Source organism: Pan paniscus, chromosome 15 (genome assembly GCF_029289425.2).
Source record: "Pan paniscus chromosome 15, NHGRI_mPanPan1-v2.0_pri, whole genome shotgun sequence".
Classification (NCBI taxonomy): domain Eukaryota; kingdom Metazoa; phylum Chordata; class Mammalia; order Primates; family Hominidae; genus Pan; species Pan paniscus.
In genome coordinates, this window is record NC_073264.2 from 77840600 (window position 1) to 77982146 (window position 141547).

The following is a 141547-nucleotide window of genomic DNA, read 5'->3' on the forward strand; positions in this document are numbered from 1 at the left end:
CCCACGTGGACCTGCTGAATGAGACGCAGACAAGCCCTGATCCATTCTAAGACCAGCCCTTGCTGCTTGTCAAGGCCTGGATCTCCTACTACTGTATAAGGTGGCCCCCAGAGAATGGCAGGGGTGAGATCTCTCTGTTAGAGTTCTTTGGAATGGACACAATGAGTCCTGGCCCTTCCGAGCCCCTGGAGGCCACACCAGGCTGCCCGGGAAGTATCAGGCAGAGATCAGATTGCAAAGATACATGGCAACACAGCCACTCTGCCAGCCCACGGGAATCCAGGCCAAGAATAGATAATGCTTATACCAAGCATGCATCATCATTGCTAGGTGTCTTAGAACTAACTGCTTCAGGCGCCACATTGCTCTTAGCTGCTTCTTCCAAATCCCTCAGTAAAAGGAATCCAGGCATAACCATCAACAAAAAGAACTCAACTCCAAATCTGCGCATCTGTCTTATCCCCAAGTCCCCCTTTCCTCCAGGCCCCTAGTACTGTCACTGAGCTCAGGTAACAATTGTCCGGATCATGTCTGGAGCTTCACCAGCACAAAGCTTTCTTTCCTATGTGAAGCCAGAGTAGAATGCTGCCATCTGCCAGCTGCCCCACGCTCTCGGCTGTGGGGTAGCCGCAGAGCGGTGTAGGGGAAAGAACATGAACTCTGAAGTTATCATTTCAGCTGTGCCACCTTGAACAAATTACAATCCTCGATGGCTCTGAATCTCAGTTTGCCCACTTGTAAACTGATGTCAGCAATACCTACCCTGTGAGATTGACCTGGGAATTAACTGAAACTCTGCAGGTAAAGCACCTGACCTACACTCGGGGCTCAGTGAAGAGGAGCTATTTTTATAGACTTTCACTCACTTGGCTGAGTAATTCAGTTCCAGAAACAAAACGGACAGTTTGAGAAAGCAGTGATTTAAAATGAATCCCAAGCCAGAGGTCCTTTTGGCACTTTACCTGAAGTGAATTGGATTCTGTTTGGATTAAGGAAAAACAGACTTGTTCTCTAAGAATTTAGCAGTCAATTCAGACAGATGCCAAATCCATGAAAAACTCTCTGATTTTGTCACGCGAACCCCAGAGCGGAAGTCAGACCCATGCAGATTCAGGTTTTCCGGTGACCTGAAGCAAATCGTTTCACTGGCCAGTCTAGATTTCAGTGGTTCCAAGCCCAGCTACCATTCGCATTACCTGGAGAGCTTTTCTAGACTATGGGTACCAAGCCCCACTCCAAACCAGTTTCATCAGGATTTCTGCAGGGTGCAGACTTAGGATCAAGAATTTTAAGAGCCGCTGGGGTGATCCTAATGTAAGCTCCACTGGACCAGAAGTGCTCCAAGATCCCCGCCAGGTATCCCTGGTGCCTACAACCATGTACGATTCAGAGTAGATATTTAGTGTATGTTTATTGAGTAAATGAATGAAGATTCTGACTCAACTTTTTGCTGTTTTCATGTTCATAATTTATGAGGTAAAAGAAGAAAAGAAAAGGAGTTTAATCCCAAGAAAGAATCACAGAGCAGAACTGTCCAATAGAAATTTCTGCAATGGGCCAGGCGCAGTGGCTCACGCCTGTAATCCCAGCACTTTGGGAGGTTGAGGCGGGTGAATCACGAGGTCAGGAGTTCAAGACCAGCCTGGCCAATATGGTAAAATCCCGTCTGTACTAAAAATTACAAAAAATTAGCTGGGCACAGTGGCAAGTGCCTGTAATCCCAGCTACTGGGGAGGCTGAGGCAGGAGAATTGCTAGAACTTAAGCGGCAGGGGTTGCAGTGAGCCGAGATTGCATCACTGCACTACAGCCTAGGTGATAGGGTGAGACTCCATCTCAAAAAAAAAAAAAAAGAAAAGAAAAGAAATTTCTGCAGTGAGGGACATGTTCTATAATCTGTACTATTCATTACAGTATCTATGAGCCAAAATGGCTACTGAGTACTTGAAATATAGCTAGCGTGATTGGAGTAACTGAACTTTTAATTCTATTTAATGTTAATTAAATTCCAATTTAAATAGACACATATGACTTCTGGCTACCATACTGAACTTCTGGCTACCATTGCAGAAATTTCTTTTCTTTTTTTTTTTTTTTTTTTTTTTGAGATGGAGTCTCACCCTATCACCTAGGCTGTGGTGCAGTGATGCAATCTCGGCTCACTGCAACCCCTGCCGCTTGAGTTCAAGCAATTCTCCTGCCTCAGCCTCCCCAGTAGCTGGGATTACAGGCGCTTGCCACTGCGCCCAGCTATTTTTTTGTAGTTTTTAGTACAGACGGGATTTTGCCATATTGGCCAGGCTGGTCTTGAACTCCTGACCTCGTGATTCACCCGCCTCAGCCTCCCAAAGTGCTGGGATTACAGGCGTGAGCCACTGCGCCTGGCCCATTGCAGAAATTTCTATTGGACAGTTCTGCTCTGTGATTCTTTCTTGGGATTAAACTCCTTTTCTTTTCTTCTTTTACCTCATAAATTATGAACATGAAAACAGCAAAAAGTTGAGTCAGAACATCTACCTTTTATAAACACATCTATACCTGTGTGCCTCCATGCCCCTCTTTTACTAACAGCACCCCATTTACCTTTAGGGCAGTCCTTCTCCCCCAACCACCTGTAGTCTTGGCTAATGAAATTGCCCCATCCTCCTCTAGCCAAGGATCCAAGCTAAGTCAACAGACTCTTCTCTCTGGAAATTTCACTCTAGCTTCTGTGTCACAAGAATAGAAAATGTGTCAGAGCAGATTAATATGAGTGTTGATGCCCTAAGACAACATGCGTTCGTTTGCAGACCATTAGTCCAGAGTGTGACGATAACAAATGTGGCACATGATATGAGTTAGGCGTCATTATCATCATCCTTGTCATCATGAAAGTGACTTGTACCCAGCAGCTCGGATGTGCCTGCTCCTGTACTAGGTATGTAATTTGCCTAGCTTCTCTTATGCATCCTTTCTTCATCTGTAAAATGGAAATCATACTCATCCTAACTCTTCCACGGTTTTTGTGAAGACAGCAAAAGGAATAATTGTCATGAGGGCCGGGTGCAGTGGCTCACGCCTGTAAGCCCAGCAATTTGGGAGGCCGAAGCAGGCGGATCACTTGAGGTCAGGAGTTGGAGACCAGCCTGGCCAACATGGTGAAACCCCATCTCTACTAAAAATACAAAAATTAGACAGACATGGTGGCAGGCACCTATAATTCCAGCTACTCAGGAGACTGAGGCAGAGAATCACTTGAACCTGGGAGGCAGAGGCTGCAGTGAGCAGAGATCGAGCCACTGCACTCCAGCCTGGGTGACAGAGCGAGACTCTGTCTCGGGGAAAAAAAAAAAAAAGAAAGAAAAGAAAGAAAAATAACGGTCACGAAAGCTTTGAGCCAAATAAGGAGTTACCCAAGTGTCTGTTGGAGGAGTTGTTCCCAAGGCATAGGTGTGGGGAGTCATGGGAGGGCTTGATGAAGGACCCAGGATCTGAGACCAATTCACAAGTTGTGCCATACCAGGTTAAGTCACTTGTTCTCTCTGGGCTTTTGGCTTAGATAAGACTGGGTTATACACATCTCTTTCCAGTTTCACCATTTTCTAATCTATTTGCAAGCCCCCTTGCCTGACGCATACCCTCTTCCACTTCTATGCACACATGCCAGAAAATTCTCTAGCCTAGTCCATGCTGACCTTGTACCCAACTCATTTCTTCTTTTCCCAGCTCCTCACCTGACTGGGAAGTTGCTCTGGGTATGCACTCCCACAGCTTCCTGAATAACCCTCTGGCAGAGCACCTTATGGAAATCATGCTTAACTATCTCCTCCACTAGTAGGCCATAAGTCCAACTAGAGCAAAGGCCATGTCCCTCTTGTTCACTACTGCTTCTCCAGTGCCCAGTACAGAGTCAAACACATAGAAGATGTTCTGTGAGTACTTACTCTTTGAATGAATACCCAACATCTATTTTATTTGTTATTTCAGAAAACACATGGTATTATCTCATGCTGTGTAACAAGTTAGTCCAAAACTTAGCAGCTTAAAACGAGAATAGTCACTTATCCTCTCTCAATTTCTGTGGGACAGAAAGTCAGACAGGGCACAGCAGGGCTGGTTGTTCTCTGCTCCATGTCTGGGACCTCAACTCTAAGACTTAAAGGCCGAGGGCTAGCAAGATCTGAAGTCTCCGTTTGCCATGATCTGGTGATTGACTCTGGCTGTTGGCTGAGAGCCCAGCAGCAGCTGTCAGCGAGAACACCCTCATGTGGCCTCACCATGTGGCTTGGGCTTCTTCACAACATGGTAGCTGGTTTCTTCTGAGGAACCAAGAAGAAGCTGTCTCCTTTTTATGACCTGGTCTTAAGAGTCATACAGCTTCACTTTCATCACATTTTATTCATTAGACACCAGTCACCAAGTACATCCCACATTCAGGGGGAAAGGAATTAGATCCCATCTTTTGAAAAGAATGGTCAAGAGCTTGCAAGCCAGTTTTAAAACCAGCACCACTTGGCTAACACAAGAAGCAATGTATAGAGTGAAAAACAAGTGTCTGAAGAAGTAAGACTTCTGTTCACATTCTAGCTCTGCCACTTACTAGCTGTGTGAGTTTGGGGAAATTACCCTCTGAGACTTGGTTTATACAATACAGGGTGATAGTTGTTGATCCCTAGTGACTTTTCTATGCTTGGAGTCTTCTTGCCTTAGTGAGTTTAAGAAGATCCAGGCTGAACTAACTTTCTTGGAGTCTTGCAATCCTTCCCATCACTGATAACCCTTGGTTTCTGACCCCGGAGGTAGTAAGAGGTTGCTATGGGAGCACAGGGTACCCAGAAAGTTCAGATACTAGGGACAGCTTTAGGGAACAGATGTGAAACCACTGAGGCCCTGGGGTCTCTCTAAGGCCTTTAACCCAGCCCTTGTGTAGTAACCTCAGCTTGTCAAGAAATGCAACGACCCCACAACTAAGGAATCTGAATCTGCCGGCTAAGGCCAAGGAATCTGCATTCTCCCACAAGACTGTGATTCGTGCCAACTACAGGCAGGGGAGAGGGGGAGCGTCTTAAAGCACACACTCGGCCGTCTCTTCCTAAAGTTCTTGGCTTCAGCCTAGAGATAGTGCCTTTCTCACCATTTACAACTCTACGGCATGAGGGAGGCGGAGGGTGCGTCCAGTGCCCAACCACGCACCACAGCTGCTTGTACTTTCACCTTCCTCTAGGCCAGCCGACCCTCCCCAAGCATTGCCTCCCACGCCCACGTCGCGGTCCCACCCTGGTCCGCGGGGTCCGGAGCGTCCAAAGCCCGGTCTAGGCAGATGGTCTAGGGGTGAGCTCTGCGCACCCCATTCCCACCAGTGCAGGCAATCGAATAAAACAGGGTGACTTTTAACCCTTTTCGTTTCCAGAGATAGTGACCCCCCGTCTCAATCCCTAGATGTCCTCCTGTAAGAACTGTGCGCGCTGGGAGGGACTCTCTGCGCTCACTCACTGTGACCACCTCGGCTGAGATATGGGGAAACTGAGGCCTACAGAGGGAAGGGAACTGCTGAACGTCCCAAAGCAACACAGGCACTGAATCCGGTCTAGAATCCCAGTCTTCCAGGCCAGTGCTCTCGGTCCTACCAGCTCAGGGCCCCTGCGAAGAATCTTTTTCAAGAAATTCCCGACCGCAGGAATTCCTTCTGCGCTAGGAATCTCCATGGAGTTTGCGCTCCCTCTGGCACGTTGAAAACGTCCTCCGCAGCTTCGCACCGGCTTCGCGGCGCCCTGACAGCTGGGTGAGGAGGGAGCGAATGCCCACCGGCGTCCTTGGGGTAACTTGGGACAGAGGCACCGCCGCGGGGGGCGGAGGACTGGGCGCGAAGGCGCTGGCCCTTTAAGGGGGGGACGGAGCGCATGCGCGGCGCGGGCCGGAGTCGAGCCCGGTGGGCGGCTGGCGGGCAGGGGACGCGGTCGGCGGCAGCGGGGCCCAGGGGCGGCGGGGCTGCAGCAGCGGCGGCCCCAGCTTCGCCGAGCAGCGATCGGCTGGTGGGCTCCTCGTTGGCGGGCTCCGCGTTGGCGGGCTGCTCCCCAGGCACCAGCGCAGCGCGCGCTCGCCCGGCTTCGTCACTCGCCTCCAGCTACATCCGCCGGCCGAGGCTGCGCGAGCCTCCGGGCTTGCGGTCCCCGCCCCGCGGTCCTTCCTCCACCCTCAGCCAGGGCAGCTGCAGCCCAAGCGAACAGCCACGGAGCATCCTCCGCCCGCCCGGGCCGCGCCACCGCCCATGCTGCAGCCAGTCCCAGGCAGCGACCCCGCGGCCGCAGCCCGCCGCTCAGTGACCTCAGCCTGGCCCCTGCGCGCCGCCCGAGCCGGTCCCGCTGAGCCGCGGGCCCCGTGCCCTGCGATGGCTCGGCTGGTGCAGCGCGGCGCCAGGTGCCAGCCGTCCTCCCGCTGAGACGCGCCCGAGTGGGGACCCGCTGGGCCTCGGGGCTCGCAGCCTTCGCCTCCCCGCCGCGCCCGCTCCCTTTCTGGGGACTCCGCCGCTGTTTCTGGGGACGAGGGGACAGGGGACCCAGACAAAGCCCACTTTGTGCGGGGAGTTGGCCGCAGGCGTGGAATGTGCGCGTCGGCGCGCGCCCCCTCCCCGCTCCCCGCCAGCTGCGAGTCTTGGCTCCCGGACTTGTCTCGTCGCGTCGGAGAAATCGCCCCCCAGCGCCGCTCTCCCGCCCGGGGGTCTTGGTTCGGAGCTCGCGCGGCCGGGAGTCGCCTCGGTCTTCCTTGGGGCGCGCGCAGATGTGAGCGTGCGAGAGTTGTGTAGGGGATTTTGTTCCCTCCGAAACTGAGACCCAGGGCGCCCAGTGGGCACCCGTGCCTTGACTCTGTCCTTTCTGCAGCCGCTGGTCCGAGCTGTCTGGCCTCAGTTTCCCTCCGACTTTTCTCCGCGCTGCCAGCCCTCACTGCTGCCCGTCATTGTTCTCGCAGTTAGATGGGGGTGCTTTGTGACGGCTGCCAAGTTGGGGTGTGTTCTCTTTATTCCGTTTTTCAAACAGAACAAGGCCTCCAAGGCTGACCCCAGACAACCCACCCCCTCGGACCCTAATTCACCTTATTGCACTGATTTTTTTTATCAAGTCGTATTTTATTGTACAGGAGCCACGCCCTGATTTCTTAAAGGCGCCTTGCACTCTGGCCATGTGTTATCTCTGCAGCTGGTGTGTGGGAGGCCTCTTGTGAGCCACTTGTTTTCCCGCCTCCACCACCCCCCTCGAAGATTTAGGGATGCCAGGGGGGAAGAAGGTGGTTGGGGGTGGCAGCAGCGGTGCCACTCCAACGTCCGCTGCGGCCACCGCCCCCTCTGGGGTCAGGCGTTTGGAGACCAGCGAAGGAACCTCAGCCCAGAGAGATGAGGAGCCAGAAGAGGAAGGGGAAGAGGACCTGCGAGACGGAGGCGTCCCCTTCTTTGTCAACCGGGGTGGGCTACCTGTGGATGAGGCCACCTGGGAAAGGATGTGGAAACACGTGGCCAAGATCCACCCCGATGGAGAGAAGGTGGCGCAACGGATCCGTGGGGCCACAGACCTGCCCAAGGTGAGACACACGGGTCGGGGGGGTGACAGCACAGTCTAGGTTTTAGTGACTTTGGGGCTAAGAGTAAAGCCACACTCTCCTCCCACGGCGCAGGGGACCACTGGCTCGGTAAGATCTTTAAAATGCAGAGATATCATACCTGTCTAGGAGAACTTTCTCTCACTGCCATTCTAGGAGGGAGGTTCACATACATTGTCTCCAGGAGGCCCTCCCCGCTGTCTTTTAAAATGCCCACGTTTTACAGGAGGGGACAGCAGCAGATGGAACTAACAAACACAGTAGGATGGCTTGACGTCTCATTTGCTTGATGACACTTGCCAAGCCAGAGAACTGTGAGCAGACAAATGTAATGAATGACTAAGGAGATGCAGGGCTTCATATGTTGAGAAAATATTTTCGTGCATTATGTCATTGAATTCTCCCAACAGCCTTGTGACGTAAGTACAGTTTGGATTCCCATTTTACAGATGAGAAAGCTGAAAACTCAAGTAGGAACTCGAGATCCCACAGCCAGTAAGTGGCAGAACTGAGATTCAATTTCAGGTCTTCAGGAGAAGGGCGGGGGGTGGTGGTGGAGGGAAGTGTCCAGGTCCTCTTCTCTGTTGGACACTAGATTCAAGCACATTAGAAGAGGTCTCATGGAGAAGCATAAAATGAAGTAATTTTTCTGTGTTGGCTGTAACTCCTCCTCCATGACAGCTATGCTTCAGTTGTGTCACCAACGAAAACAGAGGCTGTATCTCATTCATCTTTGTCTTCCCAAGGCCTCCTGTGTGCCTGGCACAGAACAGGCACTAGTGTGTGTGTTTGCTGAATGAAAGGGTATTTGAAAGTTTCTGTGCTGTACGCTGCTATATGGAAATACATGCCAGATATTTTAAAAAAAAAAAAACATGATCAAGACTAGGAGGCACTTTGCCAAATGCGGATGCCTGAAATCTCCAAAAAAGAGCCCTTTGGACTGAGTTCAGAGCCCAGTGCTTAGCCCTGCCTGCCCAGGTTGGAAGGAAGGGGGCTAGGAAGAATGGAAGTTAGTGTGAATTAGACATGAGGACAAGTGGCCCGTTTTGTTTTTACCAAGTTATTGGTACAGCCATCAGAAAGTGTCTTCTGGGAAAAAGAGAATCAAAGGTTGAAGGTTAAAATACTGCCTAATGTTTCCAGGGGAAACAAAATGTAGATTGATTTGGAATGGCCGCATAAATGTGCTCTGCACTGACTTAGTATTTATTTAGCTAATCCCCTAGAGTTGGATGTTGTTTCCAGTTTTATTCCTAAAATGAATACTACGGTGAACATTCTAAAATATAAATTTTGGGGTTCATCTCTGATTATTTCCTTGGGAAAAATTCTGAAAGCGAAAGTATTGCGTCAAAGGATATTGACATTGGTAGGGGTCACCTGCTTATCTATATGGCCCCTTCCACCTATTTGAGATGCAGTTTTCTTATCAATAAGATGAGGTTGATTGTGGGGAAGAAATGAGAGACTGTGTGTTAAAGTATTTGACAAACTGTAAAGCCCCAAACCAGTACCTGGTTATTGGATATCAGTTACCTTTTTTTTTTTTTTTTTTGAGATGGAGTCTCACTCTTTCCACCAGGCTGGAGTGCAGTGGCACGATCTTGGCTCACTGCAGCCTCCACCTCCCTGGTTCCAGTGATTCTCCTGCCTCAGCCTCCTGAGTATCTGGGATTATAGGCACCTACCACCACACCTGGCTAATTTTTGTATTTTTGGTAGAGATGGGGTTTCATTTTCAACATTTTGGCCAGGCTGGTCTCAAACTCCAGACCTCAGGTAATCCACCCACCTCAGCCTCCCAAAGTGCTGGGATTACAGGCGTGAACCACTATGCCCGGCCAGACATCCATCACCTTTACTTATGTGCTTTATCAAGCGGCAAGACTAGGTTTTGCTCAGATCATTTGTCCCGATGAGGCCAGAGTCACACCCTGCTCCCACATGAACAAGTTGGGCAGCTCTCCAGCCATCTTGCTTATGTCTAAATCAGGCCATAAAAGAGTGTGAATGGTTCCCTGCAGAACTGCCACCACTCCTGGGAACTAAAAAAAAAATAGTGAGCTCACTAGTAACTGGTCTGTAATGTCATTTTGTCATCTTCAGTCCTCATGTGCAGGAAAGACACGGATGAAGGAAGTCTAGGGGTGGGGGCTGTGTTGTGACGGACCCCTAGACTTCCATCGCTAGGGTAGAAGGAATTTTGTGAGAGGTTTGGAAAAATTTGAACTTCCCCCTCTTCAAACCACAGATCTCAGATAAATCGCGTGAGTCTGCATGAGGTCCCTCCTCTACCTGGGCTCTGAGTAGAAAGGTACCCTTAGAGTCTGGGAGTGCAGTGGAGTCCAGGAGGCCTTGGAGAGAAGCAGCGTGGGTTGGGTGCCTGGGTGCCAGGGTGCCAGTGGCAGGGTGGGCTGACCCCGCCCTTACCATCCCTAGGGGCCATGCCACTGGAGCTGGCACAGGGTCATTCCCTACAGCGGCCACACAGTGTGGGGCTCAAGAAGTGTTTTGTTGGGACTGTACAATGCTTTAAAAGGCCACTTGAGCCAAAATTTAAAATTGGGAGATTTCTCACATAAAGATCCAGATTTTTGGCATCTTTTCAGAAAATAAGAAGACTTGGGAACACATGGGAATCTGCAGTCCCACGTGGCAGCTGTCAGCTGGGGCTGGGGAGTGAGTCCTACTCCCCCATCTTGCCACTGTCTCCACCACTCACCTACCAGGCCTGCCTGCCCCGTGTATGTTACTTGCCCGGCCCCTGCATGTGGTTGAGTCTGGGACCCCTGTAGGCTGGTGTCATAAAAGGAGAGCACTCTGGAGTCAAAGCTACCATGTTCAAATCCTTGATCTCCCATAACTACTTATATGAGGAAGACAGGCAACTTTCTTGTGCCTCAGTTTTCCGCAGCTGTGAAATGGAGCTAATAGCAATGCCCATCAAGAGGATGTTAGAGGAATTAATGATGCAAAGCATGTGATGCTTCATTAAGTGCCTCTAATAGATACCCAGTAATGGAGCAGGGAGTGAGTGTTCATCGACACCCCACTAGCGCTTTGGAGAAGCAGCCTTTACAGGGATGATGCCAGTATGTTATAGGGCAACAATTTCTAGAAAGATCCCAAATCCAGCAACAGCTTAGGCTCCTTGATAAGAGTCTGTCCTTGATGTTTCAGGCTTCCACCCCCTTTAAAAGCTTAGTGGCCACTGACCCCAGACCCAGCTGCTGAAGGTCTTTTATGGTCTCTTATGGCTCAGGCCACAGAGCTCCTGCAGAATGGGAATTTGGACATCTCCTCTAGCTACTTATTATGACTCCAGAGTGCTTTCCTTTGATTTATTTATGAGACAGAGTCTCGCTTGGTCACCTAAGATGGAATGCAGTGGCACAGTCATGGCTCACAGCAGCCTCTACCTTCTGGGCTCAAGTGATCCTCCCACCTCAGCCTCCAGAGTAGCTGGGGCTACCGGTGTGCCCTACCATGCCTGGCTAATTTTTTTATTTTTTGGTTGAGATGGGGTCTCTCTATATTGCCCAGGCTGGTCTCAAACTCCTGGGCTCAAGCCATCCTCCCGCCTCAGCCTCCCAAAGTGCTGGGATTACAGGCAGGAGCTACTACACCCAGCCTGGACATCTCCTCTAAAAGGGTAACGTTGCTGGGATTAGCATGTGCGAGGCACACTGATAATGATGACAGTGAACACAAATTAAGTCTGTGCTGTGTGCCTGACCCTGCTCTAAGGCCTCGACCTGCAGCATCTCATTCGCACTATAAGGCTGATTTTGTGTTGGTGCCCACTTTATAAATGAAGTGTCTGAGGCACAGGGGAGGTCAGGAGCTTCATTAAAGTCACGACTAGGCCGGGTGCGGTGTAATCCCAGCACTTTGGGAGGTCGAGGCAGGTGGATCACTTGAGGTCAGGAGTTCGAGACGAGTCTGGCCAGTGTGGTGAAACCCCATCTCTACTAAAAATACAAAAATTAGCTGGATGTGGTGGTGCATGCCTGTGATCCTAGCTACTCTGGAGGCTGAGGCAGGAGATCACTTGAACCCGGGAGATGAGGGTTTCAGTGAGCCGAAGTTGAGCCACTGCACTCCAGCCTGGGCGACAGGGTGAAACTCTGTCTCAATAAATAAATAAATAAATAAATAAATAAATAAATAAATAAATAAATAAAAAGTCACGACTGTAAATGGCAGAGCTGAATATCCATAGTGATGATCTAGTTGGAGACTCCGCCCTATTGCCCTCTAGGCCACACTTTTTGGGCACACACATCCAGCCGCAAGCTCTCCCCACCTCCCCCAGGCCTCATTGTGTTAGATTGAAATAGACCCCTCCAGTGAGAATGTCTCTGTAGAACTCAGGACTAGGGGTTCCTGGAGCCGGGGGAATCCTTGGCCTTGGCTGTGGAGGAGGAGTGCTCCCTGGGGAGATCTGGTGGCTATACCACTCCCCCTTACCGTGCCCCACTTAAACCCACCACTCAACAGTGAGGAAATATTTCCCGACTCCTGTTTCGGAGGTGGGGGTGAGGGGCAAGACCTAAAATGGGCCTGGTCATTTGCATACATAGAATCTTTCCTATTTGTGTTTGAGTGAACGAGTCTATGTGGGTAATGAACATTCAGACAAAAAGGTGCAGGTGCTGTCTGCAGTGGGGTGACATGAGTCAAGGAGCTAGCCTCGGTGATGGTGGCCTTAAGGTCTTGCCTCTGAATCCCCAGGTATTTTCTTGACCTTCCTTCTCCCAGAGCAGCCAGCTCCTGGGTCCTTTGTCTGCACAGCAGGTGCTAGTGCTTTCGTGGGTACTGCCTGGTCCCGGCCCAGGCCTGGCTCTGGGTGAATGATCCAGTCCTGGGACTGCAGCTCCCTTTTTGCAGCTTCTTGTGGGAGGGTGTACTACAATCTTTATCCCAAGCTCCTCAAGGTCACTGGATCCCCACTTGTGCATGGGGATGATCTGCCTGCTTCCCTGCCTGGCAGGGGCTGCCACCTGCAGAGATCAGGTGACTGGGTGGATGTGCCATGCTATTTAAATTGCTAAGTAATTCCTCTAATTCCCCTTCCACCTCCCCACCCCTGTATCCTTGACATGGGGAGGCCAGGCCAGGCCCTGGGGCCCATTTGGTACAGAGTGGCCAGACAGGAAGAAGGGGGAGCCCCCCACCCCGGGTTTTATCTTGCTGGTGACTGTAAGTGGTGGTGCCAGTTTGGGGAGGGGGAGCAATGTGAAAGGGAAATGGATCCCTCCAGACAGAGACGTCAGCGGCTCAGGAGTCAGGGCAGCCAGTGCGGTTGCTAGGGACTCCCCAGACAGGAAGGAGAAGACCGACGGGAGGGAGGGCGAGGAAGTGCAGGCGACGCTGTGGCCCTGGACCAGGGCCCCTTCCCTCCTGCGTCTCCACCCCTTAGAGGAGGTGTCTTTCAGACACTGTCCCGTGTGCCTGTGCCATCAGCAACACCCCAGACATGAGTGTGCAGTGATAACTGGAGTGTCACTTCCCTCCTTGTCAGAGCCCCAGCCACTGCGGTCACATTATTTAAAAAGCTGGGCTGGCATCTCCACCACTCGAGAGCCTCCCAAGGAAAGGAGGAAAAGAGCTTCATCCTTCCCTCCTTACCCAGCCCTACCCCCTTCCCTTCACACGTGCCCCTGAGCACAGACTGTGACTCTCAGCAGTCCCGTCGGGTGGGTGGGCTCAGTGTGGCCTTGGAGGGCCACGTGGAGGCTTGGGGGCAGGGGGTGGGACCTCTCTATGTGGGGAGCCTTACAGCTACTGTGCTGGTGGCCAAGGGGGAGCCCTGAGGGGTGGGCCTTGTCCCTGGAAGTCTGGTTCTTCTACCCAAGGAAGTCTGTTCTGAAACCTCGGAGGACCCTAGCTGATGTATCTCTTGGCCTCCTTGGCCTCACTGACTTGTTGGCAGCCAAACTGCCAGATCCGGGCTCCCCTGGCTGGAGAGGGGCCCATACTGGCATAATGGTCTCTTTTCTGGAGACTGGAGGCTGAGGGAAGCCTGGGGGTCAGCTGTTCTTGACCTTACCCCCAGCAGCCTCCAGGCTCCCAGGCATCGGGAAACACTGCCTGTTCTCTCCTCCGCCATTTCTGGGCTGGGTGCTGGAAAGTGCGTTCTGGGGAGGAAGACTGTCTGGGTACCTGGAAACCTGTACTGATTAGGTGTGGAGCTGGCAGGAAAGAGAAGACTTGGAGGAGGACCCGGGCCCTCTGTGCATGCCCCAGCCACAGAGCTACAGCAAGACCTGTTCCAAAATATGTCCTTCTGGCCTGCTACCGCTGACTGACTCCTTGACAGTTCAAGTTGGTGCTCTGGAAGGCATGGCGAATATGCCCATGATACTGGGTGGGTCCCCTACCAAGGATGCTCACCCCCCTCAGGACCACTCCCAAAGCCTAGGGCACCACCTGAGAAGATGGGACCCCGGATATACCAGCTTTGATCCGGCACTTGAACCAGAGCAAACTTCAAACCTAAAATAACCCCAATATTATATTCTTAAGTCTTAAAACTAATGAATATTTAAAATTTAAAATAGTCAGTGAATTAACCTGTGTTTTTCTGAAGTTATTAAAGAAGCATAAAATTGGAACATCAGCATACACTCTGAATGAGGAATGCTGTTAAGTCCCAGGAGGGAAGGAATGGCTGGGCTGGGGCCCTGGCAAGAGTCTTCGAATGAGTGGGGTGCCAAGAAAGGAAGCTCAAGTGGGAGGGAGGGGAGGCTGTGCCTCCCCGGGGTGGGGCGCCTCTGGGGCCAGTCCTAGGTGTTTGGTGGACTGGAAGCTCCAAGGTGAGCCTCTTCTTGTGACCGGAGCTCTTTCTCTGTCCCCAGATCCCCATACCGAGTGTGCCTACGTTCCAGCCGTCTACACCTGTCCCTGAGCGCCTGGAAGCTGTGCAGCGCTACATCAGAGAGCTGCAGTATCCTCTCTGGTCAAGGGTCATGGCCACCTTCTGGCCGGTGTGGTGGGCCTTGTTTCCGGGCAGAGCTGGAGAGGTATCAGCAGAGCCGCCTCATTCCACAACGCCAGGGCCGCCATTCACGTGACATCTCTGTGCTCCCTGGTGCTGTGGGACGCGGCGCGTGTGCCTCCTGGGTGTCGGAGGAATTTTGTCTGATGAGTGCAGGGCCCACTCTGCACTCTCTGCCACCCCCTTCCCGCTCCTGCCGTGTGATGGGGTAAAGAGAGGAAAATGGGTCCTGAGTGACTTGCTGGTGGGGTGGCCAAGTCTAGATAGATCTCCTGCTCTGTTGTCCACCCAGCCCTAGCAGAGGGGGAGAGAGGGAGCTGCCTTGGGGCTTTTAAAAGTCTGATTTTGAATAAAGGGAAAAATGGCAGAGAAAAAGGATTTTCTGCTCCAGGAGGTAACTTCAGGATCCTAGAATTTTCTCCAGTTCTTCTCCTTTTTTTCCCTGGCAGTAGGATGGTTGGCCAGCAGGGGAAGAGCTGGGCTCCCCTGGGTCCAGATTCCTCTGTGTCCCTGCTCTGGGCCCTCTAGCCCCTGCACCCTGCCCCTGCACCCTGCCCCAGAGCTGTGTGTCCTGGGTCCTCTCTCCCAGGCTTCTGGCTGCAGAGGTCAGAGATGGGAGAGCTAGGCATGGGTCCTGGGTCGGGAGAAGCCAGGCTGATGACTGCAAATCGGGTCCAGCTCCTCCTTCTGCCAGTGGGGAAACCGGTCCAGTGAGGCAGGTGGCTGGCTCAGGAGCAATTAAAGGCTGAGTTGGACCCCCTACCCTAGCCTCCTCTCAGTTCCTGTGGCTTCTCAGCTGGTTGGAAGATGAAGTGCTATAGGGCGCTGTTCCCAGCCACAGCCTCTTTCTGGCCCTCGCCGAACTGGTCGCCTGCTCCATGTCTCTTGTCCTAAGAAGAGAAGCCAGGGGAGAACAAGGGAGAAAGCCAAGGAGGGTGAGGGAGAGGGAAAGAGAAGGAGGCGTGAGGCGGGGAGAAGAATTCATGCTGTGCCCCCATCACCCCTCCAGGAGACTTGGCTCTTGAGCTTCAGGATAGGCAGGAAGAGAGGGTCAACCTCCTTCAGGCCAAGCTAGGAAGCCCTTAACCCGTGCGCACAGGTACAATCACACAGGGACACAGTTCTTTGAAATTAAGAAGAGCAGACCTCTGACAGGGTAAGTATGGGGAGGCCAGTCCTCTGCCCCAAGACTGGCTTGGAGCTTCTTGAAAGCCCTATAGTGCACCTTGGAGAGGAAGTTTATGGGGCAGTCAGGGAGTCTTCTGAAGGAAGCCAGCCTTTGGGGGCAGGTGCCACCCTGGGGCCTTATGGATGTCATAAAGAGAAAAATCCGGCTGAGATGAACAGCCAGGGCTGCCTTGATGAAAAGGAAATCCCGGGTCCATGCTGAGCTAGAGGGTGGGAGAGCCGCCCCCAGCTCTTGCCTTGGCCAGGAGAGAGGGTGGTCCTAGGTGGATTGTAGGTGAGCCTCAGATCTTTTGTTTTTTAGTGAGAGGTGGACCTTGCAGGAGAGAGCCCTCCCCCTTCTCTGTTCTGCGGCTGCCGCACTCCCCATTGCTGGTTCCCATTGCAGGGTACTTGCATGGTCACCCCATTTGCCTTACTCCGTGGACTCTTTTCTGGGCATTGAGTAGCAGGCTCAAGGTCTGAGAACAGGGAGCTCCCTGGAGAGAATGTTGCATCTCTCACTTCCCATCCCGCCACCCCATGTGTAGCCCCCTGCCTGGATTCACTTCCCCTGGAAAGTTTCTGCCCATGAAGCCCTGAGGGCAGAGGAGAGTGAAGAGTGAATGCCACAGCTGGGTCTAGGGGCTCTGCCCCAAAGATGCCCACAGACTTAAGACCCCTGGGCTTTAAAAATTCATGTGAATTGGCCAGGCACGGTGGCTCACACCTGTAATCCCAGCACTTTGGGAGGCCGAGGTGGGCGGATCATGAGGTCAGGAGTTTGAGACCAGCCTGGCCAACATGGTGAAACCCCATCTCTACTAAAAATACAAAAATTAGCTGGGCGTGGTGGTGGGCGCCTGTAATCCCAGCTACTTGGGAGGCTGAGGCAGGAGAATCGTTTGAACCTGAGAGGCGGTGGTTACAGTGAGCCGAGATCACGCCACCGCACTCCAGCCTGGGTGACAGGGCGAGACTCTGTCTCAAAAGAAAAGAAAAAGAAAAAGAAAAAAAATTTAATATGAATTTTACATCTTGCCCCACACATAATCTATGTTTGCTTCTTTGTGAAAATGCATTTAAATGGCTTATTAGCAAAATTACTTAATTACACCCTCTCCAAGGCCCTGGATGGAGTCCACCCTCCCTATCCCCAAAGCTTTGCTTTTGTTGGCCTGTGGCTGCTGTGTGCTGGGGAACCACTCCAGCCTTACTTGGCATGGAGGAGTCTGGGTGCCCTCCTGGGCAAAGCCAGTGACCAGGCTGAATTCCCAGGCTGGGGACAGAGGGAGGAACCACGCCTCAGGGAAAGGCTGTCTTAAAATGGCCTGAATTCCAAGTTCAGGAGCAGATCTGTAGTCAGCAGGTAACTATCTGCCTAAGATCCCACATCCAGGCTCAGGCAGCTGCAGGGAGGCAGTTGCAGTCAATTAACAAGCTCCTGGGAGAAGCCATGGTTGGGTCAGTGGTGTCTACTGTGCTTCAGAAGGGAAGAGATCGATGCTGACGTCCCTCCTCCCCCGACTGCCTCGCAGAAGGCCCCAGCCTGGTGGCTGGAGAGAAGTTGCCCCCAGCTTCTGCTGCCCTCCCCCAGAGCTCTTTGGAGCAAGAGCCAGGCGTGGGAGGTGGAAGTGAAAGAAGGGAAGAGCAGGGAGAGTGGGCCTCCTTCCTATCAGCAGTGGCCGCCTCTTTCCTACCCCCTCAGGCTCCAGACTTCCGTCCGTCGGGAGTGTGGAGGGAGGTGCTGGGCCTGAGCTGAGAGCAGCTTAGGGGGCAGCCTCTGTCCTTCTAGCATTTCTAGTCCACCCTGCCCCCTCCTTCTCACATTCCCCTGGAGGGGCTGGAGGCGCTGTCCTTACTGACCTGCCTCCCTTTCCCACAGGCTGATGGACCTGGCCAAGGAAATGACCAAAGAGGCCCTGCCAATCAAATGCCTGGAAGCCGTGATCCTGGGAATGTATCCTTCCTCGCCTGAAGGGGAGGGGTCCGGGCTTCTCCGGGCCTCAGCTTCCTGCTCTGAAAGTGAGGGTGGGGTAGGTTGAATGGGTTCCAGGGCTCTCCCATATGCAGTCATCTGCTTGGCCCCAAGATGGAGAAGCACCCCACTAAAGTGGAAGAACCCCCCAAAATGGAGGAGCCCCGAGGTCCCAGTACCCCACATCTCAGTTGCTACCTTCCCAGGCTTACCGGGCAGCTCTTTTTTGAGTCACGTGGATACAGGGACCCTGTTTTCTGAACCCCAAATCAGGGCACAGTGTCTCACAAAGACAGTTGTACCATTTCCAAGAACTAGAAAGTCTGGGAGGCACAGTTGGAATGCCCAGATGTTGGCATTTCCAGAACATGTTGATTTCTGGACGAGATATTAAAGCAAAACTGCCTTAAAAAAAAAAACAAAACCACAAACAAGGTTTTCCAGTCACACCCCCGCCTCCAACCCAAAGGGCAGAAGTGGGGCCTGTAGCTGAGTCACCAGGGTAGCCCTGGAGACAGACCAGCCACCAGGAGAGGCTGTCCTCCCCAGCCCCACAGTCAACAGCGGGAGAGGAGGAAGTGTTTATGGCTGGTTCTCCATCCTAACTGGTCAATGCCTGAGCCCTACCTTTTCTTCTCAGTCATTTTATTATTAAAAATTCATAAATACACGTGAAACCTAGAACAACATCATGAACTCCTGTGCACCCATTACTCAGCTTCACCAACTCAAAGCCAATTCTGTTTCATCTCTTCCACCCTGCCCGTATTCTTTACCAGCTTTTAAACATTTTGCCTGTGCCCCTGGGGTAGGCAGCCCACTGGGCTCAGTGCTGCAGAGGAGCACAGATTAGGTGGGAGCCAAGAGGGTGACGGGGAGGGGGTCTGATGGAACAGGAGTCCCATCTGAGGGCAGGTCCTGGGAGGACTGTGATCCAGGGGTCCATCCCCACCCCCCACACAGACATGCCTGCCTAAAGTTCACACAAAGAGGCTGCGGGTGCCCTTCTCTTCCCGCAGAGGTCTAGGAGGGAACGCCACTATGGCAGGCATTTGCTAACAGGGCAGGCCCATTTCTGGAGCCCGACATCCCTGCCCTGTTTATGGGGTTCTTTGCTGGGATAAGCCTGAGGCCACCCGAGAAATTCAGGCTGCAGGCAGTGCCTCCTTCATGTCTTCACGTTCACTTCTCCCTCAGGGGTCACACACCAAAGTGGAGGCTCCCACCCTCATAGGAGAGAGACTGGTCCTTTTCCCCAGGAGGACACACAGAAGTCACTCCAGGCAGGGTCCTATGGTCTCAAAGCTTTTCAGGGGTCACCTGGTGGCTTGTGGGCAGGAATAAAATAGGAACAGCCCCCATCTGGGTGAGGGGCTCCTTCTCAGTGTCCCCACAGCTCCCTCAGGCACAGCGCACGCCGTGGTTCTCACGTCTTGTCCTCGCCGCACTCTGAGCCTCTGCAGGGCCGGGCTGTGCATTTCTCATCGCTGTATCCTTGGTCATTTACAAGGAGTCAGGCTCAGTAAGCATTGGTGGAATGAGAGTAGCGCTGGAGGGACCGTGGCATAATGTCTCAACACAGACTTTAGGGTCAGGTTGACCTGGACTTGAATCATGGCTGGGCTGCTGACTCACTGTGTGACCCCCCAAGGAAGTTCCTTAACATCTCTGAGCCTGCGAGTCCTCCTCTGCAAAGGGGGATAGTGGCAGTGTGTAGAGTTGTTAGGACAATGGGCCGAGCCGGTGCCGTGAGACGCAGCACAGTGCTGGACATGGTGTCTGCTGCACGCTTCTATCCATTCATCTCCTTCTACCCATTTGTTCGAGAACTTTCACTAAGTAACTGTTGTGTGCCCGGCTTGATGCTGGGCCCTGAAGAACATGACAGACAAGGGCCCTGTGCTTGGGAGGTTTGCATTCTAGTGGAGGAGACAAAATAAGCAAGTAAGGAAAAAGAAGCAGTAAACACTGGTCATGGTGAGAGTGCCGTGGAGGAGGTGGACGGTGGCGCAGGCTCAGCTTCAGTCCTGAGCAGCAGCCAACTTTGGCAGGCAGGGGAAAAGGCCAGTGTGAGAAACTCAGGTGGGAGGCCCCGGGGGCTGGAGAGGTGAGCAGGTGGGGCAGAGGTGTAGGAAGTGGGAGTGGGCCTGGGGCTGGCTGGGGGCACCTCCCAGGCCTCAGTAGTACACGTGATTGTATTTGAAGGGCCACAGGCAGGGATGCATGTGGATATGGGGAGAGGACAGGGTGAGGGTAAGAGAAGAGTGAAGCCGTGTCTGTGGCCTGTGTGTGTGCCAAGGTGCGGGATGGAGGACAAGGGAGTGAGGCAGGGGAGGGAAGGCTTCTCTTCCGTCCTTGGGCCACTGGGCTCTGGAAAGCCCTGCAGTGTGGCACCAGCCCTGCTGGACTTCAGAGCGGTGGCCACAAATCCCTGGAAGCCCCGTGCCTATTCGAGGTTCCCTTTATTGAGCTCCAGCTGGATACCAGGCTCAATGCTAGATGGCAGGAATACCAGGAGGAGAGGCCAGGCGTATGGAGATGAGCAGGACTGGTGTCTGCACCCCAAGGCTGGTGGTGCGTGGACCCCGTGGCTCCCGGTCCCAGTCCCTCCCGGTGTGCTGGCCCCGTGCTTCTCTTTCCTTAGCGGGGCACTGGCCAGTTACCTCACCAACAGCATGCCCACCCTGGAGCGCTTCCCCATCAGCTTCAAGACCTACTTCTCAGGGAACTACTTCCGCCACATCGTGCTGGGGGTGAACTTCGCGGGCCGCTACGGTGCGCTGGGCATGAGCCGGCGCGAGGACCTGATGTACAAGCCGCCCGCCTTCCGCACGCTCAGCGAGCTCGTGCTGGACTTCGAGGCCGCCTACGGCCGCTGCTGGCACGTGCTCAAGAAGGTGAAGCTGGGCCAGAGCGTGTCACACGACCCACACAGCGTGGAGCAGATCGAGTGGAAGCACTCGGTGCTGGACGTGGAGCGCCTGGGCCGCGATGACTTCCGCAAGGAGCTGGAGCGCCACGCCCGCGACATGCGGCTCAAGGTCTGCCCGCCTTCCACACCCTCGCCCCCTCCCCCGCCCCAGCAGAGGCGATGTGAGGATTGAGAGGACTGGGGAGCTTCTCAGGGGACTGGGGTGCTGGGACCTTGCTTAGTGGTCGATATTGTTCAGGTGGTCCCCTGGGGTGGGCAGACCAGGACGGCTGCGGAGGGAGGAGGTGGGTGGGCTGGGTTTGGATGGTGGTAGGTGTTGGGCACATGGCAAGGTCACTGGTGGAGAATCACGGCCTGTCTGGAGGGTGTGATCAGGTGCTGTGATGGGCAGCCTCCCCACTCCTCCTGTAACACATCCTGACTCTGCCCCCCAACCCTAGCAACCATTAAAGGACTAGGAGGTGGTCAGAAGAAAGGGAAGTCAGACCATGTGGAAGACAATGAGGGCAGTGTTCCTTCTTCCTCTTCCCACCCACACTTGAGCAGGAGGTGATAGGGAGTTGGGCTGGGGACTGTTGTACCAAAAACAGCTGGGCTGAGCTGTTGAGCCCTAGAGCCTTTCAGCAGGCAGAATTCTGACATCTGCCTGGGTTCTCCTGGGGCTGCCAGGGCCCCCTGCTGGGTATCTCCATAGCTCAGTCACTGCTGCACTGTGACTGCCCCTCCAGGCAGCCTGGAGCCTCCGCCTCAACCACCGACCTCTGCACTCCCAAGTGCACTGCTTCTCTTGACAGCCCTGGGAGGCCAGCGGGCGGTAGGTGGTAGCTCCATTTTCAGGGTTGGAAGCCCAGAGTCTTGCTCACAGGCAGTGAGAGGCAGATCAGACTGGAGCTCAGCCTCCTGATGGGGTGATGGGGAACCCAGGTGTGTTGCAGGTGCCTGCAGGTGTCCTGGCAGGGGTTTGTAAGAGCTACGGCTGCCCTAGCCATTGCCAGCCCTAGGCCAAGATCTCCTGGGGTGACAGTGCCTTCCCCTAGGGCAGAGGCAGGCTGCAGCCAACCCTGCGTTAGAGAGGGGCTGCTCTCTTCTGCCCCTGAGCTGCCGCTCCCCACCTAGCTCTGGGTCCCCCAGCACCCTGGCTCTTGCTGCTCAGTTTGCTATCGTGTCTTTAAGGCATCAGATTGGATCTAGGGTGAGAGCCAACAGTTCCCTAGTGTTTAGAGCTGTGATAGATTCCCAGCCTATTCAGTGCTAAACACTCACCTGTGTTACTTGCCCCTCTCCAGCGCTCCTGCGTTTTGAAAACTCAAGTCAAGCTGACGGTGTGCCATATAAAGGATGACTCTTTTGTTTTTCTCATTTTTTTCTTAAGCAGAGCTAAAGCTACCAGTCTGACTTCTCAATGGCTGGAGATAACCAGCATCACCCTTGGGGTGAGTGGGATCTCAGCCCCAAGTTCAGTGTGGGCTGCTCCCACAACTGGCACGTTTACCTGGCCTTTGTTGGGGACTTTTTGCAATATTATGGTATCTCAGTGACTTCCCCCACTTCCACTCTGCCTTCAAGAGCCCACAGGGATTGGACAGCCCCATGGAGGAACTCCTGCTCTGGCAGCTTTAGTGCCTGGGAAATAGGTTGGGAAAGATCCAGACAGGGAAGAGCCATGCTTGAGGTTCCCCGGGCCTTCCCCAGGGCAGCCTCCAGGGACCTGTGGCTCCTGGAAGGAGAGGTTGGGCTCCAGGGCAGTCCTGGAGTGATGCTGTTGCTTCCTCCTCTGCACCTAGATTGGCAAAGGGACGGGCCCTCCCTCTCCCACCAAGGACCGGAAGAAGGATGTTTCTTCCCCGCAGCGGGCCCAGTCCAGCCCCCACCGCAGGAACAGCCGCAGTGAAAGACGGTGAGAGAGGGACCACGCCTGGGTGGGTCCAAAGAGGGTTTTTTTCCTTTCCTCTCATCGTGTGGGTCCCTCTTTTTTTTTTGTATCTCTCTCCCACCCTTCTCTCTTTTTCGCTCCCACCCAAGGGAGGTGACTTGGGATGGTGGGTTTAGAGGTTTGTGTATTGACATTTCCCACAGCAAGGCAGTTCTACTTCCCCAGAGAAACCAAACTCTGCTAGCCCACTAGTCTGAGCATGGGTTATGTGAGAGAAAAGGTGGAAAGGATGGGGCCCCTGCAAGGCAGTGAGCCACCCAGGAATGTCATGGGGGAGGGCGTGAATATTAGATGGCTTTGAACATAACTTTGCCCCCCACCCAAGAGTCTGGTTTTTGTCTGTATCCAGGTAGCAAGAACAAGCCATTGAAATACCAGCTCTCCTCCTCTGATTTCAGCTCCTACACATCACTCTGACTCTTGCTTTAAATATAATTGTCATTCAGGAGCCACCTCTCTGGTATGAATTCAGGGGTGGGGTACTAAGCAGGCCTCTGGCACCAAAATATCCATCATCTGTGACTTTTATCTAAGAGGCTTTTGTAGACGACAGATTCCCCTCAGACAGATTTATACTTTAAGCTGTTACCTACCAACTGCAGCCAGATTAGCCAGCCTCCAGCAGCGAGAAAGCCTGTGAGAGCGAGCCGGGGCCACATTCAGACAGCACAGGCGGGCCAGGGTGTCCAAAAACACACTTCCATACGCACTGTGCTGTGCGTTGGAGGGCCACTTGGAGAATGTGGCCGGGAAGCCACCAGGCAGCTGCTGCTGGCTCCCCAACTCCATCTCCCTAACAGACCACTCACTGTCCTCCCGCTCTGCTCTCTTCCTCCCACAGGCCCTCGGGTGACAAGAAGCCTTCCGAGCCCAAAGCCATGCCAGACCTCAATGGGTACCAGATCCGGGTCTGAGGCGGATGCCAGCACCCCAGGCCCCACCCACTCCTGGGGGCCAGGATCCACCTGCTGGAACCAGCCTCATGCATGGGGAAGGCGGGGCTGGTGACAAGGCAGGGCAAGAGGCTGCAGGAAGAGTGTGTTCCAGCTCAGCCCCGCAAGCTGCTCTCGCTCCCACTGAGCCAAGCCCCCTAACTTTGGGCCTAGAGGCCGTTAGTATTTTATTTGGAGTTTTTAACTCTACAACTGAAGTTTAAGGTATTTGGGGAAAACTTAGTCCAAATGGATCTGCTGATGGTGGGAAGGCCAGTGCTTAACAGATCCATGTGTCATGGGGCCAGGTGAGGGAAACTGCTGGTTCTGCTGGTGCCTCTGCCCCTGGCTTCTCTCTGGGAGTTGGGTGCATCTTATCAGTGGGAAATCTCCCAGCCTTACCAGGCCTGTGATGGGGGGTGGGGGTGGGGTGGAGATGTTTCTCCAGTTCTGCCTGCCCTGGCAGAATCTTGACCCAGGGAAAGGGAAGCAGGGTAGGAGGAGTCCTTCTGAGAAAGGTCTGTGTAGCCCATTAACCAGGAGCTTGGCACAGGCCACATCTGCCCCAAGAGCATGAGCTCGTGGCTCAGGAGAGCCTTCAGGCCCTTGAGGCCCCCATGGGCAGTGCTGTGTGGGCAGAGGAGGGGTGATAGGAGAGCAAGCCCAGGGAAGGACCTCTGGGCAAAAAGTTCCCAGGCCCTAACCGCGTCTACTTGCTTAGTCCCAGCTCTGCCTGTTGCTCTAGCCCACAGGCTCCCTGCGGAGGGTCTGGGCTTGGCGGAGGACCCAGAATGGCACTGAGGCCAGCATGGCTGTGGGAGTTGAGCAAACCCTGGGTGCCAGTCCAGGAGCTGTGGCTGGACATGGGGTGATGGGGCGGGATGCTTGGGCCTGGGTCTCTCCGCCAGCAGTGCCAGGAGCCCTTGCTGGGGAAATCAAGACCAGACTAGGATGCTTCTGCCCCAGGCCTGCCTTCCATTCTTTAACAGCCCATCTTGGCTTGGGGTTGCAATGATGGCTGGGCCAGTCACTTGTGGCAGGGCATCAGGGCCCTGGCAGGGAAGAACCTAGGCACCTGGGGTTGTCCCCAGCCTGCCCGTCAGCATGAGATACCCAGTGGGAAAGTGAGAGGATGCGGAGAGGTTGGCAGAGCCAAGGGTAGGTTCTGGAGGCTCAAGCAACAAGGAGGTGCAGGGAAAGGGTGCAGTGCAGCCACTGAGGGACAGCTGGGAACTGGGGGATGCAAGTGAGAAAGGGATGTGGGGGAGAGTTCAGGATCAGGCTGCTTGAGGAGTAATGGGTTACCTACAGCAGAGACGAGATGGCTGTTTGTCAGGAGGCGGTAGAAAGGATTCAGATTATGGAAGGGTAAATGGATGAGATGACCATTAAGGTTTTGTTTTACTGAGAGGCTGTAAGTCTGCCAGGGACAGCTGTCAGTAAGGCTGCAGAAGGGCTGGGGGGCTACACAAGGAAGAGCAGAACTAGGGTTGTAAGCTCAAATGACGAGCAAACGGTGAGAAGGAGGCCTGAAGGGCTGTGTGGGGACTGTGGCTACCTGAAGAGGGCACACCCTGTTAAAGGGGCCACAGCTGCTCAGCTGTTCTTACAGTGCCGGCCTTGTGTTGCCAGATTGTCTGCTTTGTCAGAGGCCAGAATTCTGACTTTTTATGTGAAATAGGATTTTTAAATGCTGGTGATCACTTAAAAAAAACTTAAAAACCCAATACTGGCAAAAGAGGATGCCAGTTTGCAATCCCTGAAGTAGAGAGAGCTCGTGCTGGGGAGAAGTCCACCAAGATGCTTTGAGGTGGGCTGTAGCAAAGTCCTGTTTCTCAGAGCTGGGCTGGGCTGGGGTAGGATCCTTGCAGCTGAGGAGGAGGAAAAGCCACTGAGACCCCTCCCAGAGCGGGACAAACCAGAGGCCCTTTGCAGTTGCTGGGTCACCAGCGGGGGTGGCTCATGGAGTATAGACAGTGTAGCTCTTGGCCTGCCAGGGAGACGGATGGTGCCTTCGAAGCAAAGAGGAAGGGAAGGCAGAACCAGGGATGCCTTTGCTGATGAGAGTGCCTGTCAGGGAAGGCGCCACAGGCTGGCAGCTCTTCAAACCAGCAGCGCTTGACCCAGAGCCAGATCCAGCATGACCTGGCCAGAGGCACCCTGGGAGGCCAGCTGGTCAGCCCCTTGCCTCCCCAAGTTCCCCCTGGGGTCAATGAGCCCTGGGAGGATGCCTAACCTAACTCCAGCCAGACTAATAGGGGCATGGTGACCCCTGACTCACCATCCCATCCCAGCTTTCAGGGAGTGGGGGTAGTGTGGTCTCCATGTTCCTACTATGCCTAAGAAGAGATGGCTCACCTTGGGAGGTGCCAGGCTGAAACTAGGTCCTTTCCGGGTCTGGATGCTGCCACTCAGGAGCAGGGGCGTGGCCTCAGCTGCCTCTGGGAGCTTCCCGGGAATGACAGGGTTTGAGAGGAGTAGATATGAGAGGGAGCCGCTCCTGGTTCTGGAGTCTTAGGAGGTTCCAACTTGCAGGATCCTTTCCCAGAGCCCTCCATGGAGAAAACAGCAAAATGAAGCCCTTACCTGCTTGCTGTCTGCAAGGGAGGGAGCCGAGCCCCAGCTGATAATCCCCCAGCACTCACCCTTCCTGAGCTGAGACTTCAGGGCTGTGGAGACCAGCACAGGACATAGTGGTGCTTTTTAAATTTATTTTTAACTGTTTCTCATATGTAGCAACCCCTCCTCCCCTCCTGGGCGTGTTTACACAGGCTCTGCTCTGGGGGCTGGCCTGGCTGTGAGGTTTCTGGGGAGGCAGAGAGGCAGGGACTTTGGGGCCTTAGTCACCATCCATGGTATCACCTCATCTCACTTCCTGTGAGGGAAGGGCCTGGCTGATGTGATCCCAGCTCCCCCCCAGTTCAGGACTGTCTTCCAGCTCCTTTGCCCCTGGAGGTGGGGGCTGCTGGCTGAGGAGGGGTCAAGGTGAGTTCAAGAAAGCTACCTGTGGAAAATGGACCAGGTTGGGGGGGTGATTGCAAAGTCTCCCCAAAGCCTGGCTCCTCATGCTCAGTGCCAGGGGCAGAACACTGGGGAGCCAGGTATAGAGAGCCTTCCTGTCATAACTGCCAGTCCTCTTCCTCCAAGGCCTCTGCATATTCTCATGTTCCCCTCACCCATCATGCCAGCCACCCCATCCCTCTTCTAGCAGGGCCAAGATGGGGACAGCAGCAGCCCTCTGGCCTTGGGATGCGATGATAAAGCAAGCCTAGGGCCAGGGTTTGGGGAGCAGAGAGAGCCAAGAAGTTGACCACGTGTGATTTCCAGCCCTTCCCGCTGGGACTTGACTTCCCGGGTCAAGGAGTCCGTCTCATTCTGGCTGGTCGAGTGACCAGAGGCCTGTGTGAATGTGTGCACCTGCTTTTCCTGCCTGGAATGTTTTCTGGCTCAGCTGCAGCAACATCTGTGAGCCCAGTGTCTGCCCTGTGTCCCTGGGCTCGCTCCAAGTGCAGGAACATACATGCAGGGCCCAACATGATGATGGTGTGAAGGGCAGGAAACAGTCCTCTGAAGGAGTGGGGAGGTGGGCAGTCTGCCCCCGCCAGGTACCATCGCCTCCTGCCAGCTTCCTTAGACCAGGCAGGGCTGCCATGGTGCTAGCTGCAAGTCCATCAGTATTGACCGTCTCGCTCCATCTTGGTCCTCCGGAGTCCCAAGTTTCCCTTTTTCATCAAATCTGACAAGAGAGAAGAAACATGGGTGTGCTTGGCCCACAGGGCCTGGTGGTGATGGACCTCCCCGCTCCCTCAAGCTCTGGATGGCTGCAGTGTTGTACTAGACTTTGTTCAGGCTGTTCTCATCTCAGTATTGCCCCTTCCTTTCACTTTCACACTTCATCTCATTCCTGTTGTCACTTTCCCCGAAACGAATAAAGTCTCCCCAGCTCCTGCTGTGTGGGCTGGGCAGAAACCACAACAGGTAAGCCTTGTCTCCTTTCCTTTGGAGCTGGGGCCCGAGCCCTCCCCCAGCCCAGCGGCATTAGCCCCATTGGCTCTGGGAAGAGCCTGACCTGAGGTGAGCCTGAAGCCAGGGAACAGGAAACCTCCCAGCCCCTGCAGTCATGATGAAACTTCTGGGGTTCCAGACTTTCTCAGCCTGCTGAAGCCCCTCAGGCCTTGTTAACCCTGATCTGTGAGCAGTGCTTTCCCCCTCTCTTCACACAGTGGGCCTGGCCTCCAGAGGCTCAAGTTAGCGCCCAGGATGTATTCCAGGACCCTGCTCTTCCGGTCTCAGTCCACAGCAGTCCATCAGGAGCAAAGGAGAAATGGGGCATGTTCTCCTGGGAGATGAGTGTAGCTCAGGAAACCATAGCAACCTTCTCATCACTTGACATCCAGAACCCATGGTGTGGAAAACACTTCGGGTCCCATCCATCACCCCCCATTCTTCCTCTCTGTTGTCCCTCCAGCTCTGGACCTCTTCCCACACTTTCAGACAACCCCAAACAGTTGAAACCAGACTTGCACAGAAAATATCTTTTGGATTTCACAGCATATTTCACCCATAACCCTTCCTGCCCTTGTCTCAGCTCTCCTTTCATTCAGCTTAAGGGTAAAACCCAGACCTGTGAGAGAGGAAACAGTGTATTTCTTTCTTTTCATCCCAGCCAGTCCCCACAAGATCGTGGCTAGAAGTGTAGCTTCGCACCGCCAAGACCCCCTCATTTTCAGTGGTGTGGTAGTGACCGGGGGAGGAGGAGGCATGGCAGCGGGAAAAGGAGAGGTGACTTGCAGGAATCCATAGACATCTGGGACTGTACACCAGTAAATGGAGGCAGTTTTGTTACAGGCTCCTTTAAATCCAGCTAAAGCATTACCCAAAAAAAGCACTTCAAAGTAACCAGAATTTATGAATACCTTGCATTGCACACCCTTTCATAGATGCAGTGTTGTAATTTTCATATTTAAGTCCAGCTAATATGATACCAAGTAAAGGGCCTCAGGCTTCAACAAGACAGGTTCATACACAGTGGGGCCCCTGGCCTGCTCTTGTACAAATGAGGGGCTGGGTAAGTAAGTGCTGGGGTGAGAATCTCTACGTAATGAGTCAGGTAGGCTCTTTGTGGACACTGGCCATTTTCTTAGAAAGCAGAAGGAAATGTCATTGCAGACTCCTGGAGGATCAGAACCCAACCTGCTTGGGGGTGGAAGGGGTTACCTCATTTCCTGCTGTCCCATTCCTCAGGCTCACAGCACGCACCTGCCTAATTTAGGCACGTGACTAACTGGGTTAGACCTTTGGGTGCAGGTGGCCCTTCTCAGAGGCCTGACGATGAAGGGGTTGAAGCTCTGCTGCCCCATTTACCAGGAGCTGGCATTTGGACCACTACCGTGGAGGTAGTGACAGGAAGCAGTCATACCAAGAACCAAGCAGAATGGCCCAGAAGCAGGCTGCCTGTAACCCTTAGTGTCTGCCAGCAAGGTGAGGGGACCAGCTGTTGAGGCCTGGCAGAAGATGAGGAGAGGCCACGTCAGGTCAGCTGGCAGGTCACCTCTCTGAGCCCCGTCCAAATGACAATGTGCACACAGATATACAAACTTTTTCCAACCCTGAGCCTGAAAGGACTTGGTTGTTGGAAGCACAAAACCTCCAAGAATTTTAAGTGTAGGCTCTGTTCTTCTCTCCACAGCGAGCTGAGGCTTCAGGCCTTAGGGTCATAGGAGCTGACTGGGGATGGGACAGAAGTGCAGAGTTCCCTCCACAACCCATGAAGTCCACATTCTCTTGCTTCCAGCAGATCTGCACCCTCACCACCATGCTGCCATCTGGCTGGCCCATACCTGGAACAGTCTTGTCTAGCACATTTGCTCAGGAGGGAGAGGAGAGGGGATGGACCAGAGTGATGGGAGCCCAGGGCTGCAGGGCAGCTCCCCCTGGTGGACCCTAGAGGTGGCCCCTCCCACTCCTGGGAGAAGAGAAGCCACACTGTGCATTTCGCAGCCAATCAAAACACAACCCTCCAATAGAGGGTGGAATGGGGTTACCAGAAGCTGGGAAAAGCAGGGGAGGAGAATGAAGAGCAGGTGGATGGTACAAAAATACGGTGAGGACTAAGTTCTAGTATTTGATAGTACAGTAGGGAGACTATAGTTAACAATTTATTGTATATTTCAAAATAGCTAGAAGAATTGGAATGTTCCCAGCACAAGGAAAAGATAAATGCTTGAGGTGATAACTGTCCTTAAATATCCTGACTGGTCATTACACTTTGTACGCATGTATCAAAATACCATATGCAGCCCCAAAATATGTACAACTATCACATGTCAATTTTAAAAAGGAAAAACAAAACAACCAGAACATTCCTCTAGTTAGTAGCTACAACAGGGCAGGAACTGGAGAGAAAAACAAAACAAAAAAAGCAGCAGCCTCCTGACTGGCCATTTCCCTTCTTGGTCTCCAGTTAAAAGCTGCCTCTGAGCTCCCCCAGCCCCAGGCCCCCACCACCAGCCTCTGCCTTCCAAGATAACCTGTCTTGCCTGATCCTGGAAAGGCTTGTGAGAAACTTGGGGTGGTAAGAAATAAACCAAAGGAGATTCTCAAATTCTATCTCTGGGATTTCTGTTTCCTCAGGTGTAAAGGTAGAATCTGAACACCACCTAAACTGCCACCACACAGTGCCACTGTCTTTGCTAGCTGACGTGGAAGTACTGTGTAAACTTAACAGAAGTGCTGTGGAGATGCTAACTGACTGAGGCAACTAGGAGGAACCCTCCCTGCCAGGAAGAGGTTCTTGGGGATATACCTCAAAGCTTAGGGCTTTCAAATACTTCCCAGCCAATGGGCCCAACTGTCCAGCCTGGCTGGGGTAACGATCTACTCCCAACTCCTACCAATAATTCTCTGGAATTCTTAGCACCCTTTTCTTGCCAAAGCCCAAACAAAGCAATTTCAGATCTGAAAATTCTTCACAAGTAGAAGTGATTATTAACTTTAATTTCTATTTCACCAAGGAATGTGAACTGAAATACAGAGAGGTTAAGTAACTTACCTACAGTCACCAGCTGAACAGGCCAAGAGGACAAATGATGTTTCTAATTCCTAGCTGAGTTTTCTTTCTTTTCTTTTCTTTTCTTTTCTTTTTTTTGAGATGGAGTTTCACTCTTGTTGTCCAGGCTGGAGTGCAATGGCATGATCTCGGCTCACCACAACCTCCGCTTCCCAGGTTCAAGCGATTCTCCTGCCTCAGCCTCCAAGTAGCTGGGATTACAGGCATGCACCATCACGCCCGGCTAATTTTGTATTTTTAGTAGAGACGGGATTTCTTCATGTTGGTGAGGCTGGTCTGGAACTCCCGACCTCAGGTGATCCACCCGCCTCAGCCTCCCAAAGTGCTGGGATTACAGGCGTGAGCCACCGCACCCGGCCGCTAAGTTTTCTTTTTACTAAATCAAGTGAGGGGATCGCAACCCAGGTAGTGCAATGGAAGCAACCAAGTGGCTTTAAATCAATCAGATTCTCAGAGACTGATTCAGAGGCTTGGTGTGGGTTCTGGGAACCTGTTCAGGTAAGACAGAAAACCAGATCTGGTTTCAGGGCTCCCAGTGGGCATGTGGGCTTGGCTGGTTTTACTGCATAGGGAGGTTGGAAGAAAAAAGCGCCAGCAGAGGTAGGCCTAGGAAGGAAGAGACATTTTTCCAGCGACAGATGGCCCACTGCTCAGCCCTGGCTCCAGAATGCAAAAGAGATCAGAAATAGATGCTCAGCAAGAGGCATGTGCCACCTGCATCATGTCTCATGCAGCTGCCATAGCTTTAACCAGGAAAACACACATCTTATCCCACTTTGCACAGACCCTCCTGAAGTGCAGAAGATACTAGGAGGAGGCATGGGGGGAGCAGATGGAAGAAGAATGAAAAGCAGTCCAAAGAATCATTCTCTCACTTGGGAAGGACAGAAGAAAGCTGTACCCCAACAGTGTCAAGGCAGGAGGCTTCACTCAAGCTCTGTTCCTCCCAGGCCTCACAGCAGTGGGAATTTACCTCAGCTAATAGAGGGAGATCTTACAACACATTTCTCAATCTAGATTCATGTCTTGAGACCCCACCCCAAGATCAAAAGCGCCTTAGTCTCTTCCTCTGCCCACCTCATTCTTCAGGCCCTCTCTCAAGGACCTAATCCCTTCAGGATCCTAATAAAATGACCAACATTGGGGGGAAAAAAGGTAAACCTTTATTTGGAAAAAGAGTTTAAATAACAATTTAAAACCCCATTTCATTTTCAAAACAGAAACAAGAAAGCAAGGAAAAGATAATCTATTGAGCACCTGCCCTCTGCTGTGGTTAGCCATTTTAAAGCTGCATTTCCCAGCAGAAGAGAACAGTGATGGGCCCTAGTCCTAGGAACCCACAGGGCACTGTCTTGAGACCCTTTTAGGCAGTGTCCAGGGGACGGACAGACAGAATGAATGGTGGGGTGTAGACAGACCTGGGGCTCAGACAGGCACATGCCCAGTACCCAGGAAACAAAGTTTGAAAATATATACACACAGAAAAATAAATTCCCTAGAACCTAGGCATGGAAAGCTTCTAACCATGAATGCAGCAGCACAATGCAAACTGGGTCTTTGGCTTTCAAAAAAAGGAAAGAACCTTAACCCCTGGCTCACTGTCCCGAACTCAAGTCTCTTGACCACTGTCTTCAGTCCCACTTTGGAGGTCGAGTGAGGCAAGAGCAAGTCAAATCTACCAGGGCCAGCAGCCACTCTGACTTAGGGAGATGTGTGGAGGGGCTGGCCCAGGATCTCCCAAGGCCACACCCCAGCAATGAAAGATTAAGGCATGCAGGTGACACAGTGTGGACTAAGGAGTCCCCTGAATAAGCCAGGGTACCCTTCTGTTAGAGGAGGGAAAGCAGACGCAACAAGCAGCTGAGGCCTTGCTGGACAGAGCCAATCCGCAAGTACTGCCACTTCAAATTCTTGGACCAGTTTTGTCCAAGGCCACCTTTCTGCTGAGGCAGTTTGGCCTGAGCTAAATACCAGGGTTTTCTAGAAAGGAAATGGAAGGGAAGCGGGAGATGGGAGATAGCAGAAAGTAAAAAGTGGTGGAATGAGAGGAACAGAAAATTGCTTCTTAGGAGTGGAGAGGAAAGAGAATCAGCTTAGGTCTTCAGTCCCAGCTGAGGCAGCTGAAGAGTCTACCTGCTCCTTCCCCTACTGGAACTCCTACCCTTGCCCCAGTTCTGCAGGCTGCAGAGTCCAGTGAAACAAGAGTTTCCTGAAGACTCTTTCTCCTCCTAATCCTTAAATAGTTTTAAACCTCATACCACTACCCTAGCCCAATGAACCCCACATAAGGGTTCAAACTTCGCCTCCCTCAGGGAAGCCTGGGGAAAGGGATGGCCCTTGAGAAATTACACCAGGTCTGTGGGGAGCTCTGGGTTGGAGGCACAGGGCCCGCTGGGACAGGTAGCGCATCCCCCAAAATTTGCCACTCCAGGATGTGGGCCCCATTTGTTCCCAGAGCCCAGATGCCGGGCCTGCCCTGGTTGGCAGGATGAATGTCTAATGAAACACAGAGGCTAAAAGGAGAGATGGGGCCATGCCCTGCTGCTGCCTGCTCATACATAGGTACTTGGGTAGACTCTGAACCTGCCCCAGGCCTACAGCCCCAACATGAAAAGTGGACTGGTCAGAGGCAGGCATGGCTGTGCCGAAGTCTCACCCCAAGAGGACACATACATGATATGCATATCTCACATGTGCATGCCTGGCAAGAGGGCTGGGCCCAGAAGTCCTGAAGGGAGGGAAAAGGTCAGGTCAGAAGGTACACCAAGAAACGGCCTGAAAGCAAATAACCAATGAAATCAAGAACTCCCATAACCCTGGTAATTAAAAATCAAGGGGGAGCGCTGGATACACGGAAGGAAGGGGGAGCCCCCCTTCTGCCTCTCCCAGGGCCACTGAGTGTGTGGCACAGGATTAGGAAGAGGCTGGGGTGGGGCAAGGACCACAGGCAGAGAACGCAGCCAGGCCTGGAGAAAGTCTAACCATGGGAAAAAGGGAACAAGGAGGGGGAAGGGAGGGGATGTAAGTTTCTTGGATCTAAGTTTCTAGATGCATGGATTTTTCCACAGTCTCTGATCCAGTGAGCTCTTCCGGAAGAGAAGCTCTCTTCCCCTGGGAGCCCTGTCATGGGGCGGTGACTTCCATCCCGAAGCTGGCTAGCAGGCAGAGGTGGTCTGAAGAGCAGAAGGGGTTGGGTAAGCCATTGGCAGCCCAGAGAATCTCTTCAGAGAGAAGGGAGAGACGACCCAGGAGCTTGAGAGTTCCATCTCGATACAGCCTGTGATCTGGGGCACAAAGCAGAAGCCAATGGGTAAAAGCAGCCGCAGCCACACTGCATGGGCAGGCAGTGGCAGAGTCCTTTGGGAACGCCTTCTGCAGGCTGCATCCCCTTGGCTGCCCACTGCCCCTCACCTCCTCTTGCAGCATCTGGCTGAGGAGGCCCCATTTTCTCAGAGATACTCCATAATATCATCAACGAATGAAGACAGGTGAGTTCCGGGGAACTGGGGCAAGCTGGAGAGCCCACCATTATAAGATCTTTTGATTTTCCAAGAGAAGCTAGAGATCCAGCTTTTCTATATAAAATCTGATTTTTTTTTTCTTTTTTTTAGATGGAGTCTTACTTTGTTGCCCAGGCTGGAGTGCAGTGGCGCAATCTCAGCTCACTGCAACCTCTGACCCCCGGGTTCAAGCGATTCTCCTGCCTCAGCCTCCTGAGTAGCTGGGATTATAGGTACCCGCCACCATGCCTGGCTAATTTTTTTTTTTTTTTAAGACGGAGTTTTACGCTTGTTGCCCAGGCTAGAGTGCAGTGGCACGATCTCGGCTCACTGTAACCTCTGCCTCCCGAGTTCAAGCGATTCTCCTGCCTCAGCCTCCCAAGTAGCTGGGATTACAGGCACCGTCACCACACCCGGCTAATTTTTTGAATTTTTAGTAGAGACGGGGTTTCATCATGTGGCCAGGCTGGTCTCACTCCTAACCTCAAGTGATCTACCCACCTCGGCCTCCCAGAGTGCTGGGATTACCAGTGTGAACCAGTAATACACGTGCCTGGCCATAACAGTAATACACATGCCTGGCCAAAAAGAAACATTCTTTACACAATACAGGCATGGGGCTGGGAGACTGCTATACTGTGCCCACTGGTATGGGGAGAGGAGACAGAAAATAAGGTCTCTTACCTAACCAAGTCCCCCATTCAGTGGCTGTCATTAAACAAACTCAACCAATTCCTAGATCTCTATTTTTACCTCTAAAATGGGGATTGGGAGTGACTGTCCTACCCTCCTCTCTTTAATGCTGCAAGGGTAAAAAGAGACAAGGCAGGCAAGTGGCCTATGGGGAGAATGATAAGGATGACCAGTGCAAGGGAGGTATGAAATCTGCTCCTTTGCTGGTTAAATCCCAGCAGCTGAAGACATGCTACCAAATGCCTGACCTACCATTAGCTGTTCCCAGGGACCTGGGGGTGGAGGAACCCAGGATCCATCAGGCTTACCAGTTCTGTTCCCATTCTCACAGGACTCAGCTGAGAAGAAGATGTAATCTACTGTCATTCCAAGACCCAATGGCATTGTAGTGACCTCTGGGCGGCCACGCTGGGGCAGGAAGTGGGTATATACTGACGTCAGGTGGAGACAGTGCTGGATGGTACCTACAGTCCTACAGGGATGAAGGGGGAAACATTAGTTAACAAAAATTACTAAATTTTCCCTAGATCACTTTTTCTATGGGTTTTATGAAGATTTTTTAAAAGGATGATCTCAGATGACTCAATCTCAGCCAATTCCTCCCCATGCTAAGAAGGGGCTGGCAGTCTTAGCTAAAATTAGCCTAGAAACACACATTTGTACTGAGACTCCCTAACACTCCTAATCCCCCACTATCTGCTTGTTACCTGGTAAAGTATCCCCAATGTACCCCTGTCTGGGGCCCAGGCCTCTTCTGTGAGGCTTTACCCTCTGAGGAAAGAGTACATAGCCTTTTCACCTGCAGGAACATGGGTGGGTCACCTCTGGCTTCTGCATACCTACATAACCCTCTATAAGTTTAGCAGATATTAGGGGAAAAAGAGCTTATCAAAAAGTGCTCCCCCAAGTCAACCTCAGGACAACCAATGGGAATCTCTCTCTTACACCTAGGCAAGGGCTGGATTGAAAACAGAAGAGAACTGGAGAAGGTTACCTGGAGAAGGCAGGCTCAAGCTCCGATGCATCTTCCTCAAGGACAGACTCAGCCCAACCCGCAGGTCGCTCTGCAGAGGACCAGAGAGAAAAACATTTTCTCATCCACAGACAGTGAAGCAGGATCAGAACCTTTCACCCTAAAATCCCTCTCAGATCCTTGACTGGATTGCTTCAGAAGGATCCAGAAGGAGAAAGGGAGAGAGAAACAGTGAGGAGGAGAAGATGACCATAAACCAAAGTCAAGAACCTCAGAAAGCAGATGTAGGGCATCTAACACAGACATTGTCTTCTGTGGCTCCTCACCTTTGTTTTTCTTTAATTTGATTAAAAAAAAATAAGTCATATAGTCACATGGTACAAAATCAAAATGTAGCAAAAAGTATCATTGAAGTTTCCCTCTCACTTGTCCTCCTCTGCCACTCAATTCCCCTCTCCAGAAGCCACCAATGTTACCAAATTCCTGGTATATTCCTTCAAAGACTTTCTATTACATACCATCCATTGTGTGTGTCTATGTATGTATGCATACATGTATATATACGTACATATTACATATATGTATACATCTATAAGCACACACACACATACATATCATACACACGAATGTTAAAAAAGGAAGATACAAATTACCAATATCAGGAAAGAAAGAAGGGACATTAGTACAGATCCTACCAACATTAACAGGATAATAAGGATCAGCAACAGTGACAAGCCCTTAGCTAGACCAAGAAAACAGAATACTCAAATTACTAAAATCAGAAATGAAAGAGGGGCCATCACCACCAACCATTTAGAAATAAAAAATAACTGTAAGTGAATGCTATAAATAACTGGATACCAACAAATTGGATAACTTATATAAAATTGAAAAATTCCTAGAAAGACACAAACTATGCAAAATAACTCAAGAAAAAACTGAAAATCTGAATAGGCCTATAATAAATAAAGAGATTGAATCTGTAATTTTAAAACATCCCACAAAGAAAACACCAGGCTCAATGGCTTCACTGGTGAATTCCAGCAAACATTTCAAGAGGAATTCATACAAATCCTTCACAAACACTTCCAAGAAAAAGAGGAGACACTTCTCAACTCATTCTATGAGGCACTACTCTGACATCAAAACTAGATAAAATGTCACAACAAAAACTATAGACCAATATCCCTTATGAATACAGATGCAAAATTCCTCAATAAAATATCAGCAAACCAAATCCAGCAAAATATAAAATTATATACTATGACCAAATAAGATTTATCCTAGGAATGTAAGCATGGTTTAACATCTGAAAAATCATATAATGTGATATGTCGCAATAGAATACTTAAGTTTAAAAAAAAGCCACATGATTATCTAAACAGACAGAAGAAAAACATTTGACACACTCCAACACCCATTCATGAGTTAAAAACACTCAAAAAACTAGGAATAGAAGAAAACTTTCTCAATCTGATAAAGAGAATCTATGAAAAACTCACAGCTAATATCATACTTAATGGTGAAAGACTGAACGCTTTACCCCTAAGATCAGGAACGAGGAAAGGGTGTCTGTTCTCACTACTTCTATTTGACATTGTACCAAAAGTTTTAGTCAGAGTAATTATGAAAGAAAAAGAAATAAAAGGTATCCAGATTGGAGTAGAAGGAATACTATTTCTATTTGCAAGATAACATGATCTTATATAGAGAAAATCCTAAGAAATCCACTAAGAAACTATTAGAACTAATAAATGAATTCAGCAAGATTGCAGGTACACGATCAATACACAAAAATACTTCTATACACTAGCAATGAACAATCCAAATATGAAATAAAGAAAATTCCATCTACAATAGCATCAAAAATGAAATAATTAGGAAAAATTTAATAAAAATAGTGTAGGCACACTAAAAATTACAAAACTTGGAAAGAAACTAAAGATCTAAATAAGGAAAACCAGCCCATGTTCATTGGCCATAAGACAATATTGTTAAAATGGCAATACTTCCCTAGGCAACAGACTGAGTCCCTGTCACACAAAGGAAAGAAGGAAAGGAAAGGGGAGATGGGAAAGAGGAGAGGAGAAAGAGGAGAGGGGAAAGAGGAGAGGGGAGAGGAGGGGAGAGGGGAGAGGAGGGGAGGGTAGGGGAGAGGAGGGGAGGGGAGGGGAGGGGAGAGGAGGGGAGGGGAGAGGGGATAAAAGGAAAGAGGAGAGGGGAGGAGGAGGAGGAGGGGAGGAGAAGGAAGAAGAGGGAGGAAAGGGGAGAGGAGGAGAAAAAGGAGGAGGAAAAAAGGAAAGGAAAGATTTGTAGATGCCTATCAAAATCCCAACTGGTTGGTTTTTTGGTTTTGTTTTTTTTTTTTGTCTTTTTTTGCAGACATGGATATGATGATCCTAAATTTCATACGGGAATGCAAGAGACCCAGAAGAGACAAAAATCATCTTAAAAACAACAAAGTCAGAGGACTTACTCGTCCTTATTTCAAAAGTACAGTAATCTATCTTATCCATGGGGGATACATACCGAGTCCCCCAGTGGATGCCTGAAACAATGGATACTACCAAATCCTAAATATACTGTTTTTTTCCTAAACATACCTATGATAAAGCTGACTTTATAAATTATGTACAGTAAAAGATTAACAATAATAAAATAGAAAAATTATAACAATATATTGTAATAAGGTATGTGAATGTGGTCTCTCTCTCCCTCAAAGTATCTTAATGTTTTTGAATCTCAGTTGACCAGGGGTAACTGAAACCAAAGAAGGCAAAATCACTGAGAAGGCGGACTACTATATACAAAACTATAGTAACCAAGACAGTGTGGTTCTGGCATAAGGACAGATACAGACAGGAAGGGAACAGAACTGAGAGTCCAGAAATCCATACATCTATGGTCAATTGATTTTTGACAAGGGGAGAAGTAAATGGAAAGTGACTCATGGGTGTAAGGTTTCTTTTGTGGGTGATGAAAATGTTCTAAAATTACATCATGGTGATGGTCACACAACCCAGAATATACTAAAAGCCAATTAATTATACACTTAAAATGGGTGGATTTTATGACATGTGAATTTCATCTCAATAAAGCTGTTCAAAAAAAAGGATATGGGAATGTTACGAACAACTTCACGCCAATATATCTGATAATTTAGATGAAATGAAATACCCCTTTAAGCCAGGCGCAGTGGCTCACGCCTGTAATCCCAGCACTTTGGGAGGCTGGGGCGGACGCATCATGAGGTCAGGAGATCGAGACCATCCTGGCTAATACGGTGAAACCCCGTCTCTACTAAAAATACAAAAAATCAGCCAGGCGTGGTGGTGGGTGCCTGTAATCCCAGCTACTCGGGAGGCTGAGGCAGAAGAATCGCTTGAACATGGGAGGCAGAGGTTGCAGTGAGCCGAGATCATGCCACTGCACTCCAGCGTGGGCAACGGAGCGAGACTCCGTCTCAAAAAAAAAAAAAAAGAAAGGAATGCCCTTTTATATGCCTTATATTCTTCCTGTTAGATTTATTTCTATATTTTTTCTTTTTGTTGCTCTTACACAGTGTATTTTTTTCATTATATCTTTTAATAAACATGTATTTCTATATAGGAACACTACTAAGTTCTGCACATTAATTTTGTACCTATCTACCTTCCAGAATTATCTTAATGCTTAATGCTGCTTAGTTTATTCTCTTGGATTACCAGTTATAAAATAATATCATCAGCAAGTAATAATTTACCCCCTCCTTTCCATTTTTATACTTCTATTTTGCTATATTTCTATTTTCTACTTCTAATTCTGTTGGCTGGTATCTCCAAACACAGTTAAATTATGATAGTCTTGTCCTTGTCTTGTTCCTAACTTTAACAGGAACGCCATTAGAGTTTTTTTCTTTAATCAAGATGCTGTTTGGAGTTGAAATAAATACATTTCAATGGTGTAGGAAATTATCCATTGTTTTCTTAAGAGGGTTCATTTTAAAAGAATCTAGAATAGATGTTGAATGTTAACAGATGTCTCTTCAACATCTATACAGAGGATGGCACAGGTTTCATGTATTTTAGATTTCACATATATAAAATTATATTAATAGATATCTCAATATTGAACTATCCCTATACTTCTAATAAACTTTAGTTGGTCTGTGGTATATTAGTCTTTCAATATGCTGCTAGATTTTGTTTCCTGATCTTCTATTTAAAATTTTTTGCATCAATATTCATAGGTGGAGAACATTAGAGTCTGTAGTTTTCTCTTTCTGTGTGTTTACTGTCAGGTGTCAGTGTCAATATTATACTTGTTTCATAAAAATAACCTGGCCCCTTTCTCTCTCTGTGCTTTGTAACAATTTAAACAATAATGGAAATATATGTTTTTTAAAGGTTTGAGGACATTCCCTATCAATCTGAGCCTGGTGTTTCTGAGGGACTGTATCTCTGAGAACTTTTCCTATTATTTTTCACTCCATGGTCATTAGTCTATTTAGACAATCTCCATGGGAATCAGTTTTAGTAAATTACATTTATATGCCATCCAAATTTTCCATTTCTTTTGCACTTAGTTGAGCAAAAACAACAACAAAAAACCCTTGTGATTCTTGATTCCGCTGCATCTGGATGCTTGTTCCTGCTCTTTTCCCACTTACATAGGTTAGCTAATGAGCTTCTTTAATCGACAGCTATTTTTCATCCAAGCAACCAACTCTTAAGAATTTATGAGTTCTTCCATTTTTCTGTTTTTAAAATTATTTCCATTTGAATCTTCTTTCCTTTTGCTTTCTTTCAGTTTCTTTCTTTTTTCTAATTTCTTGAATTGGGTGCTTAACTCACTTTCATCCCTTCATATCTATTAATATAATTCTATGATTCTAAATATTTTATGTAAGTCTATGAATTTTTTCTTGAACACCATTTTAGCTATAACCAACAAATATAATGGTATTTTCATTATTGTTATTTTCTAGATATTCCGCAATTTCCGTTTAAATTTTCCTCTTTGATCAAAAAGTTTTTTAAATGTCCAGTTCATAGTATTTTTTTTTCTTTTTCTTTTTTTTTTTTTTTTTTGAGATAGGGTCTCACTCTGTCACTCAGGCAGGGGTGTGATCACAGCTCACTGCAGCCTTGACCTTCTGGGCTCAAGTTATCCTTTTACCTTAGCCTCTCGGTAGCTGGGAGTATAGGCACATGCCACTGCGCCAGGCTAATTTTTCTATTTTTCCATTTTGTGTAGAGACAGGGTTTTGCCACATTGCACAGGCTTATTTCGAACTCCAGGACTCAAGGGAATCACTTGCCTCAGTCTCCCAAAGTTCTGGATTACAGGCATGAGCCACTGTGCCCAGCTTTTCACTTTTAACTTATATGTTTATTGCATGTGCTTTATGATCTAACATATGATCAATTCCTAAGAATTTCCTATGAATACTTAAAAAGAAAATGTCCTCTCTGCTGTCAATGTTCGGTGTTTGATATATATGAATCAGATTTATCATCCGACATGTTACTTAGTTATTCTATATTCTTAGTCATCTTTTATCTACTTGATCTGTTGCAGACTCAGAAAGATCAATTAAAGCCTTCTACCTTTAGTTATTGTCTATTACTCCATGTTACAGCCTATGGTTTCACTTTGTGATTGTTGATGCAATGTTATTTGGAGCATAAACATTTTTAACACTAGTATCTTTAAGTTACATCCTTTGTCATTACAATATGCCACACACACACACACACACACAAAATCACAGTGACCTGCAGGATCTTAAACATGATTTCCCTAGACACCATTCTTACCATGCAGCACTGTGAACAATCAGCACTGCTCTGGCAGTTATACAGGACTCAAGGCTTCCACCTACTCTGCTCCAGGTCACATAAGCTGCTACCTCTACATGAGCTACAGCCTCTTCCTGGGCCCATTCAGCAATAGTAGCAGCCACGCATGCAAGTTCCTCTGCAAGAACTTGGGAAGAGGATCCTCAGTTGTATCACACAACAGCCAGTAAAGAAGCTGGATTTAGGACTTTCCTGCTCTTTATGATGTTAGCTGTAGGCTTGTTAAAAAACAAACAAGCTAAAAAGAACTTTTCTGCTTAGAAAACTGACTAGATAGGCCAGACACAGTGGCTCACACCTGTAATCCTAGCACTTTGGGAGGCCGAAGCCGGGGGATCACTTGAGGCCAGGATTCAAGACCAGCCTGGCCAACATGGTGAACCCCTATCTCTACTAAGACTACAAAAAATTAGCTGGGTGTGGTGGCACGCACCTGTAATCCCAGCTACTCAGGAGGCTGAGGCAGGAGAATCACTTGAACCCAGGAGACAGAGATTGCAGTGAGCTGAGATCGCGCCAATGCACTCCAGCCCTGGTGATAGAGTGAGACTCCGTCTCGAAAAAAAAAGAAAACTGACCAGATAGCCTTAGCCTTTGCTGTGTGACTGTGTGACCTTCCAGTCAGTTTGTTAACTAGGAGTTTACAAAAATCGCCCATTAGCAATTGCCTTTTCTGTAATGTGCTAAATTGTGCATAAGGTTTGCTCTTACTTGTTAAAAGACTTAAAGCCCCAAGATTCAGTGTAATGTGCCAGTGTCTATGAGAAAGAAAACACAGTAATTCCTTTTAATGTCTGCTACGGTCTAAATGTTTGTGTCCCCACAACCAAATTCATATGTTGAAATCCTAACCCCCACGGTGATGAAGTGGCACCTTGGGAGGTGATTAGGTCACGAGTGTGGAGTCCTCATGGATAGGATTAGTGCTCTTATAAAAGATGCCCAGAAGAGACCCCTTTCCTCTTCCTCTTCTACCACTGAGAAGATGATGCTCATGAACCAGGAACCAGGCCCTCACCAGACACTAAATTTGCCAGTGCCTTTTTTTGTTTTTTGTTTTTTAAAGACAGGGTCTCTGTTGCCCAGGCGGGAGTGCAGTAGGGCAATCATAACTCACTGTAACTTCAAACTTCTGGGCTCAAGTGATCCTCCCACCTCAGCCTCCTGAGTAGCTAAGGCTACAGTCGCATGCCACCATGCCCAGCTAATCTTTTTGAATTTTCTGTAGAGATGGGGTTTTGCTATGTTGCTCAGGCTGGTCTCAAACTCCTGGCCTCAAGTAATCCTTCCACCTCAGCCTTCCAAAGTGCTGGGATTACAGGTGTGAACCACTGTACCCAGCCTCTGCCAGTGCCTTGATCTTCAACTTCCTGGCCTCCAGAACCATGAGAAATAAATTTCTGTTGTTTAAAAGCTATCCAGTTTATGGTATCTTATTACAGCAGCCCAAATGGACTAAGACAATATCTTTAAGAACCATACTGGAAAAAAGAAATCATTTATAATAGAAATGCTGACAATGAGGGAGACTTAAAACTTAAATACCCTTTTTACAAATTATTCCATTACAAAGGGGGTTGGGAGCTGGGCCTGGTGGTTCACACCTGTAATCCCAGCACTTTGGGAGGCCGAGGTGGGTGGATCATTTGAGGCCAGGAGTTCAAGACCAGCCTGGCCAACGTGGTGAAACCCCGTTTCTACTAAAAATACAAAAACTAGCTGGGCATGGTGTGTCGCATGTCTGTAATCCCAGCTACTGGGGAGGCTGAGGCACGAGAATTGCCTGAACCCGGGGCCAAAGGTTGCAGTAAGCCAAGACTGTGTCACGGCACTCTAGCCTGAGTGATAGAGTGAGACTCCGTCTCAAAAAAAAAAAAAAAAAAAAAAAAAACAAAGGGAGTTGGAAATAGTAAGAATCACAATGTATTTTATTATACACATTGGATGGCACAGAATGCTCCAGTACAATGCAATGTCAGCTTATGGGAAAATCAAACCATCACTACCTAGCACTGAATCTTCCTTTGTACTCAGAGGCTCCCCATTCAAGCTAGTGTCACAGTTAAGTTGTCATGTTTTGAAATGCACAGTTGGGTTGGATGATTCTGGTACTGAACTGGAAATATTGTTAGCATATCTAATCAGAGCCTCTAGAAAAATGAACTCACACACTAAGATCTCGTTGTACTCCATTCATGGCCTCCTTTTTTTTTTTTTTTTGAGACACAGTCTTGCTCTGTCGCCCAGGCTGGAGTACAGCGGTGTAATCTCGGCTCACTGCAAGCTCTGCCTCCCGCGTTCACACCATTCTCCTGCCTCAGCCTCCCGAGTAGCTGGGACTACAGGCGCCCGCCACCACACCTGGCTAATCTTTTGTATTTTTAGTAGAGACAGGGTTTCACCATGTTAGCCAAGATGGTCTCGATCTCCTGACCTCATGATCCGCCCGCCTCAGCCTCCCAAAGTGCTGGGATTACAGGCGTGAGCCACCGCGCCCGGCCCATTCATGGCCCTTTTAAAATAAAGATAGTTGGCTGGGCATGGTGGCTCACTCCTGTAATCCTAGCACTTTGAGAGGTCGAGCCGGGAGGATGGCTTGAGCTCAAGAGTTCAGGACCAGCCTGGGCAAGATGGTGAAACCCAGTCTCTACAAAATACAAAAATTAGCTGGGCATGGTATCATGTGCCTATAGTCCCAGCTACTCGGAAGGTTGAGGTGGGAGGATCACACGAGCCTAGGAGATCAAGGCTACACAGTGAGCCATGACTGTACCACTGCACTCCAGCCTGGGTGAAACAGTGAGACTCTGTCATGAAAAAAAAAAAAAAAAATTTAGATTTGAGATTCATCAAGAGCCTGTTCAGCCCTGGGTAGGAGCATTGAACAAATAGAAGGGTACATTCAAAGTATGTGGAGAATAAGTATGTTTACCCAAATCTAATCTCAATTTTGAAAATACTGTTATTTTGCACCGCTGGTGAACTGGCTATTTTGCCCCTATAGAATGAGTCTTTTCTACCTACAAAGTGATTGTCAGTATATATTTTAAAGGTCTTGGTTTAATTTTGTTACTATTTATTTTATGTTTCATTCAAGTACATCACTGATTTAAATAATCTATTCTTACTATGAAATTATCTAAGTGAGATCCTGTTACTGTTTTTATAATCCTAAATCACTGAGCTACGGCTCCCCTGGCTGAACCTGACTGACACAGAATTTACTTAACCCAGTTCCTGCTACCTGCTGGTTCACTCAATACAGGGTGGCCATCATTGTTATCACTATTGCTATTGCCATAGCTGTAATAATACTTTGACTTTGCAATTAAAATAAACTGGGCCACTGACATATTTGTTGCTCTGTGCAAAATGCCAATTCAAGTTAAATTCTTACAAGAAGAGAATAAATTCAGTGTTCATCAGCAGTCCTTTTACTATAGTTTTCCCAGCCATTGCTTGGTTGCCTTCAGTTACTCCTCTAGCAGTTTCTTGAAGAAATGTTGTTAGTTGAGTATAATATTCTTGAACTATATATCCTTTCCTAGAAACCTTAATCCACTGTCTTCTAGAGTTGGATGTCAATATTAAGAAGTCCGAAGTCTTCCGAGTGCACTGGCTCACACCTGTAATCCCAGCACTTTGGGAGGATGAGGTGGGCAAATCTCCTGAGGTCAGGAGTTTGAGACCAGCCCGGCCAACATGGTGAAACCCCGTCTCTACTAAAAATACAAAAAAATTAGCCGTGCATGCTGGCGCATGCCCAGAGCCCCAGCTACTGGGGAGGCTGAGGCAGGAGAATTACTCGAACCCAGGAGGCAGATGTTGCAGTGAGGCACGATCACACCACTGCACTCCAGTCTGGATGACAAAGCAAGACTTTGTCTCAAAAAAAAAAAAAAGTCTGAGGTCAACCTCATCACCGTTAGGCTTCAAAGTACCTCAATCTTTTAACTGCCCAAAAGATTCTTTCATCTTTGACTTCTAGGAACCTCACTGGAATGTCTTAGTATTAATTCTCCTACATATTTTTTTTTTTTTTTGAGACACAGTCTCACTCTGTCACCCAAGCTGGAGTGCAATGGTACGAACATGGCTCACTGCAGCCTTGACCTTCTGGGCTCAAGCAATCCTCTTGCCTCAGCCTCCTGTGTAGCTAGGACCACAGGCATGCATCACCATGCCTGGCTAATTTTTTGATTTTTTTGTAGAGACGGTGTCTCACTTTGTTGCCCAGGCTGGTCTCAAACTCCTGGGCTCAAGCAATCCTTCTGCCTTGGTCTCCCAAGATGCTGGGACTATAGGTGTGAGCCAGGGTGCCTGGCTCCTGTATCATTTTTTACTGAGACACATGTCTTCTTGATCTGAAAATTCACATCTTTTCATTTTGGGAAAATCTTTCTTGGATAATTATCTTTAGATATTTCTTCTGTGTTATTATATTATAGGCTTTCTTCTTTGGGAACTCCAATTATGTATAAGTTAAATCTCCTTTATCTTTCACTACTGTCATTTTCTCTCTAATCCTTTCTAACCTTTAACTTCTCACTGTTTTTTTTATTTGTTTTGTTTGGATTTCCTTACCTTGTTTTCTACAGTTATCTATTCCTACTTGGGCTGCACACAATTTTGTCTTTATTTTTTGTAATGTTTTTATTTTTTATTCCACTTCTTTTCTGAGCTCTGCAGCTTACATTTCATCTTCTGATGTCTTGCCACATGCCTGAACTTATTTTATAAAGGCAGCTATTTTATTTTTGTGCTCTTTCTTTCATAAAGACAATTTCTTGGCCCAGCGCGGTGGCTCACGCCTGTAATCCTAGCACTTTGGGAGGCCAAGGCAGGCAGACTGCCTGAGGTCAGGAGTTCGAGACCAGCCTGGACAACATAGTGAAACCCCTGTCTCTACTAAAATACAAAAAAAGAAAAAAAAAAATTAGCCAGGCGTGGCAGCATGTGCCTGCAGTCCCAGCTACTCGGGAGGCTGAGGCAAGAGAATTGCTTGAACCCAGGAGGCAGAGGTTGTAGTGAGCCGAGATGGTGCCACTGCACTCCAGCCTGGTGACAGAGTGAGACTCTATCTCAAAAAAAAATAAAATAAAATAAAAAATAAAGACGATTTCTTTATTCATGAGAAAGTAATCGTAATTTCTATGAGCTCCATGGCAATTATTTTTATCTTTGAAGTTAAACATTCTTTATCTGCCTTTTATTTTTCTGTTCCTTTTTTCTTGCAGTATTTTAGCACAGATTCCATGCTTTTCCTTTTTTGACAACCAGCTTTGAATTAGTTGAGGTTTTTCTGCACCAGCTATTTGTACAAAGTTTATATAAGGGAAGGACTGGGTATTTCAAGTAACGGGAATTTTCTTTTTGACACAGGGTTATGTCAGCATCCTTTCAAATCTTTCTCTCTCTCAAGCCAAAAGAGATAGGCAGCTCTACAAATATCTCATCTACCCTCTCTACCACTTGAACAGATTGCTTAATGGAAATATGGCTTGATCCTTGATCAGTCCCTCCTCCACTGCCTCTTAGGATCAAAACGGGTCCAGAGACTCTCCTATCATGACCTGTGCTTTCTACTCTTGTTGAAAAAAAAAAAAAAAAAAAGGGATTTGGGTTTTATGCTCCACGTGGAAAAAAGTACTCAGCTAGTTCTGAGATCCACATATCCCCACAGATAAGTCTCTCTATACTTCCTCTAGCACCCCTGCACGATCTCCAGTGCTTCTTGCAGGCATTCCTTCTGTGTTGTGGTTCTTGGTGTCAGATATCTTCAAATTTCCCAGTTTTGTCTACAATGGAGTTTACATTTCTTTTTTCCATTCTCCTTGTTGCTTTGAAGTGGTTTCAGAGACAAGAAGGGGAGAATGTCAAGTATACTCTCCTATATTCAATCTGAAATTTCTCAGTAGGAACAACTTTTATTAAAACCAGAACCACTGTCACCTTATGATTTTCAAAGCCCCATCATGTGTAACTTCTCCCCTATATATGCTGTACACATGCTACTCATTAGCAACTTAAGCTTTAAAAGGTTAAATGGCTTACCCAAGCTCTCAAAGCTAGTTACAACCCAGGTGTCTTGATTCCTGGTCCGGCGCTCTTATCACACTGCACATCCATGCAACGGCCACTGAACTCAACTGACCTTCCTTCTAAATATACGTATTACCAGAAGCTAATCTCTAAGAATTTTACTTAGAAAAGAGCAGGAAACCACATAACTGACCAATATCAGGAATGAGGAAGAAAGAAGACCAAGAAACTGGGATTAGTTCCCATTACCTGGCTTAGTATCTGTCACTCCTTCCATAAGGACCAGGCCTACTGGTCGCTGACAAGCGATGCTGCAGAAGCGGAAACGTAGCAGGAAGTCTCGGCCATACTTGCGTCTCTCTGTAAACCAGGAAAAGACATATAGTGAAAGAAAGACGATGAAGCCACATGCTGAGACCTCCTTAGTACCAAGCAACTTCCAGCATAGGTACACAGAGGAAGCATTCAGAAGACAAGGAGATTTTCCAAAGGCTATGATTTAAAGTTGTCCATTTCATTGGACAGCCATTGGGAGGATAGTGAGAAAACAGAGGAATCTGCTAAGAGAAATGAGGGATTACACTTTTTCTTGTCGTTGAGACACCAGCTTTCTCCCAAAATGGGCATGAAGACACAGCCAACCAAGAATGTGACATGTGCTCACCTGATCTCTTGGGGTGACAGGAGGTGACATACTGACAGCAATCAGTGATGCCCAGGGAGCTGGGCCACAGTGGGGCCTGCAGCTTCCTCTGGTAAAGCTGATGGGAGAAGTCTTCCTGTCCAGATACCTGGGAGGAAAAAGAAGGGTGGGAATAAGGAAACCAAGATAGAAAAAGGAAGTAACAGCCCATGTTTTGGGACATGTGGACAAATACAAACACATACAATCACACACTACATACATGGTATAAACAAGCATATAAGTCTCAGGGGCAGGTTAAAAATAAGGACCAAATTAAAACCATTACTTTTTCACTGGCAACACTGAAATGTCCATGAAACAGGAGGAGGGGTAAGAGACTGAATCAAGGGGAATCGAATAGTATGAACATGTGGTTCCCTAAATTTTACCTCTGAAAAATCAATACAATTCTCCTCCACAGGGAATATCAACTCTCAGGGGCTTTAAGTTGCAATGGTTAAAGGTTTATCCTCATCTTTGGATCTTCTGGATCAAGGTCTAATATCCTGAACCTATTACTGGGTAACCACAGGGTCAAACCAAATGGGAAAGCACCAAAGCACTTTACCGTATCTACGTCACCATCCTCGGTCAAAGCCAATGAGCAGCCTGGGAACGGACAAAACGTAGTAGGGGAAACATTCGGCAACATCAGTCATCTGCACATCTCCAACGTGTGTAGCAAAAGTCCCTTTATGCCATTTAACAACAACAAATATTTGAAAGCCAAAAGACACTAGCTAGGTGCTGGGGATAGAGCAGCAATAGACAGAATCCCCTTGCCCTGTAAGGGCATAAATTTTCAATATGTCATCAGAAGTAAAACAGATCTGCAATTCAATGGCCACTTAATAGCTGTGTGACTTTCGGCAAGTTAGTTAACTCTCTTGGGTTCAATATCTCCTACTATAAAATGGGATAGGCCAGGCGCAGTGGCTCATGCCTGTAATCCTAGCACTTTGGGAGGCTGAGGTAGGTGGATCACCTGAGTTCAGGAGTTCGAGACCAGCCTGGCCAATGTGGCGAAACCCCGTCTCTACTAAACATACAAAAATCAGCCGAGCATGGTGGCACACACCTGTAATCCCAGCTACTTGGGAGGCTGAGGCAGGAGAATCGCATGAACCCAGGAGGCAGAGGTTGCAGTGAGCCGAGATCGTGCCATTGCACTCCAGCCTGGGCAACAGAGCGAGACTCTGTCTCAAAAAATAAAAAATAAATAAATAAATAAAATGGGATAATAATACCATGTACAATTAAGAATCTTAATAATCACTACCGGTTACTGACTTTGAGCCAGATACTGGAAAACACTTTACACGCATTATTTTATTTAATCCACCCAAAAAAACACCTCTGAGGCAGGTCCCATTATATCCCCCATCGTATAGATGAGGCAAATGGGGTTCAAGAAAGTTAAGTAATTTGCTCAAGGTGGCAGAGCACGGATCTGAACTCGGGACTGTCTGGCTTCAAAGCAAGTGCTCTCATTCACTATGCCTAACAGTGCCTGTCATGTGACAGGCAGTCAGTAAATTCTTTTCCTCGTTCCCTGAGTTCCTTGATTACAGCTCCTTTAGGGCAAGATCATGCCTTTCTCTGCACACATCTGGCTCATTTACATAAAATCCCATGTGCGCAACAGTAATACAATCGTTTTGTGTCCTTCCACCATTGTGCCTTGCCAAAAGTTAGTCAATAAATTGAAACAGTAGGGGCAAAATAGAGGAACAAGGAGATTAAGTGACATAAATAAATCAGCACAAGCTGATAAAACTACGAGGTGTTTGTCATCAACACTCAACAGTTAGAAGGAATGAGATCCATATGCAAATTGCTGAGTGAAAAAAAAACAAGCTACAAATGAAACATACAGTAGTGTATCATGTTTATAAAACACACATGGTAGATTACATATTGGCTGTTATAAGCAATGACAGCACAGTATTTGAGGGTAAGAGCTCTGCAGCCAGACCACCTGGTTACAAATCCTGGCTCCACCGCTAACTACCCGCATAACCTAGGGCAAATTACTTCACTTTTCTGAGCTTTAGTTTCCTCATTTATAAAATGGAAGCCATGATGGAAACTGTGAAAACTAATTAGTTAATGAGTATAAAGTGCTTAAAATAGCACATGGCACACAGTTAAGTGCTTAACAAATGTAAACACTGATTACAATATCATAGGAACATAGTTATCACTGTAAATGCAAAGAAAACAAGCTAAAAGACTACCACCAAACTTAGAACGGTCATTATGTGACTCTAAGAGAATAGAATAGGGAATGTGGGTAATAAAACAGGCCTGTGCCTTACTGTATAATGTTTAAGTTCCTTCAAGTATGTACTTACGTATTACTTGTGAATTAAACATATTAATGATAAAAACTGAAAAAAATTCCAATATGCCGAAGTACTCAAGAATTCTTAACTTCCAGGCTTGGGTACAAGCTATTCAACATAACAAGAAAAAGGAGGAGCAGGCCAGAGCAGGTGTACTGAGGTCCCTGCCACAGAAGAAGCACTGATGCTAACGCCTGAATCTCTCTTAGACCATGTTCCCACCCACACCGTGGCCTCTCCCATTTCACCTTCCAGGCTGGCATCCCATGGTACTGGAGCTCTCCATCCCTGATGAAGTTGTAGAGAGGTGAATCAGGGACAGAATTGAGGTCCCCGCACAAGATGATGGGGCAGTGGCTGCCATCTGACAGTCTGGCCACCTTGTCCACTTCCGCCAGGAGAATGGCCATCTGGGCCAGCTTGACATCACCCCGGCGTGGGTTGTAAAGGATATGGGTATTTGCCACACACAGCGGGGCCACCGAGACTTGTCCCAGGCCTTCTGGGACGAGTGGTTGCAGCAGCAACACTAAGCCCACATTATCCCGATTAAGTAGCTCCAAGCCAGGCCGGAAGTACTCCACAGGGCTAGCACAGAGCAGGCGGAATCTGGTAGGCTTGTAGCAGACAGCACAGCCATCGGTTTTACACCCAGTCCTCCTCTTGTAGAAACAGGTAAAGCCTGCAAGGAAAATCCCACCAAAGAGATGGGTCAGAGTCCTTAAAGCCTGAATCCCTTCCAACCAGCACCAGCAGTCCCAGTGTATGCCCCTGAGGCATTGTTCCTGCTACTCAGTAAAGGAGCCTTTGCCACTTCCTTGGTTCAGCAGGTTCCCCCTTACATCGTAACCAGCTGACTGAGGGGCTGGAAGGGCAAGGAGGGAAGGGTGTGAAGCAATGTAACATGATAGAAAACAGCACAGAATCTAGAGTCAGTCAAGCTGGATTCCTAGCTCCACATCTACTAGCTTTGTAGCTTTGTGATTCTGAGGAAGTCACACGAGTTTTCAGAACTTCAGTTTCCTCATCTGTAAAATGGGAATAATAACAGTCTCACCACATTGGTTACTTCAAGGATCAAATAGCAATGTATGTCAGAATTGCTATAAAACTGCAGAATTCTACTTTCTCAGGCACACATGGAAGGAGCTAGCTCACAGGTGAAACTGAGGGTTTACTAAGACAAAAGGAAAGGATGGGGTCTTCAGGAGAGAGTAGACAAGTCTGTGGAAAGAAAAGCTGGCAAGCATCCCAGGGAGCTGCATTACCCATCATTCGCAGAGAGGGTTCCAGCTGCTCCCAGTAATGATCTTCCTGGACTTCCTGGAGACACAGGATCTGGGAAATTGACAAGAAACCCAATCACTCCAGAGTGCTGGAATGTGACCCCCACCCTCTAGGAGCAGGTCCTGAGGCCAGGTGGGAAGCTGCTGGGTCACACTGAAACTTCCCAGAGTCACCAACAGCAAGAACAGGCCCAGACTTAAGCTGAAGAGATTAGAGATGTGCACTGGATTTTCCTGCTCCTTGAATCCCTCAAGCCTCCCTTCCTGCATAAAGGTGCTGGAAAGTGCACATCTAGGGAGATTCTTCTCAGCATCTGCCAACAACTCACTGACACCAGGCAGGCAAGCTCCAGCCCTAGATAGGACTCCAATCATTTGAACAACTATGGGTTGAACTCATCTTCTAAGAGCACTGGGCAACAGCCCAGGTCCAGCAACAATGCAAGATGGCAATTCCCCCTCTTCACTCACATCGGGGTCCCAGTGCTGGAATTCCTGCATGAGGTTCACGAAGCGATAGTTCCAATTGAGGATGTCTGGATGGCAATGTAGATAGAGCTCTGAGCTCTGCTGCATCAGGTCCTGAGCCAGGATGTTATAAGACATCAGAGTGAACTGGAACTGAGGGCCATCTCCTGCCTTCAGGCCCTGAGCATCTGGCTGGGTGGAGAAATCCTCCCATTCTCGCCACAAAATTTCTGCAAAGGATTGGGAGAAGCACTCAATGGCAAGTATGAGTAATGCAGAGGTGCTGCCATCTCCACTCCTGACTCAGTAATATTATGCCTGAAGTTCCTTTTTCCATCTTCCCTGTCACCCATCCCTCTCTGTGGGGAATTGATTTCTATGGACATTCTTCAGATGACATGGTTAGCTCCACAAGGCCAGAGACAATCTTGGCCTGCTCACCACTACATCCCCAGCACCTAGCATCTAATAGATGCACCATATATGGAAGCTGACACACTCTCATTTTTGATAAATCCATGAATCTCCGGAGAATCACTCAGATGAGTGTGCTTAACAGTCACCTGAGGTTAAAGACATTTCTAGAGTAATTGCAGCCCTAGGTGTTTTCTGACCCCTAAACCTGGAAGAGTCTGTGGGACTAGAAACTATGGTGTGTCCCCATCTCCCCTATGGCATGTGGCAGCATAGTGGATTTCAAATCTATTGACGCCATTCTTCAAATTTTAATGGACTCTCAATATACAACACAAATAAAACTGAGGTAATTGTGACTGAGACAGAGACTAGAGGCCCTGAGACCTCTCTATCCCTACCTCCAGAAAGCCCTAGGGTTACCACCAGAGAAATGACATTGTGGAGAATCAGAACTAGAGTATGCTTTCAGTTCTTCCCCTACCTGGCTTTATGACTTTAGTCATGTTCTACTACCTCTCCGCACTCTGATTATTTCACCTTTAAAACCATGGGGCTGGATGAGATGATCTGTAAGGACCCTCTAGATCTGACATGCCAAGATTCTTAGAAAAATAGAATGCAGTGGCAGAGCTCCCTACCATAGAATCTTCTCTTTAGCAATGGCTCTGCCCACACCTGAGACACCCTGTTCTCTTGGCTCACTCAACCAGTTGTCAGACTCACCATGATATGGTATTTCCACTGCGGGAGGCTGCAACTGCCCCAGGACCTCAAAGGGCCAGATGGAAGCCTCTTCCTGGGGCACAGGCTCAGGTGCTATGCTCCAGGCCAACACCGCTGGGTCCTCTTCCCACTGCTCTGTGGCCAGGGCACCCACTGGGAGGGCAGAACAGTCTGCATACTGGGGGTCCGACTGCATGGGGATAGCTGCCCACATGGAGCCCTCCACCCCCTCCACCTCCAGCAGTGGCTCCTCTCCTAGCATCTCAGGGAAAGGCTCGTCCAGGTTCTCTGCAGCCCGAAGGTCACTCAGCTGCCTGCTGGACCACCTGTCCTCTGAAGCAGCATTCTCTTCTCCAGGATTATCCATCAGAAGTGCCAGGCTGCTCTGGGCTAGTCCTTTATCTATAAGGGGCCCCTCACTTGCAGTTGAGAGCACCTGGCTCAACCCTTCTTCTCGCCACTGCTGCAGCAGGCCCTCACATTCCTCCTGGTCAGGGCCCCGAGGGGCCATGGCAAAGTCGCCCTCTACCTGGGGGGATGAGCTGTTCGCCAGAAGGACATTTTTTCGACATGTGAAGAAAGCATCTAGGAGGAAAGCCAAAATACCAGGTTATAAGACTGTCATCCAACCCACACTATTCTCCCAGCTAAAACATAAGCCCAATAAAAGCAAGACCCATATCCACCTTGCTCATCATTGTACCATCACTGAGCCTGCCCACCTTAATGCCTGATCATCATCATCATCATCAGGGCAAAGTATTCACTATGTGCCAGGCACTGTTCTTTACAAGTGTTGACTAATTTATATGGCAGGGATCTGATAAATATTCAGTGCATGAAAGAACAGCTGTCTCACATAATCTAGAACACAGATGGGCACATATACCCACACTCCTTTTACATGACTTAGTTAAGACTACCATTAACAAACTCTTTGGTTCTAAGAATCACATTACATTGCAACCAGCAACTGACTGTTAATCAGAACTGTGGGTTATGATCTAGCACCAAAATTAATAAAACTGACCTTGAACAATGCCCCTAGTCAGATGAAGTTACTCTTGACTGTAAAATGGGGACAAGAGGCCAGGCGTGGTGGCTCCCAGCACTTTGGGAGGCAGAGACAGAGGCAGCAGGATCACTTGAGGCCAGGAGTTAGAGACCAGCCTGGGCAACATAACGAAACTTCATCTCTACAAAAAATTAAAAATTAGCCAAGTACGGTGGCACATGCCCATAGTCCTAGCTACTTGGGAGGCTGAAATGAGAGGATTGCTTGAGCCCAGGTTGACGCTGCAGCGAGCTATGACTGCCCTTCTGCACTCCCGCCTGGGAGACAAAGTGAGACCTCATCTCAAAAAAAAAAAAAAAAAAAAGAAAAGAAAAAAATACATTTTAAATTTAAAAAAATAGAGACAAGTTTGAACTAGATAATCTCTGAGCTTTTCTAGCTGTATAAATTCCCTAATCTATTAATGTATTCCAAAAGAAAAAGTCCTAAAGTAGACAGTCTCAAAAATCTATACAATTTACATCTTAGCAAGGGCCCTTAAGCCTTTTCTCAAAGCTACTTATTGTAATAAAATCTTCACAAACTTCATTATCTGCTTTCCCATTCCACAACACATCAGAGGCTATAAATTACAAGGTGCCAACAATCGACAGTAAGAGACAGCTGACATCTCTCTGATACTGCAGCCACCAATGACAGCCAACAGGCAAGAAAGAACGTGGGAAAAACTCTAAAATTAGAGCCCCCAAACTCTGAGCACAGTATTTTGGTGAGAGCAAACAACTCCTACACTCACACACTCAACCATTTATTTACAGCACAGGACGAGTAACATGCACGATGCTGGCCCTCAATCACTAGACTCATTTTATTGGCAATTTTTTTTTAAAGGGAAGAAACCTTAAAAGTGGCTCAAATATTGAAAGACGGTTCAAATATCTTGTTTGGGGTCTATGTATATTTATGTCCTTCTAAACAATGGTTTTAACCACGGTGATTTTGCCCTCGGAAGACATTTAGCAACGTTCAGAGACACTGTGGTTGTCACAACTGCAGCATTGCTACTGGCATCTAGTGGTTAGAGGACAGAGACGCTGCTGAACTTCCAACAATTCACGGGACAGACCCACAACAAATGATCCGGTCCAAAACGTCAACAGTGCTGAGATTGAGAAACCCTGCTCTAAACCTATGTATGGGCTGGGTCGTTGAGCTTTAGCCTCAAGGACTTCCTGATTATCTGCCCCTTGAAATATCCTCTGTGTATACCAGATGGCAGAGGTTCTTTGGTTCATATGCACGAAGTTACTAGCTTTCAATTTTGGTAGATGTCTTTTGGTGGTGGTGGTGGTGGATTTTCAGCAGCAGAATGATTTTGTTTTTTAAAAATCTTATCTGGAAACCAAATATGCCAAGTAAATATAAGTGGGACTACTGTAATGTCTAGGTGGGGGGGGCCCTCCTCTGAGATCCCTAGAACTCTACTGGTCTGGAAACCTCTGGACTAGTATACTGTATCACTAAGGCATTAGAAGAGCTCCAGGAAAAACAGCAACATAGTTAAAAGAATATGTTTAGTTCTCTGAAAACAATTACTTCTGTGGAGTTTCCCACATTCCTCAGAAATATGGACACACAAGACATTCCTGAATTCACTGAGTGCCTACTATATACCAAGCAATGTGTTAACACCAGAGATACAGCGAACAAAATGGACGTGGCCCTGCGCTCCTGAAGTTTGCATTCTAATGGCAGATACACAGTAAAATTTAAAATATTTCTATATGAAATATATATTATCAATGACACACACATTGCGTACCAATTGTGTAAAGTTCCACAAAGGAAAACCACAGAATATACAATTGGAGCCCTCATTCCTAAGTACTTCTTGATCCTGTCCCATAAATGCGAGTTCCATGGGATCTCAGAAACTGATGGTCGCATAAAACCCTCCGTAATTTCAAAGCCCAGAAATAGAGAATGCAGACAAATTATGAAACAATAACGAAATAAACACCCCCTCTTTGAGGTATCGACTGGGCATCGCCCCCACCCCAGCACATCTCCCTCTAAACCGCCGGGAGTGGGGGCAGGAATGCTCCAAAGCTGAGATCTAAATGTGTCTCTGATTGAACGTCCGTTTTTCAACCAAAGACACCGGTGAGCGAGAGCTGCCAGGTGGCAGTGAAAGGCGAGTATGAAGTTAACCTGGGGAAGATCGGTGCGTCCAGTACTTCGGCCATAAACCTCCCAGAGCCGACCCGCCTCGCCCGCCGAGAATTTGGGCACTCGCCTAGGTCCGAGCTACTACCCCTTCCCGACCCCCCGGGGTGCTGACTTGGCCGACCCCACAATTTCTCTGCACCCCCAGGGCCAGGAAAGGGCCCTGCCCGTCCACAGCTCCTCTCCACCTTAACCGCGGCCGGACGCCATCTGACAACAGGCGGGAGGAGGGGCCGCCCACGAGGGACGTCGGCCAGGTCCAGGCCTCGTGGGGTCAGGAGGGGCCCGCGGGGCAGGGGCTCAGGACCGCCTCCCTACACCTCGGCACTGCCCGGGGCACGGTAGTCGTGAGGCCCGGCCAACCGCACGCCGCCCCAGGCCCGCGGAGCCCCGCAGAGGCGGGCCCTGGCCGGGCTCCTGTCTGTCGGTACGCCTGGCCGGTACCTGAGAGGGCGCGGAAGAGGCGCGTGGCCGGCAGCAGCAGGTAACACAAGCACGACGCGATCATGGCCGGCCGCCCGCGCCCGCCTCCGCTCCTCACTGCAGCCAGCAGGTCCTCCCTCAGCTCGGCCCCGCCCCCGGCCCGGTCCGGCCCACGTGGTGCCGCCGCCGCGCTTCAACAACAACTTTATTGGGAGCGCAGGTCTACGGGTGCGCACGCAGGAAGTGGGAGGAGCCGGTTCCCATGGCAACTAGCCTCCCCTAGCACCCGGCTGCCACCCAGGCGTCCCGAATTAAAATTGAGCGCCTCACTGGAGGCCCCATAGTGTTATTCAAAGGCCACAGTTTATTCCCACTTCTGCAGCTGACTAGGTGTCCACCTTGTTACCACACTATAGCCTCTCCGCCCCTCAGTTTCCTCACCTGTAAAATGAAGAGCTGGACTTTCTCTGAGGCTCCACTTAACCTTGACTTCTAGCCCTTCTCGACCCAGAAAGGAAGCGAGTTATTCCCCCATTTCCCCCGTTTTCCTGCCTCTACTTCCCTGTCTCAGATTCTAGGTCACAAATTGAGTCCTACCTTGCTTCAGGAAGTAAGATTTTGTCTCCTTCCCTACTTTCTAAACGGGCCTTCTTTTCCCTAATCTAGAAAAACAGGGTTTCCCATTGGTAAGGAAGTCAAGAAAGAAAGGAGAGAGGACAAAGAGAGGAGAGAGAGAAGGGAGAGAGGAGAGAGACAGAAGAGAGAAACTTCCACAAGGCCAGGGACCAGTTCTGGCTGGTTGTTTGCTCACCTTGAGGTATCTCTAATACAATCCAAGCACCTATTGTAACCAAGTACCCAGCTTGAAAGTTATATTCTTGTTATATTCTTTTATTTCTTTATTTTTGTTCAGTTAACCACTAGGCACCCCCCGACACCCCAGCACCCCCCATACACACTGTTAGCATATCTAATTGTATGTTTGCTTAAAAGTTCCAGAGACTAAATCTTGAAACAATATAGGCATCTGTGGAAATCTCCACCAGGAGATTGCTTCAAGGCTACAGTTAATTTATAACTCAGCCCAGCCCGAGATAATGCCAGCCCATTCACCAGATGGGCAGTAACTCAAGACAAGTCATCAGAACTCGTCATGAAGACCTGCACTGCCTCACCCCTTGCATACCCTCCATGCCAAAACTTCTTAAAGCCTCGCATTTTGCTTGGAAATGTGAAGCAGCTCCATTAAAGCAAAAGCCTGGATCGTTTTTCCCCACTGCTAGCTTTGGTTTATAATAAAGTCAGTCTCCTTCTACCATACCACGACCTTGCTCGTTGGTTTTGCAAGCGGCCGAATCTGCATTCGCTAGCACTACTAGCCACCACATAAGCCTTTACTGACTGGTTGAACAAAGCATATGTCACTAAATGAAGGCCAGTTCTGCCATCACTTCTGTGCCACCTGCGACCTCTTTGAGTCTCTCTTCCCCAGTCCCCCTCCCCCAATCTTCTACCCCAAACAGGCTCTGAAGGAGGGACTGGACAATGCACCCAGTTTCAGTACCCAGTGTCTGAGTTGCACGATTTCCAGTTTGTGGCTGGAGCCTTGGTTGTTCAGGGAAGACTTCTGGGGAGTCACCAGATCCTGGACCAGCTGGGTACATCATAACACTGAAAGGCTAATAGGAGGAAGAAGGAGAGAGTTAGTATTGTGGCCTTCCCACTACTTACCCTTAGTTCTAGAGGTGGCAATGTCTGCCTGCCTTCAGGCAACAGCACTTATCCCTTTGTTTGAGATGAAACAGAGGCCCAGCAATCTGAAGGTTGGGAAGCTGCTTAGAAATTAGTGCACAAATGGTGGATCTACCAAAGGCGCTCCCGAGGTCAGGCCCCCTCCTTTGATGTAGCTTAAGTAAAACCCTCCTTGTACCCTCCTTCCATTTTGTACCATGAGTTATCCAGAAGTCCAAGTTCCAAATCAGATCCTAATCAAGGGTAATGGTTCCCTTATCTCCACTGGGAAAATGCTTTCAAAATACAAATTTCTAGGCCCTACTCCCAGAGTTCTGATTTAGCAGCCCTGGAATGAGGCCCTTAAACACTTACTTATTCCAATGCACGGTTTGGGAACCTCTGCTAAAGGATCCAGTCTCAACTGGGCTGTTCAGTGCACACGTGTGGGCACAATGTGTCAGCCCAACTGATCTATGTTCTTTCAGAGGCTTTTTCTGCGGCCAGTTAAGTGAGGCTTCCCTCTTTTTGTTTCCTGGTCCATAATCAGCCGTGTTGGAAGGTGTAGGGTGATATGAGGATCACAAGCTTTGGAGTTAGACCACCTGAGTTGAAATCCTGACTCTGCCACTTTTTACCTGTGGAATCTCTCAGGTTGCCTAAGCTCTTGGGGCCTCAGTTTCCTCATTGTGCCTGACCCAGCATAAACTCTCAATGTTTACTATTGCATTTTTGGATTTGGGCAGAAAAGCAGCTCCAGACGTGGCTGATGTAGGATCTTCTTCCACAATTTCTGGCTAAAATAGAGCTCCTGCCCTCCAAATTGTAATGAGTATTACTAAGCAAGCCAATAACTACAGGTTCCAGGGAGACTTGGCCGAAGGAGTGGAGCCTTAGGCTTCCCCAGTCAGAGGAAAATTACAAGTGCAATCTGCACAGTCTCCAGCCTCATTATTTCAGAAATATCCCAAGAAGAGAGACGATTCCCTCAATTCATTCCAGCTGTGCTAACAATGAAGACAAGTATGAGCACCGGCATCCATCACTACCATGGTTTCCAGGGTGCAGAACCTATGTAATGGAGCAAGTGGGAGGTTTTGCAATACTTTGAGAGACTTAAGATGCTCTCTTAAAGGGACATTTCCAGTCTATAAGAAATTTAAGCCCTTGAGGGCTAAAATTTTACTTATGACAACAAATATATGTGGAATTCCAACAGAGTGGCTGCATTTATTAACTTATTGGTTGAACATGTGCAAATATTGGGGCGGCATAGTGCTTTCTTCAGGATCACAGAGGCTACCGACCAACGCCTGGGACAGTGCTGCCCAAAAGAAATATATTGTGAACCACACATGCAATTTAAAATTTTCTAGTAGCCTCATGTAAAAAGTAAAAATAAATCAATTGATAAAGCAAGTGAAATTAATATAATAATATTTTATTTTACCCCATAGATCCAAAAATTTTGTATTTTAACTTGTAATCAATAGTTCAAGATGAGATATTTTATGTTCTTTTTTTGTACGAAGTCTTCAAAATCCAGTGTGTATTTTACTTGGACATCACATCTGAATTTGGACTAGCCGTATTTCAGGTTCTGAATACTGCAAGGAGCTAATAGCTACCGTACTGAACATGGGCTGTTCTGGAGAGTGCAAACAGCTTCTCAGATAGGATAGGCTGAAAAGATTTGCTCATCTTCAACTCTTATGACAACCTGAGGCCTCTACACTCCTAGTAATCTGCCTTCTCTGAGCCTGATGTTTTCTTTGGGAATCTCAAGATTTATGACTAGGCATTCCCAGAATGTGCCAGATTAGTCTGAATTAATGCATTCATTTGCTCACTTATTCACTGATTCGTGCATCCATGTGTTCATTAGAGATTTATCAGGCAGTCATCAAGGTTTACCCCAACCTCACCCTTGACTTTTCTTGACCTCATGCCCACTCCCCGACTCCTTGAAACTTCAGCCCTGGACTCACAGTCTTCTTCCCTACCTCTAGTCCTCCTGTCACCAGTGTGGATGAGCCATCCTAACCCCTGGAAGCTCATTGCCATGACCTCCTCAATGACCTTCATTTCCATGTGCTTCAGACACTCCCTTCCCTGGCTGCACCTTGGATATGTCATTACTGGGCACTGTTTCTCCTCTGAAATCATAAATTCACACACCCACTCTGATGGCATGGCTTTTTCATGGCTTTCTGCCTCTCCCACTTCTACTTCATCTTTTCTTTTAACTCCATCAAACCCTTGATTTCTCTAGTCTGTCCTTCTCAAGCTTTCCCTCAGTCATCATTTCTTTCCCTATCCAACATGGAATTCCCATGACCCCTCTTTCAAATCACTCTTCCCAATATCGTCAACTCTCCTGCCCACTGTTCTTAGATTATATCTGCATGGGTCAGTAAAACTATTCTTCTTGGCTCTTACATCTGGGCTGCTGAGCAACAATGAATAAAATTACCAACCCCAAAGATTGAGGCCATTAGTGTGCTAGTCTCCAACCTCTCTTCTGCTCGCAACCCTCCCCAGCAATTCTATGCTCTTTAATTAGCTTTCTCTCCCATTCTCACAATGATCATTCTTCTCAAACTTTCTGCCCTATTGCCTCCCTTCTTGCTCTTAGGAGATTATCTCCCCATCAACTTTAGAGAAAAAAATAGAGCCACCAAGTGTAAATTCTCTACTCCCTGTTGCCACAACAATGCATTGACCAGCATCTCTAACCACCTTTTCCTCTTCTCCCAACACAGCAGTTGGCACTTCCACCATGCTCCGGACCCCCTCCCCCTTCCTCTGAGATGATGTTCCTTCTACTAACCCTCTCCTTTCCTTCACTGACCCCTTGTCATCAACATTTAAGCATGCTCAAATCACTCCTGTCAAGAAGCCCTCCTTCAGTGCCAGGTCCCCTCCAGCTAGCCCCTGCGTTCCCACCTCTCACAGCCAATCTTCTTGCAAGAGTTGTCTGCAGCTGCTGTCTACAATTCCTCACTCTTATTCATGCTCATTCCACTGAGATATAGCTTCCACCACCATTACACCACCAAAACTCCCTCCTCACTGTTCCTGATGCTTTCCTTGTTGAGGATAGTAGGGTCCTGCAGAAAGAACACGCCCTAGGCATTATTATTTCTTGAATATTCTGTAATTTTGCATAACTTCCCCCTTCTTGTAAGATTCTCTTCCCTTGGTTTCTGTGACATTCTTGTTTTCCGCTTGTCTTGGTGGATGTCCTATCCTTGTGTCCTTCACTTCTGTTCCTCTCACCACCACCCTTTTCCTGATGAGGTTCCTAGGATTTCTCCTTTGGCCTCTCCCCTCCTCTTACTCCACTGCCCCTTCTTGAGAAAGTCTCACCACTCCAATGGCTTCAAATACCATCCATATGCTGACAACTCACACATCTACATTTTTAACCCAAATCCTTTTCCTGGGTCACAGACCCATAAATCTTTTTGCCTGTGGACCTCTCCCAGTGGGCACTCCAGCGGCAACTCAAAGACTCAACCCAGCCAAAGCTGTACTCATCACCTCCCCGCCACCATCCTCCAAAAGACCCCTGCCCCAGCTCCTTTGTTCTCTCCTTTAGGAGTGGCACAGCCATGTACTGAGCTATCCTGGCCCCCGCTTTTTTCTTCTCTGCTTTCTCTTATATATCTGATTGATTCCCAGATCCTTGTGGTTTGGCCTTCTTTGTATTTATTCAATGGGTCCACTTCCTCCAGCCACTCCTGACTAGTGTTGATCCTCCCCTACCTCGATCCATTTTCCACACTGTAGCCAGAGCAATCTTTCCACTGTGTGAATCGTATCAGGTCACTGCTCCCTAAGACCTTTTACTGCAAACTCCCACTGTCCTCAAAATGTCAGCCAAGCTCCTTGGATTAACTGTACAGTCAATGCACCTCCCACCCCTAACTGCTTTCAGACCCACCTCTCAGTACCATGATGGCTTACCTCACAAACCAGTAGTTCAAAAGCAGAACAGTTTAATCAGAGGGTACAGCACATGCTGGTTATGTGGTTTCTGAAATACTAGCCCCACAACAAAATTGAAAAGATACAAATTCAGCTGATTTTCAACAGTGGTCAAAAGACAATTAAATGGCAAAAGAATAGTCTTTTCAATAAATGGCGATGGAACAATTGAACATCCACCTGTGAAACAAATGAATCTCAACCTATAACTTCACACCTTATACAAAAACTAGCTCAAAATGGGTCACAGGAAAAGTTCTGGAAATAGATGGGGGTGATGGTTGCACAACATTGTGCATATACTTAAACTCACTGAATTGTACACTTTAAAATGTTAAATTTAATGGTTAAAATGGCAAATTTTATCATGCATATTTCACCACAATAAAAAAATTAAATGGATCATAAACCTAAATGCAAAAGCCAAAACTATAAAACTTCTAGAACAAAACAGGAGAAAATCCGCATGACCTTGGGATAGGCAAATAATTTTTAGATATGACACCAAAAATGTGATCCATAATAGGAAAAAAAACATAATATTTGTATAATTTTGACAAAATTTGGCTTTATTAAAATTAAAACTTTTACTCTGTGAAAGACATTGTTAAGCGAATGAGAAGACAAGCCACAGACTGAGAGAAAACATTTGCAAATCCCATTTCTGACAAAAGACTTATTTCCAGAATATATCAAGAATTTGCCAAACTCAGCAATAAAAAAATAAACAACCCAACTTAAAACGAGCAAAAGGGCCAGGCGCAGTGGCTCACACCTGTAATCCCAGCACTTTAGGAGGCTGAGGCGGGCAGACCACCTGAGGTCGGGAGTTCGAGACCAGCCTGACCAACATGGAGAAACCCCATCTCTACTAAAAATACAAAATTAGCCAGGCGTGGTGGTGCATGCCTGTAATCCCAGCTACTCAGGAGGCTGAGGCAGGAGAATTGCTTGAACCCAGGAGGTGGAGGTTGTGGTGAGCCAAGATCACACCATTGCACTCTAGCCTGGGCAACAAGAGCGAAATTCCATCTCAAAAAAAATAGTAAATAAAATGAAATGAGCAAAAGATCTGAACAAAGAACAAAGGAAATATATAAATGGCAAATAAGCATGCGAAAGGATGCTCAACATCATTAATCATTGGGGAAATGCAAATTAAAACCATCATGAAATACCACTACACACTTACTAGAATGGAAGAACAAAACCAAAAACTGGAAATGGTAAATATTGGCAAGGATGTGGAGCAACTGATGCTGTCATACATTCCTGGTGGGAATTCAAAATGGGCATACACGTTTGGGCACAGTGGTTCACTCCTATAATCCCAGCACTTTGGGAGGCTGAAGCGGGTGGATCACCTGAGGTCAGGAGTTCAAGACCAGCCTGGCCAACATGGTGAAACCCTGTCTCTACTAAAAATACAAAAATTAGCCAGGCATGGTGGCACACACCTGTAATCCCAGCTACTCAGGAGGCTAAGGCAGGAGAATCGCCTGAATCCGGGAGGCGGAGGTTGCAGTGAACCAAGATTGCACTACTGCACTCTAGCCTAGGCGACAGAGCAAGACTCTGTCTCAAAAAAAAAAAAAAGAAAAGAAAAAAAGAAAAGGAAAGAAATGAGTCCACAGCAATCCCACTCCTAAGTATTTACTCAAGAGAGAAGAAAGCTCATGTTCACACAAAAACCTGCACATGAATGTTGATAGCCATTTTATTCATAATCACCAAAAAAGTGGAAAATATGAAGATGTCTTTCAGCAGGTGAATGCATAAGCAAAGTGTGGTACATCTCTGTAACAGACTATTACTCTGCCATAAAAAGGAACTCTGCAGCAACATGGATGACTCTTAAATGCATTTTGTTAAATGAAAGAAACTAGTTCAAAAAACTACACATTGTATGGCCTCATTAATATAATTTAGGAAAGGCAAAACTATTAGGATAGAAAAGAGAAGGCTGGTTTCCAGCAGACAGGGAGGGACGAGGGGTAAAGGAGGCAGCATGAGAGGCTGTTGAGGGTGATGGAACTCTTTTGAATTGGACTGTGGTGGTGGATATATGACTTCATGGATTTGTCAAAACATGTAGAACTGTACACCACAAAGAATGAATTCTGCCATATATCAGCCACAATAAAATCAACCAGGATATGTGGGGAAAGATGAAATGCAGACTCTGACAAATGAATCTAACTGTATTACAAGTGAATTAAATAACCCACTGAAGGGGGTAGGAAGAAAGAGTTGACCTAAATAACTGGGGAAAAAAGTATTTTGACTGGCTACCATAAGGATAAACAACCACAACTTATATACTGACACCATGCTCTAGTTAGTAAATTTGTTTCTAGGACTATGGCTTAGTAATTCCGAAACTAATTATGTATATATATTAGAGATGAACAAATAAGCAGATATACGGTAGAAAACAAGAGCCAGGTTTCTGGCCAGGAGAAAGAAATGACAAATATGAAAAAGGAGAAGGCATGAATGAGTCATGTAGTGCTAGGCTGGGGATCGAGGCATCATTATAGATGGTTTTTGTTCAATGTACATATATAGATAGACTGGTATGGAAATAAATATATATGTATGTTATGGGTGGGTTAGTTTACATGCACACACACACATTTCCTAGCTCTATTCACCAAAAAGTCTAGAAGTAGTGATACCCACATGGTGATGAATGCACAGGCTCCCAGATCTAGGTTTCCAAATATAATTCTCCTTGGAGAGATAACTTCTTCCTTTTTTTTTTTTTTTTTGAGACAAAGTCTCACTGTCACCCAGGCTAGAGTGCCATGGAAAGATCTCTGCTCATTGCAACCTCCACCTCCTGGGTTCAACTGATTCTTGTGCTTCAGCCTCTTGAGTAGCTGGGACTACAGGCACGTGCCACCACAACTAGCTAAGATAGGGTTTTGCCATGTTGGCCAGGCTGGTCTCGAACTCCTGACCTCAGGTGATCCTCCCGCCTCAGCCTTCCAAAGTTCTGGGATTACAGGCATGCGCCACTGCGCCTGCTCAGAAAAGTAATTTCTGTGACTCCAGAGAGTGAGGAAGGGCTCAAAAAAAGGGGGAGGAGGATGTCAAAAGGGAGCAGGAGCCCACCTGAAGGAACTCTCAATGGCCAAAGTTGGAACTTGAACAGTAAAATAAATGATAGTATTGTATTGTAACCCAAGGAATAAAATAAACCTGAGTCCCTATAGATACAAACAACTGAATAAACAAGTGGCAGAGAGGGACAACTCCTATAGAAAAATTCCAGTTGATAAATGCAAAAGGATTGCGAATACAGAAAATCACCATGAGAACACCACAGTAATTGTTGAGGCACGATCCATTAATAGATGCTAACATTAGTGGGCAAAAATTTAAGCAGAAAGAGGATATTTGCAGAGTCTTGAAGTATCTAAGTCTGTATTCTGTAAAAAAGGAAAAATAGCAACTTTACTGTAGCAAAAGCTGGCAGATACCACCTTGACCAAGTGATCAATATAATACATCTTGACATCACGTACTGCTGACACACACCAAGAAGGGTACATCAACTATGTGGCACCCTTCCCAATAATCATGACAAAAACATCAGCCAAACCAAAACTGGGGACATTCTAAATATCTGACCAGTACTCTTTGAAAGTGTCAAGGTCATGAAAGACAAAGAAAGACTAAGGAAATGTCACAGGTTGGAGGAGATCAACAGAGCCACAATAACGAATGTAATATGGCATCCTGGCACCAAAAAAGGACATTAATGGGAAAACTAGTAAAATCCAAATATAGTCTGTAGTTTAATTAATAGCATTGTACTGATACTAACTTAGTTTTGATCATTTTTCCATGGTTATAGATGTTAACATAAGGTGAAGCTGAGTGAAGAGTAAATGGGAACTCTGTTATATTTGTAATTCTGTTATCTAAAATTATTTCAAAATAAAAAGATTAATTTTAAAAAATGTGCCTGGGGTCGGGCATGGTGGCTCACACCTGTAACCCCAGCACTTTGGGAGGCTGAGGCGGGCATATCACCTGAGGTTGGGAGTTCGAGACCAGCCTGACCAACATGAAGAAACCCCATCTCTACTAAAAATACAAAACTAGCCAGATGTGGTGGTGCATGCTGGTAATCCCAGCTACACAGGAGGCTGAGGCAGGAGAATCGCTTGAACCCGGGAGGCAGAGGTTGCGGTGAGCCAAGATCGTGCCATTGCACTCCAGCATGGGCAATAAAACGAAAGTCTGTCTCAAAAAAAAAATAAAAAGTGGCTGGGCACAGTGGCTTACGCCTGTAATCCTAGCACTTTGGAAGGTTGAGGCTGGCGGATCACTTGACCAGCCTGGCCAATATGGTGAAACCCTGTCTCTACTAAAAATATGAAAAATTAGCCAGACGTGGTGGTATGCGCCTGTAATCCCAGCTACTTGGGAGGCTGAGGCAGGATAATTGCTTGAACTTAGGAGGCAGAGGTTGCAGTGAGCCAAGATCATGCCATTGCACTCCAGCCTGGGCAACAGACAGAGCAAGACTCCATCTCAAAAAAAAAAAAAAAAAAAAAAAGGATACCCTTTAATAATACAGAAATTTTCAAAAATAATAACTTATAAAAAGAGTTTACAGGTATTACATTTCAGGGTTTTTAAAAAATACACATTTTTGGCCGGGTGTGGTGGCTCACACCTGTAATCCCAGCACTTTGGGAGGCCGAGGCAGGCAGATTACGAGGTCCGGAGATTGACACCATCCTGGCTAACACAGTGAAACCCTGTCTCTACTAAAAATACAAAAAATTAGCTGGGCGTGGTAGCGCATGCCTGTAGTCCCAGCTACTTAGGAGGCTGAGGCAGGAGAATGGCATGAACCCGGGAGGCGGAGCTTGCAGTGAGCTGAGATTGCGCCACTGCAATCCAGCCTGGGCGACAGAGCGAGACTCCATCTCAAAAAAAGAAAAAAAAAATTTAAAAAAATTATGGTCCTTAAACATTTTTATTTTTTCCAGAATTGACTATTATGCAAAAAATATTGCTGTCAACCATTCTAAAGAAAATATCTGATGATGTCACTCTCCTGTTCAAAAATCTTCATTGTCTCCCTATTGCCTTTTAATTGCATTCCGATCTCACCCTGAAGCTGCCCTGGCCCTGGTGGCCTCCCCTTCTGCTACTCTCTTCACAGCCTGCACTCCTACGCGGGGATCTGCTGCCTTCCTTCATCCTGACCTCCTGGAAATGCCTTTTCCCCAGACTCTACTTGTCCAGAGCCCAAGCAAGTTCCCCAATATGAAGAAACCTCACCCTCCCCTGAACTCCCAGCGCATTTCCCCAAAGACCCTTCTCAGTTTCCCTGCTGCTGTTGGATCCAGGCTGGTGGTGCCTCTATCCAGTGGCTTAGTTGGAGCACCTACCTCTAGATTTTCTCACTCACCCTTCAGTACCTGAGACCAGACGGTGCCGTCCGAGTAGAGCACCCAGAGCCCTAGACCAGGACACACATGCTCTCTGATCCCTCTTTCTCCCCCTTAATGCTTCCTTATCCTCTACAATAGTGTGGGCCAGCCAGATGCCCTGAGGATCACCAGGACTCATGTCTACCTGATCATCCTAGGAGCTGATCACTCTCCCTGGACTGTCTGGTATTTCTTTAGAAGGACCACATGAGATTGGGCCACCAGAATGGTGCTGCCATGCCGATTTAGGGTGACTCAAATTGTTTATACAAGCAAGAACTCTGCCAAAAATATTTGCCCAGGACCCTCACCCTAGGGTGGCCCTGTCAATTCCTATTATGCATTGCACATGCCTTAAAAGGGTCCTGTCTTAATCATGTCTGCATCCCTTCCCCACAGTGGTGCCTATTTTAGCGCCCGTACGTAATAGAGACTCAATAAGTATTTCTCAGCATGAATGCTTGAAGGAATAAGTAACATCTCAGGCATACATATTTCTTCTGATCCATGGTTCTAATCATGTTTTCCCTGCACACATTTCTAGATCTTCCTCATTCTGAGTAGCAAAAAAAAAAAAAGGAATTTTCACATCCTCAAACCCTCCAGTCACTGACTTGACCGTTGATGTCCTGAAAACTTATCAAGAAAGAACAAATGTGCCTCCAGATTCTCCCGAAACCAAACTGCAACTGGACTTCAACTCCAACACATGTGAGAATGGCCGAGTGTGGGAATGCTAGTTGAACGGTCTCAACGTAGGCAGCCCCATAGTTTGGATTGAACAATGCTTTGGCTGCAACAAACTGTAGTGATAGAACATATGTTCATTGCGCTGTGCTTTTGATCTTCAGCTCCAAGGTTAAGATGCTCTCCCACGGGGAAAAGAAAAAAGGAAGAAGAGCTGGACAGAAGAAAACTGACTTCACCCGTCACTGAAATACTTCATACCTGAAGCACAGCTCTCTTGCGAGAAGAACATGATGGCAGCTCTTCACAGTCACCTAATTAAGGGGCTTGGGTTGGGTCCTGACTCAGAGGGAAATACAACACCACTGAGAGGAACCCCCCACAGCACCTGAGCACTCACAGCCAAGCCTGGGCTTGGCCCCAGTAGACATATGAGAACAGGTGCCTGCCAGAACCACCCAGAGGGCGGGAAGCCTGCTGTTGCCAGGTCCACCATGTGAATCACAATGACTGCATGAGGTCACAGAATGTTGAAGATGAAATGAAAGTGGCTCCTGAGTCACAAAGTCACAGGCGGGTGGGGATCCTTTCGACAGGGCTCCCAGCAATAGAGCAGTCCCACTCTCCCAGATGAGCTGGAGAAGTAGCTACCTCTCCCAGACAGAGTTGGGGTCAAATTCATGCACATCCAGTTCCCATCAAAGCCCACTCTTCCCAGGGCTTGCTGGGAGGGAAGGATAACTGCAGGCTCCCCTGGGATGCCCCCACGTGAGGGAAGTTCACAGAGTTTGAGACAGAGGTGAATGGACAGGTGTGCTTCTTAGGGAAGCAGTCGAGAGGTGGCAAGAAGTTGGCAGCTGCCCTCAAGAGGGTCCTGGCACCATGGACAATGACAAGCCTCTTCAGCCTGAGACAGAAGGTGAAAGGGCATCCCATCTCTCACCACTCAGGCCCGTCCCCGCTGCCTCAGTACAACACCTAGTGATCACAGGACCCTGAAGCCCACTTCTTTCCTCACCTGGGACCCTCTAGAAGTAGGATGATTTGTTATACTGACTTGGGTTCAGGGCTTGGCAAACAGGAAGAATTGGCTGCAGTGCTATGCCACAACTACCTCATACTGGCTCTAGCCAGCTTTAATTTTTATTGTGTGGGCCAGTTGATACCATATTTATAGTTTGAAATCAGTCACATTGGGAATATTTACACCACATGAATTGGCTAACACTATAAATCAGGATGTTTTTGGTGTTGTTTGTTTTTTTTCCTGGAGAATCAATTGTTAAAATTTACCAGCATTCTACTGGTTGAATGGAATTCTAAATTGTTTGACAAGGAAATTAACACTCAGAAATTCATCACTTTTCTAAGGGCACTCAGCAGTCTAACAGCCAAGCTGTTGTCTGTCTTCTAACTACCAGGCCACTGCTACCTGCACTGTGTATCCCAGACAGTCTGGGAGATAAATGTTGGAACCTGGGTCTATGGACAAGGATTAAGAAAGACCTGCATGGACTCATTAGGAACCCCACCATCCTAGAATCTGGGTGGTCAAAACTTGGGACCCCTGCCACAAATGCTCAGCCCACCCATTGGGTAGGTTGGCTAAATTCTGACAGGTCATTCAGAGGCATGGCATGGCTTCTTGAAACTACTGAGTCCTGCCAATGCCTAAGGATTTAGCTCTGGATTTTATGTGTGGCTTCCAGAAGCCCATGGCTTTCAGGAGCCTATGGCTGATCCCAGGTCAATGGCCCAGAGGTGGTAAAACCACATCTAGCAAGTGCAGAGGACTGGTGTGAGGGGAGCTCTGTTCCCAGCAATGAATATGATTAATTCATTACTATGAGTTAATCATAGTAATTCATTTCGACCCAAGGGAGATTTTCAAGCCCCTCCTTCTTCCTAATCACAAATCAATGTTAGATTGGAAGGAAGAGAAGCTAAGTCAAATTCTTAGGAATCAAGTTCTCTCTCTTGCTCTCTGGAACTGCTCCTGGTCCATTTTATTTTCTATTTGACCTAAGTTGTCACCTCCCCTGCCCTGCCCTGCCCCTTATACTCCCTGGAACCATTTGTGCCTGACAATAAGGAAGCCTATGTATCGGGACCCACCCTTTCACCTGAAAGAGTAACAGCACACCCCAAAACCCACCCAAACACTTAAGAAGGGGAAAGTGTGAGCAAGGAGCCAATCTCCAAGGCACGCCTCAGACAGGGAAGGGGGAAGGAGCAGCTGGTCTCCAGGGAGCAGAAGGGAGTTGGTTTCACAAGCTCCCGTAGACCCTGCAGCCGGAGGCAGCGCTATTGGGGAAGGGAGGTTTGTAGAGTGGACTTGCCCTGGCAGGGCTTGGCACCTTGAGGACCTGGGACTCAGAGGAAGGGAGCAGAGATGGAGGGGCGGCAGCGGCAGGCTTTATTGGGAGGCCAGCAAGTTTTATTCCTGGCATCAAGGAGATGAGTTTTTTTCTTCCAGATGAGATTGAAATTGAGCCAGTACGACAGAGCAGCGATAAAATGCTCTACTGTGAGGCTGAACCCCCGCCGACTGTTGAAAAAGTGAAACCAGCCCAGGAGAATTCGGAAACAGACCTGGAGATTGAAGGTGAGCATGGGCATTTGGGGGCAGTCAGGGCAGCTTCTCCTCAGAAACTGGAGAAATCTGGTTTCCAGGAGCTGTCATCTCACTCCTTTCCAGAGTCTGCCCTGCGGATGGCCTGTGGAGGAAATGTGGCAGAAAGGCCTGCTCGATTTTGCCTGGAGTCCTCCTCCGGGCTGGCAGGGGAGAGCAGCTGCAGCTTCCCACGCTTGTCACCTGCCTCAGGAGCAGTGCCCTCACGTCGTCTTGTTAAAAGTGGAATCAATACACAAACAAGGTTTTCTAATCTTCTAAATGTTTCCACGTGGGGCATCCTATGCAATCTTTGCAATAGTCCTAGGAGGTAGGCATCTTTGCCCGTTTTCAACAGAAGAGGAACTGGGCCTTAAAGAGATTATAGGCATTGCCCAGGGACAGCGGGAGTTTGCCCAGCACATTGGCTGATCCTGTGTTTGACTCACTCTGATGGTCCTGCCTTCTGTATTCCATATTCCAGGCCCCTGGAGTGTTTCTGTGGCCTATCTTGCATCCCAGTGACTTTCCCACACTCACCTTAGAGCTCTGGTTTCCCCTACTTTTCTTGATAAATCTAAGCATGCCTGGGTATCGGGACTGGCTGAGCTGAAACAAAGACTCTGTTAATGCAAATAACACCTCCACCCTCTCTCTCCTCCCAGTTTCCCCAAGAAGGGAAGCACCGAAAGAGAACACTTGTGAAGCAAGAGAATGACGCTGGTTCCATCTGACAGGGTCAGCCTCAAACTTCCCAGGCCAAGCCTAGCCCAGTCACCCTTCCTCCCCTGTGTCCTTGCAGCTGGCTGGTGGGCAGTGATTCACAGGCAGCAGAGATGGAGGAAGGCCAGTTCTGCCAAATTAAACTGTGAAGTTCATCTGCATAGAGTCAGTTTATAAACCTCCCCACCATGGTCAACATACAACATACATCTTCACCCTTCTACGCAGACCTCCTCACCGCTGACCCCCAGGCAGCTTGTTGCTCTTTTTCTGGCTTCTTGTCCACTTCAAGTCTGTTGCTAACGTTGCTTCTAACACCCAACTTCATTCACGTGGTTGGAGAAGGTAGCAAAGGACAACACTGGATGTTTGGCCAAAGGGTCCTGTTTCTATCTCATTCCCCCATCTCTTCCCCTGACCGCAGCAAGGGCTAACACTGTCGCAAGCTGCCCATAAAATATAACAATAGGGAACACAGCTAGAAAGGGTCAGCATCAAACCCAGCAGAATTAGTCCCAGGGACAAAACCTGGGGGTTACCTTCCCTGCTTTTGCCAACAGGAACCTCTAATGGCTGAATGTGGCACCAAAAACTCTGTCCTGAATGGTAACTCGGGGCTCAGCAGCCCTGGCTCCTGGTGCTCCTGCTGTGGGTGCTGAGACACTGGGAATGGGCAGGGAGGGCATGGGAAATGGGCCAGCTGGGAGCAGTGCTGGCTGTGAGTCTAGAGAAAAGGGGGAGACGAGCCTGGTTTGCTCACTTGCCATGAGCTGTTTTTCTCCACAACAGTGGTTCTCACCTGGAAGCAATTTTGCACCAAGGGGACATTGGGCAAACTAGGGGTAGGGGGTTGCTACTGGCATCTTGTGGGTCCACGCCAGAGATCCTACTAAACACCCTACTATGTATAGGACAGCCCTCAGAACAGAATTATCCAGCCCAAAATACCTGCAGTGCTGAGGCTGAGAAGCGCTGCTGTACAAGCGTCCCAAAGAGAAATCTAATTTGTAGTTGTGCTTGCAAAATCAGCTTCCCTGTAAAGCACTTGTCCTTTCACCAACAAAGCTCCCATTGTCAGCCTTAGATTGTTTGGAGGGGGAGGGGGTTGGCCAAAGGCCCTGGGATCTGAAGGAAAAGCAGATGCAGACATAGACGCCAGCTGGCCTCAGGAAGCCCTGCCATAGGCTGGACTTGCCTAATGAGGACACAGCTGTGGGGCATCCAGAATCCAGGGAGGCCCGATGCCCAGTGACCATGGGCCAGGCTGGCCTAAAGCCTAAGAAATAAAGGCCCCCAGGGGTTAGAATGGAAAGGCGCAGTCCCCACTTCTGTTAGCTGGTTTTAGCATTGACCAACTGTGTGTTATTTGAGGCTAGGTTTGTCGTCGATAAAGCAAGGATGACAGTCCTTTTTATAAGGAAAATGACATGCAAGCTTTTGAAAGAAGAAAGACCATTCACATGCAAGCATGCTTGTTTCTCGCTGATGTGGAGGTCTTTCCATATTCACTGGTTTGCCATTTTGAGAAGTCCACTCTGTCCTAGTTGGGCTTTTTAAATGTTGGTGCCTCTCTAAGTCTTTGGTGAAGCTTTTTTCATGACTCACAACCTTGTGATAGTGGCGGTGAAACTAAAAGTGAAATGAAGACTCCATCAACCATCAAAAGTCATCCGCGTTTGGCCTTTCAGAATTGTCCAAAGGTGGGCAAGAGGGCTTGGGCCTTCTATGTCCTTGATGACCAGTCACTGGATGTGGCCAACCTGGGCAGGTGGGGTGAAGCCCACTGCTCACTTCTAGGAAAGCTTCTGGCCTAAAACCATGGGCCTCATCTCCTACCCAAAGGGAAACATTCATCTGGGACTTTCTGGAGTTAGAGTCTCCCTCTCCCACCATGGACTGACTTCCCAGACAGGAGCAGGCTTCTTAGCACATACCCACAGGGAGAGATCCTCTGGCAGAGGACAGTCTAGACATGAGTGAATGTCACTGGGGCTAGAGGGGAGAGAAGGCAAAGGTGGAAGAGAAATCCTACTTCAGCCCATCTTTCTCTGCAGATGATGAGAAATTTTTCACCACTGGACAAAAGGAGCTGTACCTGGAGGCCTGCAAGCTGATGGGTGTAGTGCCTGTCTCCTACTTCATTCGGAACATGGAGGAGTCCTACATGAACCTCAACCATCACGGCCTGGGCCCCAGGGGTACCAAGGCTATTGCTATAGCCCTGGTGGTGAGCATGCTAGTGGGAGCTCAGGAAACCTGGAGGAGGTGGAGGGTTGGCAGAGTGGTAGGCCCAAGATTCAGAGGGCCCCTCCTATGGAGCCTAAACCCACACTTTATGCCCTTATGCCACACTGCCCTGGGCTCTGCTTGGCTGCCAGATGATTTATTTAGCTCCTGGTAGGAGGCTGCTAGCAACCTGGGCCTTAGAAGTCTATGCTCCTTGCAGAGACTTTGAGGAGAAAAAAATAGAAGTCTATATACTCTTTGCTGTTCAGGAAGCAAAGGCACCAGCCCCTGGGCCCAGGAAAAGTGACCAGGCCCAATTATCAATGTAAGAGCACCAACAAAATGCCAGCCTGGGTCTCCATTCCAAAGCTCACCTTTGCTGTAAATGGGTTTACTACTGACCCATTCCATTCAATGTCTGCCTTGTGCAACATTATATTTCATAAAGACCACGGTATAGAGTAAATCAAGTTTTCCCACAGAAATAGTGTTATCTCTCAGCTTGGTATGACCAAACAAGGACTTGACCTTGAGTTCATCATGACTTTATATAATTATAACTGATTTACACACAAAACTGACTCCTATCACAGAAAAACAGAAAACCTAACAACTGCCTGTCAGCACAGCACTGTTTGTCCACTTAGAAAAGTAAACAGAAAATTCCATTATAAAAAAGCTCAGTAAGGTAGAGAGGTAGATGTGTCTTTAGAGGTGACATTTAAAATTGGTAATAGTTAAATTATCCATGGAAAGAATGAACAGAGAAAAATAAAGAGGACTTACAGGACCACCAGGTTCATATGCTCACTGTGCAGTAAGGACCAATACACTGAAACAGCAGAATTTGCAGCAAAGAAAGAGTTTAATGATCACAGGGTGGCCAAGCAAGGAAATGAAAGGAACCCTTCCATCCATTTCCCTAAGGAGTTCTGGTCTAGAGTTGTTTGTTTGAGACAGGTTTTCTCTGTTGTCCAGTCTGGAATGCAGTAGCATGATCATGGCTCACTGCAGATTTGACCTCCTGAGCTTAAGTGATCCTCCTGCCTCAGCCTCTTGATTATTTAGGACCACAGGTATTCACTACTGCACCCAACTAATTTTTGCATTTTTAGTAAAGAAGGAGTCTTGCTATGTTGCCCAGGCTGGTCTCAAACTCCTGGGCTCAGGTGATCCACCCACCTCAGGATCCTAAACTGCTGGGATTACAGGCATGAGCCACTGGACCTGGCCTGGCCAACAGTTTTTAAGGGGATCTTGGAGGACAAGGGGCTGAAAAATTAGGGTCATTGATTGGTCGGGACAAGGGGGATTAAATCATCAGGAGGTAGCAGCTGCATGCTTTGGTGAGTCAGCTCCTCTTGGGGTCCTTCAGACCAGCTGATGTCAGTAGTAGTTTCACCAGCATCTCAGATGGAAAACTGAACATTTCACAATGTTTGCAATGTTATCTGCAGAGCAGTGAAAAGGAACTATGATCCTGTGACAGAGTCTATGTGGTTCTGGGGCAACAGGCAGCAAACAACTCTGAGGAAGGGGTCAGAGAGCAGCTGACCTCATGACCAATGCTGTGTGTGCTGCAAGCGGGGCTGATTCCCATTTCTCCCCTCCCTTCTTCCCTGATCAATTTTATAAAGTTGATAAGGACAGTTTCAGGACTGAGAAATAATTCTTTAAAAATATTATTTATAAAGGATCTGAAAGAAGAAAAGGAGTCAGTGAATTCAATAGAGAATGAGTGACTGAAAGACAGGAGAAGCTACAGAATGGTAGAGACAGTCAAACACAAGCTGCAGGAAAACTGAGTTGGCCAAGTTCAATGATGCAGACATCTGAGAGAGTGATGAATGAGGAAGGCAATTCTGTGCGTCCATGTCTATTCAGTTATGAAATACATAGCAAGCTCCAAAAAGTCTTGAAATACACTGTCATTGTTGGTTGCTAGAAGGTATAGCAGTCCACCCTTACCCACAGTTTCACTGTCTACTGTTTCAGTTGTTCTTACAGTACAATAAGGTATTTTGAGAGAGAACGAGAGAGAGAGATGCCACATTCACATCACTTTTTTTTTTTTTTTTTTTTTTTGAGACGGAGTCTCACTCTGTCTCCCAGGCTGGAGTGCAGGGTCATGATCTGAGCTCACTGCAACTTCTACCTCCCAGGTTCAAGTGATTCTCCTGCCTCAGCCTCCCGAGTAGCTGGGATTACAGGTGCGCACCACCATGCCTGGCTAATTTTTCGTATTTTTAGTAGAGATGGGGTTTCACCATGTTGGCCAGGCTGGTCTTGAACTTCTGGCCTCAAGTGATCCTCCCTCCTTGACCTCTCAAAGTGCTGGGATTACAGGCATGAGCCACCGTGCCCTGGCAACATTACTTTTATGATAGTATATTATAATAAATGTTCTATTTTATTATTAGTTATTGTTACCCTCTTATTGTGCCTAATTTGTGAATTAAACTTTATCATGGGTAAGTATGTACAGGAAAAAAACATAGTATATTTAGGGTTTGGTACTATCTTTGGTATCAGGCATTTACCAGCGGTCTTGATGTTTTCCCCCAAGGATAGGGGTGAACTACTGTAATCACTGTTAGAATGTAAGTTCCTTGTATGATAGGAAGGATAGGCTTATGTGCTATTCAAGTGCCTAGCCCCCACTTGGCATTGAACGGTGTATTTGTAGAATACATGGTCTTATTTTTCCTCACTTTCCCCAACACACTCATTCTTTCTTAAACATATAACAGCATTTGCGTTTAGCATTTGTGTGCACTTCAAGAAGTGACACAAAATGTGAGATTGCACTGTTTTCCGGGAATGGGAAGAAAGGAGCCGAGAAAGAACAAAGCTGTCTTGAGATTTATCAAGGGTGGAAAGGCTGATTAATGAAGTGTTAGGAACGCACCATTACCTCATGAGCTTCGTGGGAAAAACATGGATGATAATGACATCCTCTCAGGACTTGGACCACTTGTTTCTTAGTAACAGCGGTTTCTGTTTGAGGGGAGTTTCTTCTTCCCCCATTCTCTGTATCATTCATTTGACAATTAATCATCGTGACATTCTGGTAGACTGAACTTCTATTTGCTCTTTGTACTGATTAACTTTTCACATGTTTGTGTTTCCCTGGCCTAGATTAGGAGCACGCTAATAGCAGGCATCGTATTTCATCCTTGTGTGTAACCCTCGACAGCCTAGCACCGTGCCCTTGCATGTGGGGGCAGCAGGTGGTGTGAGAATGGGAATGTTCTCTGTTAATCCTTGTTCCCCAGCAGTGAACACAGATAGTGACAAATACACAATGGCCCATGTGAAATAAATGTGGATGGATTTGGGGACTGGGCCTCCTGCTTCCCCCTGGAATGTGCTGGTCCCCAGTATGAATCTGGCAGTGGTGATTCAACTCATGTTTCTAGACACTCCTAAATAGCACCTAGATGGGAGGCCCCCTGAGCCATCTCCCTCACCTTTGAGCACAACTCAAGGCAATTGAATTTTGCCCAGCCCAGAGAGCTGAGACCAGAAGACATTTCAGGAAGCCCCAGGGTGAACCATCCTGCATTGCAATAGCTTGGACTATCACATTTTCCTTTTTCAGGGGAGAGGGTGGCGGAGGATCAGCATTAACACTCCTTCCACCTGCTACTTCTCTTGCTCCTTAGTGGGCCTTGAAAATGCTCAAATCCAAACCTGTGTCTGTTCTCTGTACCTGTGTGTACTGGGAACAAGGTGGGGAAGGGAAGATCAAAGTTCTGATTAGAGCTAACCCAAGTCCTTCATGCTGCAATGCGAATCCTTTCCTCTCTCTCCTCTTGCCCCTCATAGAAATGCAGACTAGTGGCTCACGCCTGTAATCTCAGCACTTTGGGAGGCCAAGGTGGGTGGATCACCTGAGGTCAGAAGTTTAAGACGAGCCTGGTGAACATGGTGAAACCTCATCTCTACTCAAAAAAATACAAAAATTAGCCAGGTGTGGTGGTGGGCACCTGTAATCCCAGCTACTCAGGAGGCTGAGGCAGGGAGGATTGCTTGAATCCAGGAAGCAGAGGTTGCAGTGAGCCGAGATCACGCCACTGCACTCCATCCTGGGTGACAGAGCAAGACTCCATCTCAAAAAAAAAAAAAGAAATGCAGACTATCTTGGATCTAGATATTCACCAAAGATTTATATGTCCAATTCCTTCCAAACAGACTTGAGGTCACCTCCTAGTAAAGAGAGTACCAGAGCGAGGTGTGGTGGCTCATGCCTGTAATTCCAGCAACCTGGGAGGCTAAGGCAGGAGGATCACTTGAGCCCAGGAGTTTGAGATCAGCCTGGGCAACATAGACCCCGTCTCAAAAAATAATAATAAATAAATAAATACAAATTAAAAAGAGTGTCCCAGATAAAACTTAAGCGTAAATTAGAAGAAAGGCCTCTGAAGAAAGCAAAATCAATGCTTTAAAGGACCTCCTTGCAAAAATCTTTATGTTTAAATATCCTTATTCAATGTATCAAGTTTTCCTTAATCTTGGAGTAGGTCACAGTTCTGTCCCCTTAGGGCTAAATAGTTAAAATCTGTTTAGCTCATCCTTGTGCCTCCAACTTGTCAGGGTTTTAATTGTTTTCAGGATCCTTTTATAAATTCTCCCAGAATCAGCGTATTGTCCTAGCAAAACTCTACGGGTTGGTTCAGCCCCCGTTCTGGTCTCCTCGCCCTTGCTAGGCCTTCAGAATTCCTAGCCTGCATCTCCACGCCCATTCACATGGCTGGCCCAGGGCGAGCAGGGAACTGACTGGGTCACCAACCACTTCTGTGTCTCTCTCCCTCCCCTTGTGCTGGCTGAAGTCCAACCCGACTGTTACCAAACTGGAGCTGGAAGACAATTGCATCATGGAGGAGGGTGTCTTGAGCCTGGTGGAGATGCTACAAGAGAACTACTACCTCCAGGAGATGGTACTGTGCCCCCCTGTGCTGGCTCTTACCATCATCCCTGGGGATTCACAACCCATTGGAGACAAGCCAGAGGCCCTGCCAGGACCCAGGCTGCCTCCAGGCTCCTGCCCGCCCCTGCCCTTCCCACATGACTTCTTAGAGGAGGGCCACATGTGAGAGGCTGTGTTTCCTATGGCTGTAGGAAAACCTAAGAAACAATTTATGGCTGGGCGCGGTGGCTCACACCTGCAATCCCAGCACTTTAGGAGGCCAAGGTGGGAGGATCGCCTGAGGTCAGGAGTTCAAACCCAGCCTGGCCGACATGGTGAAACCCCGTCTCTACTAAAAGTACAAAAATTAGCCAGGCATGATGGTGTAATCCCAGCTACTTAGGAGGCTGAGGCAGGAGAATGGCTTGAACCCAGCAGGTGGAGATTGCAGTGAGCTGAGATCGCACCACAGCACTCCAGCCTGGGCGACAAGAATGAGACTCCATCTCAAAAAAAAAAAAAAAAAACAGAAACCACTTCTGTCTGGACCTTAGAAGCCCTTAAAAATGATAAATGTGGCCAGGCATGATGGCTCACGCCTGTAATCCCGACACTTTGGGAAAGCAAAGTGGGCAGATCACCTGAGGTCAGAAGTTCGAGACCAGCCTGGCCAACATGGTGGAACCCCCGCTTCTACTAAAAATATAAAAACTTAGCTGTGCATGGTGGTGTGTGCCTGTAATCCCAGCTACTCGGGAGGCTGAGGCAGGAGAATCACTTGAACCCCAGAGGCAGAGGTTGCAGTTAGCCGAGATGACGCCACTGCACTCCAGCCTGGGTGACAGAGTGAGACTCTGTTTCAAAAAAAAATTGATAAATGTAGCTCTGCATAGTTGCCTTAAAGTGAACTTTCTTAAAGAAAGTAAAGACATGAAATAATGTCATAAAAGACAATGTGCCTAGAGATGGCTGGCGGTGATGGTTACACAATGTGAATATGCTTAATACCACGCCACTGGACACTGAAAAACGGCAAAGATGGTAAATAATATGTTATGCTTATTTTACCATCATAAAAAGAAATTCAAAGAAAAGGGGGAACAACCAATTAAGACAATAATGGCCACTTTATATAAAGTCTCTCCCACTAGCTTAAAAGGACAATTCATACTTCCCAAATCAATGAGTAGAATTTACATTGATTATGCACTCTAAACTCATTTTTCACTGTTTCACTGCCAAGCTCTCCAAATGAAGCCGTTTTGGGTTTTAATACAAAGAAACAAAATAGTATGCTTATCTGAAGCACCAAGGCTAAATTGGGAAAACAGGGAGTCCTTGAAGCCAACTTCAAAAAACTGAGACCAGCTATCCCAAGGGTCCCACCGGGAGGCCCTGGAAAAGCCGGCTCTAGAGCCTGGTTTCCTATTGCCCTTCTCTTCGTCCTTGGCACCTCCCTAATCCTCCTAATCCTTTCCCACCCCAACCCTACTCCCTCAGCACAGGACTCAAGTAAACCACAAAAGACATCATTTTTTCATGAGGGCCCTTTGGTGAGCTTTTTTACATACCGAAGTGTTTTCTTGCCTTTTAGAATATTTCCAACAATCACCTTGGTTTGGAGGGGGCCAGAATCATCTCAGATTTCTTTGAGAGAAATAGTTCTTCTATCTGGAGCCTTGAGCTTTCAGGTGAGCACATGGAAAGGGAGGGAGAAGACACTGGGAATCAGAGGGAGGGAAGAGGGGAAAAACAGAGAATTCAATGTCTCATTGAACCAGACCATGTCCTTCTAGTCTTGGAGACCAGAATACTGCATCTATGCCTGCTAAACCCTCCCAGTCACACTCCCCTAGCCCCCGCCATTTATCATCCGTATCTGACATTACAGATGATATATAAACAATAATTTATCATGTACTTTACCACCCAAACTGAATAGGGCACTATTAATTAACTGGAACCACAAGCAAACTGAGATATCTTATACCCAATCACAAACTATGTTTAATATGATTAAGAACATAAAATAAAATCATAAAAGAACAAATCACTTAAAAAGAGACCTCCCCTCCTCTCCACACCAAGAGCTTCTTACAATGAAAAATTTATAGTCACTGATATTAAAGACTGAACAAATAAATTCAATGGCACATTAGTTACAGGTGAATAGAATTAGTGGAAAACATTTTATCTATCTTTGCAGCATAGAAAGACAAAGACATAGAGAATATAAAAGATAAAAGAATGAAACGAATGACTAGTTTCCAGAAGGAGAAGAAATGAATGAGCAGCAATATTTGAACAAATAACAGCTAACATGTTCCCTGAATTGATAAATGTGCAGATACAGGAATCCCAGTAACTCCTAAGAAAGGTATATAAAAAAGAATCCACACTTGATTATATCTCTGAAAAACCATTAACACACAGAGAAGATCTGAAGAGTGTCTAGGGAAAAAATACAGAAATAAAGTTTGTGCATTTTTCTTTATAAAGACGGGTTGTCCCCGTCTCACCATGTTGTCCAGGCTAGTCTCAAACTCCTGGGCTCAAGCAATCCTCCCGCCTCAGCCTCCCAAAGTGGTGGGATTACAGGCATAAGCCACCATGCCCAGCCTTAGTTCGTGTATTTTTAACATAAATGTTTTTACATGTCAGTTATTGTTCTCCAATTTTTCTTGTTTTCCACTAAATATATCTTGGATTTCTTTCTATGGCAGAACAAATAGATTTATCTAATTCTCTTGAACTGCTGGCTAGTATTCTGAGTTATGGACATACCATAGTTTATTTAACATCCCCCTATTTGGGAGAAAGGAGATTAAAGTCATTTCTAATTTTGCCTTCAAGTAATGTTTTAAAGGACTTTCTTGTACATGTATCTTTTAGGCACATGTTCTTGTATTTCTAGATCGACACCCAGGAGCACAATTACTGAATATGAAGATGTATCCATTTTTGTGAACTTAACAACTGATTTCCAAATTTCCCTTTAAAAAGACTGCCAGGTTATAATTCTACCAATGGACTGTTGCCTATACCATCCCCAGAAGGGAAATAACAAGCAATTTGTGAATCAAAATGGTTAAGCATGTGGGTGTAGAAGTCACAGTGCTTGGGTTCAAATCCCAGCTTTGACACTGGGCAAGTTTTTTAAACAGTTTGTGCCTCATTTTCTCATTCATAAAATAAGGATAATTATATTACCTCAGATGGTTATTGTGAAGATTAAGTGAATTAAAATCTAAAACTCCTAGAACTATACCTAGTACATAAGTATTCAATGTGTTTCTCGCTATTATTGTCTTTGTTACTGTTACACATTCTATTACTATTGAAATAGAACACTTTTTCAGATGCTCACTTCCACTTCTATTTTCTTTTCTATGAAATGTCAATTGTTGTATGGGGTTGTTAGTGTGACTGAGTTTTAGCCATTCTTCATAAACTATAGATATTCATACTTGAATGTTAGAATGTTAGATACGGCTTTATTTATGGTACTTTCTCAACCTCGACTCACTGCAACCCCCGCCTCCCAGGTTCAAGCAATTCTCCTGCCTCAGCCTCCTGAGTAGCTGGGACTATAGGCGCCCGCCACCACACCCAGCTAATTTTTGTATTTTTAGTAGACACGGGGTTTCACCATGTTGGCCAGGATGGTCTCGATCTCTTGACCTTGTGATCTGCCCGCCTCAGCCTCCCAAAGTGCTGGAATTACAGGCTTGAGACACCATGCCCAGCCTGTTTATGGTACTTCCTTGTAGCAAAGTTTATATCTTTTATTGATGTCAAGTTTTATAGTCTTTTTCCTTTATGTATTTAATTTTTGTAGCCTGGCTTTAAAACTCTTTCCTAAAGTTTATAAAAATATTTTCCTGAACCAGGAGTGGTGGCATGTACCGATAGTCCCATCTACTCAGGAGGCTGAGGTGGGAAAATTGCTTGAGCCCAGGACTGGCCCCCCTGGGCAACATAGCAAGACCCCATCTGTAAAAAAGAAAAAGAAAAAAAATTAGGTAAAAATATTTTCCTTTATTTTCTTCTATTTTTGTTGTTGTTGTGGTTTCTACTCTTAGCTCTCTAATATATCTAGTACTTGTTTGTGCATGGAATGAAGTAGAAATCAGATGTTTTATTTCCAAAACTGATAACCAGGTACTCCAGCATCATCAATGTAATAATTGATCCTTTTCTCATTAATTTGAAATGTCATCTTTATCATGTATTAAACTCCCATTATAAATATAGGTTTCCTTCTAGAGTCTCAATTTCATTTCATTAATCTATTTATGTATTTCTTTTTTTTTTTTTTTTTTGAGACGGAGTCTCACTGTCACCCAGGCTGGAGTGCAGTGGCACGATCTCGGCTCACTGCAGGCTCTGCCCCCCAGGGTTCACACCATTCTCCTGCCTCAGCCTCCCGAGTAGCGGGGACTACAGGCGCCCGCCACCTCGCCCGGCTAATTTTTTGTATTTTTAGTAGAGACGGGGTTTCACCGTGTTAGCCAGGATGGTCTTGATCTCCTGACCTCGTGATCCGCCCGCCTCGGCCTCCCAAAGTGCTGGGATTACAGGCATGAGCCACCGCACCTGGCCTATTTATGTATTTCTGTGTCAACACTGCATTGTCTTAATATTTGTTTAGAATATTAAAATTATAATTACTACATATTATAAGATGTTGTGACTAATACAAAAAATGATGATGTACTATTTAATATATAAGTTATAAAATCTTATAATAAATATTTTGCATTTCTTTGTTTTTGAGACGGAGTCTCCCTCTGTCGCCCAGGCTGGAGTGTAGTGGTGCCATCTCAGCTTGTTATAACCTCTGCCTCCTGGGCTCAAGTGATTCTCCTGCCTCAGCCTCCCGAGTAGCTGGAATTACAGGCGCCTGCTGCCATGCCCAGCTAATTTTTGTATTTTTAGTAGAGACAGAGTTTTGCCATGTTGGCCAGGCTGTTCTCGAACTCCTGACCTCAAGTGATCCAACTGCCTCAGCCTCCCAGAGTGCTGGGATTACAGGCATGAGCCACTGTGCCCAGCCAATAAATATGTTTTGTGTGTGAGTGGGCAAAGACTACCCCTTTTTTTCAAAGTAATCTTGAATCTTTTTTTCAAAGTAATCTTGAATTTTTTTTTCAAAATAATTCTGCAATCTTGGCTATTAGTATTGTAAGTAATAGTAATCTTGGCTATTCTTGTGCAGTTTCTCCTCCAGGTGAATTTTAGAATCATTTTGTCAAGTTCTATTTAAGAAAAAAAAAAGAAAAAAAACACCTGTTGGGGTTTTGGTTGGGGTTCCATTTAATATTCTAGATTAATTTATGAAAGAACTGACATTCACAATATTGAGTCTCCTCATTTATGAACATGGTTTATCTTTACTCCTTCAGGTATTTTTATATTCTTTTTTTTCTTTTTCTTTTTCTTTTTTAGAAGGAGTTTCACTCTTGTTGCCAGGCTGGAGTGCAATGGCATGATCTTGGCTCACTGCAATCTCTGCCTCCTGGGTTCAAGTGATTCTCCTGCCTCAGCCTACCGAGTAGCTGGGATTACAGGCATGTGCCACCACACCCAGCTAATTTTGTACTTTTAGTAGAGATGGGGTTTCTCCATGTTGGTCAGGCTGCTCTCGAATTCCCAGCCTCAGGTGATCCACCCACCTCAGCCTCCCAAAGTGCTGGGATTACAGGTGTGAGCCACTGTGCCCAGCCCCAGGTCTTTTTACATTCTTGAGTAAAGTTTTAGTTTCTTCTATTATAAGCCTTGCATTATTTATATTAGGTTTATTTCTAGGTCTTCTATTATTTTATCTTATTGGAACAGAATGTTTTTTTCTATCACATTTTCTAATTGGTCATTACCGGTGTGTCTGAAAGCTATTAATTTTTGTACATTAATTCTATATCCAGTCACTTTATTAAATTATCTTATGAGTTCTAACATTTTGTTAATTAATTTTATAGAATTATTTAGATAGGTGATTATACCTGCAAATAATGAAAGTTGTTTCTTTTCCAATATTTATATCTCCTAATTATTTTTCTGGTTGCATTGGCTAAGACCCCTAACATAATGTGTTAACATAGTACAGAAAGTTCTTTGTAAAAATACAAATCACCCAGTCCTATCCCAGACTGGTGAAATCAGAATCTTTAGCAGGAGAAATCTTGGAATCTGTGTTTTATCAAATTTCACAAATAATTCTCTTACAACCAGCTCTGTAGTATCTGTAACCACTGATTTAAACACAAGAATTTGAATAACTAATCACCTAGTTTTATGCATTGACTAGCTTATTATCTCACTTTATTGCACGGCTAACAGACACAGCCAAACAAGTATTTGTGTTCCAGTGAATGCATTCATTCATTCATTCATTCACTCACTTTACTAAGGACCTGTTATGTGCCAAACACTATTTAGGTGGTAGAGATACAAAGCTTATTGAGGATTCAAAGGAGGAAATTTGGGAATAAGGCTCTATGTCATGTACTTCCCAGAAATCACCAGTGTCTTACATGGCTTAGCAGGGCCACAACTCAGGTAAGGTGAGTGAGCCACTTGCGTTGGTCACAAAATGTAAGGAGTGCCAAAATATCCTGATGAGAAAAATATCAAGACATTAAATAAAAACAGCATCTAGCAGGGATTGAATGGACTGAGGTGAATAAGGTCTAGTCATGTGTGTGCAGGGTCAGATTTTAAAATTATAAAGACACCAGGTGCGAATCCCAGCACTTTAGGAGGCTGAGGTGGGCAGATCACGAGGTCAGGAGTTTGAGACCAGCCTGACCAACATGATGAAACTGTGTCTGTACTAAAAATATAAAAATTAGCTGGGTGTGGTGGTGCACACCTGTAATCCCAGTTACTCAGGAGGCTGAGGCAGGAGAATTGCTTGAACCCAGGAGATGGAGGTTGCAGTAAGCCGAGATCACGCCACTGCACTGCACTCCAGTCTGGGTGACAGAGCGAGACTCCGTCTCAAAAAAAAAAAAAAAAAACTTGTTCAATATAGATGATTTTGCACTAATTTTGGTTTTTTAAAATGTTGTATTAGGATATTATTCTTCTTGATTACTGAGTTTTTAGGCACCTCTTAAATTTTGCACGCATGGCAAGTGTCTCACTCACAAGTGTCCCAGTCCTGCTGCTTCAACTTTGATGAGCATTTTTAGGATGTTATAGACTCTAGGCACTAGGCTGGGGTTGATGCTGCTAATGAATGCACAGGGTATGCTACCAACTCCTGGAATTTCATGGCAGAGAGAAAAGGCAATGTTAAAAGAGAGGGTAAACAGTTGCCTTGTTCTCTTTTGTCCACGTAATACTTGCTTTAAGTCCCTTCCTGTCCTGTCCTGTCCCTTCCTTTTTTATTTGATTTTATTATTTTATTTTTGAGGTGAAGTCTTTCTCTGTCACCCAGGCTGGAGTGCAGTGGCGTTGTGATCTCAGCTCACTGCAATCTCCACCTCCCAGATTCAAGCATTTCTCGTGCCTCAGCCTCCTGAGTAGCTGGGACCACAGGTGTGCGCCGTCATGCCTAATTTTTGTATTCTTAGTAGAGACAGGGTTTTGCCATATTGGCCAGACTGGTCTCGAACTCCTGACCTCAGGTGATCCACTCACCTTGGCCTGTAAAAGTTCTGGGATTATAGGCATGAGTCACAGTACCCAGCCTCCTTTTCTTTTTTTAAAAACAGGATCTTGGTCTGTCACCCAGGCTGGAGTGCAGTGGCACCAACATGGCACACTGCAGCCTCGACCTCCTGGGTTCAAGTGATCCTCCCACCTCAGCCTCCAAAGTAGCTGGGACCACAGGTTCATGCCACCATGACTGGCTAATTTTTTTTAAAATTCTTTGTAGAGACAAGGGCTCACTATGTTGCCCAGGCTGGTCTCAAACTCCTGGGCTCAAGTGATCCTCCCACCTCCGCCTCCCAAAGTGCTGGGATTACAGGCGTAAGCCAATGCGTCTGGCCCCTACCACCTTTTTTCTGTTTGATTGTTCTAAAGGGAAGTGGACTGGGAGGGGCAGGGGGTGGGAGAGGAAGGGAGCCATGGTCTAGCAGTGCATCACTGACACACCACCCTCACTACAGGAAATGACTTCAAGGAAGACTCCGCAGCACTGCTCTGCCAAGCCCTGTCGGTAAGAGGCAGGGAGTGCAGCCAAGCCACGTGGGCGATGTCCCTGGGAGATCTGGGCAACCTGGGGCTGCTATGGGCACAGTAACGTGAGGCTACTTTCACGTGTTAGGGACTGGGGAGTGTTTAGACCCTGCCAACCCCAACAAAGGCACAGCAAATGGTAGAGCTGTTTATATGGCACTAAGTTCTCCCAGCAGCCATCAACAGTCCAACAAAAAATGCCTAAGACATTGTCTTCACCTAATTTTTGGTACATCAGAGCCCCGCCATCATACTGCCCTGAGATAAGTAAGATATTTGCAATCAGAAGACAAAAAATCCTTCTCTTTCCCCTGTTTGTTTCTGTAGACCAATTACCGAATTAAGAAGCTGGATCTCAGTCACAACCAATTCTCTGATGTAGGAGGGGAGCACCTGGGCCAGATGCTGGGTGAGTCTCCCTGGAGGAAGGGACAGCAAAGGGGAGGGATAGGGGAGGATCGCTTGGCAGTGCGGAATCTCCCTTTTTAACATGATTTTTAAATGTTGTGATTATAAAAGTGATGTAAACATGCCCAAAATACATTCAGAATTTGGGTGCAGTGGCTTATGCCTGTAATCCCAGAACTTCAGGAGCCTGAGGCAGAAGGATTGCTTGAGCCCAGGAGTTCAAGATCACCCTGGGCAACATAGGGACACCCTGTTTCTACAAAATTTCAAAAAATTAGCCAGGTGTGGTGGTGCACACCTGTAATCCCAGCTACTCGGAAGGCTGAGGTGGGAGGATCCCTTGAGCCCAGGAAGTAGAGGCTGCAGTGAGCCATGATTGTGCCACTCCACTGCAGCCTGGGCAACAGAGAGAGACCCTGTCTCAAAAGAAGAAGCACAAGAAGAAGGAAAAGAAGAAGGGGAAGGGAAGGGGAAGAGGGAGGGGGAGGGGCAGCAGCAAACACCTGGACATGGGAAGTAAAACTTTACGATGATTAGAAGAACACAGAAACAACTAACAACTCAGGAAGGCTAAGGACTGTTAAGTATGGCCCAGTAAGCATAAACGGTCCAAAAGCAATGGAAAAAGTACCTTTTGGGTACTATGCTTATTACCTGGGTGATGAAATAATCAGTACACCAAACCCCTGAGATACGCAATTTACCTATATAACAAACCAGCACATGTAGGCCTGAACCTAAAAGTTTTAAAAATTCCCATATTTGACAACAATACATTTGAAACATGCATATGATAAAAAGACACACAACCATGAACAACCTTAAAAGACAAGCAACAGGCTGGGCGTGGTGGCTCACGCCTGTAGTCCCAGCCCTTTGGGAGGCCGAGGTGGGCAGATCACGAGGTCAAGAGATCAAGACCATCCTGGCCAACATGGTGAAACCCCATCTCTACTAAAAATACAAAATTAGCTGGACGTGGTGGTGCATGCCTGTAATCCTAGCTACTCGGGAAGCTGAGGCAGGAGAATCGCCTGAACCCACGAGGCGGCGGTTGCAGTGAGCCAAGATGGCGCCACTGCACTCCAGCCTGGGCAACAGAAGGAGACTCCAGCTCAAAAACAAAAACAAAGACAAGTAACAGACAGGGAGTAAATATTTGCAGCATTTGTAGAGTACAAAAAATAGTATTCAGAATGTTGATAAAAGATCCTTAGCTCAATTAGACAATGATAAATAGCCTCAATAGAGCAATGGTCAAGGCATATGCATAGCAAAAGAAGAAAGTCGAGTGCCCACATCTCTTAACTAGTTAGAGAAATGAAAGGTTCTCCTTGTCATCTTTAAAGCTGTGAAATTTTAAAGCCAGCGAATGTCAAAGGCTGCGGACAACCGAGCGAAATAAGAATACTTCAAGCTGCCGGGCACTTTTGAGAACAACTTGACAGTCCTTGGTAAACTTGAAAATGTGTCTATTCTATGATGCAGAAATTCCCTCCCATCAAAGGGAATTGTCTCAGAGAAGCTCTCACATATACACAGAGAAATGTGTGAGGAGGTTATTACAGCATCACCATAAAAGAGAAAAAAATAAAATAGTAACAACCTAAATAGTCATCCCCAGGCAAATGAGTACAAAAGAGGAAGTTGTCACAGGAGTCTAGGCAAGACAGGAAAATAGCTTGAGCTCAGGGAGGAGGTGGGGATAGAGAAGAGTGAATGAATTCAGAATATACTTTGGGGGTAAAGCCAAAAGGACTTGCTGATGTGAAGAATGGGGGAAGAGAGAGATAGACTCATGGTCATTTTGCTTCAGCTATTGGTTGGATGATGGTGTTGTTTACGTGGATGGAGACAACTCAGGGAGCAACAGGGACAGGAGATAGGAGCCCCGTTTTCCATTTTGGCCACGTGATGTTTGCAATGGCCATTTGACACCTACATAGAGAAGTCAGGTAGATGGTTTGCTATATGAGTTTAGAGCTTGGTGAAGAGATCAGGGCTGAAGATACACATTTGGGGTCATAGGTATATAGATGTATTTAAAACCATGAGGCAAGATGAGGTCATCTAGTCAGGGAGTGTAGACAGAGTTGAGTAGGTGGCCGTCGAACTGACCTTTGGGTCACTCCGACATTTTTAGGTTTCACAGAGGAGGAAGAGGAGTCTGAGGAGTGGTCAGTCAAATAGGAGGGAAACCAGAAAAGCGAGGTGGCAGGAGCTGAGGAAGGGTGCAGTGCAGGAAGAAGATTGACAGTTGCATCAAATGCTGTTGAGAGATCAAATAAGACGAGGATAAAATAGTAACCATGGCACTTGGCAGCATGAAGTGTTAGTGGCTTTGAAAGTCCTATTTTAACTATTCACAGTAACAAAGACAGGGAATCAACCTAAATGCCCGTCAGTAGTAGACTGGATTAAAAAAATGTGGTGCATATACACCACGGAATACTATGCAGTCACAAAAAAACTGAAATCATGTTCCTTGCAGGAACAGGGTTGGAGCTGGAGGACATTATCCTTAGCAAACTAACATAGGAAGAGAAAACCGAATACCACCTGTTCTCACTTATAAGTGGCAGCTAAATTATGAGAACACACGAACACAGAGAGGGGAACAGACACTGGGGACTAACTGAGGGTGGAGGGAGGGAGGAGGGAGAGGAACGGGAAAAATAACTGAGTACTAGGCTTAATACTTGAGTGATGAAATAATCTGTACGACAAACCCTGTGACACAAGTTTACCTATATAACAAACCTGCACATGTACCCCTGAACTTAAAATTAAAAAAAAAAAAAAAGAAAGTGCTGTTTTAGTGGAGTGGGTGAGTTATGGAAACCCAAATGGAGGAGGTTGAGTTGAAAATGGAGGCCTGGCACAGTGGCTCATGCCTGTAATCCCAGTGCTTTGGGACGCCAAGATGGGAAGCCAGGAGCTCAAGACCAGCTTGGGCAACATAGTGAGACCCACTCTCTACAAAAAATTCAAAAATTGGGCTGGGTACAGTGTCTCACACCTGTAATCCCAGCACTTTGGGAGGCTGAGGCGGGTGGATCACCTGAGGTCAGGAGTTCCAGACCAGCCTGGCCAACATGGTGAATCCCTGTCTCTACTAAAAATACAAACATTAGCCGGTGTAGTGGTGTGCGCCTGTAATCCCAGCTGCTAGAGAGACTGAGACACAAGAACCGTTTGAACCTGGGAGGCAGAGGTTGCAGTAAGATGAGATCCTGGGGTGGGGGGAGGGGGGAGGGATAGCATTAGGAGATATACCTAATATTTAATGACGAGTTAATGGGTGCAGCACACCAACATGGCACATGTATACATATGTAACAAACCTGCACGTTGTGCACATGTACCCTAAAACTTAAAGTATGATAAAAAAATAAAATAAAATATTACTTTCAATAAATAAATAAATAAATAAATAAAAGACGAGATCCTGCTTTTGCACTCCAGCCTGGGTGACAGAGTGAGACTCCATCTCAAAAAAAAAAAAATCAAAAACTAGCTGGGCATGGTGGCACATGCCTATAGTCCCAGCTACTTGGAGGCTAAGGCGGGAGAACTGCTTGAGCCCAGGAGTTACAGGTTATAGTAAGTTGTGATCATGCCATTGCACTCCAGCCTGAGCAACAGAGTGAGACCCTGTCCTCCAAAAAGAAAAAGAAAATAGGATGCAAAGCAAAAAGAACACTATACGCAACCACAGAAGTTCTGCTGGGAAGGTTGGAACAGAAAGAGGGGGCAGGAGCCAAGGGAGACATAGAGTCCAAGGAGAGTTCTTAAGCATGGAAAATGCTGAGAGGAAGAAAGAAGAATAAACTGATGCTACAGAAGGAGGAGGAGGTAATTACAGGAGCAAAGTCCATGAGAAGGCTGCAGGCAATAGAGTCCAGAACAAAAGTGCGGAGCTCGCTGGCCTGAGAGAGCAGGAGGGACAGTTCATTCATTGAAAAACGGACGAGGAAAGGGTGGGTGCGGGTGCAGGTAAGTGGGTAGATTTCATGGTGGCATTTGAAGCCTGTCATTGCCGCTATTTTCTCAGTGAAGTAGGAGGCAAGATCTTCAGCTGAAAGTTCAGTTCAGACCACTAGGGTTGATGGGAGAGCAGAAGGTATAAAATACCATATAGGAGGGAGGAGCAACATGTAATGGAAGCACCTTTCCATGTGGGGCAGTTTGACTCTCTGTCTGAAAACTGAGGTCATAAATTTAACATGAGACAGACTGTGCTCTCTCTTTTGTTTTGTTTTTGAGGCGGAGTCTTGCTCTGTTGCCCAGGCTGGGTGGAGTACAGTGGCACAATCTTGGCTCACTGCAGCCTCTGCCTCCCGGGTGCAAGCAATTCTCGTGCCTCAACCTCCTGAGTAGCTGGGATTATACGCCCAAGCCATCACACCCAGCTAATTTTTTGTATTTTTGGTAGAGATGGGTTTTCACCATGTTGGCCAGGATGGTCTCCAACACCTGACCTCAAGTGATCCACCCTCCTCGGCCTCCCAAAGAGCTGGGATTACAGATGTGAGCCACTGCCCCGGGCCTGTGCTGTCTTTTAAAATTGTTATAATCGTACTGCAAATGCAGCTTTTAAAAACACTTACTATTGCTGGGCGGGGTAGATCATGCCTGTAATCCCAACACTTTCGGAGGCCGAGGCGGGTGGATCACCTGAGGTCAGGAGTTCAAGACCAGCCTGGCCAATATGGTGAAAACCTGTCTCTACTAAAAATACAAAAAATTAGCTGGACGTGGTGACTTGGGTATATAATCCCAGCTACTCGGGAGGGTGAGGCAGGAGAATCACTTGAACCTGGGAGGCAGAGGTTGCAGTGAGCAGAGATCGTGCCACTGCACTCCAGCCTGGGCAACAAGAGCGAAATTCTGCCTCAAAAAAAAAAAAAACCCAACACTTATTATTTGAAGTGATTGCTATGTGACAGGCATCAAATTGGGCATTTTACATCAATCCTCATTTTTAAAAATCTCTATATAGGGCCAGGCGTGGTGGCTCACGCCTGTAATCCCAGCACTTTGGGAGGCCGAGGCAGGCGGATCACGAGGTCAGGAGATTGAGACCATCCTGGCTAACACGGTGAAACCCCGTCTCTACTAAAAATACATAAAATTAGCCAGGCATGGTGGTGGGTGCCTGTAGTCCCAGCTACTCGGGAGGCTGAGGTAGGAGAATGGCGTGAATCTGGAAGGTGGAGCTTACAGTGAGCGGAGATTGTGCCACTGCACTCCAGCCTGGGCGACAGACGGAGACTCCGTCTCAAAAAAAAAAAAAAAAAAAAAAACTCTATACAGGTTGATATCTCCATCGTACAGATAAGGAAACAGATGTAAAGGAAGGATAAGTAACCTGCCTGGGATCACATGGGTAGTAAGTGGTGAGATCAGAATTATAATCTAACTTGTGTGGCCATTTGAGTGATGCAGGTGTGCAAGGTGTAGCTTAAATGAGGGAACTGGCAGAGAAGAGGAAATAAGGGTAAGAAGAGACTGAGGGAGGGGGGGGGGAATGAAGGCAGGAGAAAGTTTGTTCCCAAAATTATATAAGGTGTTGTGCACTTTACTAAAAACTCACACCCAGGGTTGACACAAAGAGAAGCATGATCAGAATGTAGTGCACTGTCCATGAAAAATAAGAAATAGGCCCATGCAGTGGCTCATGCCTATAATCCCAGCACTTTGGGAGTCCAAGGCGGGTGGGTCACCTGAGGTCAGGAGTTTGAGACCAGCCTGACCAACATGATGAAACCCCGTCTCTACTAAATATACAAAAAATTAGCTGGGCGTGGTGGCGGGTGCCTATAATCCCAGATGCCCGGGAGGCTGAAGCAGGAGAATCGCTTGAACCCAGGAGGCGGAGGTTGCAGTGAGCCGAGATTGTCAAGAGCAAAGCTCCATCTCAAAAATAAAAAAAAGAAAGAAAGAAAGAAAAGAAATAAGACATTATTCCTGGGCCAGAGGCCTAAAGGCAATTCCTCCCATTCAGTAATGGTTCAAGAGGACTTTAGCCTTTCCATCAATGGCCTCCTTGGCATAACTGCCCTCCCCAAATAAAAACAACAATAATAATGTGTTTAAATAGGATGTTCCAACCCTGTGGAACATGTAAGCAAAATCATCTTCAGGTCAAAACAAAAGTAAGATTTCTGTGCAAACCCAGCTTCTCGCCAAGCCTGGTGCCTCCCCACTTCCAACTGATTGTGCCCCTGAGCCTCTGCTGGAGAGAAATTCTGGAGTCACCACTGCAGCCGTGGCCTGCCATGATAGGCATCATGTGACGTAATATGCCAGGTCCATCACAGCCTTCCTGTGTAAATACAGCCCCTGAAGATGTTTTCCAGCTACGTCTGTCTATTTTAATTCATAATATTCCACCAGATAAATAATTCTTGCTTTTATTTATTTATTTTTGAGATGCAGTCTTGCTCTGTCACCCAGGCTGGAGTGCAATGGCGCCATCTTGGCTCACTGCAAACTCCGCCTCCCAGGTTCAATCAGTTCTCCTGCCTCAGCTTCCTGAGTAGCTGGGACTACAGGTGTGTGCCACCACGCCCAGTGAATTTTTGTATTTTTAGTAGAGACGGGGTTTCATCATGTTGGCCAGGCTGGTCCCAAACTCCTGACCTCTGGTGATCCACCTGCCTCGGCCTCCCAAAGTGCTGGGATTACAGGTGTGAGCCACCATGCCTGGCCAAATAATTCTCACTTTTTTTTTTTTTTGAGACAGAGTCTCACTCTGTCGCCAGGCTGGAGTGCAGTGGTGTGATCTCCGCTCACTGCAACCTCTGCCTCCCGGGTTCAAGCGATTCTCCTGCCTCAGCCTCCTGAGTAGCTGGGACTACAGGCATGTGCCACCGCACTCAGCTAATTTTTGTATTTTTAGTAGAGACGCAGTTTCACCATGTTGGCCAGGGTGGTCTCGATCTCTTGACTTCGTGATCTGCCCATGTCAGCCTCCCAAAGTGCTGGGATTACAGGTGTGAGCCACTGTGCCTGGCTAATTCTTACTTTTATAAATGATGCCATGGTAAACATCTACAAGCACCTTGCTCTTCCCATATTCTGTGCTGTCGTCTTAGGTAGAGTCTCAGAGGTGAGTAGGGTATGCACATTTTAATGGGAAAATATCTGTGATCAGATAATATCTGCCAAATAGACTATACCAATTTCCTTCCCACCTAAACTATGTAAGGAGGATTATTTCACCACATCTTTGCCAGCTTTGGGGATCATCTTACAATTTTGTGTTTAAATGAATAACTAAAAAAATTATTATCTGAGAATTTTACTTGCATGACCACTGAGTGGTCTTTATCCCCAGTGTCATGGACATCTGTTAACTCTGAGAATGGGTTTTCTGGGCTGTGGGAGATGCTAAGCCGATTCCCTCCCTGTTTCAGCCATCAACGTGGGGCTCACGTCACTGGATCTGAGCTGGAATAACTTCCACACAAGGGGAGCTGTGGCCTTGTGCAATGGTCTCCGGGTAAGGCACTCTCCAGGAGTGGTGTGTGGAGCCCAGTTGAGGACAGCCAGGGCCTCCCATCCTGCCATCCTAAGCCTCTTCCTCATGGTCACCATCAATGAGGGCATACTGGGCTCTCATCAAATACTTTTCAAGTTATTGTTCTCCCTCCCACAATTCCTGGATGCACTTTTTTTTTTTTTTTTTTGAGATGGAGTCTTGCTCTGTGGCCCAGGCTAGAGTGCAGTGGCGCAATCTCGGCTCACTGCAGCCACCACCTCCCTGGTTCAAGCGATTCTCCTGCCTCAGCCTCCTGAGTAGCTGAGACTACAGGTGCCCGCCACCATGCCCGGCTATTTTTTGTATTTTTAGTAGAAACGGAGTTGTTCCATGTTGGCCAGGCTGGTCTCGAACTCCTGACCTTGTGATCCACCCACCTCAGCCTCCTAAAGTGCTGGGATTACAGGCGTGAGCCACCGCACCTGGCCTGCACATTATTCTTTAGTATAATCGTATCTGCTGAGGCCAGGGTGGCATCTTTGGATACACTTCAAGAGGACAGTTTAATTAGTGGTTAGGGAATGACCAGAAGCCAAAGGGAGAGAGTCTCATGAGTACTTGAGACTGAGCCCAGCTGGGAGCTCTGAATGATCTGGCAGACCCATCGGTCCTGGGGACCACTGAGCACCCAGTCTGGATGCCAACAGGGGGTAGAAATCGGGACCCTTTTGGTTGGATGAGTCACGCGTAACCTTGATGCTGGTGCTGTTCTCCCCTCTTCCTGGAGGGTAATGTGACCCTGACAAAGCTGGATCTCTCCATGAATGGCTTTGGGAATGAGGTGGCTCTGGCCCTAGGGGAAGTCCTCCGACTCAACAGCTGCCTGGTCTACCTGGATATCGGCGGCAATGACATCGGCAATGAAGGGGCCTCCAAAATCAGCAAAGGACTGGAATCCAATGAAAGCCTCAGAGTTCTGAAGGTAGTCTTCAGCTGGAAAGGGTGTGTGTGTGTGTGTGTGTGTGTGTGTGTGTGTGTGTGTGTGTGTGTGTTTGTGTGTGTGTTGGGGTAAGTTGGGGGCTGCATAGTACTGGAGAGAATAATTGGGAATATCTGTACTTCATATATGCATGTATTTTTTACCATCTCTTGGCTGTAAATGCAGTGACCATTCTCTACTATAAAGCCAGTGTCACCCTCAGTGCTCCCTGGTGCACTGCAGATCTTCCTAACAGGTCTTCCTTCCTCCCATCTGGGTCTCCTTCAGGATCTTCTCCACATTGCCACCGGAGTGTGCTTTTTGTTTTGTTTTGTTTTGTTTTGAGACCGGGTCTGGCTCTGTCCCCCAGGCTGGAGTGCAGTGGTGCAATCTCGGCTCACTGCAACCTCCGCCTCCCAGGTTCAAACCATCCTCCCACCTCGGCCTCCGAAAGTGCTGGGATTACAGGCATGAGCCACTGTGCCTAGCCCTCAGAATGTGCTTTTTGAACACAAATCTGACATCCATTCCCCTTCCCCCAGCCCTTCAGTCTCCTGTCTTTCGGCTTAGACCCCTGCACGGCTTCCTGTTGCTCAGATCCCGTTCGCTGAGCCCCAAGTGCCCCTCCAACCTCAGTCCACCCCGTGCTCTCCCTTGCTCTGCACCCAAGACCCCCTGGTCTTCTCTCCACTCCTTTCCTCCTACCACAGAGGCTTGGCCGCTCCACCTCCACTTGCTTGCTGCTGGGATCCTCCGTCTAGAGGACCTGCTCCCAGAGCCCTGCTCCCCACTTCCCATGGAACTTGCTGCCCTTTCTAATTCCATGCATGTGAGGGCTCTTTACTCCCCTGTCATCCCCTCGAATGTGAAAGCTTCATCAGAATGAAGACTGTGTTTGGGCCAGGTGCGGTGGCTTATGCCTGTAATCCCAGCCCTTTGGGAGGCCAAGGTGGGTGGATCGCTTGAGGTCACCAGTTTAAGACCAGCCTGGCCAACATGGTGAAACCTTGTCTCTACTAAAAATACAAAATTAGCCAGGCGTGATTGTGCATGCCTGTAATCCCAGCTACTTGGGAGGCTGAGGCAGGAGAATCACTGAACCCAGGAGGTGGAGGTTGCAGTGAGCCGAGACCATGCCACTGCACTCCAGCCTGGGTGACAGAGCAAGACTCTGTCTCAAAAAAAAGAATGAAGACTGGTTTTGCCCATCATTAAACTCCTCATACCCAGTCCCTCATACCTAGCATAGTGTTGGGCACACTGTAGAAGCCCAGTGAATATTCATTAAATGAATGAATTAATGAATACATATTTCATTTTAAATTACTAGTAGATGCTAATTTATAATATAGATGCTATTGAGCAGTTGGAAAATAAATGAAAGGTGAGGACTTCTATTAATCATCCCCCTTTCTGGGGCACCTGCCAAGAGCCAGCTGTCATTACTCATAGCCTCACCTGGTAATGTGGGCTCTGTTAGCCCCACTTGTCATATGAGAAAACCAAGGCTGTGTGACTTGCTTATGCCACACAAGTAGCAGGAGGCAGAGGGAAGCCTGCTCTACGTGGTTTTCTGTGGCAACTCCAACTCCCTCAAGATGTGAGGGTGGTTGGAGAGACCACAGATGTGAGGGTCCTGAAGAAGGAAAGCAGTGAGGAGACAGTGAGGAAGGGGCTGCCATCTGAGAGGACAACCACGAGGAGCTGCTAAGACAGGAGGAAGCCAGATTCTGACAGGCAGAAGGAGCACAGTGACTACAGACCAAACAGACTGGCCATCTAGTGACCAGGAGATCTGGGAGTCCCAGCTGGGGTGGAGCGGGGCCAGGCACAACTCAGACAGAGACTGACCCAGGCTGTGGGTGGCTCAGCCCCAGTGGCTGAGGAAGCCAGGGACAGTCTGAGAAACTGAATTTTAAAAGATTAAGCAGTTGCCTCAGCAAAATGGCAATAGAGGTCTTTGCTGTTTTGTCGGTATACATGGTTTAAACCATTTTTTACCGCTTTTCTCATTTTTCCACAATGACCATATGTAATGAATATATTTCAATTTTCTAAAATGTTTTAGAAGTAAAAGAGAAAAATTTAAGACAAAACTCTTAGTTTGGCCACCATGGAGACCACATCAACTTTGCCACAGGAATTATCTATGGGTCTCCACATCCAGCCCTGATGCCCCTTACCCTAAGCTTGGAAAAATAAGGAATTCCCATTAGGAAGTGAGTCCAGCAAAGGATTCTAGATGCTGAGCTCCACGAGGTCCAGGCCCTAGTCTGCATTTTCTCACTGGAGTACATCAGAGCCTGGGACGCAGCTGACATATACTAGGGGCTCAGTAAGAGTTTTGGCTGCCTCATGTTGAAGCCACTTAGCTGAAAGCCTTCAATAATGAGAACTATTGTTCATTGACAGCATACTGCATACCAGGCACTCGTTTTAATGCTTTGCCTGAATTGATATGGTAAGTCCTCAGAGCAGCCATAGGTGATAAGTACAAAGTGATCAGGGAATTAATGCAAGGCCAGGCAGCTGGTAAGCAGAGCCACCAGGCTCCACAGTCCCTTCCATTAACTTCCATCCATGCTTCAGCAGCTCCTAGCTCCACTGGGATAATGTCCTTGTTCCTTCTCCAAGCCTATAAGGTTCTCCATGATGTGGCCCATCCCAGCTCTGTGGCCTCATTCTCTCTGCTTCTGCTCACAAACATCTCTTGCTGTTTCACACCCCTATGCCTTTGCACTTGCCTACTCTTTTCTTCTTTGGTGAATCTTGTTTCCTCCTCTGGTTTTGCCCCCCTTCCTCAGACCTCACTAATCCTCATTAGTCCTGCAAGGCTTAGCTCCATGTTCCCCTCCCCTATGCTGCATGCTCCTTTCCTTGCCCCTGCAGTACCCAGGTGTACCTCTGTCACTGCTGTCATAACACTTCTGATGCTATTGGCTTGTTTGCCTGTCTCCCCCAATTACAGTGTTAAGCTACCCAAGGGCAGAAACCTTGCCATGTCTGCCTGTGTGTCCCTCAGTGCTTAGTGCAGTAGCTGGCATATGGCAAGCCTCTAATTAATATGTGCTGGGTGGGTGGATGGATGGATGGATGGATGGATGGATGGATGGATGGATGAGCGGTGAGATGAACAGATTGCTGGCTGGATGGATGGATGGATGGATGACAGGTGGATGGATGAGTAGATGAGATGGTTGGATAAATGAGCAGTTGGATGGACAGATGCATGGGTGGATGGATGGATGAGCAGTGAGATGGATAAGTGAGAGGATGGATGGATGGATGGACGGATGGATGAGCAGTGAGATGGATAAGTGAGTGGATGGATGGATGGATGGATGGATGGATGGATGCATGGATGGATGCATGGATGGATGAGAGGTGGATGGATGAGGAGATGGACAGGTGGATGAATAGATAGATGGTTGGGTGGATGAGCAGTGAGATGGATAGATGGGTGGGTGAGTGGATGGATGCATGGAGGGGAGAGCAGTGAGATGGATAAGTTGGTGGTTGGATGGATGGATGGATGGGCGGATGGATGAGCAGTGAGATGAATGAGTATATAGGTGGATGAATGGATGGATAGATGGTTGGATGGATGAGCAGTGAGATGGACAGATGGTGGGTAGGTGGATAGATGGATGGATGGATGGGAGAGCAGTGAGATGGATAAATGGGTGGGTAGATGGATGGATGAATGGATGGATGGATGGAAGGATGAGCAGTGAGATAGGCAGACAGATGGATAAACAAACAGACGGACAAGGAGATAATTACTTACAGTGAAGTCTGGGTGTGAGACAGAGGTTGTGATTTGATGAGATGTAGAAACTGTGCTCTGGGCCAGCCTCTCCTCCCATCTCAGCCTCCTCTTGTCTTGATTCTCCCTCTATAGCTTTTCCTGAATCCCATAAATATGGATGGGGCTATTTTACTTATCCTGGCTATCAAGAGGAACCCCAAATCCAGGATGGAAGAGCTTGATATTTCCGTAAGTGATCAAATGGTAGTTGCTTGCGTCTGGGCACAAGCCAGTGACCCTGTCCACTCTATACTCTGTGTTGGCCAGAGCCAACAGCTCTATCCCTCACAGGCCCTCACACAAGTGCTCCATGAAAGGGTCACTTCTTTTGTTACAGCTCTGCCCTCTCCAGGGATCCTTTTAGGAAGAGTAGCTATTAGTCAGTAACATCATAGTGAGAAATAATTTACCAGATGCTAGAAACTAGGGCTACGAAAACCTGAGAGTAGAGATAAGAAAATGCCAAAAAGAAAGGCAGGAGGACTCCAAAACAGAATTCTTTAACATCAGCTTTGCAGATGAGTGGCCCTCGGTCCCTGAATGGTTCCAGAATCACAAAATTTGTAGAATCTGGGTATTAAAACACATACTTTATTTTCATTTCATGAGTTGGCCTGTTAGACTCAGAGCAGTATTTCTGGGTGAAAATCTCTTGATAAAGGAGGAAAGCCCCAGGAGGTGACTTCAGATCCTGCTGGGAACTCTTGCCTGAATCAGCACACAGGTGGCATCTGATGATAGCCTATACTTGTCTACCATTTTATACTCTGTTTTTCCCAAAGTGATTTTATATATTCCAGCTCATTTTTATCCTACTCTAGAAGGTAGGTAGAATACTGTATTAATTTCCTAAGGCTGCTGTGAAGTACCACACACTGGGTGGCTTAAACAACAGACATGTATTGTCTCACAGTTCTGGAAGCTGGAAGTCCAAGAGTAAGGTGTCAGCAGGCCTGATTCCTTCTTAGGGCTGTGAGAGAGAATCTGTTCCTGACCTCTCCCCTGGCTTCCGATGGTTCCTGTCATGCTTTGGTGTTCCTTAGCTTGTAGAAGCATCACTCCCATCTCTACCTTCTGCTTCACATGGCATTCTCCCTGTCTCTGTATCCAAATGTCCCCTTGATATAAGGACACAGTCTTATTAGATTAGTACCCACCCTAAGTACCTCATTTTAACTTGACCATCTGCAAAGACCCTGTTTCCAAACAAGTTCACATTCATGGGTCCTAGGGGTTAGAACTCCAACATCTTTTTTTGGGAGGGGGCAAAATTCAACCTATAACAAGTACTTTTCCTCATTTTCCCATTTTACATATAAGTAAACTGAAACAGAGTCTCACTCTGTTGCCCAGGCTGGAGTGCAGTAATGTGATGTCGGCTCACCTCCACCTCCTGGGTTCAAGCAGTTCTGTGCCTCAGCCTCCAGAGTATCTGGGACTACAGGTGTGTGCCAACATGCCAGGCTAATTTTTTGTATTTTTAGTACAGATGGGGTTTCACCATTTTGCCCAGGCTGGTCTCGAACTCCCGACCTCAAGTGATCCACCCACTTCAGCCTCCCAAAGTGCTGGGATTAGAGGTGTGAGCCACTGCACTCAGCCTCCAGTGATGGCATTTGGATATTTAAACCCAAGCTCCTTAGAACTGAATAATTAATACAATGTGGGTTTTTACTTGCCACAGATTTTGAGACATTGTCAAACATAGCTGCTTTTCTTTCCCTTTGTTCTCTCACCTGTCCTCCCTGCCCCAGGCCCTTCTTGTGCTTCCTGGGTCTTCCTCCCTTTCCCCATCCTCATGCTCCGGTTCTGAATCTGCAGGCCAGGATGCTGCCTTCACCCCTGAGTCTCCACTGCAGATTCAGATTTTGTTGGCATCTGTATTTTCCTCTCCCAGGCAGTACAGGTTGGAAGGCATGGACCCAGGCACTGCCTTGGTGTGTTTGAGAGAACATTAGAAATGTTCTCTCAGACGCGGTGACTCACACCTGTAATCCCAGCACTTTGGGAGGCCGAGGCGGGTGGATGACCTGAGGTCAAGAGTTCGAGACCAGCCTGACCAACATGGAGAAACCCCATCTCTACTAAAAATACAAAATTAGCCGGCCATGGTGGCGCATGCCTGTAATCATAGCTACCTGGGAGGCTGAAGCAGGAGAATCACTTGAACCTGGGAGGCAGAGGTTGTGATAAGCCAAGATTGCAGCATTGCACTTCAGCCTGGGCCACAAGAATGAAACTCCGTCTCAAAAAAAAAAAAAAAAAAAAAAAGAAACATAAAAGAAATGGTGCTGTTTAGGCCCTAGATGGCCCATAAACCCGTAAGCTGTGACCACATTGGCACTTAACAAGCCTACCAGAACAAATAGGTCTGAATTAGCCTTCTTTTTTTTTTTTTTTTTTTTTTTTTTGGGTGTTGGGGATGGAGTCTCACTCTGTCGCCCAGGCTGGAGTGCAATGGCACAGTCTCAGCTCACTGCAACCTCTACCTCCCAGGTTCAAGCGATTCCCCTGCCTCAGCTTCCTGAGTAGCTGGGATTACAGGCACCCACTACCACACCTGGCTAATTTTTTTGTATTTTTAGTAGAAACAGAGTTTCACCATGTTGGCCAGGCTGGTCTTGAATTTCCGACCTCAAGTGATACACCCACCTTGGCCTCCCAAAGTGCTGGGATTACAGGCTTGAGACATCGAGCCTGTATTAGCCTTCTCCTTCCCTTTTGTCAACAATGCCGCCATAACTCTGAACAGTATAGAAATTCCTCTTTTGTAGATGCTCCTAGAACTTTCTCTAGAATCTCTACAAAGCCTTCTGCCCTTAAACAGGGGTTTAATTCTTTGAAAGGGCAAAATGTACTCCGAGCCACATCTGAGGAATGAAGCAGGCTGACCAAACTGGTGGAGCCCAGGTTTGATCAAACACTATTTCACAGGACACATTTTCTCCCATGTCCTACAAACCAGCTCTGAGGGCACTTCCAGAAGGGGAAGTTTCCATTTTGTCCCTGGTCACTTATTGGAATCAGGGATCCTCTTCCAGAGCACTTTCTCTGACAAACAACACTCACGCAGACATGGACATTTCAGGGCTTTGTTTAAGGACTATCTTGCCACTCCAAAGCTGTAAATCATCTGTCAGATGCAGATGCCATCTGAGAGCGGAGCTGAACTGGCAGCAGGTGACAAGCCACCAGCACTCAACAAAAACATCCCATCAAAATTACCCAGGAAACTTACAAGTCAATTTACAAGCTCTAAAATACCCGAACTATCTCAGTCCAGGAGCAGCACTGAGAACAAACTGGAAGAGACAAAACTTCCTGACTTTGGCTTGGGTAGAAGGGGTAGGGTGCACTGGTTGGGCAGGCACGATGGCAGTGCCCTCATCATCATGGGTCCCCTCTCTCCCTGCCACAGAACGTGCTGGTGTCCGAGCAGTTCATGAAAACGTTGGACGGAGTGTATGCCGTTCACCCGCAGCTGGACGTGGTATTCAAGGCAGTACAAGGCCTCTCTCCCAAGAAAACCATCTTCTTGTTGACAAACCCCATGAAACTGATCCAGGTGAGCTCCTGCCTTCCTCTCAGGGCCTCCAGGGAGCCCTGGGGAAAGCTGGCCAATGGCTCCAAATCAGTTTCCAGACTTCTCCCTCCCCACAGTGTCTGTACAGCCCTCTCTGATAAGGAATGTCTCAGTCCCTTGGACTGCAGACATGGAATGAATATTCTCTGTGGCTACCAGATCCCTCAGCAGTGCTTCCTGATCTCCAGAGGAAGGGAAGGGCTGAGATCTAGCTGAAGGGGGCGGGTGGACAGAATGGATTCTCCCACCCGGGCTCCTCCACCTGCTAGCGTATGACCAAGGGCAAGTTACTAAAGCTCTCTGGGTCACAGTCTCTTCACCTGCAGAATGGACACAACAGTAGCCACCCAGTAGGATTGCTTGGAAAATCAAATTATGTCAAATGCATGAAGTGCTTAGAAGGATGCCTGGTATAGAACAAGCACCTGCTTATTATAGACATAGTTTCTTTCCAACTGCTGGTAAGGATATCAAGACATCCCTGCGGTCAGGATGGCTATTTGGCAGCTCCAGCCAAAGAGAGACACTTCAGTCCTTTGTTTCCAATGGTAACTTGCCCCCGACTCATGTTTTCTTAGAATATCTCTGGCAATCACAGGAGGCAGAGGTAAAGCTGTTCTTTCCAACAGCTGGTAAGGATGTCAAGACATCCCTGTGGTCAGGATGGCTATTTGGCGGGTTCAGCCAAAGAGAAACACTCGAGTCCTTTGTTTCTAATGATAACTTGCCCCCAACTCATCTTTTCTTAGATTAGCTCTGGCAATCACAGGAGGCAGATGTAACAGTGGAAATACAAAATCAGAGAATATTAGCGCTGAAAGGGATGTTATTGCTCCTCTAGTCCCATTGTCTTGCAGAACAGTGCTCAGACCCTGCTTTGGTGTTTCCACAGCGGGCCTCTCACCCTGCAGTGGGGGCAAGGAGCCTGCTGCTGGCCGCAGAGCGGTTACTACCTGGGGAGCAGGCGTGGGGATGCTGCTCTGCCAATGCACGTTCTGCAGGGTGTGTCCCCGGGCTGCTTCCTGCCCCCAGTGGGTCTGCTCTGTGCCTCAGTTCCTAGAACTAAATAAAAGAGCTCCCACATGAAAATTGTTATGTGAAAAATTCTAGAAGGCAAAGCGGTGTCCAGTATTTGTACAGGTAAGATGACTTCAGATGGAACCAAGGCAAACCTGTTTTGCAAGGGGAGCAGGGTGCTCCAGTGAACAGGAATGGAGCTGTCTGATGCAAAGTGGGGACCCCACCTCTTGTTTTAAAGACACACAGAAAAAGAATCTTGGAGACCACACAAGACATGCAGAGTCCAACATAGCCCTTCCCCTCAGGGGATCAACAATCTCGTTGGAAAGATGGGATGGCTACAGTGACGACCCACAGAACATAGAAAGTTTCATATGGCCAGGCACGGTGGCTATGCCTGTAATCCCAGCGATTCGGGAGGCCAAAGCAGGTGGATCACTTGAGGTCAGAAGTTTGAGACCAGCCTGGCCAACATGGCAAAACCCCATCTCTTCCAAAAATACAAAAATTAGCCGAGCGTGGTGGCAGATGCCTATAATCCCAGCTACTTGGGAAACTGAGGCACAAGAATCGCTTGAACCCAGGAGGCGGAGGCTGCAGCGAGCTGAGATTATGCCACTGCACTCCAGCCTGGGCAACAGAGCGAGACTCTGTCTCAAAAAAAAAAAAAAAAAGTGTCATGTGATAAATAATAAATAAGTGACAGAGGCAGAAAATGTAGTCAGAATCCAAATAAGAGATCAACGTAGGATTCGGCAACCAGAAAAGGATGACTTCTTGGAAGAGATGGGAGTGGGTAAGGGCCTTGAAGAATGTCAAAGATTGAGGTGAGCCACAGAGAGTGGGAGGGTGTTCCAGCGAGAGGCTCCTGCCAGCAAAGGTGCTGAGGTGGAACCGTACACAGCATGTTCAGGGGACACTAACACATGACTCCAGGTTCATAGAGGAGCCCAAGAGGCAAAGCTGGCAAGGGAGGCTGGGCTGCAAGTGGCAGCCCTCAGATTTTAGGCTCTGAGTTCGAGTTTGATTCCATCGGGAACAGGGGGCCGGTGAGAGCTGCTGGGCAGTGGATGTGATGCGAATCCAGCAGGATTGAGGAGTTCTGGCAATGGGGAGTGAATTGAAGAGGGTAAGAAAAAAGAGTAGGAAACCAAACAAGCACACTATTGTAGCACTCTCGATGTGGAATGATGGCTTGGCTGAGAATAACAATGGAATTGAAGGGCAGATGTAAGAGCTATCATTATGGAAACATCTCTAGGACTTGGCGAATGGTTGGATATGTGGGGGTGTGTATTGCATGCATGTGAGTGTGTGTGTGTGTGTTGGGATAGGAAGGCCTGTGATGATAAAAGAAACCCAAAGATAACCCAAGATTTCAAGGCCAAGGGACTGAAGGAAAGATTGCCAGAGGCAGGGAAGTGCAGATGGGGAAAGTACCTGCCACCTGGCCCTTACTGTCTCTCCACGTTCTGGATTGCTCCCGGATCCTCTTTGCATCAGCTCTCCCTTCACTGCAGGCCTGTGTACGGTCAGGGCAGGTCCTTCCACCTGGAACACTTTTCTTCTTGCCCTCTGGGTCTCGCTCATTCCTACCCGTTCTCAGGTCTCCACACAATGTCACTTCCTGGGGAAACCCTTCTTGGATTCCCTGGTCAAGAGCGAACGCCCTTCGTGTTCCCGAAGCCCTCAGCTTCACCCTTGCATTGCAACCTGTGAACTCCTCCAGGGCAGGGCTGTGTGGGGTCTTAGTAGTAGCACCTACCAAAGTAGCTGGGCAAGGTTCTTAGTTGCTGGCCACAGAATTTACTCCAACTGGCTAAGCACACGGGGGTTTATTACAGGAGAGAGATCAAAGAAATGTCAGGAGGGCTGAACAAACAGACTCTTGTTAGATTCCAGAAATGGCTCTCAAAGCACCCCAACTGAGTTGCCAAGAGTTGCTGCTTCTGCTATAATCAAGAAGCTGCATGATTGCGGAATGCCCCGCTCAGTCATGAAGCAACTACAGCCGCTGCCCACCACCTGCCTCTCTCAAATCAGACACAAGCCTCACACTTACATCTCAGGCAGGTGCTTGGCAAAGGCCATCCATTCTGACCCCCAGCTGCAAGGGGACTTGGGGAATGTCGCTTTCAGCTTTCCAGCCTCTGCATGGATGAGAAGCCTGCTGTGAAGAAACAGCAGTGGGTGCCGAGGGCTCACCCATGGCATCTGCCATAGCGCTCAGCAGCAGTGTGCTGCTTCAGGGCACGAGGTGCACTTTGGATGTGTTGATTGAAGTGCCGGTGGGGTGTCCAGCAGCTGTAGAGGATGGAGAACTGGAAATGTAGCTTTGGGAGGCACTCCGGAAGGGTGGGAGGCCATGCACTCCAGAAAGGGAAGTGTGGGGAACAAAGAGCAAAGGCCCCAGGGCTGAACCCTGAGGAAATGCTTCGTGAGAAGGACGTTGCCAGAAATAGCTATCGATACAGCAGGACGCTGTCCGGGAGTTTCTGAGAGTGAGAGGAAGGGGGGGGGGGGGGTGGCGTGGGGAAGGGGGGTGGCAGGGGAGAAGAGAAAAAAAGTACTTAAAAAGGACCCAAAAGAATACTGTAGTATCGTAAGGCCGGGTGCGGGGAAGAGAAAAAAAAATACTTAAAAAGGACCAAAAAGAATATTGTAATATTGTAAGGCCGGATGCAGTAGCTCATGCCTGTAATCCCACCACTTTGGGAGGCTGGGGTGGGAGGATCACTTGAGGTCATGGTTCAAGACCAGCCTGACCAACATGGTGAAACCCCATCTCTACTAAAAATACAAAAATAGGCTGTGCATGATGGTGCATGCCTGTAATCCCAGCTACCTGGGAGGCTGAGGCAGGAGAATTGCTTGAACCTGGGAGGCAGAGGTTGCAGTGAGCCGAGATCGAGCCACTGAACTCCAGCCTAGGCGACAGAGCGAGACTCTGTTTCAAAAAAAAAAAAGAGAGGAAAAGAATATTATAATGACATTGAAAAGGTGTTCATATGTGAACAGTGGGTTCTGTAAAACAATAGGTTTAGTAGAAAGATGAGAGAGTAGATAGATAGATGTTATACGGATAGATAGAAGTTAGACAGATTGATGTCAGATAGATAGTTAAAAAGATAAAAGGGTCCACACCAAGATGTTACCTCTGTGTGGTGGTATTGGATTTATGGGTGATTTTTAAAATTTTCTTCTGCTAATCTAAAATTGCCTTGCAACGTGAGTAATAATACACTTGATCCTTGAACAACACAGGTTTGAACTGTGCCATTTCATTCACTTTTATGTATTTGGATTTTTTTCAATAAATACAGTCAGCCCTTCGTACCTGTGGGTTCTGCATATGCAAATGTGGATCCAAAATACAGTATTTGAGGAATGAGAAACCCACAGATATGGTGGGCCTGCCTTTTCATATTGGTGGATTCTGGTATCTGAGGGGGTCCTGGAACCAATCCCTTGCACATATCAAGGGATGACTATATTTTTTAAATGAAAAAAATGAAATATCCTTTTAAAAATATTCTAACAAAGTATGTTTCCATATGAGCACTGACGTGAAACTGAGAATCCTAGGAATTCGTAGAGCCAAACCGTCACATTATACAGCTGTGATTTAACCTTTTGATCTCTGAACATCCGCCCGCCATCCACAGCACACCGTCTATACCAGTGTTAACAGATCGCGTATGTAGATAATGATCACTGTCCCATCCCCGTGGCACTGCGGTGCCTGAACAGCCTTGACTTCAGTCCTTCCAACTTTGGAACGGAGGGAGCGTCTGTGCAGTGCCAAGGGGCTCCTAGAAGCATGGCAAGCACACAGGAACCATCCCGGCATGCACCTTTGCCACGCCTGGTGGGTCTGCACTCAGCTCTTGGTCTTAGGGGACGCCCAACACCCAGGAGACGCAGGCTCCTCACCTTGGCCTTCTGCCCTTCTTAGCCTCACTAGGCCTGGAAGCATGGGCCGCCCTTTTGTGGGAGGGAAGGGGGACCTGCGATCGTTGTTACAAGACCAAGTGTTTGCTCCTGGTCTCTCCTGCGTCTCTCAGAGCTATGCAGACCAGCACAAAATCACAATCGTGGACTTCTTCAAGAGCTTGAACCCTACTGGGACAATGAAGATGTCTGTGGATGAGTTCCAGAAAGTGATGATAGAGGTGTGCTGGGTCCTAGTGGCAACAGGCTGTGTGTGAGTGTGAGTGTGAGTTTGTGTGTCAGAGAGAGGGGAGAGGAGGAGAAGGAGCAAAAGAGCTTGTGAGCACTTCCTCGAGCTTCCTGGGACAGGCTATGGGACACTCCCCTCATTTATCTAGACCCATAGGGGAACCTAAGACCTCCCTCAACCCCTGCTGAAGTCATTCCTGTGCTGTGGCTTGATGCCACCAGTGACCCGAGATGCCACCCAGAGACATATGTTCTATCTTGAGGTTTTTCTCCCCATTGCATTTCACTACTGGGCAGATAACAAAGGGAGTGAGAGAGGAGACCACATCCCAAAGTCCCAACATTTCCACCTTAGGCCGTATCATTTTCCTGAAATCTCACATTCTTCTCACTCCCCATGTAATAAAGGTACTGAAAGCCCCCTGTAATGCATACTTGAAGGGGTCTATCATCAGAGTGTCCCAGGAGAGACTTGGGCCCTGCAGGAATAGTACTCCAGAGGAGAAGTTCCCGGGGCCCAGGCAGGGACGGATAAGGCAGTCGGTGCCCGGTGCCCAGGCCGGGGGTGAAGAGGCTGGCCAGGACTCAGCAGCAGGAAGTGAGAATGAACTTCACAGGATGCAAAGGAGAGTCCTGTTCCCTCCCCCAGTCACTCGCTCCACCTGACTCTGATCTCCTCCTGCCTTATTGCCCCCAGAAAGGGGAGGCCCTTTGGAGTCTGGACAATGACCCATGGGCAGGGAGCTTTTTCCAGCCCCTCCATGCTGTGGAATCAGTTTCCCCTGAGCTCTCAATCAGTTGCCCTCCATGGTCCCAGGAGGAGTGAGGCATTGTGTGGGGTGTGTGTGTGTGTTGGGGGGGTGGGGTGTGTGTTGGGGGTGGGGTGTGTGTGTGCGTGTGGTAGTGTGTGTGGGGTGTGTGTGTGTGGTAGTGTGTGGGGGTGTGTGTGTGTTGGGGGTGGGGTGTGTGTGTGTGGTAGTGTGTGTGGGGGGTGTGTGTGTTGGGGGATGGGGATGTGTGTGGTAGTGTGTGGAGGGTGTGTGTGTGTTGGGGGGGTGTTTGTGTTGGGGGGTGGGGTGTGTGTGTGGTAGTGTGTGTGTGGGGGGTGTGTGTTGGGGGGGTAGTGTGTTTGGGGGGGGTGTGCCTAGGGAGGGGTGAACAGAGTTCTATTAACTGCACATGTTCCATCCACCTCCTCAGCAAAACAAGGTCCCCCTGAACCAGTACCAGGTCAGGGAGGTGATAAAGAAGCTCGATGAGAAGACAGGCATGGTGAACTTCAGGTCAGCCCAGGCCCCACGACGCTCCCCGTTCTCTGCAAGGGGCCCTGGCTGGGCTGATGTGAGCTCCTCAGGCTTTCCTGTCTACACTTTATTACTTGGGGCTTCATCCACCTGCCTGTTCCCTGCATGCCAAGGCTGGGCCCCACTGTCTACCCCCCTTCTCATCCCCAATTCACTTGTTTAGCAAAACTTGAGCCCAATCAGGCGCTGCTGGCTGCTGGGCCGGATGCTCGGGATGCCAGCGGGAGGAGCCGGAGCCCACTCACAGCCCAGGAGGAGCGCAGGCAAGGGAGCAGATCTTTATGCCCTGGTGAGGTGAGAGGAGCCGTAGGGGTGTGTACCAGGCGCCCTTGCAGCCCAAAGAGGAAGTGTCGCTCAGGCGGGAGGCGGCAATGTTTCAGCCGAGTCTGGCAAGACGGAGACCTAGACAGAGGGCGGAGGCACACAAGCACCAAATGCTAACGATGTGTTAGGGACTACAGGTCCCGCTACTCTGCCATGGCTTGGCAAGTGAGGGATGCTGTATCTTAGACTGAACTCCTTGAAGAGAGAGGACCGGTCCATGATGACGGTGATGCCAGTAAGCAACCCATAATGAGTCCCCGCCACATGCCTGTCCTCTCCACTTGCCCAATAGGCACACTCTGCAGCCTCATGGTGCCCCATGGCAATGCTGCCATCACCCCACTTAGCAAGTGATGAAACAGAGCTCTAGAGAAGTGCAGAAAAGAAGCCAAGTTCACTGAGTGCAGTAGCGCATGCCTATAATCCCAGCACTTTGGGAGGCTGAAACAGGAGGATCACTTGAGCCCAGGAGGTCAAGACAAGCCTGGGCAAGATAGCAAGACCCCCGTCTCTACTAAAAACAAAAAAAAACACATTAGCTGAACATGGCAGTGCATGCTTGAAGTCCCAGCTACTTGGGAGGCTGAAGTGGGGGGATTACTTGAGCTCAGGAGGCAGAGGCTACAGCCAGCCGAGATTGCATCACTGCACTTCAGCCTGGACGACAAAGTGAGACCCTGTCTCAAAAATAAAAAAGAAAAGAAAAGAAAAGAAAAGCAGCCAAGTTCTCGCAGCTGGGAAGGGCAACTCTGGCCGAGACTCCAGGCCTGAGGGGTCCACACCTGTTCTGTCTCTCACTGCGCTAGACCTCCCAGCCCAGACGAAGGACACAGTTGTCCCTGCCAAGCCTGGGTCTGCAGCTGAGCTCCCATCTGTCTTGGTGGCCCTGTGGCTGGCCTGTGTTCTTAAGAGCTTCTGTGGAACAAGGCCTCCCATCCGGCCCTGCCCCACGAGCCTTCTCCCAGTACCTCTTTCCTTCGCTCCACTCAGCGTCGTCCACGTGGAGAAACCGCGAGGCAGACAAGAAAGGCAGCCAGACCCAGCTGCAAGCCCTGCTCTGCGGAACAAGGCTGCGGCTGTGCGCGGATCTCCTCTCCCTTTAAAATGAGGAGATAACCGCGGCACCTGGGAGGGGGCTGCAAGGAGTGAGTGGGGGAAATGCACACAGCGGCTGGCACAGGGGGCGTCACTCGGTGGTGACACTGGCATCCAGCAAGAGGGCGCCAAAGGTGGCTCAGGCCCGCCCTGCTTCCACCGGGCCTCCCACTCCTGTGCTGCTCAGCGGCCTGTCCCGTGCCTCCTCACCTGCCCCGTGCCTCCTCACCTGCCCCGTACCTAAAGTGGCACCTCTTGTTCCTGGGGAAGCTGATGGCAAGTGCCCATCTCAGAGGCTCCAGACCAGGTTCCACGTCCAGCAAAGTCCCCAGGTTTGCAGGCAAGGTCACATGGCCATAGAGAGACAGAACTGGGGGTCTGGGTCCCTGAGTCTCAGCGCCTGAGCAGGAGCCCTTGGGGCCACTTCAAAGTGCCCTTCAGATCACACACTGCCGCTTTATCAGCGGTGATTGAAGAGCAGAGTTTTAATTTTTATTGTTGCATGCGCCTTTTCATTTTTGTTTTATGTTACAAATAATATCTCGTAAAAATTCTAAACCTGGCTGGGCGCGGTGGCTCACGCCTGTAATCCCAGCACTTTGGGAGGCCGAGGCTGGTGGAACATGAGGTCAGGAGTTCAAGACCAGCCTGGCCAAGATGGTGAAACCCCCACCTCTATTAAAAACACAAAACTTAGCGAAAATTAGCCAGGTGTGGTGGCAGGCGCCTGTAATCCCAGCTACTTGGGAGGCTGAGGCAGAATTGCTTGAACCTGGAAGGCAGAGGTTGCAGTGAGCCGAGATCGCACCATTGCACTACAGCCTGGGTGACAGAGTAAGACTCCATCTAAAAAAAAAAAAAGAAAAAAGAAAAAAAATTCTAAACCCACAGAAGTATAGCAAGGAAAAAAAATGAAGGTCCATTTTTATCTCCCTCCATAGTTTACTCTGCCTCCCCAAAGGGCTCTTGCAAACGATCTTAGGTGCACATGTGCATGCCTTTCCCACATACTTATCATAAGTGTGTGTGTGCGCACGCACACACATGCACACATGTGTAGTGGGGGAGATATAATGGTTAACAGCATGACCTCTAAGGCCAGAGATGGGTTTACAAATGGTCTCCTTTGGATTTAAGCCTGTCTTAACATTCTCACCCATCAGCCATGAGGCTGTACGGGTGCTCAGCATCTTTCCCTTACCTTTCGTACCAGTTTCTTGAACACGATGAAGCCATAGCAACAAGTCTGGTCTAGAAAGAAGTCCCGGCGAGAGGAGTCCTCGCAAGTCGGATGGTGGCAGGGAGGAGAGCAAGAGGTGGCTGAAATCTCGATGGACAGATGCTGTGGCAGGGGCTGGGCACAAGCAAATAAAGTCTGGCTTGGTTCTGGGTGTCTTGGGCTGCTGGTGGTGTGCCCGTCACCAGGGGGGCCACCTTCTGCTTTTAGTGACCACCGGGGGACATGTCAATGCAGCCTCATTAAGAGCTGCACAGACAAATTGGGAACGTGATGGGGTTGCTAGGCAGCAGGGAAAGAGCCTCAGAGAGCAGGTCAGAGCATGAGGGCAGTTGTCACAGTGATTAGAACCTGAGTCCAGGGGAGACTTCCTTGGTGGGAGGCAGTGACAGGGGGAACAGATGCTGAGGGAATGAGGGCAGGGGCCGTTAAGAAGCAAACAAATGCTGTGGGGTCACAAGGAGGGAGCCAGGACAGGAGACCAAGAAGAGTAGGCATCTCATCCTGGCCACATGACCTTGGAGCCCCAGTGGCTCCCCTTGAAAATGGAGCAGCTGAAATAAAGCCTTCCCAGTCCGGTCTAGGAGTCTATCATTCTGCATTTCACCTTTAAATTCCTTGAGAAACTGGGGAGACAGGAAGAGCTTAGCGAAGGAATAAAAGGAATAGTCAAGAACAGCATTCACTGATTAAGTGGGTGGAACAGGCACCTTCGGGAGTTTTGATTGATCTTACCAGACACCATTGTAGATTAGCAAGGCAGGAACTTTCTTGTGCCCCTCTGCAGCCCCATGTAGTGCTTGGCACATAGTAGATGCTCAATAAACACCTGTGAAATGAACGAGCACATTCACCGGTGATTGTTTGGGGTAAGTGGTGGAAAGTTGGGAAAGTTTAGGGGGTGAGGGAAGGCTGATATTCAGTAACCCACGCTTTGGCGCAGCAGCGAAGGGTCTAGGAACCAAGTCACTATCCCTTGTGTTTCACTTGGCTTCACCAAGGGTGGAGGTGAACACCAAGACCCCTCTGCACATGCAGCGGAATTATTGGAAATAATTTATGTCCCCACTCATGTGCCATATTCCCCCCCTTTCTCTTCCTTATTAAAATCTTAGCCTTTATGAGGTTTAGGGCCACGATAGAAGTTTCTAGCAAGACTCATCCCTCCCTAGTGCACATTTCCCCCAGCCTAAGCTCACTGGGGAAAACAGAACTGAGGAGAAGAGTGAGAAGGGTGGGTCACAGCAGCCCTCAGAGGAGCTTCCCCAGCACTGCCGGGAGGAGAGGGAGGCCTTCAAGGCCGGCAGGACCTCAGAACAAGTAGCTGAGCTGTGCCCTGGAGGCTGACTCTTGGTCTGGGCTCCCAGCCTGGCAGAGCTCCCCTGCCCCAAACATAGCATGAGGGCATCAGAGCAGCAGCTCGGTAGGGACCCCCTGGGCTGGGACCAATGACCCCCAGCAATAATCAGTGTGGACTGGTGAGCAATAGGTAGAGGGCCTCTCGGGACAAGTGGGTACCACAGAGGCTGCTCAGTGGCACCACCCTAAGCATGTTCCTGAAATGGAATTTCCATCAACTGGGTGGATTAGGGGCTCAGAGTCAAAATGAGGATGATAAAAGGAATATAAAGAAACGCAAAGGCCAGACGCAGTGGCTCATGCCTGAAATCCAGCACTTTGGGAGGCCGAGGCAGGCTGATCACCTCAGGTCAGGAGTTCGAGACCAGCCTGGCCAACATGGTGAAACCCCATCTCTACTAAAAATACAAAAATTAGCCAGGCATGGTGGCAGGTGCCTGTAATCTCATCTACTCAAGAGGCTGAGGCAGGAGAATTGCTTGAACCTGGGAGGCACAGGTTGCAGTGAGCTGAGATCACGCCATCGCACTCCAGCCTGGGTGACAAGAGAAAACTCCATCTCAAAAAAAAAAAAAAAAAAAACAAAGAAAAGAAAATGAAATGCAATAAGGAGTCTATGGGCTGAAACATCTACCATAACATCGGGTGCTCTGTAGACATCTGCTCTATCTCCCCAAATAAAGTGAAGTCCTTGTCGTCTGGGATCATGTCTTTTTTTTTTTGAGAAAGAGTCTCGCTCTGTCACCCAGCCTGGAGTGCAGTGGCGTGAACACAGCTAACTACAATCTCTGCCTTCCAGATTCAAGCAATTCTCATGCCTCATCCTCCCGAGTAGTTGGGATTACAGGCTTGCACCACCATGAGCAGCTAATTTTTTGTATTTTTAGTGGAGACAGGGTTTCCCCATGTTGGTCAGGTTGGTCTTGAACTCCTGGCCTCAAGTGATCTGTCTGCCTCGGCCTCCCAAAGTGCTGGGATTACAGGCGTGAGCTGCCGTGCCCGGATGGGATCATGTCTTTTAAATCTGTTATAATCCATAAAATTCTCCAAGTTCCCTGCCTGTAACTGAGTGCCCAGGTGGAACCCTGAGGGTTATGTGTGGGTAAGAAGGAGAGGCTATGAAGTAGCAAAATGTGTGATGGACAAGTTATAAATTTGTAATGCTTATGGATCAATAAAAACACATTTTTTCGAGATAATTTTGTTCTCATCTTTTGCATAAAATGGAAAAGGCAGCAGTTGTTCTTATCAAATCTTATTTTTGTTTGGGTGGCTTTGGCGAAATGATGGAGATTACAGGGAAGTTAAAATCTCCCCCACACCCCACCCCAACCCTCCAGGCCACCCCTTGACACTCAAGTAAGAGATGGGTGGCCAAGCCCAGCTGCCTCAGCGGCCCTGGGAGCCTCCAAAGGTGGAGTAATTCCCACTTGTGGCCACTAGGTGTCAGGTCAGCTCCAAAAGTCATCCGGAGAATTGTGCTTTGCCTTCTCCTAAACTTGGGGTCTTAGCAAGTTTCTCTGATCTCCCAAACTTCTGCCCCTGAGGAACGCCAACTTGGAATCTGAGCCTCGAAAGGTCCAGCAGCCCAACCCCTGGGCAGACCTCTCCAAGGCTCCGTGTCCTCATTGTGACCATCTTGCACCCTTGTTGTGAGGAAGAAAATCAGGCACCCAGGAAGAGCTCCATGAATATTGATTCCTCTTCTCCAGTCAGCCCGCCCTGGAGCTGGGCAGACCGCAGAGAGGAGTCCTGCTCCATGAGGGCAGGACTGCACAAGCGCTTTGTCAGTTTGGCAGGTCAGGAGGCTGGCAGGCAGGAGGAACCCAGCAGCAGCTGCAGCTTTCCCATGGAGGACGAGGCAGAGGTAGAGGGGCCTTGCAGGAGCAGGAGGGGCGTCAAGGTCAAAGATGGCTCAGAGGCGCTGGCCCAGCCTTCAAAGGTGGTCAGGCTGCAACCCAGAGAGACGGCACCCTGTGCTTGCTGTCCTTCCATACCCGACTCAATGCGGCTTCATGCACTCACTCCTAGCATCCTCACAGTGATTCTGCATAGTGAGCACTGTAGAATCCCCATTTTGCAGCCAGGGAAACGGGGGCGGGGGGAGGGGGGGAGCGTGGAGAAGTTAAGCATTTTGCCCAAGGTGCCCCAGCCAGTAGGTAGCAACGCCAAGATCCAGGCCCTGGCAATACAGCTGTGGCTCCCTGAGGGCTTAGCCACGATGCCTCCCCGCCCCTCTGCCAGGCTGGACTGGCTAACGGAAGGGGGCAAAGGCTGAGATGGTGCTCTGTGTGGCCAAATTCTCAAGGGCAAGTTGAGCACTCTCCCCACCAGCTGCATGGCTCAGAAATTGTGCTGGGAGCAGGTGGGAGAAGAGGAGTGTGGATATCTGTGTACTAGAACTATGAAGGGATTAAGCCTGCGAATCCTGGCATTTGACACTCCTGGGTTTGAATTCTGTTTGGCTTCACCAATTACCATCTCTGACTCTGAGCAATTCATTTATCCTCTCTGAATCTCAGTTTGCTCATCTGTAAACAGGAATGTTAGTGGTACCACCTCCGCTATAGGGTGTGTCCTCTGTGGCTGGAGCAAATGGAAAGAAGGAAAGCATGGTGGAAGTGAGTTCAGAGGGAATGTGTTCAGGTCAGGTGGGGGCTTGAAGGCCATCAGAGAACATGGCTGTGAAGATTTAATGAAATCACACACATGAAACACCAAGCCCAAGGCCTGGCATACAGTAAGTGCCTAATATAAGCATGCCCTCCTTACAGTGGTGTTCCACTCCTAAGAGGGAGAGGTATAGGGAGCTGGAGGACCAGCAGAGCACAGGAGGGACCAAACTGAACAGCTATCTTTGAAACACCCAACTAATAGGTGTTGGAAATACCATGGGGGGTGTTCCAATCTCAGGCCATGGCTTCAGGCTGGCATTAAAACAGAAGAATTTGTCCATGGTCTTGGAGGGTGGGGTGGGAAGATCAGGGGCCAGCAACACTGGGGGGTTGTGGTGTGGGCAGCGCAGGATCATAGGCCTGAAAGAACAGGAGACAGAGAGACATCCGGCATTTTTTTTTTTTTTTGGCTTCCTACCTGGAGTGAAAAATGCCCCACCTTACAAGTCTTGGGGAAGGCAGCTGGGACATAGGATCATGCCTACCCAGATAGCCACTCCAAATACAGGAGCTGGCACCAAAGAACCAAGGGCCACAGAGAATTCCCTGTGGTAGCTGCAACGTTGAAGCTCAGTGGAGTTCCCAGTGCAGCTGTGGTAACGGTGCAGGGTGTCATTCATGGTCCCGGGCCTGCGGGTTCACGATGCAAACTGCAGCCTCTGGTGTCTGACTATGGTGGCAGCTGTGGTGTCCTCAGGCGACCAGGCCTGCCTTGCCAAGTGGGGGCTTGGGATTTGTTTTGTTTTGTTTTAAACAAAAGAACACAATGACTGGCAAGGCCAGCCTGTGCCCTAAACACGAACTCCTGCCCAGTGGCCTTGAACCATTCTTCAAGAAGCAGGTGTCCTGGAGGGGAGGGAACCCAAGGGCAGCTGGGGTGAGGCTGCCCCAGGCCCGGGAGCTCCTTTTATGGAAGGTCATCCAGGGAACCCTCAGAGGGCTTTGGCTTGTGTTGCCACCACCCTAGGCAGTCTGTGGATGAAACAGAGTGACTGGCTAAATGCTGTGGGGTCCAGGCTACCTGAGACATGACTTGTGCTTGTGTGGATGTGTTATTTGATGATAAATAATATAGTTGGTCTTCTTCCCGGTTCTTGGCACAGAGCTTCAAAACCCTTGTAATTTCCTGAGAGATGAAAATCTTTGTTATGCTAAAGAGGTGGCTCAGGGTGGACCCCTAGATCACTTTAGGCAGGTGCGGGTCACCAGAAAGACCACCCACAGGATTAGAGGTTGGTACTTTTGGCCAACAGACTTCCAGGAAGGAGAGAGGGGGCTGGAGATTGAGTTTAGTCATGTGGCCAGTGTTCACTCAAGCAAGCCTAGGCAATGAAACCCCAGTAAATACTCTGCACACTGAGGCTCTGCAGAACTCCCTGGTTGGTGAACACATTGAGATGCCAGAGGCTGGCAATCCCTGATTCCGTGGGAAGAGAACATGGAAGCTCTGTGCTCCCTCCCAGACCTTGCCCTCTGTCACTGTTCGTGTGCCTGTTCCCGAGCTGTATCTTTGTAGTAAAGCTGTGATTTTGTAAGCACAGTATCGTGCTTTCAGTGAGCTTTGAGTCATTCCAGCAAATTATCAAAACTGGGGAAGCAGTGGGGATGCTCACATTTGTAGCTGACTGGTCAGAAGTGCAGGTGGTCTGGGTGCCCAACTTGCAGCTGGTACTGAAACAGAGGCAGTTTTGTGGAGGACTGAGCCCGAAAACTAAAGTCTGCTGCCAACCCTAGGGGGATTAGTGTCAGAACTGAATTGCAGTTACTCCCATTGGTATTCCTCCAGGTGGGATGGAAATGGAGCACATGTACACAGCAGCATACTCGCATTTGAATTTCAGAGATGGGGTGTGTGTGCTCCAATGTGCCCATGCCCCAAAAGAGGGGCTTGTCTGTGAGCTAAGTCCAAGCCCCTCCTGCTTTCTGACCTGCGTCTAACAACCCTGATTCAGTGCAGCCACTCCCGGCTGTACCTCTGCTTTCCCAGCAGAGGGTGCTCCAACCTCACAAGTACCCCATCTCTGTAGCCTTTCCCAGCTCCCTAAGGCTCAGCTGAGATGCACAGAAGAAAATAGGACCCCACACTGGCTCAGGGAAATCAAATTCTCATTAGGTGCCCTCAGAAAAGCAGCAATGCAGCCGGCTTCAGTGACACAGATTGCACTGGGGGAGCCTGGGCCATAGCCTTCAACCTCCCTGCGACATCCAGGTTCTGTGGGAGCTGAGCTTATACAATTTAGGGGCCCTCTTTAAAAAAAAAAAGAAATACAACCAGGTGCGGTGACTCACGCCTGTAATCCCAGCACTTTGGAAGGCAGAGGCGGGTGGATCACCTGAGGTCAGGAGTTCTAGACCAGCCTGGCCAACATGGTGAAACCCTGTCTCTACTAAAAATACAAAAATTAGCCAGGCATGGTGGCAGGCACCTGTAATCCCAGCTATTCAGGGTTGGGGGGCAGGGGGCGCCGAGGCAGGAGAATCACTTGAACCCGGGAGGCAGAGGTTGCAGTGAGCTGAGATGGCACCATTGCACTCCAGCCTGGGGGACAAGAATGAGACTTTGTCTCAAAAAAAAAAAAAAAAAAAATACAAATTCACAAATACAATGTTAGGGATAGAAAGTGGATGTTTAGAATGAGGGGGAAGAATCACAACAAATGACACATTTTCTTAAAGCTGACAAGACCGTAAGCATCAAATCCCCCCAGGGCATTGGAAGGGGCCTCACTGCAGTGCAGGTCCCTGCAGCTTGAGTTTTCTTAGCTTCTCAGCAACTCTGGCCCACCTGCCACATCTAGTAGCTGCAGGAAGGGAAGTCCAGGCAAGCAACCAGACACCTTCTGAATACAACTATAACCTTGTGAGTAGCTTGTCTATTTCTCCACGCCTCTCTCTTCTTCCCTGTCCTTGGAGCAGCCAGCTGTGGTCACATAATAAACATGGGTGAGATGCTATCCCTTCCTTCCCTCTCTGTCAAACCCAGGAGGCTGCCACCCACCCCCTCTGATTTTGAGGAGCGTGAGGCAGTTCTTTGGGCTTCTCTCTCCTTGAGTCCTTGCCCCGCAGTGGGTCTTCAGTCTACTAAGTGTTATTTCAAGACTGTAGGCCGGGCGTGGTGCCTCACGCTTAGTAATCCCAGCACTTTGGGAGGCCGACGCGGGCGGATCACGTCAGGAGATCGAGACCACGGTGAAACCTCGTCTCTACTAAAAATACAAAAAATTAGCCGGGCATGGTGGCGGGCGCCTGTAGTCCCAACTACTCGGAGAGGCTGAGGCAGGAGAATGGCGTGAACCTGGGAGGCAGAGCTTGCAGCGAGCCGAGATCGTGCCACTGCCCTCCAGCCTGGGCGACAGAGCAAGACTCTGTCTCAAAAAAAAAAAAAAAAAAAAAGACTGTAAAACCCACAGCCCCAAAATGGCTTTCCCAATTGCACTGTGATGCAAGAAATAACCCCTTCTAGAAATTAGTAGGGAAAAAACAGAAGGCAAATTATCTGGGGTAAAGGGGGAGAATGCACATTTATTTATACTAAAGTGTAAATGACTTCACTGACATTCAGTAAATACTTATTAAGGGCTCTCTGTGTGTCCTGTGCTGTGTGGGTGTTTGGGATACATCAGTGAATAAAAAAAGACAAAACCTGTCTCTCATGTGAAGTTTGCATTCTAGCAAGAGAAGACTGACAAATAATGTAAGAAATAAGTGAATCATACAGTATATTAGAAGTGCTATGGGGAAAAATAGAGCCAGGAGGCTGGCAGGCTTGCAGGCCGTGTGGGAAGCCACGCGGCGTCTGGGGGAAGCACTTAAGAGGGCACAGCTGAAGCAAAGGCCCCATGCAGGAGCCCTTTGGTGTGTCCCCTGTGGCTAGAGCAGATGGAGGGAAGGAGAGCAAGCGTGGTATAAGCAAGTTCAGAGGGAACATGGCCAGGTCAGGTGGGGCCTTGTGGGCCATCAGGGAACGTGGGTGTCTAAAGGAGACGGCTCTGCAGGGTGAGGGCAGAGTCATAGCATACTCCAAGACCTTTTTAAAATGTTAGTGTGGGTCAGGCACAGTGGCTCACACCTGTAATCCCAGCCCTTTTGGAGGCTGAGGCAGGTGGGTCACTTAAGGTCAGGAGTTCGAGGCCAGCCTGGCCAACATGGCGAAACCCCATCTCTACAAAAATACAAAAATTAGCTGGGTGTGGTGGCGGGCACCTGTAATCCCAGCTACTCAGGAGGCTGAAGCAGGAGAATTGCTTGAACCTGGGAGATGGAGGTTGCAGTGAGCTGAGATCACACCACTGCACTCCAGCCTGAGTGACAGAGCAAAACTCTGTCTTTTTTTTAAAAAAAAAAAAAAAAAAAAGGTTACTGTGGGCCAGACACAGTGGTTCATGCCTGTAATCCTAGCACTTTGGGAGGCCAAGGTGAGAAGACTGCTTGGGCTAAGACCAACCTGGCCAACATAGCAAGACCCCATCTCTGTTTTTTTTTTAAGAGAATACCGTGGCTGGTGTGTTGACAACCAGCTTTAGGGATCCCAGGGAGAATCAGGAAAATCAACTGAGAAGCCATTGCAATAATGCAGGCAAGAGAAGAAGGTGGAGGCAGTGGAGGTGATGAAATGTGGGCAGAGCCTGGATATATTTTAAAGGTGAAGACAAGATTCCCTCACACATGGGATAGGGACTGTTGGAGAAACATGAGTCAAGAATGCCCCTGAGGCTTGGGGCCTGAGCAATGGGAAGGATGAAGTCTTCATCACCTGAGATGGAGAAGACACTGGTGGAATAGATTTGGGTGTTGGGAGGTAGAGAGAAAGAAAATCAGGAATTACTTTGGGGAAGTCTACTAGGTATTGTGGAGAGGAGTCAGGTGGGCATTAGAAATACAAAAATGGGCCAGGTGTGGTGGCCTGTAATCCCAGCACTTTGGGAGACTGAAGTGGATGATCGCTTGAGCCCAGGAGTTCAAGACCAGTCTGGGCAACAAAGTAAGATCCCGTATCTACAAAAAAATCAAAAAATTAGCTGGTCATGGTAGTGTGTTCCTGTGTTCCCAGCTACTCAGGAGGCTGAGGTGGGAGGATCGCTTAAGCCTGGGAGATCAAGGCTGCAGTAAGCTGAGATCACGCCACTGCACTCCAGCCTGGGTGACAGAACAAGACCTTGTCTCAAAAATTTAAAAAAAAAAAAAAATCCAAAAGTGGGCTTTGGCTGGGGGTGAACTAGGGTGCATATTTAGGAGTGCTGTGTGTGTAGATGTTATTTAATGCCATGAGGCCAAATGAGGTCCCGAAGGATCTGAGTGTGGACAGAGAAGAAAAGGGACCAAGGCCCGAGGAACACCAGCGTGATGAAGACTGCCAGGAGGGAAAGACCCAGCAAAGGGGACTGAGAGGAGAGCCCAGTGAGTGCACAGCCCAGAGTGTGGGGTTCTGGAAAGTGACCAAGCAAAAAGGTGGCCCCGCAAAGTCTTTCCCAAAAACAGTGGGGGTGGGTGGGCAGTGGGAGGACAGCACAGGTGGGCCCCAAGTGTCTGATTGACAACAAAGGAAGGGGGCAGGCACTAAACTCCAACTCTCCCAACAGGACCCCACTCTAGTCTTTGGTTGTCACTGTCACACCAGAACTCAAGGACTCTCTGTCTAGCTGGGAGGAAATCAGAGGTAGGAGACACTGGGCAGAAGTCATCAATCTCATGGTCTCCAAGACTAGGGCAGTTTCTCCTACAACCCCTCCTGCCCACTGGTGTGCCCACATCGCCAGGAAAATGGCTCCAGCCGTAGCAGTGGGCATCGGTCATGTAGCAATTCCCTTATCAGTGCTGCCCCATAAGCATCAGGTATAGTGGATGAAACACTGGGCTTAAAGACCTGGTTCCAGCCCGTGTTCCCCCTTCCCCAGCTCTACAACTCCACACCCTTCAAATCTGAGCTCAGTCAGTACCTCTTCCAGGGAAACCTTCCCTAACTTCTCAGTATGGCTTAGGGAAGACTCTTAGATCAGTGCTTCTCAGTGGAGGGTGGGCTGGGCACCTTGACTCACACCCGTAATCCTAGCACTTTGGGAGGCCATTGTAGGAGGATTGCTTGAGGCCAGGAGTTCAAAACCAACCTGATGAGGGTGATTTCACTTCCCTCCCCAGCAGGACATTTGGCAATGTCTGGAAATGTTTTGGGCTGTCATAGCTTGGAGGAGAGGTGTAGGGGTGCATCCAGGGGCTAGGGGCCAAGGACGCTGCAAAACTTCCTGCCCTCACAGTAATTTTTTAGGCCAGAATGTTGATCATTCTGTGGTTGAGAGCACCTGTTCTAGATAAAGCAGGGGCAGATAACCTCTTTCCAGCTCCATGCCATTTCCTCTGTCCTGTTTTCTACTGATACAGAACTGAGAATGCAGGCTACTCCATTTCCCAGCCTCCCTTGTAGCTATCCATGCCCATGTGACCTAGCTGAGCCAATTAGATGTAACAGGATGTCTGATGGGGGCTTCTGGGAAAGCTTTTCCTTCTTGATAAAAGGAACAGGTACAGGAGAGCCTGCCCTTCCACTCTGATTTTCAATAAGTGGATATAATGCTTGGTATTGTGGCATCACCAAAAGCATTGAGGATGGCCGAGCAGAAAGATGGGATGAGGCAGTCTCGCTAGGCAACACTGTCCCAATCCCCTCCCTGTCAAGTGAACCAATAAGCATCCTATGTCACCAAGCAAGGTGGCTCATGCCTGTAATCCCAGCATTTTGGGAGGCTGAAGCAGGAGGATTGCTTGAGCCCAGGAGTTTGAGACCAGCCTGGGCAACATGACAAAACTCCATCTCTACACGAAGTACAAAAATTGGCTGGGCATGGTGGTGAGCACCTGTAGTCCCAGCTACTCAGGAGGCTGAAATGGGAGGATTGCTTGAGCCCAGGAGATCACAGCTGCAATGAGCCGAGATCACGCCACTGCACTCCAGCCTGGGCCAGAGTGAAACCCTGTCTCAAAAAAACAAACAAACAAACCCACAATCACATCCTATGTCTAGGATGAGTTGATTTCTCTGTTATTTGTAGCCAAAAGCCCCCTAGGACATTCGGGCCCCTCCATGTGTCCCTGCACACTAGCATCCCTCTGTGATTGTTGTCTGGTGGCATGTTTTCCTCCCCTACTGGCCTGGCAGCCCCTTGAGTCCAGGGCTGTGCTTCCCCTGGTGGATCTGCCTACTTAGCCTGGGACAGAGGAGAGGCTCAGAGAGGATTCTAATGAATACATTTGAAGGACAGTGAGTCCGCTCTCAGCAGCCCAGCTGTGGGGTTTCCTGAATGCCTCTCTGGCAGACACACCGCCCCAGTAGGCTGGCAGTGCCTGGTGTAAATATGTCTGGGGTGAACGCCCTCAGATGCTTGAGACAACAGAAGTGTTGGCCTGGAGGCTGAGGTTCCAGCAAAACTGTGAAAGCAGATGATCCAGCTGCACCGTGAAAGCCAAGGACTGAATTGCTCCATGGAGCAAGATTGGAAGCACGCTACAAATGTAGATATTTCTTCCAGGAAAGGCCTCCCTGTTGAAGCCCTCCCTGCTACCCAGCCCATGCAGGGCCAGACTCCTCCAGCTGCCCATGACCCCTGCCTTACGGGGCTGGGGAAGTAAGAAGCCACCCAGGAACCAGCTGGCCCAGTGAGGTCTTCCATGGAGGAGGGACCTTCCCAAAGCCTCAGGAGTGGGGACTCTTGATAGGGGGACGGAGAGGGGGAGACAGGGCGTCCTTCCCCCTTTCCCTAATCTCCTTCCATGAAGTCAAGGCCAGTGCTATCTGCTTTCCAGCCTAGACTGGGCGCAGGGCTCTATCTGGGTCTGTTCCCAGGACCTTCACCAGCCTTCCGGAAGTTTGTCAAGAGAGACCTCGGGTGACAGTGAGGTAGTGTGCGCAGTGGTTTAGCGCACAGGCTCAGGATCAAGCTGACCTGTGTTGGGATCCTGACCCAGTGGTCTCCTTTCTTCCCGCATTACCTACGGAGGTCCTATTATGTGCCAGGCACTGTGTGTAGCACCAGAGTCACGATGTTGAACATCACATTGGCCAGACATAAATGCACATGGCAGCTCTGCTCAGTGACACAGAGCTTAGAGCCTTAATCAGGGAGGTGCACATTACACAAGTAGCCCCCAAACATTCCCACTGTGATGACCCCCACATGTGGGCTGACATAGTGGCTCTGTGGGCTGGAAGCAGTGGCTCGGTTATCTGAATCTTGTTATTATAATAAGAGGACCCACCTCCTTGGTTTTTGTGAGGATAGGTGCAGGAGGTGCCCCGAGACCACTTTGCCCCTCACCAGGCCCTGACTAAGTGCTCCCTGGTGGGAGGGGTGGTGGGTCTTATGGTCCCTGAAGCTGGTGGCAGACCTGGAAGCCTGGACCATTGGCTGCATCCTGCGGGGCCTGCCAGGGCAGAGTGGTCATTCCACCTTCCCCAGGGCCTGGCCTTTCTCTGCTATTGGAGAGATCATTTCCAGACCCTGTGGACGGCCTGCCTGCTTCTGCTTCCCCTGACTTCAGCCCAGCTGGGGCTGCCAGAGTCAAGCAAATCCTGGATCCCAATCCAAAGCCCTGGCCTCTCCCTCGTTCAGGGAACTGAACAGCCCAAGGGTGGCCATCCTGCCTGGTTGCCGGCGGAGCCAGCTGCTATGCATCGGCTGCAAAGAACAAAGTGCCCCAGCTGTGGCTGCAGGGAGGCCTGGCCTGGAACTGGCAAAGTGCCCCCAAAATCCGCTGGCTCCCTCCCCTCAGGAACGCTGGCGCTAATGGGTAACAGAAGGCCAAGGCAGGGACTTCTCCCTGGCCCACCGGGAACACTGAGACTAACAGATCATGGGCAACGCAGGGGAAGCCCTGGACTCAGCCACCACCATCAGCCCTCCCTTGGCCAACTGGGATGGGTGGGACTGCCTGGGATCGGGAGGCTCCAGTCCTCCCCGTTGCCTCAGTTTCCCTGGGAAGAAGGTCGAGATGGAGCATTAGACACTTCCACTGAGGACACTGTGAGAAGCGAAGGAGAGGGAAGGGTGGAGGTCCGCTCAGACTCGCCTTCCAGCCAAGGTCTCCACCGCATCTATGGTCCAGGAGAGAGATGGCGAGGCCGAGGAGGGCCTAGGGCTTTCCGGGGGCAGGGCCAGTTTTGTGGGTGTTCAACCTGTGTGGTCACACGAGGCTCCGCACATGGAAGGATCGGCCACTTGGCTTCATGCTCTGTTGTCTCCGTCTTGAAATTCTTAACAATTTTTTAACAAATGGCCCACACATTATCTAGCAGACCCCATCTAGGGTGAGGACATTTATACACAAAGGGCCTTGCTGTCTGGGAAACAGAATCGGAGGGTGTTGGAACAGACAACCCATCCTTCTGCCTTGCCCCAACCCCCACCTCTCCACAGCTGGAAGGAGAAAGATGAAGAACCCGGCAGGGCCTCCTTTCGAGGTTGGCCAGGTGGCACGTGGGTTTCCGGAAGAGAGGAGAGAGAGGAAACAGCCCTGACCTCCACAGGCTGCAGGTGGGGTCAGGAAGAAAGAAGGGCAGGGGCCAGGGGAAGATAGGCCCCTCCCTGCCAAGGCCCTCCATGGGTGGTGGGCAAGCAGGTGAGCCACTTCAGCTAGAACTCGCTGTTGGAGGAGGCTGCAGGTCTGAGGTGGGCACAAGGGGAGTGTGGGGCGGAGGGTGGCGGTGGTGAGGCCTGGAGCCAGGATAAAGCTCTTCAGGGCCTCCGCCAGCAGGGCCGGCCCAGGCCCGCTCTGACCTCTGGTCTTATTACAGAAAAGGGGTCCCGATGCAGACCCCAAGAGAGAGTTCTTGGATCTCGCGCAAGAAAGAATTCAGGGGGACTCCGCAGTGCAAAGCAAAAGCAAGTTTGTTAAGAAAGTAAAGGAATAAAGAATGGCCACTCCATAGACAGAGCAGCCCTGAGGGCTGCTGATTGCCCATTTTTATGGTTATTTCTTGATAATATGCTAAACAGAAGGTGGATTATTCATGCCTCCCCTTTTTAGACCACATAGGGTAACTTTCTGACGTTGCCATGGCATTTGTACACTGTCATGGAGCTGGTGGGAGTGTAGCAGTGAGGACGACGAGAAGTCACTCATGTCGCAATTTTAGTTTTGGTGGGTTTTGGCTGGCTTCTTTACTGCAAACTGTTTTATCAGCAAGGTCTTTATGACCTGTATCTTGTGCTGACCTATCTCATCCTGTGACTTAGAATTCCTAACCGTCTGGGAATGCAGCCTAGTAGGCCTCAGCCTCATTTTACCCAGCTCCTATTCAATATGGAGTTGCTCTGGTTCACACCCCTTTGACAGTCTCAGCCAGTAGGCAATTCAGAAACTCCCCCAGCAGGCAGCCGGCCGGGTGCCTTGCTCCTCCAGCATGGGCCTGGCTGACTCCTGGTTTCCACCTCCCGGATGCGGCCGGCTGCTCTTGTGGCTCTCCTGTCCCTCACAGTTGGGCCAGGGTCAAGCAGTGCTGGGACATAAGCTGGCAGGAGGGGAGTGGGCCCCAGGTCCCAGACCAGGGCTGGAGAGGATCCGGGCTCCACAGAAGAGGGTGGGAAGGGAACCCCACCCTGTATAGGAGGCAGGGAGAGTGGAGATGCAGCCCGGGGGATCTGCCTGAGGCCCAGCCCAGACACTGGCCCGACTCTCGGAAGCCAGGCCACCCCGTCTGCCTTCCCTGGCAGAGCCGGACCAGGCTGGAGCCAGAGTGCCTGGGCAGGGCACACTCAACACCCGCACCCTGGTTCCCTGAGGCTGAGGGCTGGACCAGCCAGACGCCTTCCTTTGCACCTCCCAGGACCCAGGCTGCGAATCCCTTCCATTCAAATGCACATGTTCCCGGGAGGCCGGGAGAGGGTGGGCTCAGGTCAGAATTTCATTCCTCACACTCGTCAGAGGTTTGTGAACAGCCAGCCCAGAGGAAAGCCCAGAGGGCAGGGCGGGGGGGAGACTGAAGGGACCGGCTGCGGGAGACAGGAAGGGTGGACCAACCCAGCACTTCCACACTGGGCCTGGGCAGGCCTCACCCCCAGCCCCACCTCTGCCCTCTCCTTCCCACTCCCAGCTCAGGCTCCTGGGCCCCTGGCACTTCCACAGCCCCTCCTGGTTTCCGGAGGTTTGCCGAGGCTGCTGCTCTGTCGCTGCCGTCCTTCCACATATCCTCTCATTTTCACAGACAGGGAAACTGAGGCCTGAAATGTCAGTTGAGGCCAACAGCTAAGTGACAGGGCAACAACCCAAATGCCCAAGCCTTCTGCTGCCAGCTTCCCAGAGCCCTCTGGGCTGGGTGGCAGCGGCACAGAGCGACGTGGAGCTCTGGAGGCAGATCCCGGCTCTGCCACTCCCTGGCCTCAGGACCCTGGGCAACTCAGGGCAGCTTTCTCACCTGTAAAGGAGGAACTCATGGCCCCCTCCCAGGGTGACTAAGAACACAGGCTTCCGTAAGGATGAGGAGGGGCCGGGCACTCCTGGGTCATAGGAAGTGCTCAGCCAGTGGATACCACCCCTTCCACGGCAGAGACTGCCCATGCCTAACACATTTCCACTGCCATTGGCAATCCCAGGCTCATTTCTCAGACTCGGGTATTTTCAGGCTAGAAAGGACCTGGAAACGTGTCCTTGGAAGAGCTCTGGACCCGTGTTTTTCCCTAAGCAGCTGGTCCAGCCACCGCAGACACAGATGACAGGTGTGCTGACTCAGTAGGACCCAATTCCAATTGCCTTCCATTGTTGAAAGAATCTAAAAGAACCTTGACTCCCCTCCAGGTCTACCCAATCTACAAACACTGCAGAGCACAAATGAATGAAGATTCATTGTCTCCTTTAAGAACCAGAGGGGTCCCCCTTCCCGTGCAGCAGGAAAAGCTCACACAGAATGAAAGCTATTAGGTTGGCAAATTTCTCCTTCCTCCTGGGGGTGAATTCAATTTCAGACCTGCCTAGGGATGGGGGATGGTGTCTTTCTTGTCCACCCACTCCACCTCCCCACCCATCTTGGGGAGAGAGGACGTGCCACTACTGAGCCCAGGCGTGATGTGTGGACTCTCCAGGGTGACAGGGATTTTTTTTTTTTAAGAGAAAATGCTCTTTTTTTTTTTTAGTTCCCAAGTTTTATTCAGGAACTCATACAAAATATTCCAGATAAATGAAATTTAATCCTCTTCTTCGTCCTGGTTAATCTAGAAGTAACGTAATTCGTAACTCTCTTTGCTGTTAGCAAGTATGCGCAAGCAGTCACATAAATTATTTTTCTTCAAATATTTTTTGGTGAGATATTTCAAATACCTTTTGCAGAAAGTCACCTTGGATGTCACAGTGATCTTGCTCTTGCTCCTTTCGTTGGTCACCACCCCTCCACCAAGGTTCCCAGCTTTTCCGTTCACTTTGATCCTTTCTTGCAAAAACCGCTCAAAATTGGCAGCATCCATGATTCCATCTTCTACAGGGTGGGTGCAATCAAGAGTGAACTTCAGAACCTGCTTCTTTTTTTTGTCCCCCTTTGCCACAAGCTTTTTCACAGGAGCTATGGTGGCAGCGGAGTTAGAAAGGGAGCGAGAAAATGCTCTTTTTGTCTTTCCATTGAGAAGGCACCTCCCATGCTGGTGTATCCAGGGAGTGGAGACCATCACCCTTCAACAGAAGCAATGAACTTTAGTGAATATCATGTTTACATGTGTTTTATGCAAAGCACCATGCTTGGTGGTACCATGGGGAACAAAGAGATAGCTAAGATAAAGTCCTTGCCCTTAAGGGTCTCTTAATATATTTTAGGTCACAGACACTTTTGAGAATCTGAGGAAAGCTATGAACTTGCCCCAGAAAAATGCAACGCACGCACACACACACACACACACACTCAGTTCTGTATCCATTTCAGAAGGTTTGCTGGCCCTCTGCAGCCAATCCGCAGACCTTCATAGACCCAGGATTAGGAAACCTTCCTTAAAGACACGCACAATTATCTCTAGAAGAACAACCGATAGGCAATTTCAACAGAACACAGAAATGAAGCCAGGCTATGACAGTGAGCCACCAACTGCTCTGGGATTGCAGCAGATGACATCAAGAATCGACATTGTAAATCTCCATCACGATCAGGGAGCCACAACCAGCTGGCCCTGGAGGACCGGCACCGTGAAGGGAAAGGGCCCAGAGCCTGAAGGCAGCACAGTCAAGCATCTGGGATCCACTCCAAGCCGCGAGAAGCAGGAAGTAACAGATCCCGAAGGCTCTAACAGAATTCTAAAGAATTCCAAATTACAGTTGCAAAGAAAGATACTTCTATCTGGATGTCCCTAGGAAGAAGATTGGAAAGCTCATTAGAACACAGGTTAATGTGTTAACTTTAACACAACCTCCTTTTCCTGAAATTCTTATGCACACTAAAGTTTATGTGCATAAACTGAGACCCGTAGAAGACAATGTATCCAAGGTTACACCGCCTGTTGGTGATAGGACTCGAACCCACAACCCCTAATTTCCCCCAAAATGGTCTTTCCTCAACACTGAGGCAATGGGTCTCCCAGAGGTGATATTCACAAATTAATGCACACTAACGTTTATGTGCATGAGAATATCAGGGAAAGGAGGGAGTGTTCAAAGTGCAGACATATGCCCTTCCCCTCTCACTCTAGGGACACAAGAATCTGCCTTTTATAGCATCCCATGTAACGCAGCTAATCCACAGACCACATGTATGTGGCCTCTGAGTGAGGGGGAGCTCTCATGTTCAAGAAGATTCATCTTTGGGGGCTTCCTTTCTGGGTGAAAATCACAGAGCTACTAGCCTGATAGAGCACAGATATAATCATGCCACCTCTCCCTGGAAGACAGCACATCATCTCTAAGCCTGCAGGACTTGGGGCTCCTGATGGGAAGGTGAGGGCAGGAGGACTGAGCTTGCCCTTCACTCAGGGAGCAGGGTAGAAGCCAGAAGTTCCCTCTCTGCCAGCACCCTAGACGACCCTACTCATTCCCCAGCGCTGGGGGAGGGGCTGCTTCCTACCCCTCAAACCTTTTCCCCGCTAGCTGCAACAGATGCCAGCTCCACCATGTTGGTCATGCCCACTCCAGCCCCACCCTCATCTACGCTTGGACTTTGGGAACATCTAGTACCTGTGCTCACTGGGGGCCTCCCAAGCTGGGGACTGGCAGGGCTGAACCTGGGACTGGGGTTGGGAAGAGGAAGGTAGACAAGGAGGAGCAGGGAGCAGTTCAGAGCCAGAAGCAGTTCTGCACAGCTCTGCACAGCTCGGCGGGAAGAGCTGGCGCGAACAGGGCTCTGGCTAGGTAGACAGAGGGTCTGAGTCTATGCAGCTGTGAACAGTCCAGGGTTGAAGGGGGAAGGGACACAGAAGGGATGAGAGCACAAGCTCCAGGCCCCATGGCTCAGAGACTATCAGGCATTTGCCCTGGGCCAGCCTGAAGGTGTAGGGGACAGCAGGTTTTGTTGCACTTGGAAACGAAGCTCAGTAGCAAGGAAACATGGGAATATACACATGTACACTCATGTACGCACATAGGTGCACACACATGTACACACCTGTTTGGAAGATGAGGATGGAATCACAGGATTCTGTCAAAAACTTCAGAGCACACCTGGCCCAGCGCCCTCATTCTATAGGTAAACAAACTGAGACCCATAAAGGACAATGTATCCAATGTTATACCGCCTGTTGGTGATAGGACTCGAACCCAGAGCCCCTAATTGCCCCCAAAATGGTCTTTCCTCAACACTGAGGCAATGGGTCTGGCCAGAGGTGATATTCACAAATTTTAACAACCTGCACAGCAACACAGCCCCAGCAATCAGAATGGACATTCCAACTGCGTTAGGATCCCGGAGGCCCGCTGAGATGCTCTTTTGCTTGCTGGATGCAGAAGAAGTCTTGGGGTCCCAAGGAAAGCAGGCTAGGACGATGAAAGAGTATTCAAGGGGCTCAGGGATGGCTGTTTGCTAACTAGAATGAAAGTATTTCGATACATTAACAACACTGTATTGGTTGGCTGTCAGCCCTAGAGCCAGGAATCTCCTCGCCAGGGGAGCCGAAGGAAAGAGACCCATTCTTCTCCTTTATTTTTATTATTATTATTATTATTATTTTTTTTTTTGAGATGGAGTCTCTCTCTGTCACCCAGGCTGCAGTGGCGCAATCTTGGCTCACTGCAAGCTCTGCCTCCCGGGTTCACGCCATTCTCTTGCCCTGTGTGCTAAGCAAAAGAGTTAGGACTTAATCTTCAAAGTCATGGGTAACCACAGAAGGATTATAGAAGGAAAATTATTTGATCAGGTTTTCATTTTCTCTTTTTCTTTCGTTCTCTCTCTCTCTCTCTCTCTCTCTTTCTTTAGCTCACTGTAACCCAGAATTCCTGGGCTCAATTGATCCTCCCACCTCAGCCTCCCGAGTAGCTGGGACCACAGGCACCTTGCTAACAGATTTTTATTTTAGAAAGATTACTTTGGCCAGGCACGGTGGCTCATGCCTGTAATCCCGGGACTTTGGGAGGCCGAGGTGGGCGGATCACCTAAGGTCAGGAGTTTGAGACCAGCCTGACCGACATGGAGAAACCCTGTCTCTACTAAAAATACAAAAAATTAGCCAGGGGTGGTGGCATGTGCCTGTAATCCCAGCTACTCAGGAGGCTGAGGCAGGATAATCGCTTGAACCCAGGAGGTGGAGATGCAGTGAGCCGAGATTGTGCCACTGCACTCCAGCTTGGGTGACAGAGTGAGACTTTGTCTCAAAAAAAAAAAAAGAAAAAGAAAAAGAAAGATTACTTTGGCAGTGATATGAAGGGTAATTTGGAAAGTGGTATATTAGTTATCTATTGCTACATAGCGTATTATCTCAAAACTTAGCAGCTTAAAACAATGAATATTTACTATTTCACATGGTTTCTGAGAGTTAGGAATCTGGCAGCAGCTTGGTTGTCATTCAGGGCTTCCTATGAGGTTGCAGAAAGCTGTCTAAAGGCTTGACCGGGCTAGCAGATGTGCTTCTAAAATGGCCCACTTCGATCCGGCTATGATATCTGTCACCCCATTGATTGCCAGGGTTGATTCAGCTGATCTGGATGGTGCGGCAGGTGTCCCCTTCCTCTCTCACTGCTCCACATATGTCCTTCCCGAAGCTGTGCGCTAGGTTGAAGAGGACGACCTTCCCCGATAGAGGGCTGTTCTTTGGTCAAGGGTATATGAGTGGCTGTGCTCCCCTGCTAGAACCTCCAAACAACTTCCCAAAATGGCCCACTCATCTGCCATTCACAGAAGGCCTCAGTTCCTCACCCCATGGGCCTCTCCATGGTGCTGCTTGCAACATGGCAGCCAACATTGGAGCCAGTGATCCAAGAGGGAACATGGGGGAAGTCACAGTGCTATATGACCCAATAACATACAATCACTTCTGCCATATTCGATCTGCTAGAAGTGAGTCAGTAAGTCTAGCCTCCACTCAAGGAAAGAGGAATGAGCCTCCATCTTTGGGAGGGAAACCTGTTGAAGTTCTGCAGATATATTTTAAAACTGCAGGCCAGGTGTGGGGCTCACACCTGTAATCCCAGCACTTTGGGAGGCCGAGGTGGGTGGATCACCTGAGGTGAGGAGTTCAAGACCAGTCTGACTAACGTGGTGAAACCCTGTCTCTACTAAAAATACAAAAATTAGCTGGGCATGGTGGCACATGCCTGTAATCCCAGCTACTTGGGAGGCTGAGGCAGGAGAATCACTTGAACCCGGGAAGTGGAGTTTGCAGTGAGCCGAGATCACGCCATTGCACTCCAGCCTGGGCAACAAGAGCAAAACTGTCTCAAACAAACAAACAAACAAACAAAAAACCCTGCAAGGTGATTAACTAGCCTATAGGCAGAGAGACCGGTTAGATTACAGGAGTGTACCAGGAGAGAAATGTAATGGTCTGAACCAAGACAGGAGCACTGGAATGGAGAGGAGGGGCATCTTGAAAAGTTGTTACTAGAGAGGTGGCTTATGGAGTGCAGGGAACTGTGATAGGCCAGGGCCAATTGGCAGGAGCAGCCTTTGGAGCACACGCCTTTGGAGGCAATACCCCAGACATCCAAGGTCAGTCTGAACTGCCTCCACCTGCAGACAGAAGGGTGGTGGGCAATGCTTGACCAACAGGCCCCCGAAAGTCTTGGATTATGGTAGGTTTCTGCAGCAGCTTGGGGGTGGAGCCAGCACTAATCAGACTGGAACTTCCTGGAACCCAGTGGTGAGAGCCTCCAGAATAAGATTAAGATGAAAACAGCTCCCCGCTAAACCACACAGAACACAGGAACTGCTGGTAGACAATCATAATGGCAAAGCAACACATTCTGAGTCAATATGTCAATGACAATAGCTTCACCAAACATTCTGGATGTGGCAAGTATCTGTGTTCACTCACTCAACAAAGATTTGCTGAATGTCACCATGTCCCAGGCATTCTGCCAAGCCCTGAAGAGAAAACCTAAGAATTTTTTTCTAATTTTATTTATTTTTTAGTTATTTTTATTTTTATTTTAATGGAGACAGGGATCTTGCTAATGTTGACCACTCTGGTCTCAAACTCTTGGCCTCAAGCAATCCTCCTACCTCAGACTCCTAAGGTGCTAGGATTATAGGCATCACAGTGCCAGGCAAAACTAGGATTTTTTTTTTTTTTTTTTTTTTTTTGAGACAGAGTCTTGCTCTGTGCCCAGGCTGGAGTGCAATGGCGTGATCTTAGCTCGCTGTAACCTCTGCCTCCTGGGTTCAAGCAATTCTCCTGCCTCAGCCTCCCCAGTAGCTGGGATTACAGGAATGCACCACCATGCCGAGCTAATTTTGTTTTTTTAACTGACTTTTGCTCTTCTTGCCCAGGCTGGAGTGCAATGGTGCAATTTCAGCTCACTGCAACTTCCGCCTCCCAGGTTCAAGCGTTTCTCCTGCCTCAGCTTCCCGAGTAGCTGGGATTACAGGTGCATGCCACCACATCCAGCTAATTTTGTATTTTTAGTAGAGATGGGGTTTTACCATGTTGGCCAGGTTGGTCTTGAACTCCTGACCTCCAGTAATCCACCCCCGTCAGCCTCCCAAAGTCCTGGGATTATAGGCGTAATTTTTGTATTTTTAACACAGATGGGGTTTCGCCATGTTGGCCAGGCTGGTCTCGAACTCATGACCTCAGGTGATCCACCCACCTCGGCCTCCCAAAGTGCTGGGATTACAGGCATGAGCCACTGAGCCTGGCCCAAAACTAGGATTTAAAATAAAATCAGACTGCTCAACAGTGATGCTGGAAGCTAGAAGACAATGGAACAATACTTTGAAAGTTCTGAAAGAAAATTATGTCTAACCTGCAATTTTATATCCAGCCAAACTATCAATCAGCATGTGAGGAGAGTAAAAACATGCAAGCCTTCAAAATTTTTACTTCTAATGCACCCTTCCCCAGGAAGATATGAAAGACTTGTTCCACCAAAGAGAGAGAGAAAGAATTCTCAGGGTAATGGAAAAGAAACAACTCTAAGATGCCAGCCAAGTCAACAAGTTCAATTTGAAGCAAGAAAGTCTTCAGGAGGGAGGTCTTTAAGAAAGAGAACAAAAACTCTTGTGCCAGGTGCAGTGGCTTACACCCGTAATCCCAGCAGTTTGGGAGGCCAAGGCAGGTGGATCACCTGAGGTCAGAAGTTTGAGATCAGCCTGGCCAACATGGTGAAACCTCTTTCCTACTAAAAATAAAAAAAATAAAAAAAATTGAGGTCTCACTCAAAAGAAAAAAAAATACTGTTGCATTACGAGGTCAAAATTGTTTTTCTCTTTTTTAGATGGAGTCTCTCTCTGTCACACAGGTTGGAGTGCAGTGGTGCAGTCTTGCTTACTGCAACCTCCACCTCCCGGATTCAAGCGATTCTCCCACCTCAGCCTCCCAAGTAGCTGAGACTACAGGGGCCTGCCACCATGCCTGGCTAATTTCTTTGTATTTTTAGTAGAGATGAGGTTTCACTATATTAGCTAGGCTGGTCTCAAACTCCTGACCTCAGGTGATCCACCCACCTCGGCCTCCCAAAGTGCTGGGATTACAGGCTTGAGCCACCGTGCCATAGAGATAAATTAGTAAGATAAATTGTGTAAGAGAGGAGATACAATCACAGTACACAATAGGTCAGCTGTGAACAGTTTTACATATACACACAATGCAAACACTAAATAATGGTTTAACTAAAGCTGTCATAGGAGGATGGGTGTCAAGGAAGTGTGTTGAGCTTGGAAACAGGTTGTGTGGTGAGGTCTCCCAGCTTAGGAGAGCTGGATCCTAAGATTCCACTATAGAAAGTCTATTGATAATATCTAAATTTTATAAATAAAATAGAGGTAAAAGCATGTTATTTAGAAATCTGGAGGTAAATTGCATAAGAAAAAACTTAAAAGGTTAAACATGGTTTTTTCAATTTCAGGAGGAGAAATTGAGGTAGGGAAGTTTCATTATAAGTCGTATCATATATTTAATTTTATAAAATACATATGCCTATTACTTTGATTAAAACAAATTTTTAAAATATTTTAAAGAATGGCTAGAGTTAAAGGAGTAGGACTAACATATGTAGACAACACTGTCCTTTTCCACAAAGAGAAGAGAGAGGTTGTGGTCTCCATACCCAGTGAGCAGGTTTTAAGTGGAAAACAGAGTCAGAAGTCTTCTTTGCTGAGTCACAAAAGATCCAGGTGTAAAAAGGTCTAGCTCCTGTACTTGGGGGAAACTACATCACTGCCCTCCATGTAGTGGCAGGTGAAGAACTAAGAGCCAAGGAAGTCAGCTAAGGTTTCTGCAAAGCAGTATCTGAGCCCGAGTTGAATTTTTTATCCATGTCATAAGGTTTACTTGATAAGTCACACTGGGTTTATGTTTCCTAAAGAGTCTGTGATTGGTTCCCCTTTTCTCCTTTAGATTTAGAACAGTCTTGGAAAGACCCAGATAGTCTTGATCATGTAAACGGGCACCAAGGTGAGGTGCTAAGCCTTCAGTCAGTGTGGGAAAAGGAGAGCAGCACCCCATGGTAGAATCCAGTCTGTCGTTTTAGCCTGTCCAGCGTCTAATTCCTCTTTCTGATAGGACTCCATCCCCCTGGCATTCTCAGCCCATGTGGGGCTGACCCCTCTGCCAAGCTTCATCAAGGAGCACCCAGGCCTAGCCAATGAAAGCACTGTGTATCCTTGACTATCATGATTGGTCAGAAGTGGTCATGTGACCTGGGCTGGACCAATGACAGCCCTCTCCAGGGTTTTTGCTGAACCTATTAGAGGAAAGGTGCTAGCTCACTGCTGGGGTTGCTATGAGCCCCCGATGCAAGTATGAAGTTGCTGATACTCATCTGGCTGCCACCTAGTAAAAAACTACCTGAGAATGAAGGCTACTCAGGGAAAAGCAGCCCAGAGAAATGTAAGGAAAGAGGTTCCTGATGACATCATCTGCGAACCTGGATCCAGCCATGCCGGAAAACAGGAAACCTCTCAATGTTTTAGTTACTCGAGTCAACAAATTCCCTTCTGGGGATTTTATGCCACTTATAACTGAGATTCTTGAGTGATACACCTTCCTGGAGACAACGTGGTAAAAGTGGGAGATCCCAAGGAAAAGGCAAAACACAAAGTCAGAATAACCAGGTTATCTAATCACCCATGATCTCCCAACCTCTGTGTTCTTCCGCGACTAACCTGATGCTGGGACCTTTTTTTTTTTTAATCAAGGTAGCTTATTGCCTCACAGGTACATACAGGAAAAGGCCTACTGCACAATCCTGCAAATACTCCTAATTAGGAGGGTCATGTGATGATATACCTGAGCGGCTCTCGTCCTCAGATATGTAAATGGCATCGAGTTCAGTCCTTAACTGATGCAAACATAGTCTCTTAATCTGGCCCCACTTAGAGTCATCAAGTCTCTGCCCAAACTCTCCCGTGGGTGAGGACGGCCCCTGACTCATTGTCAATTCTTCCATTGAGCCAAGAAACAAGAGCACAGCTAGAAAGTTCTTCTTCTGTCTGACTGAGACAGTTTCTGTTTCTCTGCACCTTCCACGCTCCCTAGATCTGCTCTCCAGGGCAACATAGGAAAAGCGCAAACCCGCTTCCAAAGACAGTCCTTCAAGTATTTAAGAAGCGCCGTCATGTTCCTTTTTACTAGTAAGGAGCGAGTTTGGCCGCATGAAGCAGAAACCATACGACCATGGCTTAACCAAAGGCAGAGATAGATATTTCTCACCTTACAATAAGGCTGGGGCTGGGCAGGCTGGAGCTGGTGTGACAGCTCTATGAGGTCCTGAGTGTCTTCATTTATTTTTCTCTTTCTGCTCTACCATCTTTTAAGTCACTTTTTAAATTTATATTTATTTAATTTTGAGACTGAGTCTTGCCCTGTCGCCCAGGCTGGAGTGTAGTGGCACGATCTTGGCTCACTGCAACCTCTGCCTCTCAGGTTCAAGCGATTCTCCAGCCTCTGCCTCCCAAGTAGCTGGGATTACAAGCACACGATACCGCATCCAGCTAATTTTTGTATTTTTAGTAGAGACTAGGTTTCACCATGTTGGCCAGGCTGGTCTCGAACTCCTGACCTCAGTGATCTGCCTGCCTCAGCCTCCCAAAGTGCTGGGATTACAGGTGTGAACCACCATGCCCGGCCTACCATCCTTAATAGGTAGCTTTCATTCTCATGGTTGCCTTGCAGTTATGGAGTGGGTGCTCCACCTTCAAACTCCAATCCACATCCCAAGCAGGAAGGAAAAAAGGGAAAGCAACAGGAAATAATTCCCAGAAATACCCAGCAGACTTCTGCTCATGTCATATAGGCCAGAAGTGTCACCTGTGGTCTCTCCAAGTTGCAAAGGAGTATAGTGTATCTTTTGTTTATTTGTTTAAATCTGGACACATCTCAAATAAAATGATGATGCTATTGATAAAGAAGAAAGGGAAAATGGGCATTGGGTAAGCAACTAACAGTTGCTTCAGAAGCTTTTTCAGACAAAATTCATTTATGGAGAGGCAGCATTGGAGGAAGGCTGAAGCCTTCACTTGGGGAAGGGGGTTTCAGACCCCCGACTTCAAGTCCAGGCTCACCACTTCCTTATCTGTGTGACTTTAGGAGATATTCTTGAGTTATTTGAGCTCCTGTCTGCTCATCTGTTTAATGAAGATAAATGCACTTTTCTCCAGGGCTTCTGGGATGATTAGAGCACCTCTGCGCAAAATGCCTTAACACTTTAGACAGGCAACAAATGAATTAACATTTTAATTCTTCTCTTACTTCCTGTAATTGCTCATCATGTGACATGTTTCTAGTCCTTTCCTCCTGGACATGCTCCCAGGTTCTGTTCTAATGTCTCTTTCTGGGTTTTTTTTGTTTGTTAGTTTGTTTTGAGACAGAGTCTCACTCTGTCACCCAGGCTGGAGTGCAGTGGCGCGATCTCGGCTCACTGCAACCTCTGCCTCCCGGGTTCAAGTGATTCTCCTGCCTCAGCCTCCCGAGTAGCTGGGACTACAGGTGCACGACACCACACCTGGCTAATTTTTGTATTTTTAGTAGAGACAGGGTTTCACTATGTTGGCCAGGCTGGTCTCAAACTCCTGACCTTGTGATCTGCCCACCTCGGCCTCCCAAAGTGCTGGGATTACAGATGTGAGCCACTGCACCAGGCCTCTTTCTGGTTTTATTTTTATTTTTTTTGAGACAGAGTTTCGCTTTTGTTGCCCAGGCTAGAGTGCAGTGGCATGATCTCGGCTCACTGCAACCTCTGCCTCCCGGGTTCAAGCAATTCTCCTGCCTCAGCCTCCCGAGTAGCTGGGACTACAGGCGTCCACCACTACGCCTGGCTAATTTTTGTATTTTTAGTAGAGACACTGTTTCTCCATGTTGGTCAGGCTGGTCTTGAACTTCTGACCTCAGGTAATCCACCCACCTCAGCCTCCCAAAGCGCTGGCATTATAGGCATGAGCCACCTTGCCCAGCCTGTTTTTTGTTGTTGTTGTTGTTGTTTGTTTTGAGATGGAGTTTTGCTCTTGTTGCCCAGGCTGGAGTGCAGTGGTGAGATGTTGGCTCACTGCAACCTCTGCCTCCCGCATTCAAGCGATTCTTCTCCTGTCTCAGCCTCCTGAATAGCTGGGATTACAGGCACGCGCCACCATGCCCAGCTAATTTTTTGTATTTTTATTTTTATTTTTTTAAATTTTTTTTATTTTTTATTTTTTTTAGTATTTATTGATCATTTTTGGGTGTTTCTCGGAGAGGGGGATTTGGCAGGGTCATAGGACAATAGTGGAGGGAAGGTCAGCAGATAAACATGTGAACAAAGGTCTCTGGTTTTCCTAGACAGAGGACCCTGCGGCCTTCCGCAGTGTTTGTGTCCCTGGGTACTTGAGATTAGGGAGTGGTGATGACTCTTAACGAGCATGCTGCCTTCAAGCATCTGTTTAACAAAGCACATCTTGCACCGCCCTTAATCCATTTAACCCTGAGTGGACACAGCACAGGTTTCAGAGAGCACAGGGTTGGGGGTAAGGTTATAGATTAACAGCATCCCAAGGCAGAAGAATTTTTCTTAGTAAAGAACAAAATGGAGTCTCCCATGTCTACTTCTTTCTACACAGACACAGTAACAATCTGATCTCTCTTTCTTTTCCCCACATTTCCCCCTTTTCTATTCGACAAAACCGCCATCGTCATCATGGCCCGTTCTCAATGAGCTGTTGGGTACACCTCCCAGACAGGGTGGCGGCCGGGCAGAGGGGCTCCTCACTTCCCAGACGGGGCGGCCGGGCAGAGGCGCCCCCCCCACCTCCCAGACGGGGCAGTGGCCGGGCGGAGGCGCCCCCCACCTCCCTCCCGGACGGGGCGGCTGGCGGGGAGGGGGCTGACCCCCCACCTCCCTCCCGGACGGGGCGGCTGGCGGGGCGGGGGCTGCCCCCCACCTCCCGGACGGGGCGGCTGCCAGGCGGAGGGGCTCCTCACTTCGCAGACGGGGCGGCCGGGCAGAGACGCTCCTCACCTCCCAGATGGGGTGGCGGTCGGGCAGAGACACTCCTCAGTTCCCAGACGGGGTCGCGGCCGGGTAGAGGCGCTCCTCACATCCCAGACGGGGCAGCGGGGCAGAGGTGCTCCCCACATCTCAGACGATGGGCGGCCGGGCAGAGACACGCCTCACTTCCTAGGCGGGATGGCGGCCGGGAAGAGGCGCTCCTCACTTCCCAAACTGGGCAGCCGGGCAGAGGGGCTCCTCACATCCCAGACGATGGGCGGCCAGGCAGAGACGCTCCTCACTTCCCAGACGGGGTGGCGGCCGAGCAGAGGCTGCAATCTCGCACTTTGGGAGG

General features: G+C 48.3%; 4 protein-coding genes and 1 pseudogene across 15 annotated transcripts in view; 2 read left to right on the forward strand and 3 right to left on the reverse strand.

The window, feature by feature from the left end:
* Positions 1 to 6165: 6165 nt before the first annotated feature.
* VASH1 (vasohibin 1) lies at positions 6166 to 27487 on the forward strand. The gene is made up of 7 exons (XM_003808858.6): positions 6166 to 7550; positions 14432 to 14520; positions 15671 to 15727; positions 17621 to 17695; positions 20373 to 20754; positions 22430 to 22542; positions 23420 to 27487. Exons 1-7 carry the CDS (start codon positions 7242 to 7244, stop codon positions 23490 to 23492), a joined length of 1098 nt encoding a protein of 365 aa, XP_003808906.1. The 5' UTR covers positions 6166 to 7241; the 3' UTR covers positions 23493 to 27487.
* Positions 27488 to 30561: 3074 nt separating this feature from the next.
* ANGEL1 (angel homolog 1) lies at positions 30562 to 69591 on the reverse strand. 6 transcript variants are annotated; one of them, XM_055097310.1, is made up of 13 exons: positions 57237 to 57375; positions 54582 to 54747; positions 53552 to 54136; positions 52415 to 52641; positions 51926 to 51995; positions 50906 to 51339; positions 49391 to 49508; positions 48881 to 48921; positions 48292 to 48418; positions 47877 to 47987; positions 35767 to 35836; positions 35081 to 35244; positions 31720 to 33863 (listed from the first exon to the last, which is right to left on the reverse strand). In XM_055097310.1, the coding sequence occupies exons 3-13, from the start codon at positions 54060 to 54062 to the stop codon at positions 33703 to 33705; spliced, it is 2034 nt and encodes a 677-aa protein (XP_054953285.1). In that variant the 5' UTR covers positions 54063 to 54136; positions 54582 to 54747; positions 57237 to 57375; the 3' UTR covers positions 31720 to 33702. The 6 variants fall into 6 exon arrangements, with proteins under 6 accessions (XP_063452413.1, XP_063452414.1, XP_054953285.1 ...); XM_063596343.1 differs by lacking the exons at positions 31720 to 33863; positions 54582 to 54747 and adding an exon at positions 30562 to 31069 and having other exon boundaries at positions 57237 to 57405; XM_034937903.3 differs by lacking the exon at positions 54582 to 54747 and having other exon boundaries at positions 57237 to 57403.
* Positions 31720 to 32824, reverse strand: LOC117975925 (uncharacterized; annotated as a pseudogene).
* Positions 69592 to 69601: 10 nt separating the features above from the next.
* Positions 69602 to 114241, forward strand: LRRC74A (leucine rich repeat containing 74A). Of its 6 annotated transcripts, none has more exons than XM_003808860.4 (14): positions 69602 to 69998; positions 71556 to 71684; positions 74468 to 74640; positions 79472 to 79579; positions 81143 to 81239; positions 87666 to 87715; positions 88063 to 88144; positions 95565 to 95650; positions 96417 to 96611; positions 100510 to 100605; positions 103835 to 103981; positions 109084 to 109191; positions 110399 to 110481; positions 113135 to 114241. In XM_003808860.4, exons 1-14 carry the CDS (start codon positions 69962 to 69964, stop codon positions 113157 to 113159), a joined length of 1416 nt encoding a protein of 471 aa, XP_003808908.1. In that variant the 5' UTR covers positions 69602 to 69961; the 3' UTR covers positions 113160 to 114241. The 6 variants fall into 6 exon arrangements, with proteins under 6 accessions (XP_003808908.1, XP_034793796.1, XP_034793802.1 ...); XM_034937911.3 differs by having other exon boundaries at positions 69643 to 69998; positions 110666 to 114241; XM_034937908.3 differs by having other exon boundaries at positions 69643 to 69998; positions 96438 to 96611.
* A 14773-nt stretch (positions 114242 to 129014) lies between these two features.
* LOC103784499 (large ribosomal subunit protein eL22) overlaps positions 129015 to 141547 on the reverse strand; it is a 19109-nt gene continuing 6576 nt past the window's right edge. Inside the window, exons 1-2 of one of the 2 annotated variants that reach the window (XM_055097312.2) lie at positions 141223 to 141483; positions 129015 to 129837 (exon numbers count right to left, since the gene is read on the reverse strand). In XM_055097312.2, the coding sequence (XP_054953287.1) occupies positions 129387 to 129837; positions 141223 to 141341 (570 nt within the window). In that variant the 5' untranslated portion in view covers positions 141342 to 141483 and the 3' untranslated portion in view covers positions 129015 to 129386. Of the gene's footprint in view, positions 129838 to 141222; positions 141484 to 141547 lie in introns of those variants that run through there. The other variant, XM_063596345.1, reaches the window with a different exon arrangement.

What these genes read in the sequence shown, in the direction of transcription:
- VASH1 (XM_003808858.6), top strand. Translation starts at nt 7,242, where the DNA reads ATGCCAGGGGGGAAGAAGGTGGTTGGGGGTGGCAGCAGCGGTGCCACT. An exon ending in CGCTACATCAGAGAGCTGCA is followed by an intron (nt 14,521 to 15,670) that starts GTATCCTCTCTG and finishes CCGTGCGCACAG; the next exon opens with GTACAATCACACAGGGACAC. An exon ending in CCCGCGACATGCGGCTCAAG is followed by an intron (nt 20,755 to 22,429) that starts GTCTGCCCGCCT and finishes CTCTGCACCTAG; the next exon opens with ATTGGCAAAGGGACGGGCCC.
- ANGEL1 (XM_063596343.1), bottom strand. Translation starts at nt 57,300, where the DNA reads ATGATCGCGTCGTGCTTGTGTTACCTGCTGCTGCCGGCCACGCGCCTC. An exon ending in TCCAGCACTGGGACCCCGAT is followed by an intron (nt 51,996 to 52,414) that starts GTGAGTGAAGAG and finishes TCAATTTCCCAG; the next exon opens with ATCCTGTGTCTCCAGGAAGT. An exon ending in AGTGACAGATACTAAGCCAG is followed by an intron (nt 35,837 to 47,876) that starts GTAATGGGAACT and finishes GGTCCTCTGCAG; the next exon opens with AGCGACCTGCGGGTTGGGCT.
- LRRC74A (XM_034937905.3), top strand. Translation starts at nt 69,962, where the DNA reads ATGGACAATGACAAGCCTCTTCAGCCTGAGACAGAAG. An exon ending in ACTACTACCTCCAGGAGATG is followed by an intron (nt 79,580 to 81,142) that starts GTACTGTGCCCC and finishes CTTGCCTTTTAG; the next exon opens with AATATTTCCAACAATCACCT. An exon ending in TCCAGAAAGTGATGATAGAG is followed by an intron (nt 109,192 to 110,398) that starts GTGTGCTGGGTC and finishes CCACCTCCTCAG; the next exon opens with CAAAACAAGGTCCCCCTGAA.